Source organism: Gymnoscopelus braueri, assembly GCF_963280865.1.
Source record: "Gymnoscopelus braueri genome assembly, chromosome: 21".
NCBI classification, from domain to species: Eukaryota; Metazoa; Chordata; class Actinopteri; order Myctophiformes; family Myctophidae; genus Gymnoscopelus; species Gymnoscopelus braueri.
This window is the reverse complement of record NC_137623.1, coordinates 29,932,328-30,042,996: the sequence shown is the minus strand read 5'-3', so window position 1 is coordinate 30,042,996 and position 110,669 is coordinate 29,932,328. Positions and strand designations below refer to the sequence as shown.

The following is a 110,669-nucleotide window of genomic DNA, read 5'->3' as shown; positions in this document are numbered from 1 at the left end:
CCACTTTGAGAACCACAGCTGTAGGGGGAGACTGAGGGTGTATGCAGAACCCAAAAAAAGAAACTGCAGGACGGACGGATGTTGGAGGAGGAGAGGGGAGAAGGCTGAGAGGAATCAATAAGAAGAGGGGGGTAGAATTAATAAGGATGAGAGAGACGGGGAGGGGAGGGGAGAAACGGAAGATGATGGCAAGAGAGAGGGGGGGTAAGAGAGAGAGAGAGAGAGAGAGAGAGAGAGAGAGAGAGAGAGAGAGAGAGAGAGAGAGACAGACAGACAGAGAGAGAGAGAGAGAAGGGATAGACTGAAACAGCACAAGCAGAGTCACTTAAGGTGAGGAAGACCTACATCAGCAGCGCGGCACAGAACCCCAACAACTAGCCAGGAGCAAGAACAGAACCAGGTCTGCATCCAGTACGGACGAAAAAGCAACACGTCATGTGACACAGGGGCCCTTCAACAGGGGGTCTGGGACCCCTAGGGCGTCCTCAGAGTTACAGACAAATCTTTGTGTGATAGGACTTTTTTTTCAGTTGATGCTCAGTTGATGCTTCATATCCATATGAGTAAAATAGCCAGGGTGATTTGTTAATCTTTGGAACACAGTTCTTATATGATGCGATCTAAGATTTGCCTACGGGATTCCAATACAAAAAAATACTCTAGTGGCAGTGATGTCAGACTTCGGTGCTCTACATAAGATACAATATAAGAAGATACTTCAATAATAGAATGTATTATCAAAATACACTGATGTTGCTACATTGTTGTCAGCGACAGAGATGAAATCTACAGATATAATCCTACAACGTTAGCCTTGATACGTTGATGATCTCTGTTTGTAAGTATGTCTATAAATCATCAAAATAATTTTAACCACCCGGGGCTTATCTACGTAGCTGACTCCCTTAAGCCTGATTTATACTTCATCATACAATGGTGTATAAATTAAGCATTAGCGTGACATGCTCTCTTTACATTCTCTACATGTGTTACTGTAATAATAACTTAAGCAAAAATGCATAATGAGATCATCTTTAAAACAAATTGTCACATGGTATTCCAGTGACTCAGTGGTCACTTCATGACCAATGTGCTTGGAAAGAAATTGGGCCTCTTCCTTACGTCCTTCACAGGTGTTACCAATGGTACTAAATACTAATGAAGGCTCTGTTACATTTTGGGTAGCACAGTGGTTCTCAAACTTTAAAATTTCAAGGAACCCCATAACTCTGAGAGTGTACTTTGGTCTATTTGTACATTCTCAGAGTTATACACCCGTAAGGGGCCATTTGTAAACCATGAGGGTCCCTGGACTGTCCACTGGTGTAGCAGAGTGTTTCCAGTGAGCCAATATCAGCACCCTGACTCTGTTTGACCAGAATGGAACAGACCCTTCATTAGTATCATCGGTATCACCTGTGAAGGAAGTAAGAAAGAGGCCCAATTTCTTTCCAACATGGCTGCTGTGCATACAGTAGAACTGAGCTTGTAATATGTGAACAAGAGATATTTATGGAGCTGCTCCACTGAACCATTGGGCAAACTTCATGGAGCTCGTAAAATCTTGATTTGAGCTTTTACATTCAATTCTCTTTTTATGGATATATTTATGAACCGGAATGAGGAATACATATCCCCAGCAAAAAAAACAGCTTGATTACAGTGGCTGTCCAGAGAGTCAGTCGTCTATTGATCGTCAATGGATCAGAACAAAGAAGGATGATCAGAGTATTGGCTTGCTTTTTCTTTTGTTGGGAGAGACATATTCGTGGGCACACAACACAACACAACACAACACAACACAAATGTCCTCACCAAAATAATGGTGCACAACACAACACAAGGCACAGATGAAACCAACTCAGGACATAAAAGCTTTTTTCAGAATTCAGAAAAACAATTCTGAATTCTGTCCCAATAAAAACTGTTCAGCAGAAATACAAGCAAGTCTGACGAGGTCATGACACATTTTAGGCCTACACAGTGATTCAATTTATTTAACAGTAAACTAGCTCTGGATATCTACGCTAAACCAACACTGTGCACATAGAGCATCTAGAGATTCTAGATGCTAAACCAACACTGTACATAGAGCATCCAGATGTGTGCTAAACCAACACTGTACAGAGCATCCAGATGTATTCTAAACCAACACTGTACATAGAGCATCTAGACGTACAGTATGCTAAACCAACACTGTACATAGAGCATCCAGATGTATTCTAAACCAACACTGTACATAGAGCATCTAGACGTACAGTATGCTAAACCAACACATAGAGCATCCAGATGTATTCTGAACCCACGCTGTACACATAGAGCATCTAGATGTATTCTAAACCAACACTGTACATAGAGCATCCAGATGTATTCTAAACCAACAACAATGTACATAGAGCATCTAGACGTATTCTAAACCAGGGGTCTTCAACAGGGGGTCCGGGACCCCTAGGGGGTCCTCAGAGTTACTACAGGGGGGCCGCCAAATCTTTGTGTGATATGATATAATATTATTTTACATTAACCACCACTTGAACCCTAGCATCCCCTTTCTGAGGAGAACTTTAGACAAACATAGCCGATCTACAAGCTCACTACGCCTCCTTTGGCAAAGAGGTTTGGTGTAGAGGGAAAAAAGGGCAGACCAAGTAAAAAAAAAAGAGTTTAATCTGCAACACAATTTTATACAATATAGAGGGGGTCCCTGCTTCATCTCTCTCTCAGCTAGGGGGTCCTTGGCCTGAAAAATGTTGAAGATCCCTGTTCTAAACCAACACTGTGCACATAGAGCATCCAAATGTATTCTTTCTAAACCAACACAGCGCTCATGGAGCTTCCATTCCAGTAAATGGCACATGATTCACTTGCAGTGATGTCATGGTACAGCGGCCCCCTTGAGACAAACCAATCATTATGTCATCAAGATATGCATATGTGTGTGTGTGTGTGTGTGTGTGTGTGTGTGTGTGTGTGTGTGTGGGGGGGGGGGGCATCAATAAACACACATGGGCGTGTGAAGAATGAGGATCGGTCTCAGTGGACCGGCCTGTCACTGACAAATAGGGCTTGTTAACCCTTGATCTACTGCGTAACATTACAAACAGGGGTTGAATATGGCACAGTAAGTCACAGTTAAAAGGGACATGATGTGGGGAGCAACAATTAAAGGCAAGTCTGGAATATTACTGTGTCTCTCCTGTTTTGTTTTATCATTTGAACGAGCTACTGCACTGCAGCATAGCAATAGCCATCTTATTTCAAGATATTATTTTGTTCCATCAGAGAAAACAAAATAGTAAGCCTTGTGGGATGTACTTGGGATGTACTAATCTTCTGAGAGAGAGAGAAAAAGAGAGAGAGAGAGAGAGAGAGAGAGAGAGAGAGAGAGAGAGAGAGAGAGAGAGAGAGAGAGAGAGAGAGAGAGAGAGATTGATGGAGGGGAGAGTAGTCGGAAAAACAGCACAAGCAGAGTCACCTAAGGTGAGGAAGCCTTACATCAGCAGCGCGGTACAGAAACCAACCAGAGCCGGGAACAAAACTCAACCAGGTCTGCATCCAATACAGACACGACACAACCCATCATGTAAATTGCAAGCATTAGGGAATTAATAAAATGCCTATGGTACGCCCCAGTGTACATTATAAGGTATCAATGAGTAATTAGTAAAAGTGGATTACTTTTTTGATGAAACACAATCTCTTCATCTGTCAATACACATTCTCTCTTTTCTTTTGAAAATAACGCTTCCCAACTCAACGTTACAATCTTCCCTTTGATTTTCACTCCCTCTTCGTGGTGACACGTCCATAAACACCGGTAATCACTCCCAAAACACGGTGTGACAGGTGTCAATACAATGACTAACACCAGTTCAACCAGTTCGTTCCACTTGGAATAGTAATAGATTAGCTGAAGGGCTGAATCAGCGAGACCTTGCATGTTCTACTTAATGACATGCGGCGATGAATACATGAATGCATATTCATGGGGGAGCTACCAGCGAAACATTGAGTCACCTATTGTCCCTGAGAACTCATTTCAGCATTCACCAGATCATCACCAGATCATCTCATGAAGTAATGGTGCTGATGATGATGATGATGATACTAGACTGTGATATGATACAGAGACTGTGATGATGAGGATGATGATAATGATTATGATGATGATGATCAGTGGGGGAAGAAGTACTCACATTTTTTTACTTAAGTAAAAGTATCAATTCTGCAATGTAGAAATACTCTGTTAGTAAGTAAAAGTACGGAATTCAAAAGTTACTTGAGAAAAAGTACAAAAGTATTGGTATCAAAATGTGAAAGTACCAAAAGTAGAAAGTACTCATCATGCAGAATGACCCATTTCACAAGTTTTTCAATGTATAAAATGTATAAAAATCTTTTGTATATCAACATACAAATAGCCGATCTACAAATAGCCGATCTACAAGCTCACAATGCGTCGCGATGCGACGCATTGTGAGCTTGTAGGATCTGCTATTTTCAAATGGCCAAAATGGGCTGAAATGGTTAATGTATGTTTTGTAATAATAATCAAAATCTACAAAGTAACTAGTAACTACAGTTTTCATATAATTGTAGTGGAGTAAAAGTACAATATTTGCCTCTGAGATGTAGTTGAGTAGAAGTAAAAGTATTGAAAATTGTAAATACCGAAGAAAGTAAAAAATACCTCAAAATTGCACTTAGGTACAGTACTTGAGTACATGTACTTAGTTACTTTCTACCACTGATGAGGATTATGTTGTCATTGTCATTGTTGTAGATTGATAATGATCCAGAGACTTTGACTTCTATACTCACACAAGGTGCAATACTTTTTTCGCGGATTTGCGCAGAGTGCTGTGACTTGGGGGTGGCTCCCTGTGGACACTCACCTTGTCTGTAACTGCTATATGCTTGCGGTACTTGTGGTGCAGAGTATGTTTTTATATTTGCTACATGATTTTATACTTGCTGCAGAACAAATTGCCCCTCTCGGGACAAATAAACTGGAACTGGAGAGCGAGAGAGAGAGAGAGAGAGAGAGAGAGAGAGAGAGAGAGAGAGAGAGAGAGAGAGAGAGGCAGATGTACAGGGAGACACAAAAAGGGAAGTGAGGGAGATAAAGAGAGAGAGAGAGAGAGAGGTGCTGGGACGGTGAAATGATAACACTGATTTTAACAGGAAGTGAAAGAAACAGCGATGAGATGGATGGGAGTGGAGGAGCTGCATTGACCTCTGACCTTCTCCTCCTCCTGCCAGTGCCTCCTCTTCTCCTCGGCTCTCTGACGGCGGAGCTGCTCCTTCTTCCTATGCTCCTCCATCTTCCTCCCACGCTCCTCGGAGCGGCGCTCCAGCTGCTGCTGCGCTCGACGCTCCTTGTCACGCAGCAGCTCTGACATCTCTGCATGTGCGCACGCACGCACACACACACACACACACACACACACACACACACACACACACACACACACACACACACACACACACACACACACACACACACACACACAGTATTATCACGAGGCGGCAAGCATTCGGTTCTCGATATGAATGCGGACCTTAGATCGCGCCATATAAGATTATTATTCATGTAGTTTGCAATGTTGATATTTTATTTTTATTTTTTTAGATCGCGCCATATAAGAACTGTGTTCCAAAGATAAACAAACCACACCAGCGATTTTGTCAGGTATATGACTCTGTCGTCTGTCGTTTATGATATTGAGTTACATTTGATAACGTCTGTGTTTGGAGAAAGAAAAAAAAATCTTACCCCTTGGATAAATTAGTACTGTCGCCTGTGTTGATTTGTTTATTGTATTTTTTTTTTTTGGTTTTGTTTAAAGCCCTTTTGTGTTTTTTGTTTTTTTTGTTTGTTTAAAGTCTTCTTTCAATGACCATGATATGCAATTTTGGAAATTATGGTCCCATTCATTTTAAAATGTATGATAAAAGTAGGGTATGCTTCTAGGGCTTCTACTGGTTCTACTGAGTGAAGACGCACCCTTGCTGCCCTTCCAGCAAATAGCATTCTTTCTGGTTGCTTTTTGGGACCGAAAACAGTCTATGATTATCACATTATGACAAAGTGCACACGCTTTATTACATGCATATAATATTATGCATGTAATGCTCTCTCTCGCACGCACGCACGCACGCACGCACGCACGCACGCACGCACACACGCACGCACGCACGCACGCACGCACGCACTCAAAAACATCATAAAACATAGACAGCATACACTTTCTTCCACTGTATAGGTCTCTCTCCCTATATTTGACAGATCTCCCTCTGTCTTGTACAATAAAAAAGAAATGTTACACACAAGATGCATGCATGTTCTTCCCCCACACATACATGTGAGTGTGTGTGTGTGTGTGTGTGTGTGTGTGTGTGTGTGTGTGTGTGTGTGTGTGTGTGTGTGTGTGTGTGTGTGTGTGTGTGTGTGTGTGTGTGTGTGTGTGTGTGTGTGTGTGTGTGTGTGTGTGTGTGTGTGTGTGTAAACAGCTGAGAGACGGACGGCATGCAGCGCCTCCAGCTGGTCAGTTAGTCATGCCCTGTGTGTCTTCTCTCTGGCTAGCTGGAGTCTGTCCATGTGTGGTGAACCTCCATAGTAGGAAAAAGAAAAGTACATATTATGTAAGAATCACTAACCGACTGAACAGGAGGTCAACTAAAGGTAGGATAAGTGATATTTGTTATGATAGTACTCATTGCTATAGACTGTTTTTTCAGTAAAAGGAGTCTCCCTGTCTCTCCATCTCTTTAGTAAACAGAAAATACATTTTCAGGTCAGGATACCAATGTCATCCAATCAGGAAAATGAACTCACAGAGATTGCAGGGGGAAAAAAAGTGAATTTGGAAGTGGTGACACAAAGAAATGAGCAGACCAAATTGGAACCGGAACACTACACAATTGAAGCTGATAAATGGGTACTTTCTCCTGATTGGCTGAAATTGGCAACCCACTTGAAAATGGATTTCCTGTTTATTAAAGAGCTGAATAAAGACTATATAGCAATGATTACTAGTGCTTTAACCTTTTAACAAATACGTTTTTGTTTTCACCAAAAAATATAACTTACCCTACCATTAAACCAGAGATTCTCAAACCTTTTAATTTCAAGGACCACCACAACTCTTAGTGTATACATGGAACCGAATGGACCCATAAGGGTCCATTTGGTTCCATTTGTACACTCTCCGAGTTACAGACCTGTAAGGGTCCATTTGGAACCCCCTCAAGGAACCCTGAAGGTCCCTGGACCCTACTTTTAACCACTGAATTAAACTAATAGTGATACAGACATTGCATAGCCCTGCTTCACTAGAATGGGACCACCCTCTCTTGTTTTGTTTGTAATTTGTATGCGTTATTCCAAAAGATTAGCATAGATAGAGAGTCAGGAAACCAAGGACAGAGAGAGAGGGAGAAGAGAAGAGCAAGGCAAGACAGGGGTCAGATTCGAACCCGAGTCCTCGCGCTCGCAAGAAGTATCTGTGCATTACTAACTGGCGGAGCTTGTTTTAAACGTAATTTCAGCCCAAGGACCTCTTAGCTGAGAGAGAGATGAAGCATATTGTATAAAACTGTGTTGCAGCTTAAACTTTTTCATAGATTAATTCAGACTTGTCTGACAGTGCTGTGTAAATGTTGGATTCATGTTAATGTGTATTTTCAGACATTTAACCACTTTGGCTCTGAGACCTTTGGCTCTGTACTTGGTGTGCTCTTTTTCCCCTCTACACCAAATCCTTTTGCTGAAAATAGCCGATCTACAAGCTCACGTGTCGCAGCGTGACGCATTGTGAGCTTGTAGATCAGATATTTTCAGCGAATAGGGATGACTAGTGATGCTAGGGTTCAAGTGGTTAATGTAAAAAAAATAAGTTTCTATCACAAAAAAAGATTTGGCGGCCCCTCTGTAGTAACTCTGATGGCCCCCTAGGGGTCCCGGACCCCTTGAAGACCCATGAACTAAATACAATGTTTTCAGTGAAAGGAAAACGGTGTCAGTCTATGACGGCCAAGGAAAACCTACAAGGCAGCTGATAAGAGGCCATGCTAGGAACTGGCTGGGAAACACTGGAGCTGTCCCTTCAGCACCACTCTCACCGTTAAACTGGCTTCACCTCACTCACTGGCTATAAGCAGGTGTGACTCCATGTGCCTCCATTACACCTCACTGCTATTAAACACACATTTTAACAATGTATTCATGTCCACATAAAGGAGAGCATACAAGGACACAAATATTAAAGGTACAGTTAAGGTTACATTCACAAAATCATGGCCTATGTCTTCATGATACAATAAGCATGTCACTCAGTACTCTATGGGTATAAGTAACAGCATCTCCACCATATTTGGCGGCGACAACACAGTACTTTGTCAGCCTTTTTGCCTCCTTTTTGGGCATCCAAAGTTGTTGAAACCCTCTAACAACCAGTCTGTGGATATGTCTTAGGCTGCCAAATATAAAAACAAATAGTCTGCAGTCTCTGCACCTATAGCCCAGCTCTGAGACGGTATGTAGGAGTGGTTGGTATTTAATGACCTTGGTCATAAAGGCTTCCTCTAGGCTAGGGTCAAAAGTGCAGGCTCTCTATCTCTAATAGACACTTCTCTGGACTCTTCATCAACCACAACAACATCTGGTGGATTAGCTGTCAAAGATGTAAAAATGTCTGGGTTATCACAGAGATGAAACATGTGCGCACACGCGAGCACGCACATACACACGCACACACACAAACACACACACACACACACACACACACACACACACACACACACACACACACACACACACACAGAAAATCTACATTTCTTGATGTATGAAATGTTATCAGTAGAAAAACATTTTGAAAGCAGCATTACGTGCCGTCAGCATTGCTGAACGTAGCATATAATGTATTTATAGCTCTGTACTGAAATATACACAATGCGCACACAACAAACATTCAGTCACACATCATACACACACAGTCACAAAGTCAATTTGCCAATGCAGGGTTCTATTATTAGACTGTGTCTGCTATCTTGTCATACTCTGGTACGCTGCAATGGGTTTACCTGCAGGACTGTGAGTGGTCGGTGAACGAGAAGGAGACCTGTGTCCAGAAGGCGACCTGTGCCCACTGGTCAGAGCCCTTACTGGCGGAGTGGTCAGGGCTGGACAGGACATTCACAAATTATTCATGTTAACATTAGCTAGAAATGCAAACACAGCCATAAGCAAGCAAGCAAGCACGCACGCACTCATCCCACCCAACCCCACCCCAAAGTCTGGTTTTCCAGCATCCTTACTGTGGGGAAAGCTTTCACAGAAAATAACAGATCGACAAGCTCACAACGCACTGCCACGCTGAGCTTGTCGATCGGCTATTTTCAGCGAAAGCTTTCCCCACAATAACAGAAAACAGAAAATACACTAGTATTGAGCCCTGAGGGACTCCGCTTACCCATATGGGGTTTAAGTGGTTGAACGTTCTGCCAGTCAACTGCAGGGGTCAAAAGTCAATGTTCTGGGTGGATGATGACCACAGGGTGTGTATAGCAGCCTATTCTGTAGTCTTGTTCTTTGGTCATCTCTAAACATTTGATGCATATCTGAGACAACTACAGTTGAATGTTCTTTATGTAGCCTGTGACAATATGCAACTCCAAGTTATGTCAGACACATACATACTATGATTTCACACAGCAATGTATTTTCTCCTTCATAACTTAAGTCTACACACAAACACTTTAACCACTTAAACCCCAGCATCGGTATTGTGGGGAAAGCTTTCGCTGAAAATAGCAGATCGACACAAGCATTGCGACAGATTGGCTATTGTCAACGAAAGCTTGCCCCACAATAACATATATAACACAATAACAGAAGCTTTTGTGGGGAAAGCATTGCCTGAAAATAGCAGATCGACAAGCCCACAATGCGATGCGTTGCGTCGCATTGTGAGCTTGCCGGTCGACTATTTTCAGCCAAAGCTTTCCCCACAATAACAGAAAACAGAAAACAGAAAATACACTAATATAGAGCCCTGAGGGATTCCGATCCAGAGACAGTCACCCATATGGGGTTTAGGTGGTTAAGAAAATAAATTGCTGATTTGCAGCAATAGCTTGCGCACAATCAATTCATCTATTATCAATCTACTCGACTGATTTGTGTGTACAGGTAATAGCCTGAATCCTGATATCCTCTTGATGTTGCCTATTATTTTATATATTACAGGAAATACAAGAGATGGATGCACCTCACCTGCTGTCATCTCGGTTGTCGATTGCCGTTCGTCGATATGTCTCAGGCTGGACCCCGATGCCCTGCTGTGTTGACGATAGGATTAAAACACTGCAGACCCTCTCTGACAGTTCAATACAACCACTGCGGCAAGGAGCGATCACTACATGCCAAGTGTGGAGAGAGCTTATGCCAGAGAGAGAGGGGGGGAGAGAAAGAGCGAGAGAGAGAGATAGAGAGAGAGAGAGAGAGAGAGAGAGAGAGAGAGGGAGAGAGTGAGGAGAGAGAGACAAAGAGAGGCAGAGGGAGGGAGAGAGATAGAGAGAGAGAGAGAGAGAGAGAGAGAGAGAGACAGAGAGACAGAGAGACAGAGAGACCGACAGAGATATAGAGAGGGAGGGGGGGGCTATGTACGTATAGTTATAGGTGTTTGCCCGCCCCACAAAATCTTTTCAAGTGTCCTAAAAACGGATTATTAGGGAGCCAGCAGCAGCATCACCTATAGGCTTATCTCTTCTATACTATAGGCTTATATATACGTGGGCTACCTTTACCTAGGCTTATACAGTAGCCTATATTTCTATCACCAGGCTACCTCTACAACACGAACATGGAAATAGCCTCGTTTCATCTGCCTCACTGCCTGCATGTGCTGTGTGTGCTGGAGAAAGCATAGTCATGGAAGAGCACACGTGCTAGAGGCACGATTACGTCATTGTTTAGCATATATCCCCCCCTCCCACCACCACAAGGGGACGGGATTACTCATAGCAGAGCCTGATAGCGGTTCTAAAAATAATCTTTGCATTGAAATGCTAAAGAAAAGCAATATACGGTGGGAATCCGTTATGTTGAGAAAGTATTTTAATATGCATGTCAAGTATAAGAATCAAAGGCCAGTCTTAATTAATTCACCCTATCTAGGTTCATTTGCTTCGTTTGCATACTGCTCAAACACTAATGTCCACAAAAAAGGTCACTTTTAATTTTCAATGTGTCTTTACTCCCCAGTCCCAAAAGCATCTACAGTACATGAGCAGGATCGTACAGTGCATTCGCCAAGTTAAGTGGGGTAATATGAATTAACTATATGTATGGATGTTACAGCAGCATGATTGCCATAGTCAGTATGCTATTGTTTATGTACATCTGACTTGTCATTTGCTGAATTCTAGTGTTTGACACACCAGATTACTTTAGGCTTCAGTAGTCTCAGAATGTACAGCATATGGTCAACTGTGACCATGCGACTGAATTGGAGATCAATAGCACCATCTTAAGACCATCTTAAGATGGTGCCATTGATCTGAAATACCAGCACAATGAAATGGCATGTTCAAGAACATAATTCCAAATGGATGGAGTTAAGATCTTTATTCAACACCCCCTACACTCAACCTTCAGACATCATAGAACATTTTTCATTGGCTCTGATAAACACAACAGGCTCTCTGTGAGGTCTAGAGAGCAGAAGCAGCCAATCCGAGGGCACTTCAATGTGTCTCAAACAATAGAGGCCATTTAAAAAAGCAAAAACAAAAACAAGGAAACAAAGCAGAGCAGACAAACACACAAATTAGGGAAAATTAGTCTTCCCTGTTTTAGGGAAGGGTTGTCTTAATTTGGCCATGACTCAAACCAAACAAGCAAATAACAGATGTTGACATTCCAAAACAGTCTGAGTGAAACAAGAAATGCAAAACATACATAGGCATCTTCAAAATGTATTTTCTCAACCCCCCCCCCCCCCATCTTCAATAAACATATTTTAACCTATCTATACTACTGAATATAAATTGTTAGACCATTAGCTATAATGATAAAGACTGCCAGACAAAAACACAAAATGGTTTATCTTTTTATTTGCGAATCCAGAGATTCTGTACTTGTTACTAAATTCCACACAGTGTGAAATCAATATAAATACATTTAAAAAGATAACACATTGGGTACTGTTTCTCATGAGTTGCTTGCAGTCGTATCAGTATGAGGAAGGAGAAGAGGAAGGCTCGAACCTCGATGAAATGAGTGTTTTTTTTCAGACAAGCAAGAGAGAGATGCCGGAGATGGGGCCGGTAATTTCTCATTCCGGTGACACTAGAAGCAAATAAAGGGTCAAAGTCTAGTGATGCTCCAATTGAGCAGGCCCCCCCCGACAGCATCAACAGGGTAACGATTATCAGCCTGTTTCTTTGTCTCCAATCCAAATTGTGTGATGGGCGACGTGCACACGTTGATCTGTCAGTCGCCCATACAGCTTTCTCAACTACTGTAACTTCCGTTGGACAGCAAGCAATAAATGTGACGTTCTATCCACCATCATTCCAAGTGCTCAATTAAACATTCACAACTGTGAATTCAATGTATGTATCAATGTTGTTCTACTGAACTGCACTTTAAAGGTTTGCACACAAAAAAATTATTGATGGTGGTAAACAAACTAATGGTGGAACATACTGTATCTTAAACTGATATTGGACTGGCATAGGGCATAGGCTGATAAAAAACAATATAATGATAGGATTATCGGCTCAAAAAATCCAAAATGGGAACATCGCTAGTAAAATCCCACCTTTCCCCTCCTGTAGCAGGTCCTTAGATCTGGGAAAAGACAAGAAAAACACAATATAATGATTCAGATATAAATACATAGCAATGTTTTACACATTTACTTTATTCCCATAACATGGGATTTGGTTTAAGAGTGTTCCTTCAAGTACATTTTTCCATTTCAACTTTTAAAGGTTGCAGATCTTTTTGATGGCCAAGAAAACGGCAATGTAATAGTTAAATTCTTCACTACTTAGATACTGTCACGACATTTCTTTCTATCGATCGTTTTTTTTTTTGTCAGAATCACTTTTCAGACCTGCATATGAAATGTGCTTTTATGCGTACATCCAGGACGCAATAAGACATTCGTTTGGGTGTTCACAGGTATTGGGGGATTTCAAAGATGAAATTCAAGCATAATTAAGGTGCATAGACATTTGTAGCAGACTAGTTCAAAAGCAGCATCTCCAGATATTACTTAACTAATAAAGCATTAGGCTATGTTTCGTTACAGCGGGTGTCAATTAGAATTGGGCAATTGGATGAATAAATTGCAATCAGCGATTGATGAGTCCATCGTCAGTAATTCTTGCCATTTTATTTAGCAAATGTAATGGTCTCCCTCCTCGAGAATTCAACTCGGCAAATATAACCTAATGTAGAGCACAATACAAGTGTGTGCGAAATTCTAATCAATTTGGTTCAATTCCTGGTTGACAATTCCTTGTGTCAATTATGCTTATATCAGAGGTTAATCAGAGGGTACAATTTGAAATACAAGTGTTGGGTTTTACACGGTTTGCGGGTCCCTTTCGGGGGGATGGAGGGAGAGAGAGAGAAGAGCACTGTGGAAGACAACAGAAACTTGGATGCTGTGTGTTTTGCAACATCGTTGGTTTGCTGTCATCGTTGGTTTGCTGTCAATGGTGCAAATTGCACCAATATAAATGGTTCATAGGGGTAGCCTACTCTAGGATCTATATATTCTCTGCACCATTGACAGCAAGCCAACAATGGCTTTTACAATTCTTCGTTGTATAAACACGTTTGTGTTAACAAGAGGGTGATAAGAGAGTGCGAGAGGAGAAAGACAGTCGTGTCATTTCAAATCTGGTGCCTGGGAAGCTGTTCTCAAGTGAATTGCTTTTCTCGTGCGAATATTGCCGATATTTGGGCTGACGATGGCCGGTTGGAATATTTTGACATGCCCTGGTGTCAATGGTCACAAATTCCCTAATACAAATTACATTTATTTAAACCCCCCATCATTGCATTTTTCACCTTTAAAGTAATATTAATGCTTAAGTATATTCAAGGATTTGCAGCACCTGTGGGAATCCATTTAAATCAGGGCACATGAAAGAAAAACTACAAACTAGGTGGCCGTTGACACAAAACTTACTGCGGAAACAATGACAGGTCAATGGTAGTACTTACGTCATCAATGTCCTCATCATCATCGCCAATGTCATCAAACTGGATCTCGTCATCGTCCCCAGGACCGAAGGTGTCTGTTTCGTTGATTTTGGCTGTGTGGGGCAGGAGTGGTGGAAAGAAGTTATGCGAAAGAAAACCAAACATAGCCATTATTAACTGGCACATTTTATCACATGAACAAGCCGTGATAGTCATTGGTCCTTTCTATTGCTATGAAACAGTAAAGCACGTATCCTTACAACCCACAATTATGAACTGTTTGGTACACAATTGTATTAACTGACAACAAATCCTGCAGTGTTTTGTTGCAGTACTGTTTGTTGCCTGAACTGTGGCACTGTTGCCAATGAATATGTTCCCTGTAACTCACCATGCTCTGGCAGCTCTCCGTAAGCTTTCAAACTGCGAGCCTCATCTGCATTGTATTTCAGGATGACGTCAGCTTTGTTGTCCTGCGGAAGAGTCCAATCGGTTAGTGGTTTGAAAGGAGAACACGTCTTAAAACAATGTTAAAGGATCCTTATGAGTCTGTAACTCAAAGAGTGTACAAATGTAACCAAATGGACACTTATGGGTCAATTTGGTTCCATTTGTACACGCTCACTGTTAAATAAGCACTGAGTATTTTACTGTGTAAATTTGGGTCCAAGAGATACATTTTCAAAAATGGTATCAAATTGGGATCTGTGGCCTAATCCAGTGGTTCTCAAGGTGGGGTCTTTGGGGGACTTCCAGATGGTCCCCAGCAAAATGTGTTAATACAACATCACACAAATTTTAACCACTTACAATCCATTGGCCATTAAAAAAATAGCAGATGTACAAGCTCACAGCGCGTCACTTTGTGCCGAGCTGTGAGCTAGTACATCTGCTATTTTTGAAAATGTAATAAGAAATCTTGAAAGCATAGGAAAATGTTGAATAAATTTGATATGTTTTCTTCTCTTCAGGGCGTCCCTGGCACAAAACATTTTCGGATGGGGGTCTGCGGCCAAATACATTGGGGGGTCCTTGACATGAAAACGTTTGAGAACCACTGGCCTAATCCATATTGAAATCAGAAAAAGGTTGAGAATCGCTGATTCAACACAGTGTTGGCACGGACACGCAGCATCAGTGCAGAGAAACAAGAAATGTTGTCTGGCTCACAATGCGTGCGATCAGGGAATTAAAGCTTGTTAGTTACATACATTTTCAGTATGAAAACATAAGACCTGTGATCTATGTGAATGACCAACACACCTGGTAATCTCTCAACCCGACCAGAATGATATCCGACGTGTTAATCCACACCTAGGAGAAGCAAACAAAAACAAACAGTATAGTCAGTTAAATCACAAAGAGCCCTGTGTGTGTCATACTGTACCTCAAGCTGAAAAAAAGAATGACACTAAAATGCACTTTATGACCCCTCTCTCACAGAGCCATTGAGCCCACGGTGCCACAGTGATGGCTGCTGACTGACCGCTGAGAAAGCGGCACGTCAGCAATATGTCAGGGGGTTTGGGGGGGGAGCTTCTCTGTGCGTTAGTGGAGAAAGATAGGATGGGCTGGGGGAAATTCCTACCTTTTTCCGGAGTTTTCCTCTGATGTGGCAAAGCCTCTTGACTCCGTCAAAGCACATGGCCTCCAGCCGCCCGTTCCCCAACATTTTGATCACCTGTGCATATTCTGGGAGCCGGGAAAAATGTATTAGACCACATATATACTTTTATAATTTACACATTCATGCAACGCTTTTAATCGCAACGGCTGCAGCGAAAGCTGAATTGGTTAAATAATCAACATCATAACTAATAGTATTTGAGTTCAAGGGTCAGAGCCAAAGTGCCCTGACACTTTGTGTCAAATATATTCCCATTTCCCTAGAATACTCAATTGAGAGCAATGTACTTGATTAGGAAAGAAAACAATTCAGGAAGCATGACATTAATTATGGAACTCTTATTTCGGTCTATTATTCAGCAAGAAATACAAAGCTGGCCAATGCAATAAGTGGAATTAAGAGTGTGTGGATTCCAAATGTAGGTCTGCTGCATGCAGTAAGAATCTGCCCCTGCTCTTCAACATAGCAACCCAAGTAATTGTCACATCTAAGATGTAAGGTTCCACATAGTTTGAAATGGATAGGGTTAATACTCCTGGTCATATTATAATGTATTTTATTCATATACATTTTATCAACACATACAGACACTGCTTAGCCAAATGTTTTTGTAAAAGAAAAAAAGTTAAAGCTCTATATTCCAATATGGAATGTTCAGTAAAAGGGACTAACCATAGCTCTTTAGTAAACAAAAGATACATTTTTAGATCAGGATACTATTCAGGAGAGAGTACTGAAGATCATTTATCAGGCACAATTTTTATAACGTACCAGTTCCAATTTTGTCTAATTTGTTTTTATTTCATCACTTCTAATTTCACTTATTTACCTGGTATCCTGTAAGAGTTCTCTCTCCTGATTGGATACAATTGGTATCCTGACCCATTAAAATTGATTTTCTTTTGACTAAAGAGCAGGTTAATATGCATTTACACACATCCCGTCATATTGTGTGGAATCCACTGACAGCGTATACAAGACTTGTATCCCATCCAACGCAGACATTTTTCCAACATTTATGACTGGTGGTGGGGAATTTCTTCACTTCGTCATGGTTGACAAATAACACAACAAACCTTGTTCTGTTAGTGAATTGTGCACAACATGGCAGGCTGATGTCTCGGATAAAAGGCCAGGGGACTACAGGAGATAGTTTTAACCACTCACAAAATGTACATTGATGCTCACATTCAGTTTCCTATGACCGAACTGAATCAGGAATCAGCTTGGCCACCTTCCCAGCCACTAGCGCACCATTCTGACCAAGGCCAAAATGCCAGCAATCCATGGGCTTTGAAAAAGAAACCTCTGATAACCAATACGTACCCTGTCCATCCTCTTTGAACACCAGCTCTCTCTTCTCAGATTCATTCTCGTTCTTACCACGTCGCCGATTCTTTCCTCCTTTTCCTATATGGACACAGATAAAGAAAGGTTTGAGATTAGGTTACATCTCTATTGGAGTGGTTACTACTGTCAATGTGTAAACAATAGACCGCCATTAACGTTAATATATCAGTTAAAAGTTGTGCTGCTTTCATAGTGGCAAGGTCACGTTAGTTTAGCGCCACTGGGTTCACTTCAACGATAACCAGTGGTGGAAAGTAACTAAGTACATTTACTGAAGTACTGTACTTTTAATTTTACTCCACTACATCTCAGAGTCAAATATTGTACTTTTACTCCACTACAATTATTAGAAAACTTTAGTTACTAGTTACTTTCCAGATATAAATGATTATATTATAAAACATACATTAACCACTTTAGCCCTATTTGAAAATAGCTGATCTACAGGCTCGTTGTGAGCTTGTAGATCTGCTATTTTCAAACATTTAAGTACTTTAAGTACATTTCGATGCCAATACTTTAGTACTTTGACTCAAGTAACATTTTGAAAACAGGCCTTTCACTTGTAACAAAGTATGTGTACATTGTGGTATTGATACTTTTACTTAAAAAAATATCTGAGTAGGTTACTTCTTCCACCACTGCTGTTAACCCAGCAGGTGGCAACGGCCTGGCCAAATAAACTTATCTGGACTAAAACGAGGTGTCGTCGTAGACGGGCCAGTTAGAAGCTAGTTAGTTACTAATTTAACATTAACTTGTTGTAAGTGATGTTACAAAAGGATGACAGTCAGCCACAGGCCGGCCTGGGTGGGGTTGGTTGAGTTAGCTAGCAGGCTAACAAGCGACCAGTGTTGCCATGTCCGCTTATTAAAAGGCTTATTTTTCTGTAAAGTTGCTTGTTAATATTGGTGGTTAGCACAGTGTACAGCTGTAGTACAACCCTTGTAGACGTATTTATGATTCTGACGTTTAACCCTCGTAGACGTATTTATGATTCTGACGTTTCAGAATCATAAATACGTCTACGAGGGTTGTATACTACAGCTAGATGTGTGTTAAAATGTAAAAGAAAAGTGTTAAAAAAAAAAATTCCTCCTCCAAAATTATATTATTTTATTTTTTAAATATATATACATATTTTTAATATATTTCAAATAACCGTAGACTAGTCAGTCGCTTCTCTTGGGCTTCTTTTCATAGACCTGGTTGGTTGCTTGTTTCTATCCCAGAACATGGCAACGCTGCTAGCTAACAGAATTACAATGGCTTGAATGCTAGTCCAGTTAGCACCCATTTAAAACAATATTCAAGACTTCAACCATGACACAATAAACTTCGCCAACGGTCATTTTAAACAGGTCTTAATACAACAATTGTCGTAAAACGACAGCTATAGGCTGTTACTGTAACATTACAGTAACATTATCATCCTTATGTTGAGCTAAACATGTTAGCTAGGTTTGTGTCACGTTTTCAATGCGTGTGTGTGAGAGAGACCTAGAGAGAGAGACACCGCCAACGGAAAGATAACGAAATGGCGAATAGGGACCTATAATATCTTACCTTTATTCTTGGGCATATTCTTGAGGCCTCTAGCTCGTTGTTTGCCGTGGTGTTAGAAGGAGTGTGTAGTCTAAATGTAGTATAGTTAGTATTTACAGTGATCTACAGACGGAGGGAAATGACGGTGTTACGCGTGACGACGTTGAAGTGGCCGATATACGATAGACCGCCTGTGTTGGCATGTGCGCATGCGCCCGCCACAGCGCCAGTGTTGCCAGATTCTGCGAGAGAAATAAGTAAGTAAGTACATCTTATTTATAAAGCACCTTTCGAAACAATTACAAGGTGCTGCCTGCCTGGCACATAAGGGCAACAAGAAGTAAAGCAAAACATTGACCTGCACAAGTGGGTCAGGTAAAAACTTAATTAGACAAAATGCCTACGAAACAAATTAAATGTGTTTTTTTAAACAAGTTCTTAAAACCGTCAACTGACTGAGCATTTTATTTTATCGCAAAGGGAGCGTTCCACAGTGTAGGAGCAAATGCAACCAGGTCTATGAAAACAAGCCCAGAAGAAGCGACTATGCTACAGCTTATTTGAAAATAGCCGACCTACAAGCTCACAACGCGTCGCGAAATTCGAAATGCGACGCGTTGTGAGCTTGTAGGTCTGCTATTTAAAAAAAAAATTAAGAAATAATCTTGGTGGAAAAATAGTTAATTTTTGAACATTTTTTAAAACATTTTAACAACACAAATCTTGTATGGGGGTCCCTCAGGGACCCCCATACAAGCAATGGCACCATTAACCGTGAGACCTGCAGTGGGGATAGCAGCATCACATAGTGTGCTTATTTGTCTTGTTGACACATTCATGAATGAATGTGCCAGTGCACTGGTCTGCTGAATGTTTGGCCTGGTGGAGATCAATAATCATTATGATACAAATAGTAGTTTATAGTATAGTAGAGCCTATCATACTGTTATGATAATGTCAAAGTAGTAAAAGATGCCATAAATATAAGGTGGTAGAGTGAAAAGTAATATAATTTAGGGGTGCTGTGAAAAAATATGTATAGGGGTGCCCCAAGCCATTCACTACACTCACTGTCTAGCCTACAGTATGTGTACAACATTTTTTTTCCTTCTCAGTAGCAGCAGAAGAAGAAAATAAATAAAGTAGGCATATGATCTATCAATTACCAGGAACTAAATTAGTCCCCAAAATATCTAAATATTTGACACTCGGAGCCAATAGGATTGATTTACCGCCCCCAATGGGAGCGACATATGGTGAGAGAGCCTGCCTGGGGAACCGCAGTCCTCAGTTGTCCCTATGATTCCAGGCCTGGCCAGCAATATGACTGGTCTTAGTGTCCTTGAGCAAGACCCCTACAGTAACCCCTAATTGCTCCATGCCCCTTGTGGGCAGTGATCAGCTAACCTGACACCGTCAAATGGAAGAAGCTTGCGACACACATTTGTTTCACAGCCTACTTCCCATCTGAGACTCCGGTCGCAGAATCGATGACAGACAGTTTTTCTTTTTTTCAAGCTACTAGGCAGGTGATTGGATGATCCCGCCCCTAGCAGCCGCTGATTGGTTCGGACACGCAGTGTTCGGCCATCTCTACTCCCTGCGCAATCCCAGACCTCCCTGAAATCAAATGCAAATGAGATTTCCGGAGGGAGGGGGTTTACCAGGCTAGTGATCAGCTGGGTTGAGCTGAAACCGAATTTCCCCTGCAGGAGCAGGTCAATAATAGGCGATATTATGATTATTATGATTATTATTATTATGAAGCCAATAATCCCCCTCCAACATTCTAAGCATTTGAACCAATGGGGGAGAAGGGGGGGAGAATGTTTAACATTCCGCGACCAATCCTGTTTGACTCTATTCCACAGATAAAGATTGTGAAAACAGCAGATCTATACAAGCTCACAATGCCTTGCATTGCGAGACGTATACAAGCTCACAATGCCTTGCATTGCGAGACGTTGAGAGCTTGTAGATCTGCTATTTTCACTATTTTCTAGGCTATTATTTGACAATTTTCCCAATGTTTCACCAGTTTTTTTTTTGTATAGTTTGTTGATTACTTTTGATGCATTAATGACCTTTTCTTTTTAGGTCTTAGTCCACTTCACTGTCACCGCCCCCCCCCCAATCATGACCCTTCTGGGATAGGATAAGGATAATTCCTTTAAACAGGTCGTTCATGAAAGTCCTTGCGGTCTTGTTTCCAATGAGAACCTGTGAGCAATTAGTGGTTAAGAGTCTTGCTCAGGGACAAATTTCATTTCATCGACACATATGTTGGCCCGGCCTGGAATCGAACCTGGGGCAACAAGGGACTCCGGCTCCCTAGGCGGGCTCACTAACCACTCAGCAATTGGAGTCCTCTTGTACTCTATTCATAGTGAAAAGTTAGTGCTTGAAGTGGGATTCGAACCCACGCCTCCAGGGGAGACTGCGACCTGAACGCAGCGCCTTAGACCGCTCGGCCATCCAAGCTGTACTATTGCAAAGTAACAATACATAGCATAATCTAGAAATACTCTGTTGCAAGTAAAAGTCTGTGACAAAATTGACCCACAGGTTGAGAACCACTGCACTAGACCACCTTGAACGTATGCGCCTGTACTAAGAAATTAGCTCGATAGTGCCGTCCTGTGTCAAATATGAAGTGATGCAGATTGAGATTATTGTGAGTTGCGTTACTTTGTCTCCTTATTTTACTTGTGGTTTTAGCTACATGAGGTTTGATTGATTGAATACTTTATTTAGAAGTTTGCAGTCAAAAAGCACGTACAGTTCAGATACAAGGTCAACTCAATTATAGGATTTTAAAAAGGTATCGGCTTGTTTCAATTGGAGTCCTCTTGTTTTCTATTCATAGTGAAAAATTACTGCTTGAAGTGGGATTCGAACCCACGCCTCCAGGGGAGACTGCGACCTGAACGCAGCGCCTTAGACCGCTCGGCCATCCAAGCTGTACTATTGCATAGTAACAATACATACCGTAATCTAGAAATACTCTGTTGCAAGTAAAAGTCTGTGACAAAATTGACTTGAGTAAAACAGTACAAAAGTATTGGCATCAAAATGTACTTAAAGTACCAAAAGTAGCCTACAGCCTACTCATTATGCAGAATGTCTCATTTCACAAGTTTTCAAACAAATCTTTGGAAAATAGCAGATATAGGTTTTCAAATAATTGTACTGGAGTAAAAGCACAATATTTGCCTCTGAGATGTAGTGGAGTAGAAGTAAAAGTATTGAAATACTACTCCAGTAAAGTAAAAAATACCTCAAAATTGCACTTAAGTACAGAACTTGAGTAAATGTACTTGTACTTTCTACCACTGGTGGGACTGTGGACCCTGGAGTGGACCATAGTGTGTCCCTGGCACAACATATTTTCAGATGGGAGGGGGTCTGTGGACAAATACTTTAATCTGGGGGTCCTTGACATGAAAATGTTTGAGAACCACTAGTTAAAACAACATTAGGAAACAGGACCAAATATTATTTGGTCTTGTTTCCTAATGTTATTTCAATCAGTATTTGGCAAATAAGCAACTTCACTTTAGAAACAAGCCCCCAAAAAACGGAACCCGCAACTACCAATATTTACAAGCAACTTTACAGAAAAACAAGCCCAAAGTCGCTTATAATAAGCGGACATGGCAACGCTGCACAGCGCTTCAAAACGGTGTAGCTTTATTGAAACATTTCAGATCAGAACAGACAGACTACAGACAGTGGTGGAAAAAGTACAGCAATGTAGAAATACTCTGTTACAAGTAAAAGTCCGGAATTCAACATGTACTTGAGTATTGAGTAAAAGTACAAAAGTATTGGTATAGAAATGTACTTGAAGTACCAAAAGTAGAAAGTACTAATTATGCAGAATGTCCCATTTCACAGGTTTTCAAATGTATAAAATATTTGTATACAAATCTTTTGAAAATAGCAGATCTACAAGCTCATATATGTGTTACATCACGAGTCGCGATGCATTGTGAGCTTGTAGATCGGCTATTTTCAAATGGCCGAAAATGTATAATGGAATGAATTGGTTACTGTATGTTTTGTAATAATAATCAAAATCTACAAAGTAGAAGGCCCAGTAACTAAAGTTTTCAAATAAATGTAGTGGAGTAAAAGTATAACATTTGCCTCTGAGATGTAGTGGAGTAGTATATGTACTGAACATTGCAAATACTCCAGTTAAAGGTAGGGTAAGTGATTTACTTTGGTTAAAATAAGTGTTAAATAGCTCTATATTCTGATAGTACTGGTTGCTATAGAGTGTTTGTTCAGTAAAAGGAGTCTTCCATGTCTCTCCAGGTCTTTATTAAACAGAAAATGCATTTTCAGTGCCCTCTCCTATTGGCTTAAATGTTGTCACCATACCTGAAAATGTACTATATTCTGTTTACTAAAGAGCTGGAGAGACCCCTGTTTTTGATTGATTGACTGATGTACTTTATTTAGTAAGACATGAGAACAACAGTGACCGAACAAACGCTATGTAGCAATGATTACTACCAGAATATAGTACTTAAACCTTTTTAACAAAAAAATATATATACCAAAAAATATCACTTACCCTACCTTTAAGTAAAGATACCTCAAAATTGTACAATACTTAAGTTACTGTACACCACTGCAGACAGACAGACAGACAGACAGACAGACAGACAGACAGACAGACAAACAGACAGACAGAGATACTAGATAGATGTCATAAACAAATACAAAGGAAATACAAAAGAGTGAATATATAAGAGTGTATCAGTGATCAGTCTATCAACAATGAAACGTTAACAGTTATCAACAACAGGCAAATGTCATAGTGTACATCCCAGTAGTATATGAATACACTGAAGCTATACTACTACATTCTAGTAGTGGAATACAGCTCTGTGTTCAACATCATATTTCAGTGGTTCCCAAACCTTTCAGCTTGAGACCCAAAATAGAAATTTGATGTCTCCCCGGGACCCAAACTATTGTTCGCAATGTTGTGAGCTTGTAGATCTGCTATTTTCACTTCTTCTTAAGTTCTCTTTGATTTCTGTTTTTCTTTTTGAAAATATTTTGAAATAATATATGTTTTTAAATGTAGTAAACAAAAATAATAATAATAATAATACTCGTGAGTTGTGACCCATAAAAATCATCGGGCCCACTGTTTGGTGGGGCTGACACCCCATTGTTTGGGAAACAGTGCCATAGTGAGTCCCTGCAAAGCTTGACATAAAGATCAGAGACCCCGGGCTGCACCCAAGCATGTGCCACTGGATACTAGACTTCCTGCTGAACAGCCGCCAGATGGTGAGACTGGGCAACATCACATCTGGCCCCCTGACCCTCAGCACAGACGGCCTCAGGGATGTGTGCTGGGCCCTCTCCTTTACTCCCTGTACACTCATGATTGCATAGACACGTACAGCTCCAATGTCATCAAGTAGATAGACAGATATATTTATCAAAGATATCTGCAACACACATATTAAAATACAAAGCACGTACCAGAAAAAAGGTTGTGGACCACTCACAAGGAGTTGTGAGACTACATTATATTATAGTACTATAAAGAGACAGAAACAGAGAGACAGAAACAGAGAGACAGAAATAGAGAGACAGATACAGAAACAGAGAGACAGAAATAGAGAGACAGATACAGAAACAGAGAGACAGATACAGAAACAGAGAGACAGAGACAGAGAGACAGAAAAAGAAACAGAAACAGAAACAGAGAGACAGAAACTGTCTCTCAGATAGACGCAGAGACAGAAACAGAGAGACAGAAACAGTCTCTCAGACAGACAGAGACAGAAACAGAGACAGAAACAGAGACAGAAACAGCGAGACAGAGACAGAGACAGAGACAGAGACAGAGACAGAGACAGAAACAGTCTCTCAGACAGACAGAGACAGAAACAGAAACAGGGAGACAGAAACAGAGAGACAGAGACAAAGACAGAAACAGTCTCTCAGACAGACAGAGACAGAAACAGAGAGACAGAAACAGTCTCTCAGACAACAGAGACAGAAACAGAGAGAGTGAGAGACAGAAACAGTCTCTCAGACAGACAGAGACAGAAACAGAGAGACAGAAACAGAAACAGAAACAGAGAGACAGAGACAGAAACAGAGAGACAGAGACAGAAACAGAGAGACAGAAACAGAAACAGAAACAGAGACAGAGACAGAGACAGAGACAGAGAGATGGCCATTACAGCACCATGGACAGCAACACAGACAGTGGGCTGGACTTGCTTTATAGTACGTCATTAGATGCATTATGCACATAGCCTATCTGTCGGGAACAACGTTTCAAAATTACATTCTTCTCTGCATTTAGCGATAAGATAAATATCTTCATATCAAGCTAAAGTAAAGCATGACCACGTGTCAGGTGTGCTATATCCATATATTTGTTTTTATATTTTATTTATATATATATTTTTTTATTTAAATGTTTTACTATTCCAACTTGCAGGTATAGCTGGGAGGGAATTCGTTAAAATCATCAAGATTGTGCACTTGGTGACACGTTTTTTGCTTACCTTTACTCCCTGTACACTCAAGACTGCATAGACATGTACAGCTCTCCAATGTCAAGTAGATAGACAGATATCTTTATTAAAGATATCTGCAACACACATATTAAAATACAAAGCACGTACTAGAAAGAAAGTTGTGGACCACTCACAAGGAGTTGTGAGACAAATATATGTTATTATAGGTGAGTTTGAAGTGAGATATCTCCAGATTAAACCAGTAAATTCAAACAAAAAGGTAGAGGTACCTCAGAGGTAGAGGTCATTGTGAGGGGGTTTACCAGGCTAATTGTGAAGTGGATTCCATTGAACTGGTGAACAAACATACTATAGTTTTCTTTTGGCGAGAGATCAAAGTTCAGAGAATTGTCTGTGAGTAATGTTATTATAGGTGAGTTTGAAGTGAGATATCTCCAGATTAAACCAGTAAATTCATTTTTTTTATCAGAGGTAAAGTAGGTCATTGTGAAGTGAATTCAATTGAACTGGTGAACATACTATATAATATATATATATATATATATATATATATATATATATATATATATATATATATATATATATATATATATATATATATATATATATATATATATATATATATATATATATATATATATATATATTAAATATATGTTATTATAGGTGAGTTTGAAGGGATATTTCTCAATTTTCCACAGTAAAATCTTACAAAAGAATTATCAGAGGTACAGGTCATTGTGAAGTGGATTCCATTTAATTCCATTATTATTATTGTTATGGTTGTTGTTGTTATACAGCAGATCAAGTATGAGGTAAAAAGTAGAGCTGCATTGTGTTGATAAAACAGAAATATTGAATAAGATACGTTATGTATTTTTTATTGTTGTTTTATAGAGCAAGTCAAGGTAAAAAAGTAGGCAACAGCTGAATAGTGTTGATAACAGAAATATTTAATAAGATACGTTATGTAGCCTACACTTATAATAATGACCCTTTACTAAATTTCACATTGCATATTTATTTAGTATCAGAGACAGTATCATAGCCAGGGAGGAAAAATCTGAAAAATTCAAAAGGCACATATCAAAAACCATAACAAAACAAAAACAATGATCGTTACAGAGCTGAAAAGTAATTAATGGTTCTTCAAGTGTTGATTTGAGGTCGACACATATAGGAAACAGTTCACATGTTCTGCCACTAGAGAGCAGCATGTGACTTCAAACCAAAGTAGCAATGAAACGTCAACAACGGAGTAACTCCTTAAAGTGCTTTCATTACAAAACATGTCCTTTATCAAGTAACTGTAGCTGCAGCTAATAGTTCTGAACATACAAACTGACATTTTGTAGGCCTAAACCTACTTGATGAATGGAACATTCAGATACAGAGATTATTCTGTAGGCCAGGGATCTTCAACATTTATCAGGCCAAGGAGCCCTTCGAGAGAGATGGAGCAGGGACCCCCACTACATATTGTATAAAATTGTGTTGCAGATTAAACTTTTTATAGATTTCATAGATGGCACCATAGACTTGATGTTTTTTGTTTGTTTACACATATTGTTTATTAGTATGTTGGATCCGTGTTAACGTGTATTGTCACATATTTAACCACTTAACCACTCAATACTTGGTCAACTTGACCTTTGGCTCTATAGCCTTGGTCTGCTCTTTTTCCCCTCTACACCAAACCTTTTTGCCAAACATGGCAGATCTACAAGATCACAGCGTGCCACCATGTGACGCATTGTGAGCTTGTATATTTTGGCAAACGTTCCCCCAGAATAGGGATGCTAGGTTCAAGTAACTCTGAGGACCTTCTGTTAAAGACCCCTGCTGTAGGCTATAAAATCACATCAACACATTGCAGACAGATTGTAAAAGCATACTTACAATTAATTGTCTTATTGCACTACAATACCTCCGTCAGTAAAGGAGGGTGAAGAGACTTTAAGAATAAGATAAGATTTTGCATATCAACATATGGCATTGAGTGTTCTATAAAATGATCTTAGTTTTCTGACAAACAGTATGTTATTGAGGAAATCATTATTTTTGTTTTTTAGTCAAGACCATGTCAATACCTATAAAGACCAGAACAGTAAAACAACCATGAAAAATAAACAGCCTTGTTAATCCAAAATAGTTTAGATTGTCACAAAAACTAAAATATGACCACAATTCCAAAATTATTTCATCAAACATTATTATATATGTCATGCCAATTATCATTATCTGCAATTATTCAATTATAAAGCCAAATAATTATTAATCAGAGAATTTCATAATATCCTAATTGTGAAATATACAGTGCAAACCCTGTATATCCATATTTCAATATGTTTTTCCCCCCATAAATTAATGCCCTGGATCCTCGTACGACAATGTCGCACAAAAGTCTGTGGGTTTCATAAATATGGAACCAATGAAATTATTAAAAGTATTAAGAAGAGCTTGTGACTAAATAAAATCTACATTGGAACACAAGATATTTTTTTCCATTTCCTGGAAAAGTTTTCCAGTTTTTGGAATTACAAGGTTTCCACCACTTGACAGCAACTCTATATATATTGTTGCAGATTAAAGATTAGACCGGCAGGTAACAAGCAACGCCAAGAGAGCTAGCTCACTTGGAGGAGCAAGTTTCAGCCGAGTCTTTTGCGGGGTCACTACACTACCCCCTCCTTCCTGAAATGCGCCCTCACGCTTCACTCTCGAGTACATAACGTCCCTCACGCAAGGGCACTCTCCACCGGTCCTCATCCCACTTCTGACACCAATGTAACGTTTGCACGCACCGAGTTGGAAATCGAACCCCAGTCTCCAGCTCGGCAGAGCGGCAGGTAACAAACAACGCCAAGAGAGCTACCTCACATGGAGGAGCAAGTTACGAAAACCAGATTAAAATGAGTTCCCAACAGGTATAGGTATACGTAAGCAGATCAGATGTCAGCTGTGGCCTTGCTGGGGGGGGGGGCGAAGTGAGACCGTCCAGGATGAACCAACCCTGCATGTCAACTCTAAAGATAGAGAGGTGGGCCTTTGTTGTCATGTTCAAAGAGACCGCAAGAGGCCACAGACAAAGAACAATGATGATTAAGAGCTATCGTCTTACAGAGAGAGACTGTAGGCCAAAACTAACCAACCCAATGATGTGACAGTGATTTACAGCTGCCTGCGTGACACACCGACCTCCTAGACCGGTGGTTCTCAAAGTGGGGTCCGGGGAATCCCCAGGGGTCCTTGAGGGGGGTTCCAGGGGGTCCCCAGCAAAGTGAGGAACAGCTGAACCACTTTAAACCATTTTTTATACTTTGGATATTCAAAAATGATGCATTGTGAGCTTGTAAATGAACTATTATCGAAATAATTTGAAAAATATTAGAATATCTTTTAGACATTTTGGATAAATTTGAACACTTATAAGACATATCTTTTATGAGGGTCCCTGGCACAAAATATTTTCAGATGGTCAAATACATTGATATGTATTTGGAGGTCCTTGACATGAAAACGTTTGAGAACCACTGTCCTAGACAACTTACAGACTTTAAGAATAAAACAGACAGTTCATAGATTAAGAACAAAATGGACAATGAAAATCGTAACACTAAATAAATGAATTTACGTGTCACTGTAGTTTCTATTCAATTTCACATAAGCCATATATCACCATGATATATATTGTCGCTGTGAAGCAGAAGATGTAACCATATTTATTTTTTAATTATGTGTCTGCAAAACTAGAGAAAGTAGCCGATCTACAAGATCTTCAGGATCTGCAGGATGTTCACTATAGTTTTGTGTCTATGGGTTTTATAAATATTAAGAGCTTGTGACTAAATAACTACATTGGAACCATTGGAACCATTTCTTGAAAAGTTATTTTGGACATACTAGATAGATACTTTATTTGTCCTTGCGGAAATTCATTTTGTGCCAAGCAGCCATCAGGATACAAAAAAATCACAAACACATAACATAAATACAAAATACATAGACAGATCACACAATACATTGACAGTGCTACACAGCTCCTCTCTTACAGAGAGAAAACTAGAAAAGGCCACCAGTCATGATTCAAGAGGCATCACATTACATTTTATGCACAGAACTGAGATGGGGCCTGTTTGTTCAGGAGTCCTATACTTGTAGGGACAAATGATCTTGAAGCCCTAGCCTGCAACATTGGCACTGTGTACCGTCGTCCTGATGGTAAAAGGTGGTATTGACTGTATAACGGGTGCGTTCTATCCCTAGCAATAGCTCTCACCTTCCTAAGCACTCGGGTCTCATACATTGCTGCCATACTCTCCTGTCGTACCCCAGCTATCTTGCTGGATACATTGATGATTTTATGGAGTTTGTTCTTATTAACCAATGATAATGAGCCATACCAGGAAACAAAACAGAAAGTCAGTGCACTCTCCACGAAGGATCGATGGAAGAGTACCATCACACCTTTTTCCATACTGTACAAGATTTCAGCCCGACAGCCACGATATATAGAAACCTATTTGCTGAAACAGTTTCATAGTCAGGGAATATTATCAGAATAATGTCAAATCTTGGAATAAATTCCTTACCAAGAAATGTCTTCACCAATGTGTTTGTAAAAGTGTCTAATAACACATCTCATAAAGACTGAAATGCAGTTTCCCTAGGGGAACTCTTGACAGCTGCTGAAAGTTGGGGTACCCACCATAACCTTATGCGGGATTTTTTTGTTTGAATTTTGAATTTTGTTTTAAGTAGCATGTGAGGGGTCAAACTAGGGTGTTTTTATGAAGGTTGGCTATGGCCGTTTTTAGCCCAAGGAGTGGTTTTGGTGCAAAACAAATGCTTGCAATGGATTCTGAATCATAAAAACACCCTAGTTTGACCCCTCACATGCTACTTAAAACAGAATTAAATTTAGATTTCTTTTCCCCGCATAAGGTTATGGTGGGTACCCCAACTTTCAGCAGCTGTCAAAAATTCCCCTAGGGAAACTGCATTTCAGTCTTTATGAGATGTGTTACTAGACACTTTTACAAACACATTGGTGAAGAAATTTCTTGGTAAGGAATTTATTCCAAGATATTTTTTATATCCCCTGACTATCAGTACAAGAGGAGCTTGGTGAATCAGTACAGTTAGTGGTGCGTTGACAGATAAGATGGTGTGCAATGCCTCGCTGTTCCCTCCACCCCCACACATTCATCTGAGTGTCCGCTGAAACTGAAGACGTATGATGTATACTCCGTCATACGATGGTTCCACTGGCAAAAAATAGCAGATTCACAACTCATCACACAAGCAAATGGTTGCAAATAGCAGCACATAGATACTGGATGTTGTATTCAATTCAAATATATTTCACAATTAAGTAAAAAAGGAAAAAGGCCAAAAGGACATTTAAAAATAAATATTCTGAACCTTGAAAAATATTTGTACAAATATATTTGATATAATGTTGCCCACTCACGAACATGCGTTGGCCAGTCAAAAGAAATAATATATTTCTTCTTTCCTTTATGGCAGAGGTTCTCAAAGTGGGGTCCGGGGGCCCCCTGGGGTCCTTGAGGGGGTTCCAGGGGGTCCCCTGCTAATTTAGTTAATATAGCAACCAAATCTGTTTGATCACCGCGTTATGAGCATTGTGAAAACGTTTGTGAACCACGTGCTTTATGGAACATGGCGGTGTCAAATTACAGAACTATTTGGAGCACCGCTGTAAAGCCTGTATTCCTCCCTAAGCTCTGTGAGGCCCTGAAATAGAGTGACAAGCCACCTCCATAAATACTGAGCCCTGCAGGGGACGGTAATTGCTTTGTGAGCCAACGTGAGCTTTCGGGAAGCCATTGCAGTGTCCTTCACTTGTGTGTGAGGGAGGAATTCCATTCAACCGCTGAAAGATGTGGGCAAGGCCACGTCATGCAGCACCTTGCTCACCTTGGATCATGGTCGTTCAACATGGCCTGATGATCTCTCCTTCCCAATGGTCCAACCCCAAGGGCCCAGCAACTGCACATGTCTGCTTTGACCCCAGCAACAAAAAAAGGAGTAGACTGAACAGTGTGTGTTCTTGTTTTGTTTGTGTGTGCAGGGTTTCCTGCAGGAAAGAACTTAGTCCAGGTGCTACTGGAAATATCTCAATGGCTATGGGTTTATAGTTTATATTTTAAGTGTAGCAACAAACCGCCTAGACTGAATTGGTCACCTGTGCGTGCGTGCTTGTGTGTGTGCGTGCAGGGCTCATATATTTGTAGGACAGGTCATGGCCTGCCTTTGTTTATAGACGGAAGGGGGCTGGTGGTGGGGTAAGACAGGTGCTGGCTGCTTTGTTTTAGACTTTCTCAAGGTTGGTGATTTGGTCATCAAGGACAGTTTGGTTAAGTTTCGTGTTGCCTGCCATTCCCCACTTGTTTTGTTTGGCTTCTGTTATTATGATAGCGTGCCGCCCTGTCATACACTCTTGACATGCAACGCTATACATCACAGTATGCTTAAAGCCTCATGACCACGACAATGAGTATAGTGATCCCACTGCTGTTTTCAGCTCTACTTAAGTGACAGTGCTGTGTGCGTTTAGCGGAATGAGCTGGACAACGCAACACAACTCTCCACCATATGAGCTTCGGGGTATCTTTCTCTCCTCCCAAATCCACCATGAAATCCATCCTCTCAGTCAAACCCACTCAGACCTCTTGTCCGGTCCGTCATCGCCGGCCTGTAGTTCTACTCCGCTGGTCAGCTCCACCAGCGTGTACTGTCCCACCTTCCTCGTGCACACGGCCGTCGCCATCGAGACGTCAACACCGCGCCCCAGCGAGGTGGCGGCGGGCGGCGGCGGCGCCATGTCCCCCCGCCTGGGAGGGGGCGGCGGCTTGTGACCCCGCTTGCTGACGCGGATGGCTCTGGGGGTCCCCAGGGGGTCCATGGAAAAGAGAGCCACCTCGCTGCCGTGGTGTGCGTCCGGAGCCTCGGCGTAGACGTTGTTCCCATTGGTGTTAGAACCCGGAGCTCCGGGCGGAGGAGAGCCTGGGGTGCCAGGGAGAGAGGACTGCTCCTCCAGGCCTCCTGTTGACTCCTTACCGACCCCCTTTTTCCTGAAGCTCCCCGCGTGACTCGCCTCCCCCTCCCCCTCCGGCTCCTGAGAGTGGTGTTGTCACACAAATAATTGCAATTAACCATTAAATTGTGTTTTTGGCACTGGTTATTGGAACATATAAATACAATTTACATGCACTGTTTGCCTTTCAGGCTTCGTGAACAAAAGTTGCACAGGGCAGATATGACAAAATAGCTTACATAAAGAAATTACTAACAATGACCAGTGGTCCAGTACTAATAATCAAAACAAATAGTATACTATGGCCAAAATAAGCCATATTAAAAAAAATTATCCGTACAATTTTTTTTAATTGTATTATTGGCTATTTCCACTATTTTTGTAAATGTTTCAACATGTTTCAACATGGAAACCACTATGACGATTATGCTAAATAATTGCGATAATCTCAAATAATTGCGATCAGGCGATTATTATGTCCAAAATAGTTACTTTTCAGGATTCAAATCCAAAAATAGCAAAAGTAGCAGATCCACAAGCTCAAAACTCGTCGCTTCACGCCGCCTTTCGAGCTTGTAGATCTGCTACTTTTGATGCTTTTGTGTGATGCTGTAGGATTGATCAGGTAGAGCGTGAATTCACGAAAAAACACAGAAAGTTACGAGACCGACAGCAACGATGTAATAATTGTGACGGAGCCTATAGGTTTCTGCCTGACAGCGACGATGTAATCATTGTGACGGAGCCTATACCTGAGAGGCCAGTGGGGCGCTGGCATCTATCCTCTGGCTGGTGTAGTAGCGCTCCTCCTCAAACACCTTCTGCACCAGCAGCCTCCTCTTGCTCCTCTGCCGGACGGAGCGCCTGATGGCACAGATGAGGTCCAGCGCGTTGAGCAGCAGGCACGTCGCTCCGGCGCCCAGCATGAAGTTGAGCATCACCGTCTTCTCGGTGGGCCGGGAGATGTAGCAGTCCACCTGGGTGGTGCAGGGCGGCTGCTGGCACAGGAACCTGGAGGGGACGTAGAAGCCAAACAGGTAGTAGTGGGCGGCCCCGAAGCCGGCCTCCAGCACGATCCTGAGGAGGAGGTGGAGGATGTACGCACCCGTGAAGTGCTGCGTCGTCCACCGCCGCTTCTGCAAAGACACCAGGGTTGTTAGAGTCAACTAAAACTAAGTAACAAAAAAACAAGACTTACACGGTGGCTACCAATATTAAAAAAATGAGTGCATCTGTGTCGTGTGTGTGTGTGTGTGTGTGTGTGTGTGTGTTTGTAGTGAAATCTGACACCGCTGTGCTATGCCGTGTGTCCAGATCCCATAGTCTGAGAGGATCGAAACGTCACCAAACCAATAAAAACCACACCCAGTGTGAAGTGGGCGGTGTGGTCCACAGTGGTCATCACAGTGATGGAAGTTCACTTAAAGAAAAGTAATATTGTGGACCAACCATTGTACACCCCTAACTTAAAAAAAAACATGAATGTGTTTTTTTTAAGTGCATAGTCCTATTTATAGGGCTATGCACATGTGTCATGTTTCACTAGCCAATCACAGTCCTGAATAGACTGTGATTGGCCAATCACGGTGCAGGGTTAGGGGGGTACACTGGTGGCCAATCACAGCGCAGGGTTGGGGGGGGTGCAATGGGTGTCGATGTCCAAACCTCACATATAGGGGCGGTTTCACTGCCCAAAAATACTCACGAGGGGAGCAGTATTCTGGTGTGCCGATTTTATTGTTGTTTCAAGTACACCCACTGGACATGTTGCTAGTATGTCACATGATGTACAAATACACCCCCTGGGCATAATGCTAGTATGTCGTGTCGACCCTTGATGCTGAATGCCAAGCAGGGAGGCATTGGGTCCCATTTATATGACTGGAGATCGAAAAATAATGAAAATCGCTAAACGATAATAACCTTCAAAGACACGTCCTTCGTTTCCGGGTCGGCGTCCGGCTCGGCGCTGAGGCTCGACGACACCTTGTGCACCACGTAGATGATGAAGACGAAGTAAGGGAGACATAGGACCAGCAGCTGCACCAGCCAGAAGCGGAACAGGGAGACGGGGCTGAACAGGTCGTAGCAGACGTTGGCACAGCCGGGCTGGATGGTGTTGCAGACGAAGCGCTCCTGCTCGTCCTGGTACAGAGGGTAGCCGGCCAGCAGGAGCACCAGGATGCGCAGGAGAACCATCACCATCAGCCACACTTTGCCTGAAACACCAGTCAAATACGGAGTGTTCATTTGGTGATGGATATCATCGCTGGCGAATGGAAACCTTGTATGTCCAAAACTGTTACTTTTCAGGACATTTAAAAAAGTTCCAATGTAGTTATTATTTAGTCGCAAGCTCTTGTTAATTCTTTTCATGGGTTAACTCTTTATAAAACCCACACTTAACCACTTTCAAAATCGCTTAAAAACACGATCAAATATGGAGTGTTAATTTGCTGATGGATATTGTTGCTGTCTGGAGGAAACCTTGTACAGTTTGTCCTTTTAACAATATATTTATTGGCATTTTCAATTATATGACATACATAACAATATGACTTTTGTATTAAATGTCTATAAATAATCAAATAAAAACAGAGCAAAAGACATCACATATAAATCATACACTAAAAACTTGGACTTTTAGTTACTTTTCAGGATATGGAAAAAGGAACCTGTAAACACAGGATCCAATGTTGTTATTATTTTGTCACAAGCTCTTGTTAATACTTTTCTTTGGTTAAATATTTATACAACCCAATTAACCACTTTCACTTGGAATGCAATGTAGGAAAAACAACCACTGTCTACCTCTCTCTCTTTTATCTCTCCAGTGCTCTATAATAAAGCAGACAGCTTTAAACATAATAATTATATGCACTAACGTCAATGGTTTAGTTAAGTCCCTCATTACTTGGGACATTCAATCAATTGAGCCACACACTCAATTCAATGTTAGCATTTTTTCTGACAGGACAATGACTGAATGATTGAAACGATTGTGCAGAATCCTTGACAATTTACAATTCAGGCACTTTATCCAGAGTGACTTAATAATACTAATAATAATAATACATTTTATTTATAATGCACTTTACATTTGCGAAAATCTCAGTGCTACAATAGGCAATTTCATAAAAAAAACTATCATCACACCATTAAAAAACATAAGAAACTGAAACAAAACATTTAAAACATGAGGGCATAAAGCCTAGAGGTAAAACCAGTGTAGATAAAAAAAAATGCTTTGTTAAAAAGCACGGTAAACACATACATCAAATGCATTGAGACAGTGTAGTGCCTCAGGATCACAGGTAAACCAAGAACCTAGCATCAGTCTAAACAGTATAATATCAAAAAATTAATTATCTGTACATTGAAACTATACAAACTATCGGATGCCAGGTCAACAAATGACCCTGGCATCTGTCTAGATAACATGGTATCTAAATTACATTTAAACCATTGCATGAGACTGCATGGTCGTCAAGGCTAGGTCAAGTGCTACGGGCTCGAGACTACAGCAATCAGGAATCACTTGTCTGTCATTATTATCTGGTTATTTAGTCAAGATCCGCTCTCAGACAAAGACATTTTACTGCCGTCAGGTGCAAATTGTCGCTGACGCTGTCCGGCAAAAACCTTGTATCTCCATAAATACAAATTTGTATGTTATTTTGTAAATGAATGCAGAGCCACACACAAGTAGCTAACATAGCCGATCTACAAGCTCACAATGCGTCTCATTGTGAGCTTGTAGATCTGCTATTTTAGATTTGTGTGTGTGTGTGTGTGTGTGTGTGTGTGTGTGTGTGTGTGTGTGTGTGTGTAAAAATGTAAGTGTGTCAGTGGGTTTTATAAATAAGCAACATTGGAACACAGGCTCTTTTTTCCATTTCCTGAAAAGTAACAGTTTTGGACATACAAGGTTTCCACCCAACAGCAAATGTAATGTATAAATGTCTAATGTCTAAATGTAATAAAACCCACTTCATCATTGTTCTTATGACTTTGCACTGAAACCTATTTAATCCAAACAATATTAAATTTTAAGTAGACTAGGCTACTTTCTCATTCCACATTCTCATTACTGGACTACTTTTCTCAATTCAGGTTCTCATAATCACGCGATCTGGAATCTGTTTCATCTGAAGAGGTCAACTTACCCACTAAAGTGATGCTGTGATTGACGGAGAGGCAGATGATCTCAGAGGCACTTCTCCTACCCATGTTTCCTGTAGAGGGGCTTCTCAACCCTGATGTCTACCACCTCCTTCAGACAGTAGGCTACCTGCCCCCTCTCCCCCTCTTGCTGGGGGGGGGGGGGGGGGGGGTGGACGACACACGCGCACACACACAAACAAACAGTTTCTGTCCACACACTGACCACCATACGTTTCTGATACAACTCCAGTACAGTACGCTGCCAGGAGGGCCGTCAGCCAGGGGCCATTCAACTCAATCCATCCTGCTCCATTTCAGAGCTGCAGGGTTTTAAAAACAAGTCCAAAGTCAATCTTTGTGAGTCCTCAGTCTTAGCTCTGCCTCTGCCCTCCGTCGTGGCGACAACTGTTCTGCACTCAGACAACAGAAGATGGGACTGAGGCCCATTGTGAGAAGCTATTCTATTCTTAACACGCTTCCAAAAGCACGTCGGCATCCTGGCATTGCGGAGATATTTTGGTTGCCTGGTTGTCCTTACAGGAGAAGAACAAGCCTCCTGGATTACTCAGTCCAAATTGCCCGTATTAAGTTCTCAACCACAATGGCAAGCATGTATACGACCTCCTGTCCATACCCTATATCGTTGATGTATATTCTTAATATTGCGGAGTGCTTTGATCTGCATCAAACCCTTGAAGGATGCTCTAAAAATAAGCTAGCCAAGCCCTGGAAATCACTGGCGGTCACTGTGGACTTCTCTCCTGATAAATTATTATGTGACGACTGATTGTAAATTTTGTACAGTGGATTTTTAAGAATAGCCATTTTTCCTATCATACACCCTGACTTATCTAAATTGATCATTGATGGGGACTTATAGTAATGGCAGTTGGATGTAGAATAAAATGTAATAACAAATCGAACAATATACTGGTTCTAATGTAAATACATTATATCCTCAAACAACAGCCTTGTGCTAGTCTTCTCTAGTCTAATTTATTTGTCAAACAAAAGATAAACTCAAAATATTGCCCAGGATCAGTTTCTTATTTACTCTCATAAACCAACCATCTAATACAAAATATTGTTGCTGTAACCTCTTATCTCCATATTCCAACATGTTTTTTCGTTAATGAATGCCCTACGTTGTCATACTACAGTGTCACACAAAAGTAGCAGAAAGCCGATCTACAAGTTCAGAACGCAATGTGACGTGCTGTGTACTTGTAGATCTTTTATTATATACTGTATTTTCTTTTTTTTTAAGTTAAAGTGGTTAAGTCTGTCTGTGGGTTTTATAGATATTGTACCAATGAAAAGTATTAACAACAGCTTGTGACTAAATAACTGCATTCTGTGTCCCATTTCATTGGGACACAGGTTAAGTTTCTTTTCCATTACCTAAAAAGTAAAGGCTTTGGACATACAAGGTTTTCTACTCGACAGCAACGATTTGTATGTTGTTGACATTTAATCTAATTGTGTAGCAAGCCTCCTGCTGTGTATCATATGCACCACAGAGGACATTTAGTCTAAGGTCATCTCTGTTCACGGACACACAGCAGACATGAGCGCCTGGCTCTTAATGACAGCAGATCATTGGTGCTTATGCTTAACCACTGAGTCCGACACATGCCTTACAGTTAACAGTTCAACATGTCTGTGTGTAAGCATGTTTGTGCTCAAGCGTGAATGTATTGAATCGGATCAGAATCAGATTGTAGATCGGCTATTTTCACTATTTAAGAGACTTTTTTAACCTTTTTCGTCTGATGATAGACGAATAGCTTCTTGGTTTACATTTGATCCTAGATTACTATCTCTATGTAATTGATGTATTACCGGACAGGAGGAAACAAATCTTGCCAATATTCCATCATCATCCCAATAACAAAACATGCAACTACACACAAATCAGAAACCACGCTTCATTTGACTGCAGTTAATGAAAACAAGTCTAGGATGAAATTAAGAAAATGTGCTGCACCTCAGACGACCCTGTGCCCCAAAAACTATACCATCCTGTTGAGAAACACTAAATTATATGAAGATATGGTTGAAAATGGGTGCTCCTTTAAGTACAAAAAAATCAGAGTACTTCTTCCACCACTATCTATTGAAGACATACTGTACATAACTTCTCATAAAGAGTGCACAGAAGATAAACACTCTGGCTGTATTGCAAGGTTTAAAAGTTTAATTTTGTGCAGGTTTCTCTAGTCTAGACATTGCTTCAGAATTGGAAGCTGTATATAAAAAAAACAGAACAGACAGAAGAATACAAAGATTTGAATTTGGCAAACTGACAACAGTTACAAATGACTGAAAAAAAAAAAAAAAAAGACCAAACAGAGGTCAAGGTTACAGCAGTTGTTGGGACATTAGCATTGGAAACTCAAGAACAAAGCAAACCTGCCATCAAATAAAAGAGCAATTGAGAGAAAAGCGAAAAAGTAAAAACTCTATGCAGAGGTAGAGCTCAGTGCACAAGGCTATAACACACCCGCCAACAAGTTATCATGGGCCCATATGTCACACCCTACGTTTGACCTGGAATGGGCATTAACATTGACTTTCCATCTCACGTTTTGCCATTACAGGTCTAGTACTTCACCTTATCATACACTCTCACCAAAAAAGATTCTACACATTGCCTTGTGTATGGAAACTTGGAAAAGTTCTATATGGAACCATTGTATTTATAATTAAGAACCCATAAGACTATTTCTTACATAATCAAGTCACTAAATAACTGAAAAGGTCATAGGCATTTTTTTTTTTTACCTGGGTTCAAATCCCACCTACTCTTTACTCTGAAGCATGTTTTGAACTTTTGACTAACATCCAGAAGAACTTAAAAGCGCTAAAAAAGCATGTGTAGGTACGGCTAAGGTACTGATGGAGGAGCACTAGAGGTTGCTTGCAGTTTACCAAGGATTTTATCATGGCTGAGGGGCGTAGTGAGGCACGATGCGCCAGCGGAGTGCCTCCGACCATCTCAGCCATTAGAAAATAGAGGTAAACTGAGAAAAGTTCTTAATACACTACAAGAACAACTTCTACAAGAAAGTAGTTCCCGGCTACCAGGAAGAGCAGCCCAGCCAGGCTGTGTGTTATCCGTCAACTTTTCCCAAACAAACACATAGAGGAACAAAACTCATTGTACCGGTAGATATTCGATAGAAATGTATAATTTCTTAAAGACAGATTTAGCTATAGGTCTGTGAACTTCCAGTGTAAATTGCTTGCCTAGACACTTCCAGCACAGATGGTTTGCGAAGGATGGGGAGCGCTTGTTTTCTTTACAAGCGCCGCCAGAAGAGGCAGTGCATAGAAGCCCCTCACGGCCGGGGCTTGTAAGGAACACAAGCGCTCCCCTTCATCGTTCAGCTACAGATATGTTGGATCGCTGTATAAACACATGTGATTGACATTAGCTGATCTAAGGAGTAGATTGCGGTCTGTTTTATCACATCTACTAAACGGAAACCAGCCAATCAGAATCAAGGAATGGGACTAGCCGTTTTAGAATCGAAACTTGACTTAAGCGACTTTGACTTCACTTTCTTTTCACCTAAAGGTTCCAACATAGAAACTTTTTCCAGTTCAGAAACCGTTCTAGCTCCGTACAGAAGCCCATTTTGGTAGGAGTGTTGAAGAGGAAGGCTTACCTGTGGCTTTCAGGAACCCCAGACTTAACTGTATGCACGCACTGACACATAATAAATATAGGAAATACAATCTTTGAACACGTCTAATGGTCTGAACTCACCACAACAACTCCTCAATCTTTCTAAAGACACATTTTTCATCCGTTTTCTTTCTTACTCAAAGCACCATACAATATGACCGATCTCTATCCTCACAGAGCATCTTCAGTGCCTGTGTGTGTGTGTGTATGGGGTCATTGTGAAATCAGGGAAATAAAAGCAGGATGGTCCTTCATTACTTTGGTACAGTTCGGTCCCTTTTTTATACATCAACATTGTATGCAAATCTTAAATATTGTCAAGATGGATCAGTGGTTCTCAAACCTTTTAATTTCAAGGACCTGAGAATTGTGAAAGACTCGCACAACATAAAAACAAAACATAAGGATTAATCCTTAAACAGAGACTAGAAAAATACACTTTTCTTTATTATGACACATGATACGACACAGACTGAAATGTTTGTCTTCCCATCACTCATGCACTGTAGCATGTGGTTGAGCATGTAAAAGGAGAAAAGTATTTTTTTCTAGTCTTTGTAAGGAGTCATCCTTATTTATTTTGTGTGTGTGTGTGCGCGCTCGCATGTATTTCACCCTTTTAGGTCCTCTTAACTTTTGAGACCACCGCACCTGCAACCAACCTTATAATAAAGACAAAGAAAGGCGCAAAATTTCAAGGACTGTCAGAGTTACAGACCTGTAAGGGTTCATTTGGAACCCCCTCAAGGGTTCCTGGGCCCCACTTTGAGAACCACTGTCATAGATTCTCTTGTACTGTAACTTGACCCAAAAATATAACATGTGACATAAATCATTTTTAACATTGGTGATTGGTTGAATGCACAATACAAGTAGTTTGAATGTAAAAATAATAATAAAATACATTGTGGTAATGGAAAATACACTAAGGTCCTATTTGAGCACTTTTTTTTGCACCTTTCGCTGACCATTGTATTATACAAAAATGTACATGGCAAAAAAAAGTGTCAATTTTGGCAAGTGTATTCGGTTGTATTCAGATATTTAAAACTTGGTTCAAGTTATTTAAAATCTTAATGAGGAACATTCACAAAGGGACCATTTTCTTAAAACGTCTTGCTTGATAAACACACTTGCAAAAGTCGACATTTTCATTTGCTTTTTCTCGTTGCAACAACCAACCAATGCACAGTAGTTTTTTTAGCGGTTTCTCCAGTCTCCAGATCAATAATATGTCGTCTCTCTTTTTGATGTAATTTCTCATAGGAACACAAATTTAAACATACCTATCTCCAGGAAGTACACTAAATACGGATTCTTTATAAATATTCTATGATAACCTCCCTTTTCTTTTTTACAGTGCGACCTGCGATTTCACAGGTGGTATATTTACACTGTACAAATTAAGAGACAATTCGCTAAATCTATGATGCAATCAATCTGTTTTTGTACGTAGCGTTTAAACCTGTGATTCTCAACCTGTAGGTCGGGGACAACTGGTGGGCCTCCAAGGTATTGCAACAAGGCTCCCAAATAATTGGCAAAACACAAAGATTTTAATGATAATGAAACAGTAATATAAAAGAAAAATGTAAAAGAAATGTCGCCACTATAAAACCTTGAAAAAAAAATCGTTTTCTTTGTGATACCAATAAATAGGAACTTAAAGTAGGCCTATACTACGTTAGTCCCATTGATCCAAGCCGGAACACCATTGACCATTAAAATAAACATGCACCCCCCCATCTCACCATTTAACTTGTTGTGATCAGATGGGTGGGCCGCAAACACTTTCAAGATTTTCTAGTGGGTCCCTGATCCAGAAAAGGTTGCGAACCACTGGTTGAAACGATCGCATAACATTTAGGTCTTCTCTGAAAAAACAAAAAAAATAAAAATAAGAATCATGCTTTAGTGGCTTTGTTTTTGAAATGTTATTTGTGCTGTTTTCTTCTGGGAGATGGAAGAATGATTAAAAAAATATCTAAGAGAGGAAAGAAAATACTTCATAATTTGTTTTTGTTCTATTGTCCTCTAGTAAAAAGCAAAAAATGGACAGAAGTTAATGGTGTTAATGCTAGCTTATTATTACAGGCACCGCAGGTCAGGGCAATGGCAGTGGATATAGTACAACAGCTTAATGTTCTTAGGGGTCGTGTTCACCAAGATGTATTTTTTTCTCTTTTTCCTGAGCCGCAGCTTATGTTTAACATTTTTAATGGGAGCGCCGCATTTTTTGGAAACTCCAGTAGTGGCGAGGCGTTGAGCATTTATCTTGCGTGGTCACATGAGCAGTTTTTATCTGCTTGCTGAGAGCTAAAATATTTGCAAATTAAAGAAAAAAAAATCTCTTGGTGGACACGGCCCCTTTATGTCTGAATGCACTTGCTGTAGCAGCCTCTATAGACCAATTATTTGTTTACCAACATTGAGACTGGATGCACAGGTGATTGTTTCATGCAATCAATTCCCAACATATTGTGTCGGTGTGCGCTGGATTCAGTACATTCAACCTCCTCTTGTGTGTTGGCTAGTGAGGCGCGTCCTAGCGAGACCTGACAGAATGGGTTTCATTTGGTGCCGGCCTGCGCGCGCATACTGGTTCTTATCAGTGTGACGTCGTCTGTTAAGGGGTCTATTCACTGACCCATGTCTGCTTACATACACCTCATCACTGAACCGTATAGCCTCCTACATACAACATCTCTATAACACGATTGGGGGGTGGGGTGCATTTAGTAGACAACAACAACTAAAGACTAAAAGCAAACATGTCAACGTAGAGAGGAATGCTGCCTGGTATTTTAGGACTTGAACTTCAAACAACAGCAAAATCTTCAATCAATAACAACAAAAAGCGAGTGTCTCATGCGACAGAAATGATTGCGTCAGAGGAATGTAACTGTATAATAAAAAACTAAGGAATGTGTGTGAAACCTAGTCCAGTGGTTCTCAAACTTTATCATGTCAAGGTAAATTAATATGTAATCAATTTATAAATTAAATGTATTTGGCTGTGGACCCCCCATCTGAAAATAGCAGGTGTAGATAGGGTTAAAGTGGTCAAACTGATTTTGACACTATATTAAGTCATTTTGCCGTGGACCCCCTGGAAACCCCCTTAACACATTGAATGCCAGTCGCGTAGATCTACGCGAACCTATTTAAAGCCGCAGCGTGCCAGTCGCGTAGATCTACGCGAACCGCCGATTCCCATTGAAATTGCCCCAGGTGCACTTTCCAATTTTTTTTGATCCATTTCCGTTTCCGGTTTCCGGTCGGAAACGGAATTATTCGGGTTCCGGTTTTTTCGATCGTATCCGCTTCCTGTCTGGGATCCTGTTTAAAACTCGATTTTCTCGGTTGTTGTTTTTCTCCTCGCTGATCACTGTTTAGCGTTGATCGGCTGTATCTTCAAGATGGCGGCTCGCATTTGGAAACTGTTTTCGCTGGCCGTTTCTCACAGATCCGCTGTGTGTTTAGAACCAAATGAACGCGCACTTTTAACTTATTTAGCGAGGTCTGTGGCGACATGAAAAAAACAAAAAAACAACAATAAAACGCTGGCACTGGTGAGTACATTATGAGATTAAACTCTGGCATGGAATGTGTTAAGGACCCCTGGGGGTCCCCGGATCCCACTATGAGAACCACTGACCTAGCCAGCCCTTAGATAAGAGGGACATCGCTGAGTCAAACCACACAAGATGCTCAAACCTCACAGGCCCTTTTCTAGTGCAGATATTGGTATCAAGGTCACATTTAGTTAAAAACGGTCTCTTCTTCGCTCAGTACTACTTTACACAATGGCGTCTTCTCTCGTTTGGTCCTCCTGTAATCAAGGTCTTGTTTTTTTTTTACCATCCGTAGACGTTCCCACGTTAGCAGAGGTTCAGAGCCACTGTCTGAACACCAAAAAGCCTAATATCTCCCCCAGCCAAGGGGGTTTTCCCCCTTTAGGCTAGTGGCTAAGATGTTTGGCTGTAGTGTCCCCAAGGTTCGACTCCCAGGTGTTAGCAGAGTGTAGCAGAGTGGCCTTTGCCTGAAGACCAAAACCCTAATATCTCCCCCTGCCAAGGGGCATTAAGAAGTTTGGCTCCCCCTGTCAAGGGGAAATTCCCCTAGTGTCCCTCCCTGCACGGGAGACCAGGGTTCGAATCCCGGGCCGGCACACTCAGTTGGGCTCCGCCACAGCGCTCTGTAGCAAAGTTTCATGTATTGTGGAAAGAGTCGTGTGTCTGTGTGCATTTCTGTGTGTTTGTTTGTGTGTGTGTGTGTGCATGTGTTTGTGCGCGCACATGTCTGTGCCTTCCAGGCCGACAGACGCACCAATCCACAGGACTGTGCAGCCACCACGGCCGCACCCCTCAGTCTGTGATGGGTCAAATGTGTGTTAGGACACTGGTTCTCAACGTCGGGTCTGGGGAACACCAGTGGGGGTCCAAATGGACCCTGACGGGTCTGTGACTCTGAGAGCGTACAAATGGAACCAAATGGACCCGTAAGGGTCCATAGTTAAATCATAGTTAAATTAACAGAGGATTTGACAGTGTAGATTGTGGTCCCAAATATAAATATTAAAAAAAAAGGTTCTATCTGTACACTCTCAGAGTTACAGAGCTGTAAGGGTCCACCTGGACCCCCTGGTGGGCCCCGGGCCAGACGTTGAGACACAGCGTGTTAGGAAATGATGGCGGGAGACCAGACCACGGTCAGGTTGTCTGCACTCACACACCGCTTCTTCATCGATTTCTTCAAGTCCTTGTATTGGTCATCACACAGCCTGGAAATGGCCTGAAAAACAAGAAATGGAAAGAACCCAGGTTATTATCCGAGATGGGCGAAAATACATCAAAAGGTATTTTGATACAAATTACAAATACTGGGTACATTTTTTTTATCACAATACAAACACAAAATACAGGTCTTAGAAATGTATTTGAGATACAAATACATATTTTGTAAATACTGTACTTGAAAATACATTTGATAAAAATGTAATTCATAGATTGTTTGCCAAATATTCATTCATTGCCTATGTCAGAATTTCTAAGAATAAGAATACGTTTTTCATGGTGTTTGGAAAACACAATGTTTAACTGTGTGTGAGAGCGCAGGCCAGTGACCTTGTTAAGCTAGACAAGAACTATGGCATGAGACTGAATGCTCAATCCTACACAGAGCCGCCTCTATGCCTGTACTTCACAGACACCAGGATACTGACCATGATACTGACACAGGATACTGACACAAGGATACTGACACCATGATACTGACACCAGGATACTGACACAAGGATACTGACACCATGATACTGACACCAGGATACTGACCATGATACTGACACCAGGATACTGACCATGATACTGACACCAGGATACTGACCATGATACTGACACCAGGATACTGACCATGATACTGACACCAGGATACTGACCATGATACTGACACCAGGATACTGACCATGATACTGACACCAGGATACTGACCATGATACTGACACCAGGATACTGACCATGATACTGACACCAGGATACTGACCATGATACTGACACCAGGATACTGACCATGATACTGACACCAGGATACTGACCATGATAGTGACACAAGGATACTGACACCATGATACTGACACCAGGATACTGACACCAGGATACTGACCATGATACTGCCATCAGGATACTGACTATGATACTGACACCAGGATACTGACCATGATACAGACACCAGGATACTGACCATGATACTGCCATCAGGATACTGACTATGATACTGACACCAGGATACTGACCATGATACAGACACCAGGATACTGACCATGATACTGCCATCAGGATACTGACTATGATACTGACACCAGGATACTGACCATGATACTGACACCAGGATACTGACCATGATACTGACACCGGGATACTGACACCAGGATACTGACACCAGGATACTGACACCGGGATACTGACACCGGGATACTGACACCGGGATACTGACACCGGGATACTGACACCGGGATAGTAACACCGGGATACTGACACCGGGATACTGACACCGGGATACTGACACCGGGATACTGACACCGGGATACTGACACCAGGATACTGACCATGATACTGACCGGGATACTGACACCGGGATACTGACACCGGGATAGTAACACCAGGATACTGACCATGATACTGACCATGATACTGACACCGGGATACTGACACCGGGATAGTAACACCAGGATACTGACACCAGGATACTGACTATGATACTGACACCAGGATACTGACCAGGCTACTGACACAGGGATAGTAACACCAGGATACTGACACAGGGATAGTAACACCAGGATACTGACACCAGGATACCATTTATGGATTATGCAGTAATGTAATTGAAATAAGGACATTTCACCTCTAGTTTGTAGGCCTTATCTTTGCTGAGCGGCTCCAGAGGGAGGCTGAGGTTGTTGGCCTCGGCCAGGGAGCGCAGGTCAAAGTAGTACTTGGCGTAGACGCTGGAGGGAACGTTGATGTTGAACTGCAGCAGCTCCAGGAACTGACGCTCCAACTCGTTCCTTCAGCAGCAGCAGCAGAGAGAGAGAGAAAGAAACAGAACACACCCAGGGATGGCAGGCAGGGGGGCAGGGGAAAAGGTTTGGAAGAGAGGAGGGTTACAGAAAAACAGAGTTACAAGATGAGATATCAGGTAAAATCTTGGTAAATCACAAAGTACTTTACAACCTATTAACCACTTTATTTAGCCATTTTCTGATGCACCCTAGCATCCCTATTCTGGGCATGTCATACTAGGTGAACATTCGGTGAAAATAGCCGATCTACAAGCTCAGCGCATCAAGTTTATTTGGTTTAGAGGGGAAAAAGTTTGACGTATGCGCTGTGTGACTAGTGCCGAATGACACGTTGCACTATACTGTAACTCGTGATGTTTTGAGTTGTGAGCATTCATTCTGTCTGCGGCAATAGATTGCCCGCAACACATTTTTGACATGTTGATGTCACTTTGGTCGTGCAAAGCATAAAATTGACCTTTAGTCTTGTTTTGATATTTGTATTGGCTGATGCATGGCTGATTAAATATCCCTATAATCTCTGATATATAGATATAACTGCTAATTGTATCACCTTTAGTCATTTGGACAGAAGTCTGGATTGTATGTGATCTCCGTGATGCATGGTTTCCTATCCTCTAAAGCCCCCCCCCCACACACACACCAACCATACTCTTAACAACACAGCAACAGACGAGCTAAATTTAGATCGGTGCTAGAGCCAAACTCTGCCTAATAATTCTGGTTCCTTCCCGTCACCTCCGTCCCTCCCCTCCTCTCCTACTAATATCTAACACAATCAGGAATATTATTACAATATCAGTCTCAAAGTTTCATTGCATTATCTGCCATTTGTCTTACATGAAAAGGTTTTGGTATGTCTTGCGAACCCATTTAGAGATTCCATTATATTGCGTTCCAGTTCGTATGTCAGACGGCAGTTAGCGCGGTAGCATTTTGTAGCAGGGATTAACCCATTAAGACCGGGTACGCATATGTGTGTCATTTTTAGATTTCTTTGGCTATTCAAAAATAGTAGATATACAAGTTCATGGCACGGCACCGAGCTTGTAGATATCCGCTATTTTTCCTGATTTTAGTTTTGAAAATGTGTGCCGGACAGCAGAGATATACATTTTTACTCAAATCTTTGCTTCTGGGGGTCCCTGGAACAAAATATGTTGAGATGGGGGGGTCTGCGGACAAATACATATCATTTGGGGTGGTCCTTGACATGAAACAGTTTGAGAACCAGTGATATAGCAACATACGTTTTTTGGGGGGGGGGGGGGGGGGTTAGAAGACACTTGCAGAATCCCCAGAAGCAAAGATTTGAGTAAAACATATTCGCTTTTAATATATATATTCAAAGATTTGCACACATTTTCACGATTTAAAAGAAAATGCAGATCTGCCGCGCTATGAGCTTGTATATCTGCGTTTTTTTTCAATAGCCAAAGTATAAAATAATGGTTTAAGTGGTTACACAGATGCGTTCCCGGTTTGAATGGATTAAGAAGACTGATGATGCTCTTGCGAGGTAAATCCCTGCTCATATAATGAGCCTCTGTGCTGTCAAGCATCCATGCGGGAGCAAAGATTAACGGCCTGCTGTGACACCGTCATCGGAGAGAATCTCAGCCACGCGTTTGACTGTCATGACGATGTGAGCGAGACCTGGCGCAGGGCCAGTGGTGGAAAGTACATGAATTCAAGTACTGTACTCGAGTACAATTACTTGTGTATGTCCACCTTGTAATTCTACTCCGTACATCTCAGATGCAAATACTTTTTTTTTACTCCACTACAATTATTTGACAGACAGCTTTAGTTACTGATTACTTTGCATATTTGCATGTATTATTACAAAACATGCATTATACCGGTACTTATGCTCTATTTGATCTGAAAATAGCAGACCTACAAGCTTGTAGATCAGCTATTTTCAAAAACATTTGACAAGTTTTGAAACATTTGAGTACTTTTACAGTGGTACAGTAAGTACCACAGTAAAAGTACTCATAACATAGTATCTTACTCGTAACACAGTATTTTTTTATATCGTGGTATTGCTACTTTTACTTAAGTAAAGAAAGAGTATTTCTTTAACCACTGGGGAAGGGGGACAGACAGACAGACAGGCCTGCACACTATGTGCCGTGTGCAGGGGTCAGAGGTCACCGCCGTGGCGACACATCTGAGGTGTCACATTGCGTCTCAGAATACCACGGCTCCATTTCCTGTGGTGTTAGGACGGATGTGGTGGGGGGAGGGCTTTTTTAAAGGGGGGCACTGAGGGTGGGGGGGGGCAGTTTAATATATTCAAGTGCACATGTTGTTCATTTCATCCTAGACTTTTTGCATTGCGTGCCCTTCATTCACGCTAGTGAATTCTGCGTGACGGAAGTGACTAAAGTGTCCATTCTAATACGCAAATTGCCATTGGTTGGAATCGATGTTGCTAGGCAACTCTCTCAGGAGTGGACACATGTAAATACATACATAAATAAGGCGCTGGAACAACTCGGTGATTAGAGCCTTTTTATTTTAAAATTAAAAAGAATAAAAGTTTCATTGAACTGACCAAGATGTAATCTGACATCAAAACGGTCGTTTTTTTTTCTTTTCTTTTTTTCCTGTGCTTTGCACCCTACTATTGAAATAAAAAAGCTCCAATCATCCGAGTTGCTCCAGCGCCTTCTTTATTCACTAAAACAACTGTTGACAACATCTGTGTAAAGAGGCTGATGGCACCCGTGTTCAGATCACCTCACCTGAAACCCACTTCTTATATTTTTTTTGTACACACGTTTACAACTGTACTACAACTTCACTGGACAAGCTGATGGTACTATATATTTGCTGTATTATACTGTAATGCAACTTCATTGACAACTATTTACAATTTGAATATGGAGATGCTGAATATACTATTTATTTGTTGCATTATGTTATCTGAATGCAGTTTGAATAATAATACAACAATCAGACGGCTCTGTGATTACACCTTTAGCACACGGTTGCTTTACTCTGCAACCACACTGTGGTTAAATGTTTAACACATTGTGCACTAAATGATTTTTTTTGCACGCTGGCCGTTTGGCCAGAAAAGCACAATTCTACGACAGTAGCCAAAACAGCTAATTACATGGCTGACCAATGCACCATGAGAAGTGTTTTTAGATTGTTTTCATTAACAAGGCGTCACATGTCTTTAAGCATCATACTTCTGGTTCTAAAGGTTCTATGGAACTGCAATAAGGTCGTAGAGACTGTGGCATATGTCCCCAAACCAGGTCATAAGCCCAAGCTGTCATGATTGCATACACTGACTCCTCTCAACTTGCCCCGTCTCAACACCTCTTCAATGAGGGCTGGCCCCCAGCTGTCCTCAGCATGCAATGACCCTGATTCCCATGAACTCCGGGTGAGTGTAACTAGCAGTGGCGCCTGAGATTCAAGAATAGAGCCCGGCAGATATATCGGTTTGGCCGATATACGTCTGATCTTCTAAATTGACTGTTTTCGCTACTTTTTCGTGACACTCTAGTACTACGAAGTAGTGCATTCATTTGCTAAATTGTCTGTGTCTTACATGTCCTCCACAGTGATGTCTTTGAGGATTTGACAGTAGTCCACGTTCCACACAGCCTGGTCATCCCAGACCTTGGAGGCCAGAAGGATTGCACCCAGGACGATACGCTTCCAGTTGGCAGGACAGATATCTATCTCTGCATATGTCAGCAACCTCTCCACGTACACCTGGGGCAAGACAGACAGACAGACAGACAGACAGATAGATCTGGTTTAAATCAGCGGTTCTCAACATTTTCTGGACAAGGGGGCTTACTCTCTCTTTCTCCATCCCTCCCTCCCTCTTAGTTAAGTTAATTAATTAGATTTGTTTTAAACAAGCAGTCACTGTGTACAGTAGCAGGCATGGTTGTGCTGCCTTCCCTTCTTAAAATACAACTAACTAATCCATACCCGGGGATGTGTGCAGGCAAACTATATGCAGACTTTTGGGTTAATATGACCACCGGAGAGACGGTTGACAGCCGGAATGTAGACAGCACCCGGGAGCCGTATGGGTTGGCGCCCCAGCCTGTGTCTTCCGTGAGGAAGAAGCCCAACAAACCCACAGTGAGACCTTTAAGGAGGGCCTTTCAGGCAAGCCCCAAGTGGAGCCTGCAGTACCACCACGGCCCAAGACACCATCACACGACGGAGTGAAATGTTTGGAGCGGGGGAGTCTGGTGCAACGCTCAGGTCCTGGACGTGGTGAGACGAAGGAGGGGCCCGGACAGGAGGCCATGCACAGAGCCTAGTCCCTCCACGTGCCAGAGACTGCCCCGGTCCCGGCAGAGTAGTTCCGTAGAAGCGGACTGAGGGGCCCTGTCTTTCCCTAAGAGGACTGACCGTGGGTACTGTAGCTACTGGGACGTAAGTCAGGGCTTGATCAACCGCGGCTGGGTCACGTGGGCGAGGGTGTATGTTGCGAGACCCGAAACACCCGTCGACCCCAAGCTACAACACTGATGATACGTCCCAGGTGCATCCACGTGATGTTTTTTATTTAACTCATTGAGTGCCATTAACGTGTTTCATGTGTTTTTACCGCTATGGCGCAACGTGCCAATGACGTGTTTGACGTGTTTTTGAAAAAATAGTAAAAAAATAAAATGTTTTAATGATTTTTTTTTTTTTTTTTTTATAAACATGTTCAGAACCCAAGATATCATCATCTGAAGATTTGCAGGTCCATCCACTCCTTGTTTAACTTAGAACTGAAAAAGGCTGTATCTCGCTTCCTAAGCACTTTTCTTTTACTTGGCAAAAAACTCTAGCACTGGGACAACATCATTCTGAAATAATTCTGGCAATTCTGGCACTCAATGAGTTAATATGTGCTCGGTATGCATAGTTGAAGTTTTGGAGAAGAGCACTACTGATTTCATTCTATGGTGTTTGGTGTGGTGCATTACCACAAAAAAAACATGATAAATCCATGTTTACGTTGTTTCGGCTGAGCTATTTTGTGCTAATAACACAAAGTTCATTCGAACATTGGACGTGTCAATCTGTGCGCGAGTGCTGTGGAGATGATTTTCAAAGCGCTCCTCTGTGCATTAAAACACCCAACTTTGTGGCTGTGACCCAGGTCTGCCTGCACTGTCGTTCTCTGTATGTGTGTGTGAAGATAAGTCTTCACAGGGATCAGCGGCTACTGATCCCATAGCCTGCCCGTAACCGTAACCATGACAACACAGTCCATAGCCTGTCGCAGGAACGCTGAAAATCCACTGCATAGTTACAAACAAACACTAATAAACAGCTTAAATTTGGGGAAAAGTAAAAAAAACGGGCTTCCTCAATGTCTTCATGTGCTAATGGTCAATGGCCGTGTGCAAGTTCAGATCAATTGCTCAACCCATTGAGGGAGAAAAAGTTGGATTAGACTGACTGACTGACTATAGTAGAACCATAACAAGACCCTGCTTACAATGGACTAAATTAGGAACAAAGAAATATAAGAGGCTGTGAGAAACTAGCCTGTGACTATGATTAATAACAATACTGTATTGTATGCAGAAGGTCAAATAAATGTCAAATGTATTAGTGTGATGAATGTACAGTATGAACACACCCATCTCATTTCTCACTTCACTAAAATGCCATGCATGGCTTTTACTTCAACCTTGGCTGTGCAGACCTTAACATGTTTAATACATTTCCAAATAAAAGTTGTGTTCAGTTGATGAATTTCTTATTAATAATACATACTCCAGAGAAGATGTGTGGCTTGCAGACAGTATCAGTGAATCAGTGAGTTGTATTAGTTAATATATTGGAAATAACAAGGTTTCTGCCAGACAGCAACTCTACAAGTCTTACTGTAGGTATTTGCATTTCACAAGGTAATAACATCATAACTTCACTCTGGAGTAGGGCTGGGTGATAAGACTTCAGATCAATATTATTTCAGCCTCGATTATGATTAATGAACAGTGCAGATCTACAAGTTCAGATCGGGTACTTTAACTATTTTTGTTCACCAGCATTGTACAATGAAGTAAAATACAGTGGTTAACCAGACTAATTGATTTAGTCTATTATTTAAAAAATAGACTTATGTGCAGTTCTGAGAGCCAAATGATCAACACTGCAATTATTACAGTGTTATTTTTTTAATTGCAAGTACAATAATATGTGATTAAACAGTATGAAACAGTAGGTAAAAACATTTGTTTGCAAATCCCCAAACTTTTGCCCCTAAATCTAATGGTTTTGTTTCCTAATCAAAAGGTTTTGCTTGTGGTTGAGCTGAATCTCGTGGGTGCTGAAAGATGTCAGAAAGACATGTGGCCATTAGCCAGTCAGTTTCAACAGTTTGCTCCCAATCTATTATGTTAGAGCAGAGTGGAAAGTTTTCTATCTCCCATACATATTCTGTTTGATTGCATAACAGACACAAAGAGTAACTCTCTCTCTCTCTGATTTATCTATTTTTTCATAGATTTCATCGGCGGCTTCATATACTTGTTTGACAACACTATCATCAGTGTTGTGTAAATTAATCAGAATCAAATTACTATTTGTTTACACATCTTTTCTATTAATATATTAATGTTAATGTGTATTTTCAGACATTTAATCACTGGTAAATGTCCTTCAATACTTCAATATACTCTGTACTTGGTCTTGGTTGAAGACCCATGCTTTACACTTTACACACACAAAACAAAACCCCCTCCTATTTCTCTCAGGACTTAAAAAATGCTTCTCTCTGCCTGGATGTTTTCAGCACACCTCACCTTCGGCAACGGAATGCAGAGTAGCTTCTCTATGGAGTAAATGCACATGCATCATACGTAACGTAGGCTGATTCTGCTGTGATGTATTGGTGCCCGAGGCCATGGAATCCAGAAAACAACGATACGTTGTGTTAAGTCTCACAGTAAGACTCACTGTACTACCTATACCAGCAGCAGTGACAGACAAAGTATATACTCAAGTATTCAAAAGTACACATTACGAAGTTAATTAATTTTCTTTATAATATCAAAGCAGGAAAGCATGCAGGCTAACGACTGGAAGTCACTGCTCTATGTGAGCATGTCAACAGGCTGGACATGGACTTTATAATGTAGATCTTAGATTTTTGCCTATCCTCGACATGTTTCTCTTTGCAGTTTGATTTATTTTTCCCTTTCTTTTCTCTTCATGAAAACAACAAAAACGATGGAGCTTGCACAAAAACTAACGTCACCCACTTCTTTATACCTGTAAACCTGTGATGTGACAATAAATACAAAAAAACAGCAGGTGATGTGGATAAACAGAGAGCCGGGGAGACCGATGAGAGATTGAGAGGGAGAGAAAAGACAGAGGAGGGGGGGGCGTAATGTGTAAAAACTGGAGTGACACAAAAGGTGAGAACAGTCATCCGTGCTCTTTTGAGCACTGGCTCCACTGGCGCAGCGCTGAGTTGGCTAATTGGGCAAAGTCATGCCTAGACGGGCTGTGTGCCAGCGGGGTGTTGCCTGCCAGCCTCGCTCTGTTCTGCTTGCCAACCCCCCAACCCCCCCCTCCCCACCCCCCCCCACACACACACACACACACACACACACACACACCACATAACAATGCTACGAATGGCAGATCAAGAATAGACAGAATATACGCTGGGCTGGATGGGAATACAAAAAACTGTACAAGCTACTGTAGTACGACAGAACACACCAGAGACAGACCCTGTGATAATGATCTACTTTATATTATAGTCCACTGTATCGATAATGACATAATACTGACCATGATACTGACCATGATGATACTGACAATGATACTGATAATGATACCGACCATGATACTGACAACTAGAAAAAGTGCTCCTCAGAGCACAGGTCTCCGCCAGGTCAGGTAGGTTATTGTGGCTTCCTGGTGGCGCTCAAATAAGCCATTGTGAAAAGGGTGCCATTTCTTCTTAGGCCTCTGATGGCAATCGGACACTGCATTCATGATTTGTTTTGCTAAATTAGACCTGCTGGTGGCACTATAAAAGGCCAATGTGGAAAGGGTGGCATTTCTTCCTCAACGTAGTGCAAATGTTACATCGCAATCGGACACTGCGTTCATGATTTGCAGCATTTTGTTCAAAACAGCCACGTGAAAAATGTGGGGCAGAGGTTCTGAATTGGGTAATTTCCATTTGACTGAGTCTAGCCTGAGTGCTTCATTCATTCCCAGTGTAACAATTGCCTTCCCCAGTAGCTGGGCATGCAGGCGGTAGAGGAGCAGTTTTCCTCTTTATATTGTCCTGTCTAAAGTTAGCCCATAACCACCAACCCACCGCGCCACTATTCAATTACCCACGGTATGTCAACCCCGTCTCAGGAGGAGAGCCTGGACATGTGCCGGACGTGTGCTCTGTGTGTGTGTGTGTGTGTGTGTGTGTGTACTTGTATTACTTTACTTGTGAGGGCCAAATGTCGCCGATGGTACAATCAAATTTGAGATATAGACATTATAAAAGGAACATTTCCCTGGTCCTCAGATGACAAATGTTTTTTTTTTTTAGAAATAGGCTTAAAATTAGGAAAAGATCCAGGTAGGGTTAGGGTGGTTAAGTTTAGGGGTTGTGGTTGGAGTTATGGGTGATTTAAACTTAGTTGCGTGCCAATGTTCTGCACAGAAAAATGTCAGATCTACAACCCCGCAGTGCTACAGTATGCACTGTGAGGCAGCGATTACAGTCAGATGTTGATGTCCTCACAACTATAGTAATACAAACGTGTGTGTGTGTGTGTGTGTGTGTGTGTGTGAAGCCTGACATATTGTCAGACATAATGTACAGTGTACACGTGCCAACATGCTTGCACTTGTGCATCTGTCAGAAACCCAGAGTAACTCAATACTGGTTCAGCAGGTCATCCACTCCAGAGTCCATTAGCCCCCTGCTTTCAGCACTGCTCTGCTGAGGCACTCGCCACACACACACACACACACACACACACACACACACACACACACACACACACAGAGGTGTCAGCCTGCTGGACACACTGTGGAACTGCACCCACGCTACTGGGCACATGAGGGCAGACATGAGGGATATATGATCTCTGTAGATGAGTGAGGAGACAATATACAGTGAGAGCAAGCGAGGATGACACATTGACTTAATCCATTAAGACCGGGAACGCATCTGTGTCATTTTAAGATTTATTTACCTTTTTTTTTTTAATCTTGGAAATTTGTGCAAATCTTTGAATATATATATATACGTTTTAAAGCGAACACTTTTAACTCCGATCTGTACTTCTGGGGGGTACCTGGAACAACATATTTTGAGATGGGGGTCCGTGGCCAAATACTTTAAAAAAAAAAAAGTTGGAGCGCCACTGATATAGCAACATATTTAGAAAACATTTTTAGATATTTGGCAGCGGACCCCCAGAAGCAAAGATTTTAGTTACAAATGTTAGCAAAAATATATATATTCGAAGATTTGCACAAATGTTCAAGATTTTTCAAAAATAGCAGATCTACAAGTTCATAGCATGGCACTCAGTGCCACACTATGAGCTTGAAGATTTGCTATTTTTGAATAGCCATTGTTAGCCAAAGTGGTTACACAGATGCCTTCCCAGTGTGAATGGGTTAATATGTATCTCTCTCTCTCTCTACGTCTTGGTCACTCTCCCGCATCCTTACTCACACAATATATCATATAGCTACTAATGTTCCAAGAAGTGTTGCAGTGAATGAGTGAGAGAGAGAGCAGCAGAGATATTGACTGTTTTGACTGACTTTGGAACATGAAGGCATTTTGGAGATGAAGCTGTAGCACCACATCATGTATTAATTATGATTTATTTATTCATATTTCCTGAGAAAAGAAAGCTTGACGAGGGAGGAAAGGAGAGCAGACAATCAGGAAACAACACTCCCTCCCAGTGGTGGAAAAGTAACTAACTAAGGTACATTTACTCAAGTACACACACACACTCGTCCACACTATGCGTGTTTGGGCGTCCACTCACCAGCGTGACGATGGCACATTCGGCGGTGAGCTGCGCGGCGCTGAACAGCGTTCTGACGAAGCGATAGATCTGCTTCTGCTCCGGATCGTGTTTCTCGTAATCCGGAGGAATCTCCGACTTCTGAGATTTAAAAAATAAAGAAAAATGCAGGTAAAAAAAAACACAAAGATGAAAACGCGTCGATATTGAATCCAATATCACCAACGGGTGTAGGCAGAGGAACATATCGTCGCTGTTGGGTGGAAACTTCATATTTCCAATTGTTTTCAGGATTCAAATAAAAAAATAGATAGATACAAATATACTTTATTAATCCCCAAGGAAATGTGTTTTGTTCAACAGCTCCAGTAGCAATACATTCATACAGATTGTCAATAAAAAGAAGCATGATGAACATATAAAATACATTACATCAATGGGAATAGAATGCAGTAAAAAACTATAAGTTATAAGAAGTAAAAAATCCTAGGTAAAAAAAACAACAGTTATAGAAAAACACAGCTATAACTACAGTATAAATAATTTTAGTTGGCCAAACCCCTCCCGCCTCCTCTCCCCCCCAGTGCTTCATTGTACAGCCACCCTTGGGGTGAAGGAGTTCCCAAATCTGTCCGTAGCAGTTCAGTGATAGAAGCCTATCACTGAATGTGCTCTTCTGTGTGTAAAGTGCTGTGTGCCGTGGGTGGCTGACATCATCCAGAATGGATAATGCCTTAGCCAAAGTCCTCTTCCCTGCCATTGACACCACAGAGTCAAGCTCAGTCCCAGTCCCTATCACCTAGCCTAATCAATCTGTCAAAAGTAGCAGATCTACAAGGTCAAAACGCGTCGCTTCGAGACACATTTCGACACGCGTTTCGAGCTTGTGGATCTGCTACTTTTAATGCTTTTGTGTGACGCTGTAGTATGGTCAAGTAGTGCGTTGATTTACGAAAAAACATAAAAAGTTAGAATATGCGTTAAAGCGGTAACCGCTGTCTACTGTCTAAGTTCATCATCGTCGCGTTCTGAGCTTGTAGATCAGCTATTTTTGAGACTTTTGTGTGAGACTAGTGTAGTATGAAGTAGGGCATGAATAAAAAAATAAAAAAACATATAACGACATATGGCGATACGAGGTGTTTGCCCGACAGAAACAATATTTCTTTGTATACATGAATGATGTTTTTGCAGTATGGGGGTAGAATGTACAGGGTTTCAGGGTAAATTATCTTCACACAGACTGTCCTTACCGTGAGCGGGTGGAGTTTCTCGTCAAATATGTCTAATACCATTCTGCTCTCCACTTCTCTGGAAGGAGAGAAAATATAAACATTATAGATCATTGGTTCTCAAAGTGGGGTCCCAGGGGTCCTGGGGGGCAGCAGGTGTAATATGGGATCGGCATCGGATGCAAAAATGTGTCATGGGTGGACTCTATTGAAAACAAACAGCAGTGATGTCAATCGCTCTGTAAAACAGAACTCACAGAGGCACTGACCGCTCAATAAGCAATTTAGTGGCATTTCTCTGTGTGTCAACCAGCTGCCAAGCACAGAATCTATATAGATTACAGCAGTGGTTCTCAAATTGAAAAATGTACAGTATTTGGCTGCGGATCGCCAACTGAAAATATTTTGTGCCGGGGATCCCGATAAGAGAAGATTTGTGAAGATTTTTAGCCAATTATGTTTACCCCTTTTTCTCCCAATTTAGTCGTTATGCCAATGAATTCGTCCCACTGTATGCCACAACCCTACTGGCTTACATGCCAGTGAGGAGCCCCCACCGAGAGGACGTAGTGCCTCCACCCTACTCCCCGCTGACAAGACACCACCCCAGCGTGTAGGAGTACATGCAGTGACAAATATCACCCTCCCCGCCTGGCTATTGCCTCCCCCGAACATGGGCCAATTGTGTTGCTATGTAGACACTCGACAAGCTGGCTGCCCTCGGAACGCGGTCAGGAACTTCACCCCTGCGCCAATTGAACGCCCTGTTTAAACTGTCACTCATTTTGCTGGGGGACCACCACCCTGGAACCCCAGAGCCAATTTTGGGAACCAGTGGATAGAGACACACAGCTGATATAAAGCTTTAAATAAAGTACAGTACTTGTGTCAGCTTTTGTTCTGTCGATATCTTGAAGATGGATGTTTTTCCTTTGCCAAACTGACACCACAAATTAGTATCTTTGTTTTGCAGAGTGTATCTTCCTTTGCGGTGTCTGCTCCGTACAATTTATCTGTTCCGAATACAGTCAGTGACCCATTATGCTTCCAAAACTATCTGCAGATGTTTTGACGCAATCTTTGTAGAACAGGGAGTTTTATTCTTTCAAGTGGAAAGGCTAATTTGTCTATTTTCTGCTGATCCAATGTCCTTATCAAACTTGCAAAAACATTCTGCATCAGTCCAGGCTCTAATCTCTCACATTGTCCAAACAGTCCGCAGCAGCCTGGAAAAAATGACTCTTTAGTTCGAGATGTCACGGGTCAGAATCTCACAGTATCCAAAGAGCGTGGCATTTGAGCGGAGCGGGGGTGGACGGGGCAACCGGCTGCCATTTTCAGCCAGCTTGGCCGACACTTTTGTCTTCAAAAGGTTGTTCTTTAATGCGAAACGGACTGGCACGATGGAGGTGCTCGTGCGAGGTGAGACCTCTGAATGGAACGTGATAATGTTCTTTGAGTTAGCACAGCGGTTCAGTTTTACCACTTTAAACCAATTTTATACTCGGTTATTTGAAAATAGCCAATCTACAAGCTCACAACACGTCGCGATGTGACGTGTTGTGAGCCTGTAGATCGGCTATTTTCAAATAAATCTTGAAACATTTTAACCACACAAATCTTGTATGGGGGTCCCTGGCACACAAGGCACACAATATTTTCAGATGGGGCTAAATACATTAATTTGGGGGTCCTAGACATGAAAAAATATCACTAAAAAAAATCATGTCAAGTTTGTTTCATGTTTCAAATGTTTTATTTATTGTGATCTGACATGTTTTTGTTAATTCTAAAAGGACCACATTGGAAATAAGTCCTGGACTTGGTTGCGTCTCATCCTCTCATAACTGTATGTTATTACTTTTCAAACTAAACTAAAAGATTTAGAACTACTAAGTTAGACTGACGGAAGGTTACTGTATGAGAAAAAACACCATTCTCACCTGTTCTTTATGTGGTAGTATATAGCCAGAGATACGCTGTGAAGGCAAACAACAGAGGGCGTAAAAATGCATGCGGGAAAAAAAAACATTTTAAGTTGTGGAGACTAGGTTTCTACCTGACAGCGATGATATAATATTTATAAGCACACTGAAAAACAACTGTGCTTGTGGTTTACCATTTGATGGTGTACTTGAGGTTGGGCTGACTGACTGTGCTCTCATCCAGGAAGATGGTCGAACACGAGCTGTATTTCCTCCTCACTGGGTTGGGATGGTGCTAGAAAACACACAGTTATGTCATCCTCTCTTTCTGTCGTACAGTAAAGCCTGCAGTTAATTTGCAACAGCCTCATCTTGTTCAAATTGACTATAGATCTGCACTGCCTTCCATTATCTTGATAAATACTCTTCCCTGTCGACCTCTGCATAATGTGTTGATCACATGTTTCTAAATGATTACAGAGAATACACACACTCCATCCCTAATCACTCCCTCCAGGAACTGATGAGTTCAGCCACAAGCTTACATTACCGTTTACATTTTATATATCCCCACTTAATCTGCACAAAAACCTATAAATAATTACAGGCGGTTGTAAAAGAACGGGCAACCTATGCAAAACATTGACAAAGGGCAGATCAAAGCATTTTTTTAAGGTATTTTCACTTGTGCACAAAGAGTCCATAAACTGTTCAAAATCACTTGCAATTTTTCACCATAAAACAAAAAGCTTCATGTTGTGACTGTTTCACCCATTCTGTGAGAAATGTGTGGCGGCACTATAGTGATGACTGACGTGCAGATGATGAGCCACTGTGAGAGGTGATGGCTCTGTTGCTCTAGTCCAGGGGTGGGCAGAATTTTCAGGCAAAAGAAAACTTGGCGTGATCACCCAGGGCCAGACTGGTAAGGCTGGTAATTAGAATAATATAATCATAGATTAAGTAAATAAGGGAACAAATGTTTTATGTACATCAACCAATAATGGTTAATAATGGTCGTTTTTTTTGGTCAGCCGGGGCGCCTGATGGAGGGGAAGGGAACTGGTTGGAATAACGTGTTCCTTCCACGCGCTACGTCCTACCAGGGAAACTCCCCCCTGTCAGGTGACAAGAAGGTCAGTTGGCTCTCATGCATTGAAGGAGGCATGAGCCTGGCCTCCCTAGGCTTGTGGGGGGGAGTGTACCAGGATCACTTAGCAAATTGGCACCGGGTGAAAAAAAAGGGTTACAAAATCGAGGGATAAAAATTATTAAAAAAATAAAAAAATAATAACGGTCGTTTTTGATCACCTCAATAGAATGTATCATGACATCACCACAACCAAAACTATATTTCCGGGTAGATAATGCCAGCAGCGTTGCATAACTCGCATTTGTGCAGTATTATTCATTAACCTTATATCCGGAAGAACAGGACACTTATGATATTGTTATTGACCATCAGAAATATATTATTTTGTTCTAAATAGCCACAGGTTGACAAACTAGACATAGCTAATGTTCTGGACACTTTTATTTTATATTGTGTAAAGATATTCATAGACATTCCACCCGGAAATACCCGTTTGTTTACGGGTGGCTGGTCTGAGGGGTGGTTGCCAACTTGCCCACCCCTGTTCCAGAGGTTCCAGCTGTGGTCCTCAAGAGACCAGTATTCTGTCCTAGCAGAGAGCATGTTGTCACAGCATGTCATTATTTGTAATAAGATAAGAAAGTAATCAATAGTTGCAGCCCTAAATGTGATGTATAATAAACTCTTTCTTTGTTTTAATTGAAAGATCTGTCATGAATCTAATTAAACCCGTTGTGCACTGATCAGCAGGGGTCATCACCATGTCAGGGGTCATGGCTTGTGATGGACATTTTTGTCAAGTACGTACAAAACAAGTGGTCAATAATATTACCAAATACTCATAGACATATAGCCCTAAGTGTATACTAATGGACTCCTAATGTCCCGTAGTGTTTATGCCAATGTGCTGCACATTTTAACCACTTAAACCCTCTAGTCGTAGAGAACTGGACTTTGACCGATTACATTTTTTTTTTTTTATTGTTTTATTTCCGTAAAATCTTCTTCACATTAATAGCTAATCTACAATGTTGTTCCCCCCAGAATAGGGATGCTGGGGTTGTTCAAGTGGTTAAAACAAGTATTTCTGCATTAATGAAATCCGCTATTCTGAAGACCTGGAGACTGGCATTTCCATAATGGGGTCGTTGCACATAACATGAACCATACAAGAATAATAATATATATATATACATTTTTCTAAATTAAAGATTTGCCACAGACACGTTGATGACCCCTGTAGTCAGACAGTGTGAACAGAAGGAAAACATACAAGGACAGACAGGGTGATCAATTACCTTGTTCTCCGATATGTGCGTGAACTTGCAAAAACAATACAAGAGACTTCAATTACCAACTTTGCCAACATCAATAACAGTAATAATCTGTAGACGAAGTGTATTTCAGTGATCTAATATTAACTACTTTATAACATAAGTAAGTCTACATCTTAAGTCAATAAAAGTCTAATAAATGCAAAAGAGATCATGCATCTGTGTGAGTTATTATCAAGGGTTGGGTTTGGAAATGGTGCACAGAAAATACTGAATGATGAAGAAAAAGCACTTTAGGTGCTTTTCATGTGCGTGTGTGTTGAGAACAGCTAATGTAGCAAAACATAACATATACAGTCAAGTCAAAATGCTGAAATAGTTTCAGGAAATAGTATCTCCATTTCCATAACAGAACTGACAAAAATGTTTTGTTTAGCCTACACGCAATTGAAATATAATAATAATAATAATAATAATAATAATAATCGTCAAACCCAATCAAACTTATCAAGTCTCAAATAGAAATGACAACAATGCCCTCTAGTCGGGGACCTCCCAGGGGTCCTTGAGGGGGTTCCCCAGTAAAAATGAGTTAATACAGCATCATAATCTGTTTAACCACTTTAACCCTATATACATCTATAAGCTAAAAAAAAAAGTTTAATTATTTAAAAAATCTTGCATGGGGGTCCCTGGCACAAAATATTTTCAGATGGGGTTCTGTGGCCAAATACATATTAATTTGGTGTCCTTCACATGAAAATATTTCAGAACCACTGTGCTAGTGACATTCTCTTAACAGCCCCTGTAAGGTAGCCTGGCGCTGGCCAGACTGATAACGTGGATTCACTCACAAGTTCCTCCTCCAAGGAACGTGAGAGTGAATCCACGTTATCAGTCTGGCCAATACCAGGCTACCCTGTAAGGCCCACCTCCAGGAAATAATCAATAGACACTTGAGTAAAAGTGCTGGTCATACTCACATGGTTGATGTATAAGCTCTTCCGTTTTTCTCGCACTGAAAACGAAAAAGAGAGGAGAGAGATGGGAGTCAGTGCTGTACTACACAATGCAATGCTCAACCCACACAGACAGGGGGCAGTGTTTACCCAGGGTAACCTGCAGTCAAAGAAGCAATGTCCAAAAAGCTCACATTTATAGGGTGAAACAGTTAATTGAACTAATCGATTATTAAAAAAAATAGATGCTTTAATAAAACAATAGATTAATAATCGATCAATATTTTGGACATGTCATAGACGAAACGTTTTGGAAAAAAAAGAAAAGAATATAGTGAAAACAGCTACAAGCTCACTATATTTAGCTCACAATGCAATACATTGTGAGCTTGTGAATTAGCTATTTTCCATTGTTGGATTATTGAAAAAGTAATCAATAGAATAATCGCTGAGAAAACAATCTAAAGTTGCAGCCCTACCCACATCATTTGGAGTGTATTAAAATGTGAGATAGTATTGTGTGGAGCTGTAGTTTTATTTTACATCCGATTAGTTATAATGTCTCTCAGGTCTTCCAGTTAACTACTTTAACCACTTAAACCCTTTACACTTAGTAAAACGGACCTGAGTTACACTGTACTTGGTGCGTTCTTTTTCGATATACACCAAATCTCTTCACCAAAAATAGCTGATCTACAAACTCACAACGCGTCGCAACGTGAAACATTGTGAGCTTGTAGATCGGTTATTTTTGGCGACTGTTCCCCCCCAGAATAGGAATGTTGGAGGTCTAGTCGTTAACCTGTCCCAAGTCAAATGGTGGTAGACCTTCAGTTTTTTATCTCTCTCCAAATGTTACACTGGCAACATCACAGTTGACATGGCTAATCATGTGTTAATTATATTACATTTTGTCCTTTAGAAGTGTAAATGGTTTAATTATTATTACTATTATATATGAGATAGCACACACATTGCATTCAGATGATGCCAAATGACCCCCTAGGTCATGAATGAATAAATTGCTGTAATTGCTGTGATTTGTTGCTTTTGTATTGTGTGACAGACCCATTTCATTAATTATGCATGGTTGCATGTGCAGTGTGTGTACAATTTATAATGACAAATATAATTTTGTAATTTAACAGACAATATTATCCAGAGTGACATACAAGTGCTAGAGCAGGGTTAATGGTATCCCTCATCAACTAACAGCAGGGTAAATGGTCACATACTGTAAATAGAGACCAAAAATGCTTCAAAGAAACTAGGATACAACCAGAGTGTGGCTATAGATATGTGTGCCAGCATATATTTGTATGAGAAATTGTGTGCGTGCGTGCGTGCATGTTTAACAGAGAGAACACAAATGGACATTGGCTGGCAAAGCAATGAGCACAGATGCAGGGCACAACACACACACACACAAAATATTGTATCCAGTGCAATCAGAGTCAGACCTACAGTATGTTGCAAAACCAGACGTTTTTTTTAAATAGCAGATCTATAAGCTCACAATGCGTCACGTTGTGAGCTATTTTAGCTATTTTTGAAAACCACCATCGTACAAGAAAGTATAATACAGGGTTAAGTGGTTAATCAGAATAATCGATTTAGTCGATTATAAAAAACTCTATTCAAATGTACTTGTGTCGATTCGTTGATATATAAGAAATCACAATCTATCAATAAAAACCTTGCTTCTCGATTATTCGGTTATAAGTTAGTTATTGGTTCTAAATATCGGTTTTGATATAATTTTTCAATTGCCCAGCCCTAACTTTTACCTTAAATCCCCCCCCCCCCCCCACACACACACAGAGTGATGTCAGAAATTCAACTACAGGCTAGGCACACGGCCTTGATGACAAATGACACACAGAAGCTAGACTAAACCAGGAGACCAGGCTCTAAACAGAGATAAGCCTGCACGCTCATGCACACGCACACGCACACACAGTAAGCAAGTAAGTCTACCAGCCTGCCAACCCACTACAAACCCATACTTACCTCTCTTATTGGGCACAGCAACTGAAAAACACAAAGGCCAGTTTGTCTATTTGTTTATGGCATACTGTGTTTCACTGATAACAAACCAATGAATTTGGAACATAGCCATTTTTCATAGCAAAAGGACTGTACCAACTCGAGGCTCCTACTATATCATATCTTTGACTACTACAGATACAGGACTTTGCGAAGATTTGACCAGTCTTGGACACGCAACCTTCTGCCCTCACAAATTCCCTCCATCCAAGTCTTAATCAGCTCAATATACCACAATCAGGTGATCATGTTCCTTCCCTGTTATTGACGTTGATACTTAGTAAATATAGTGTCATTTGGGCTTAGTGTATATAGATGAGTACGTAGCCTCCCAGAGCCATGTGGCCCATAGGGCAGGAGCATATATCTCCTATTTCTGTAGCGTGAGCCGGCTTGATGTACAAGTGCATCCTCCAGCCATGATGCACAAGTACACCCCCTGGACGTGACACTAGTATGTCACATGATGCACAAGTACACCATCTGGACATGACACTAGTATGTCACATGATGTACAAGAATACCCCCTGGACATGACGCTAGTATGTCATAAGGAGTTGCTCCCAATCCAACCTTTGATGCCGAATGCCAAGCAGGGACGCATTGAGTGCCATTGGTATGGTCTTCATGACCCGTACAGTGTATTGAACCCGGAGCGGTGTATTGAATCCCGACCTCCCAGTCTCAGGACGGACACTTGTGGTTAACAAGGCCACTGAGCTGGTCGTGTATAGATACATATATGCTAATATTGTTAAACTAAGCCCACAGACAAGCAGCGGCACTATTTGACGTTTCGGGGGTACCCGCGACGTTGCATGCTGACGGGGGACACGATGATTTACAAATCTGTAGGTACGTAACTCAAACAGCGCTGAGTGGGCTGAAGCGCACTATGTTGAAATATGACGTGATATATATTATTGTCATTGTGAAAGGCAGGGACACTCACACTGCAGGATCAATTTCACTCAGTATCACCTTCAACTACAACCATATTGAGAGCTGACACTCTTTTACAGTATTGGATGCCCTGCTTTCTACTGACCATGATACTGACCATGATACTGATACTGACCATGATACTGACCATGATACTGACCATGATACGGACCATGATACGGACATGAAACTGGCCATGAAACTGGCCATGAAACTGGCCATGAAACTGACCATGATACTGGCCATGATACTGACATGATACTGACATGATACTGACCATGATACTGACCATGATATTGACCATGATACTGGCCATGATATTGACCATGATATTGACCATGAAACTGAGATATGGAGAGAGACACAATGACCAGTTGCCCAGTAAAGCCACAGCTTTCAGTCGAGCAGCTGCATTGGGCACCCTAACCCTAACCCTAATGGATGACTCAAGGGTCAGGGTGTGTGGACAGTAAGACACTGAGGGAGAGGACATGGTTTCTCATTCGCTTCCACCACACAACATATCCCACCCAGGGGCCATGAGGTCAAACTCATTGTGAGTGCAGCTCTGGGGGGGCCTGTGTTTAAGGTTTAAATGTAAGACCTTATTGCAACAGGTGGAATGCTGTCTGCATGCATTCAATCACCAATGATAATGTCTTTCTACGGCTTAGACCAGTGGTTCTCAAAGTGGGGTCCATGGGGGGGGGGGGGGGGTTCTAGGGATGTGGTGATGAGGTTGAGTGTGTTGGTGTATGGATGTGGTGATGAGGTTGAGTGTGTGTAAGCGCGTGCGTGCGTGAATGTGATCAGGTTGTGTTGTGAGTGTGTTGGTGTAGGGATGTGATGAGGTTGAGTGTGTGTGTGTGTGTGTGTGTGTGTGTGGGGGGATGTGATGAGGTTGAGTGTGTGTGTGTGTGTGTGTGTGTGTGTGTGTGTGTGTGTGTGTGTGTGTGTGTGTGTGTGTGTGTGTGTGTGTGTGTGTGTGTGTGTGATGAGGTTGAGTGTGTGGGTGGTTGATTGGCGGGTGCTCACCGTCAGTCTGTGACTTGCTGAGGAAGATGGTGCTGGCTCTGGGGTGGTCAGAGGGGTTGTACTCCATGGGCAGGTCTGCAGAGGAGAAGACAAGAGGACAGCATTTCTTACAGCAGAAACATCCACATGTCGGCTCTTATTTCAAGTTACTGTATCATACAGCAGTGGTTCTCAAACTTTTTCATGTCAAGGGCCTCCAAAAGTTCAAAACCGCCATGTATTTGGCTGCGGACCCCTCGATTTGCGTTTAAAAAAATAATAATCTGAAACAAACAAAAATGTTTAAGATTTTTCAAACTTAAAAAGAAAATAGCAGATCTACTGTGTAAGCTCACAACAGTATAAAATATGGTTAAGTAGTTACAATGATTGTGATGCTATTTTAACTAATTTAGCTAGGGACCCCCCTGTGACCCCTCCAAGGACCCCCTGGGGGTCCCCAGAGCCCACTTTGAGAACCACTGTCATGCGATGTGAATAATTGAACATGCTTTTATAATAAATAAATTAAAATCATTACATTAATGAATGCATTCATGTTGTTTTCTACAGTACATGGTGCTGTGGATTTTTACATGCCACGGTTACAGCAGTCTGCCATCGCAATGCCACCTGTCAGAGGAAAACACATGGCTGGTGTTGCAGAGAAAGAAGCCAAGTTTTATGGTAGCCGTTGGATGTTATTAGGCTGGCACAGGCGCCAGGCTTTATGGGTGTTGGCTGAGAGTTTAATATCCAGCACTATAAACTATAAACAGAAGACGAGCGGAGGAGATAGGGGGCCATCATTGTTTTCTACTCTACCTCAAAACACTGGTGAGATTAGAGGCACAATTACAGAGCCTCCCCTTCAGGGAGCACTGGAGTGTCATTAGGTAGAGCAGCCATTCCCCACAGGTGGGACATGTGGATATTGAAAGTGGGCCCCCAGATAATTGGCAAAACACTACAATTTAATTGATAATATAATATTAACGTTTAGAAATTATGCAAAAAAAACTATTTCAAGGTATTTATTTTCTTTAACCCATTAAGACCGGGAACACATCTGTGTCATTTTAGATTGCTATTTTGTAAATCTGCTATTTTTTTTAAAATAGATTAGGAAAAAAAAGATTTGTGCTAATCTTTGAATATATATATTTTAAAGCGAACATTTGTTACTCAAATCTTTGATTCTGGGGGTCCCTGGAACAAAATATTTTGAGATTGCGGTCTGGGACCAAATACATATAATTTTGGGGGTCCTTGACATGAAAAAGTCTGAGAACCACCGATATTATTATAGCAACATACGGTTTTCAGAAAACTGTTAGGAGACATTGTAAGACATTTGTAGATACGTTCCCGGATTGAATGGGTTAAAACCTTGAAAAAACATTGTTTTCACAGGAACTTAAAGGGCAAGACCACTTTGGTAGAGGTTTGGGTTGTGTATTTACCTTGCCATGATGTAACTCCAAAGGTGGACAAGAAATCAAAAATAATTGCTCCATTGATTAGAAATTGATAATTCAAAATATGCTCCTCATTGACTTACATTGTACGGTAAAACAGCTCTCAAAGTCACTCTTTTAGCACATAAACAAACACAAAAAAAGTTGATTCTGACAATATAGAACATCACCAAACCCAGTACTGTTTGTTTTTTTAATAAAAATGTTAACTTCCTGTTGATTTTGCTATTTTTATTAAGAAGAAAACCCGGACTGGATCCGTGGATCCGTATCTTCAAATAGTAAAATCAGCAGAAAGTTGACATTTTTATTAAAAAAATAAACAGTACTGGGTTTGGTGATGTTCTATATGGTCTGAATTAGCTTTGATTGTGTTCGTTTACGTGCTAAAATAGTTACTTTGAGAGCTGTTTCAGCGTACAATGTAAGTCAATGAGGAGCATATTTTGAATGATTGCCACTGAATTATTTTTGATTTCTTGTCCACCTTTGGAGTTACATCATGGCAAGGTAAATACACAACCCAAACCTCTACCAAAGTGGTCTAGCCCTTTAAGTATACTGCATTACTGTAGTTCCATTGATCCAAGCCAGAACACAATCGGTTGATTGATTATTAAAATAAACCTGCTCTGAAAATGCATGCGTCCCACCCATCTGACCACTTAACAAGTTAAGTGGACAGATGAGTGGGCCACGACCGCTTTCGAGTTTTTCAAGTGGGCACTGATCCAGAAAAGGTTGGGAACCACTGAGGAAGAGTCAAGTCAGGTCCATGTTTATTTAACCACTTACAATTAGTTTGACTCCTCTACACCAAGTCTCTTGGCCGAGAATTGCCGATCTACAAGCTCACGATGCGTTGTAAATGTGTCACATTGTGAGCTTTTAGGAAAATTAAAATATTGAATATTTTATAAAATAATCAACCCCTATTTTGGGCATATTGTTATAGGCGAAAGGTCAAAAAGAAATGTAATTGTTTCTTTTCAAAATAGTGAAAATAGCTGATTTACAAGCTCACAATGATCCGCATTGCGCTGTGAGCTTGTAAATCACCTATTTTTGCTTGTGAGCTTGTATATCGCCTATTTTCCCATTTTTTCTTTGAAGAAGTATAATGCTTAAGTTGTTAACCAAGTTGTTGATAAATAAAAATGAATACAAATCACTAAGAAAACAAAGGATAGCTACAGCCCTACTCTCAGCACCTAGAAGCGTACAAACACACACATAGTGTAACAGACAGACACACACAGTCACACACACACACACACACACACACACACACACACAGTAGGGCGATGATGATGTCATTACAACAGGAAACAGCAGGAAGGACCAACACCCACCATACAGTGGAGGAATGATGGACAAATAGAGAGGGAGAGAGAGAGGGCGAGAGAGAGACAGAGAGAGAAAGAAAGGAAGAAGGAGAGAGAGGAAGGAAAAGGCAGTAGGAAGAGAGAGGGTGGGGTGGGATGGGTGGGGTTTAGGAAGGGAGCTAGAGCTGGAGAGCAGAGAGAGAGAATATGTTGCCAGCAGTACTTGAGACTATAGGGCTGGCCAATTAACGAAAATATATCGAAACCGTCAAACCGACATTTAGAACCAATCTTGCATGTAGGTAAATTAATAAAGATTAATCGAGAAGCAAGACTGTTGAATAAACGAGTCGACACGATTTTTAAAAAATATATATATTTTTTGTTTTTAAATAGCAGATCTAAAAGCTTGTGATGGAACACGTTGTAAGCTTGTATATTGGTTATTTTTGAATAACCTAAGTATAACAGAGCTTTAGGTTAATGTGTGTGTTCTGTATTTAGTTTTTTTTTAAATCTAAAGCTACAAACATAACTAGTAACTTAAATGACTAAACCTCAAACTTGTACCCAAGTACAGTACTTGAGTAAATGTACCCAGTTGCTTTCCACCTGTGAGTGTATGTGTGTTATATGGGCGGGCTGGATGTGCTCAGCATTGAGGGCAGCAGTGCAAGCTGCTGCTATTGTGCAGCACATCTTTGAACTGCTTTGATTTTGTCTGAGAACAGGCACTTGAGGAACCTCAAAGGAAACACAATCACATCCCACGCATGCACACAGTCAGGTGCAAACACACACACACACACACACACACACACACACAGATGCAGTAGGAGATATATTGCTAAATAAAGTGAAAGGAGGTGAGAGACAGTAAGATGATAATATCTCAAGACAGACTCTGCTAACAGCAGAATCTGTCAGCACCGCTGCCCTAACCATGTAGTGTTGTTGTTAGTAGGAATAAAAACAGAAGCACCCGGGAGGAAGTGGACTAAGAAAGGACCAAACAGAGTTCCTGTTTCTACACAAAAAAGGAGATGGTGCCCCCAGAGGCAAAAACAAAAGGTAAAGAAACTTTACCGAAATTCCCAGATTGGTAAGAAGATGCTATTATTGTACACACACACAAATGCACGCACATGCGTTCCTGCACACACATACATCCACATATATTTTGTGTCCCTCCGCGCTCCACCAATTAAGTTTGGTTTCCTTGCACTGAACCTGATCCCACTTTGCCCTGGCTCCAATCTCATCTCTCTCTCTCCATCCCTCTCTCTGACCTGAGGAAGATGCATGAAGGCGCACCACTTCCTGCCTTTCAGGAAGTGGAAAGGAAATTAGGTATCGTGGGCTGGTGACATGAAGGAAAAAAAACGGAGCACACGCCATTGTTAGAGAGGCAGTTTGGACAAAATGAAAGGGGGGGGGGCATGCTTACAGTGTGTGTGTGTGTGTGTGTGTGTGTGTGTGTGTGTGTGTGTGTGTGTGTGTGTGTGTGTGTGTGTGTGTGTGTGTGTGTGTGTGTGTGTGTGTGTGTGTGTGTGTGTTTCTTAGAAAAAAAATGATTCATTATGCATCCTTCTACTGTATGCAGTCTAGCAGCCTGCTAGCCTGCTGTGGAAAAGACAAACTACAGAGAATCTGTAGCTGCCACACTAGGGTTTAACACCGGGAATCCCGGGATGCGGGAATCCCGGGAATCCCGAGGTTATTTACCGTCCCGGGAACTGACTTCGGTTCCCGGGATCCCGTTTTTTTTTTTTCTTGTTAGAAATGAATACTAATTAGTAGAAAGGCCTATCTACAGCGCGGAGGAATTACTATTATAATTAGCCAAGTTACTTGCCGCGTTGCCGACCAGGACGCACTGAATCATATAACAGTAATGAACAAAATAAAACACAAGTGGCCGTGATGCCCCCTGCCTGCCCTGCGCATGCTGATTTCACCGTTTCCTCTGCTGTCAAACGGTAGACACCAGTTGACTAGTTGAGATTCAACATCAAGTGAAACGCTGCATAAACAGTGGGTAGGTTTGATTTCGAGCCTATATTCCAGCTTAAAATGCGCGCAAGCCAAGCAATGCTTTTGATAGAGAGAGAGGAGAGCTGTAGAGAGAGAGAGAGAGAGCAAGAGAGAGCGTGTGCGAGAGAGAGAGAGAGAGAGAGAGAGAGAGAGAATTAGACCGATGTGGTCCGATTTTTTTATCTGTAGCCTACCCTACCTACACTTGCATTTTAGAACGTTCAAACTACCATTTTACTAGAACTACCCAGTAGAACAAGTGAACTGCACAACAGCTGTCTGTCTCATTGATTGTCAGTGGCAGCGCATGCATGTGCACATCAAAATCACACTACAAAACCCGACATTCAAAATATAGATTAATACATTTGACAACATACAGCCAACATCCCAAAATTCTTAATATCCAGCAAGTAGCCTAATATAAATTAATAACTGCAAACAAATTACAAGTTTAGGCTATCAAATCAATATCCTACAAAAGTAGAGATAAGCTGTGACCTCACCGGCGCTCTGATGGACAATAAATAAATAATCCTTTTGCAAATTCTCTTGTCAATAATGATACAAATGGAACGTTTATTTCAGCAGCTAGAGTTTGACATTGTTTGAGTGCGTGTTGGGTGCACAGCGCAGCTCCTCGTTTAAGTTAATTGTCTTCACCCGCTGCTGCGCAACAGGGCAGATCTCCGCCAGGGCACTATATTATATTATATTTATATATTATATTTATATGATTTAAAAAATCAACTTAAGTCATTATTAGTGCAAGTTCATAGGTGGACACAATAGGGACATTTGGGCACCTCAATATAAAATTGGCTATTTAAGTATAAATGCATTTTAGTGGGTACTTTTTTTTTTTTTACCCTTTAAAGGAGAATTCCGGACAAATTAAGTGTTATCTTTGATGTCTCGTTACTCACCTACCGATGTGAAAAGTAGCGTTATTTTTTTTCATATATTCCCCTGTCGTCATTTTTTAAACACCCTCCGTTGTTATAATGGGAGCGTGAGGGTTAGTGAAGTTCGTCTATTATAACCGACGCAATGTTATTTTTTTCTCTACTACGATTCATTGTAGAGTCTCATGATAGTCAAACATGCGCTGAAAATTCCTGCGAGCCTGCCGTTAATGGCGAACGATTTAACACTGGTTGCTTGTTTCCAGAATCTGGCAACACGAGTTGCCAGGTTCTGGAAGAAACAAGCAACCAGTGTTAAATCGTTCGCCATTGACGGCAGCCTCGCAGATAGTTTCAACGCATGTTTGACTATCATGAGACTCTACTATGAATACTAGTAGTGAAAAAAACAACTTTGCGTCGGTTATAATAGACGAATTTCACTAACCCTCACGCTCCCATTATAACAACGGAGGGTGTTTAAAAAATGACGACAGGGGAATATATGAAAAAAAAGAACGCTACTTTTCACATCGGTAGGTGAGTAACGAGACATCAAAGATAACACTTAATTTGTCCGGAATTCTCCTTTAACGGGAATTCCCGGGAAAAGGTCTGAAAATTCCCGGGAATTAAAATTAGCTATTTCCCGGAAAATGTTAAACCCTATGCCACACTGTAGTCGACATGACATGCAGTGTGTGTGTGTGTGTGTGTGTGTGTGTGTGTGTGTGTGTGTGTGTGTGTGTGTGTTCAACAGTGAGCATCAGCATCATAATATTGTTCACTGGTAATCCATGTAACTTTATATAAGAATCCCTCTCTCTCAAAACAATCAAAACAAAATAATGTATGTACAATTAAAAGGTAATAAAGTACCTTACAAAATTATTGTGCATTTGCTGTCAGAAATAGTAATAAACGTTAGCTTGGGATAAAACTATTGAAACAAATAGCAGCAATATTTCAATATTTTGCCGTCACTTGGTATAAAACCTTTGGAACAAATGGCAGAAATCTTTCAAATGCATTTAAAATTTTACACAATAAACACGTAAGTGTTTCAAATGTGTTTAAAGGTAGTTGATCTGTTTGTATGTATAGTTCTATGTACTGAGAATCAACTCTCTCTCTCTCTCTCCCCCAACACACACACACACACACACACACAACACCCCCCCCCCCCCCCACTGTGTTTGGTGCTGGGTTGGGTGCTGTGCCTGGCAGGAGGATCCAGCCATGGTAACCTTGGCACAGGGCCTGGTGGCACTGGCTCCAAACACCAGCCCAGTGACAGTGACAGAGAGGCCTCATTTCTCTGCTGTCCCACTGTGACGTACCCTGAGGGGGGGCCAGATGGCAGAGAGTGGCAATCACCCCACTCCATGCCCTGTGGCTGCCAGCCTGGGTGCTGGTGTAAGTGATACCATAAAGACAGGAGGTGCTTCTTGTAATTAGACCTGTCAAAATATTGTAGATCATCTAATTTAGGACTATAAATTAAACATTAGGCAGAATACATTGCATGTGAGTTCCCTTTGTTTTTGATCCAATGTCCTCACAAATGTAGGGTTGTGGGTTTAGGGCTTAGTTTTAGGGGTTGAAGGTGTGAGTTGGAGAAGGAATGAAGCATGAGCGATTCTTTTGCCAATCCTTACTTCCTATTCCTACTATCCCAGTTTTCTTTTCGGCATAACCTGTTCTTAGCACTCTTAAATCCTTGATCACTTCACTGAACTCACCCTATTGTTGTCTGACAAATGTTCATGGCAGCTACTCCCTCCCTGCACCATTCACTCCATACTCAGTGACTGACGTTGAGTGAGCTTGCATGAGTGGGTGCGTGCGTGCGTGTGTGTGCGTACTTGTATCACTATACTTGTGAGCAGTGGTGGAAAAAGTACTATTTTTTTACTTAAAGTAATACAATGCAGGTCCACAAATAGCCTCTGCTGGTTATTACCGTCACTGCAGGCCGTTAGTTTATTCCTGCGTTACCCAGAATTCCATTTGTTTTCACCGGAAGACGGAAGCGTTTCAAAAAGGGTTCTTTTAATTGTTTTATACTATCTGTGGATCGTTTCTCTTAGCCAGTGGAGCTTTAGTCACCGTGAGCTGCGTTTTCTTTTTCTGTTATTTTTCGATCTTCAAATCCTACAATCTCTTAAAAACAGTGTGAGATTCCTTTTTGTTATTAGCGCGGTAGTTCCTGGCCAAACAGGAAACCGGTGCATTTCCGTTTCCGTTTTCCGGCCGGATGACGTCATTTTCGCGGGAATGGCTAACCTAACCACCGTTTCAATAGAAAATAGTTTATAAAAGGCTTTCGGGGGTGAAATTCATGGAGTGGGTGTTGTGAAACATTTGCCACTCACAAAAGATATACAATTTAACTTTAGTTTTGTTTGAAAAAGTTACCTAGTATTACTTTAAGTAAAACTATCAATACTGCAATGTAAAAATACTGTTACAAGTAAAAGTCCAGAATTCTAAATTTACTTGAGTAAAAGTATTGGTATCAAAATGTAGAAAGTAGTCATTGTGCAGAATGTCCCATTTCACAAGTTTTCAATGAAGTGAGTAATGTGTTTTGTAATAATAATCAAAATCTACAAAGTAACTACTAACTAAAGTCTTGCTCAAGGACACTTCGACACCAACTCTGGGGGAGCCCGGGATCGGACTGGGAACCTCACGGTTGCCATCCGGCCACTCTACCCTTGAGCCACTGCCGCTGCCGAGATGTAGTGGAGTAGAAGTAAAAGTACTGAAAATTGGAAATACTCCAGTAAAGTAAAAATACCTCAAAATTGTACTCAAGTACAGTACTTGAGTAAAAGTACTTAGTTACTTTACACCACTGTGAGGGCCAAATGTCTCCACAAGTGTAATAGAATTTGAGGAATAGACATTGTTGACATCTGATCAATGCCTTATCAATCGATCGTCCGGAGTTTCCTCTATCTACATCTTTGCTGCATGCTGATCAGCAGGTTGCTGCCTTGCATGGTTTCCTCTGCCATCTGTGTGTGAATGGTTGAAGGTAACGCAAATTATAAAGCGCCTTGGGATAAAGGCACTATAGAAATGCAGAACATTTTACAATACACACAGCTGCAGGGATCAAAGCTTCCTTCCTCCTTTCTGTTCTTAAAGAGTTTAAAGTCCCTCTGAGCTCCCATCGATGGACGGCTGGCAGCTGACATGCACACAGCATCACCACGCATGCACTCTCATCAAAGCAGGGAAGATCGACCTTTATCTGCCTGGGAGGTGCGCGTGTGTGCGTGCGTGAAAACCTAATCCCTTTCCTGTGACTGGAGCCTGATATACACTTAATCCCGTGCTAAAAATAGCCGATCTACAATCACACAACATGTTGCGAGAGCTTGTAGATCGGCCATGTTCGGACTATAAATTAAACATTAGGCAGAATACATTGCATGAGTGTTCCCTTGTTTTTCTACCTTCGTGGGGATCCGATGTCCTCAGATAGGGTTGTGGGTTTAGAGTTAGATAAAATGATGGATAGGTGCTAAGGTGAGAGTAGTTATAGATTAAGGAATTAATTATGTAGGACATCCTAGTAATACATATGTGAATGATTGTGTGTACTGTATACGCCTGGGAGGTTCCTTATTGAAGTGTGTACCTAAATAGGTGACAGCTGGTCTGAGTGGTTCTGGAAATGGAGTGGGCCCTTCGTCAATGTGTAGTTCTTTACAAAAGACGTGGCCAGATCAGTCGGTCATTCCAAAAGGCTCAACACTGTAAGCACTGAGCTGCTGCTAACAATGAAACATTAACTAATTAAGACCGGGAAGTGACGGGAACGCAGCTGTCATATTAAGATTTCTTTGGCTATTCAAAAATAGCAGATATACAAGCTCATAGCTTGTAGATCTGCTATTTTTGAATTGTGCAAATCTTTGAAATATGTATTTTTAAAGTGAACATGTGTAACTCAAATCACTGCTTCTGAAACAAAATATTTTTAGAAATGTTCGCTTTAAAAAATATACTCAAAGATTTGCACAAACTTTCATGTTTTTTCAAGAAATAGCAGATCTACAAGCTCAGGGCTGCGCTATGAGCTTGTATAGCTGCCATTTTTGAATAGCCAAAGACATCTAAAATGACAGATGCGTTCCTGGATGGAATGGGTTAGGCCCCCTACACACTGCAAGATATTTTATCAGATTTGGCTGTCGGGGACCTTTTTTGTTGCTCGCCGACGAACCCCCCGATCTGACGCAAGATCGAACATTGCTCTGTGATATGTTGCTCGCTGCACTGCGAGAAGATCCACCCGCGATAAAAAATATCGCTGATACCTTCCCAACCGTTTCTAGATTTCTAGCATGTTTGATATTTGTGTCTCTCGCAGAGTGGAGATCTTACGGTATGAATGGAGTTGCGAATACTCTGCGAGGAGATCCATGCTACAGCCAATGAGAGCACATTACAGCCACGCACCGTGGCTAGGGGAGGGACGCTGGACCTGACCGCAACACAAAATGTTGTCCTCCCGCATAGATAGTACCGCAATATTACCGTCCAGACAGTCCTGTATTAAGTTAAACATTATAAACAGATTGAGTGAGCGAGCTTGCCCGAGGATGGGGCTGTTTATTTGAGAGGAATTGCACAGATAGAGAGAGCGAGCTCTGTGTGTGTGTGTGTGTGTGTGTGTGTGTGTGTGTGTGTGTGTGTGTGTGTGTGTGTGGCGCGCATCCCGGGGGGGACGGGGGGTATTTATCTCCCCTAGCTTCAGATTGGACCCCCCCCCCCCCCCCAAAGTCCATTTTAGAATAATAAAAATAAATGTTGATTAAAAATACTTATACTCTGACTTATGCATCGTAAGTAATTGTGTCAAATTAGCTAGATTAGAGGAAAAAATTGCGCTCTTCGCACACGTGCACGATTTCGGCTTTTTGAAACGTTTGTTTCAGAGAGAGAGAGAGAGCGAGAGCGAGAGCGAGAGCGAGAGAGAGAGAGAATAATTTAATGTCAATCATTAGCGTCCTGTCTCGGTCTAGCGCATATATGACGGGAGCCTTGCACATTTTTGTGAGATGTTTGGAATAAAAACAAATGTATGTATTGGGTCGGGATCGTGGTGAAACATCTTGCAATGTGTGATCCCTTGTCGGCGATCAATCGTATAGTGTGAAAACCACAACGATATACGACAGCCGATTTCAAGAAAAAGACTTGTGTAGTGTGAAGTGCTAAACGATCTGATGACTCCCCGACCATTTCAAATATCTGGCAGTGTGTAGAGGCCCTTAACAGGCTGGGAAATACCGCAGGGCACAGACCCCTGCCTCCAGCCACAGAGAGAGAGAGAAATCAAACAAATAAACAAACATACAGAGGGGGCTTCACTCCTCTGTTAAGCCCTCTGTCCTACCTCATTATAGCCCTCAGACTCAGACCCTCTTCCCTCCCTCTTCTAGCCTCCCACACACACACACACACACACACACACACGCACACACTGACACACACACACACGTGGTGGGAAAAAAACATTCATTTCAGTGAACGAACGATTTTGTTCATGTTCACGGCAATGATCCGTTCAAATGATTCGTTCACAGTTCAGTAGCGCTATTGTCTAGTGAAAACACTATCGCGGGAGCGTTATTATTACGTTGCGCGTACAGCCCGCTCTCCCGTCCTGTGTATGGGGGGAGAGGCATGAACGAAAGTGTGAACGTAACAGTTTCAGGAAGTGAACAATTTGTTCCTGTTCACGGCAATGAACTAGTTCTTTTGAATGAATTGATTATGAACGACCCATCACACACACACACACACACAAGAGAGAGATCGCACATAATAACAGTATTTCTGCAAAAAGTGACAAGCTTAACAAGGCTTAACACAGGACGGGAGAGCGAAGGTTTCCCCACAATAACAGAAAAGCGTAAAATAATGGCCGATATATTGGTCAAACTGATGTCTTCTTTTCTTTTCAAAATCTTTTTATTAGGTTTTTAGGCAAAGCCCACGGGCGAGTATACTGTACATAGCATCTTCTTTATATATGGTATCACAAAAAGGACAGAGACTAAATGTATATATAGCACATTCCCCTATCCCACCCTCCCCCAGTCTGATGTCTTCTAAAGATGATCCTGATGTCCTGACCTCCTATCAGGCTGTATCACTGCAGCATTCTGTCTTTATTATTGAGGGACATGAGTGTTTAGCTAGAGTAATAGCCTGAGTAATGGAATGTAACACACACACACACACACACACGATAATATCAACATTTTATGATGGCAATTTTATAAATGCAATGTTTACCTACCCTTTGTAACACCAACCCTAAAGCCCGAGTTATACTTACTGATGCCCAAAATCTGGCATCAGTCAGGCTCTAGTCAAGGGAACCCATTGCTAACTCATTTCTGAATTTCAGGACTACAAAGTGTACTGTAGCACATACACCATTGAGCTTAGCTTTAGTACAAACACAAGATTAGACACACACTCACACAGCCTTACACACAGCCAGTCACAGAACCAGATAAAGACACACGTACACACAGCACAACTGTGAAGGTCAGCCTCAAGCTTAGAAAACTGGAGCCAACAAAGCCTGTACAATCAATAGCAATCACTCTAATCAGTGCAGGAACCAAGAAGTTGGCCAGTCGGTTACCCCCATCAACTAACTGTTAAATGAGTCCTGTGGACTGTGTTTACAGAGCTTTCTGGGTAATTATATCCTGGTCAACACACCTGCCTTCCAGAGACTGGCGTCATACTGTAGCAGGAAACAGTGTTTCTTTTTTTCTTTGTGTTCCACACAAATGGATTCTCCTACACAAGTTGTTGACTCTTTTATGTGTTGTGGAATTAAGTTTGTGAACCTGTATATAAACACACATAGTCTACAGTATTGTCTTCACTGTGATGACATTAGCATTACCGTTTCTCTAAGGTGGTGTGATTCTGTTAAAGGAGAAGAACCATAAATCCAGCTACATCCACGATGATTCTTCTAGCATGTAATTACGATTCATTTAAAGCATAGATTTTGAATAAATCATTCTTACCAAAGTCATTATGGTAAACACAAACAGTTTATTCTGTAAACATGTGCTCCTTAGAGCACAGGTCTCCACCAGGGCAGGTAGGTTATTGTGGGCCAGTAATGTTGATGGAATATGAATGGGACAGATCCGTCTTGATCACATGACTATAGAGATGATGTGCATTGATTTGCGTTATGTTTGGAAAAAATCTGTAGGAGTAATATCATGATTTGAGACGTCAATCATAGCCAATCAGGATGGAATATGAAAAATCTAACAGATTCGTCTTGATCACATGACTATAGAGATCATGTCTACCGATTTTCTTGAAATTTTAGGCTGATTTGAAAATTCAAGTGGCATTTCTTTGTCTGCCTAGTGGGAATGTGCGTGCAAAGTTTCACGGAAATTGCACGCTGGGTTCATTATTTGAGGCATTTTGTTCAAAACGGAGCACTCCTGCAAACTTTGGAAGCCAATCTTAGCCAATCAGTTTCGCTGCCATCAGCCCAACGGTGCCGGAGATTAGCTGGTAACAGACAGACACACGGACGGACACACTCACGGACGGACGGACAGGGTACAAAACATAGTCTCTGCCACGCCTTTGGCCTGGCGGAGACAAAGTGGAATGGTGGATGCATTTGTGTAACTCTTTTAACATGGCAACCTGCTAAAGAGTTGCAGCAGACATTGAGCTGTCCATGTGGGAGGTCTTCTATTCACATATACCTCGCAGCTCGCATTGCACTTCCTGTCTGCCTGGACAGATGGACAACCACTTCCTGTTCTGACAGGAAGGTCACATCCTTAACTCACACTGGAAACAAGAGTCCACTGATAAGATACCACCAACATTCTAGGGCTGAGCGACATGACTTGAAATCAATACCACGATTATTTCAAACTTTTGCCTCGATTAAGATTAATGAACGATTCAAAAAAAAAAAAGTGAAAAGTGAAAATAGCAGATCTACAAGCTCACAACGTGTCGCAATGCGCCGCATTGTGTGCTTGTAGATCACCAATTTTGCACGGCACCATTGTACCAGTGTCCAAGTATAATACAGTGAGTGAGTGGTTAATCAGACTAATCGACTTAGTCGATTATAATAAAATCTATTAGAATGTTTTTCATGTCTATTCGTTGACATAATATGAGATGCAATGCACATGAGAGTGCTGTTGCCAAACCTGTTTACAAGTTAACCTACTTTATAACTCTCCACGAGCAAGTCACCCTATATTTATTTATTTATGTATTTATTTTTTGCTTTCCTTGGCCCCCCTCACGGCCCCTGGCAGCCCCCACTTTGAAAACGTCTTGTGTACACTATGGGTCGATATTGGCTCAGGGTCCACATAGAGTGGCCGTCTGGGACCTTGAGGGTTACCCGTTCAATCCCCAGCTCCTCCTGGTGTCACTGAGCAAGACACTAAAACCCTAACTGCTTTATCGGGCCCCTCCCAATAAGCAGGTTGGGGCCTTGCATGGTTTCCTCCGCCATCGGCATGTCTATGGGATTGTGAATGGGTGATGAATGCATCTGACACTGTGTAGCACTTTTGTTAAAGGCGCTATAGTGTCATTGCCTTGGCAGCACACCTAGTCATGTATACTGATGTCTTACAGTGTGCGTAGCAGCCTGTCTTGAAGCATAGGGGGGTGATTACTTTCAGAGCGGACCAATGACTGTAATTAGGTGAGGTTGGAACAGAACACAACAGAACAGCGGAGTCAGCGAGGTCTCACTCTCGCCAAGTACTGTAGCAGCCCACTAGCGCTCCTTAGCAACTGCAGAGGGATTTGCGAGGCCAGGCAGCAATGGCAGGCTACCAGGGGGACAGACAGGAGGGACAAGGCAGCTAGTATATCTGTACTGGGAGAGATAGAAAGGAGGTAAAAAGGAATACAGGGAGGGAACAACAGTGTGAAATGTGTGTGGGGCTGTAGAATTTCGTAATTAGCTTACTTTAACTAAACACTGACATTACATGTTGGACAGTTGCTTAAGTGGTTATTTAAAAAGGTAGGGCAAGTGATATTTTTTTTGGTTAAAACAAAAAGGGTTTTGTTAAAAGGTTAAAGCACTATATTCTGCTAGTAATCATTGCTATAGAGTGTTTGTTTGAGTCTCCCGGTCTCTCCAGCTCTTTGATAAACAGAAGGTATAGGTGACCACATTTTATTTTCAATTTTGTCTGCTCATTCTTTGTGTCATCACTTTCAATTTCACTTGTTTAATCTGTATTTTCTGTTTAATAGAGAGTTGGAGAGACATACAATCTAGTCTATCTATATAGCAAGGAGTACTATCAGAATGTCTCTCAGGGGCTTTATTGGCAAGAGAAAACTTTTTCACACACACACACACACACACACACACACACACACGTTAGCATAGGCTACGTTAGCAGTCATCAACTAGTTTAGTGTAGGTTAACATTAGCTAACAACGGAAGGAGTCAGGAAAAGAGGCCCACACGATAATTTCTCCAAGCACCATTTTTTTCACCAAAAACAAGAGAGCTTCACAAGAACAATGTTTAAGTAAGAGACTCACTGAGAAAAAGTATTTACCGTACATGAATAGTAGATTTTCAACTATGACCCAACTTCCACACCCTTACTTACTTTTACTTCACCAGGCACACACAAACGCTCAATTGCGCTCTCACACACACACACACACACACACACACACACAGTGTCTGTGACACCTTCTCAGTGAATTTATATAATCACATTATTTGTATTTAAATTCATGGCAGAGCAATGATGACACATACGAGTACCCTACGCAAAATGGTTAAAGGAGAGTTTTCCGCGAGATGAGTGTGTAGGGGCCGTATTAGAATGCTGGTGTGTGTGTGTTTGGTGTACTGAAGCAATACGATCAGTACAATCCTCCTGTCACTGGCCATCTGTGCAGACAGAACATGATCCACACAGCGTTACTGGGCCTCCGCAGCAAGTCTCCAACGCCACCATCTTACTGTAGCACAGCCATTCCCCAACCTGTGGGCCGTGAGGATATTGCATGTGGGCCCCCAAATAAATGGAAAACACTAAGATTTTAATGACAATATAACATTAATTAAAAAAACATAATTTCTTTAAAACCTTGAAAATGTTGTTTTCATTGTGATATCAAAGCTTAAAGGCGTAACGTAACGTTCCCCTGTGTTTACATAACAAAGCAATACATTTGCCACAATACTCAAGTGGCTGATAACTGCTGGTATATAGAGGAAATTGATGGGTAAAATAAATAAATAAATAAATATATATATATATATATATATATATATATATATATATATATATATAGTTTTGTTATGTAAACACAGGGCAAAGTTACATATGCCTTTAAACTAGGAACTAAAAGTATACTACGTTAATTCCACTGATCCAAGCCGGAACACAAATCGATTGATTGAACATTAAATTAAACATGCTCTAAAAATGCACGTGGCCCACCCATCTGACCACTTAGTGGGGCCAGCTGTGAACGCTTTCGAGATTTCAAGTGAGCCCAGAAAAAGGTTGGGAGCCATATTGCTGTAGCTGACCACAGAAGCTGATGTTGAGACTAGTTCAAACTCCAGACCTGAATGCCATACTCTCCTTTTTCACTGACAAAAATCAGTTTAATTACACTTAACTTGCTCAGGTTCTGTACATATTGCATTTTCTGTAACTTCTACCTCAATGCCGCTAAACATATTTTATTTCATTCAACACGTTTCTTCAATTTCTTCATGTTGTCTTATTTTGAGCAACCTGGCATACAGTTCCTTGTCTGTACTGTAAATATCGTCGCCGTCCGGTGGCAACCATTTCCAAAACCGTTCCTTTTTTTTTATTACCATTTCAAAAGTAATGAAGTGAAAATAGCTGATCTACAAACGTTGTGGCAAGGTTTCTGCCCGACAGCAACGATATCCATTAATGTGTTTCTAATGCTTGTTCTGATGACTTAATTAACCATTAGCAGTAGTGGGCGGCAGTGGCTCAGGAGGTAGATCGGCCACTTGGGAAACGAAGGTTCCTACGGTTTGATCCGCGGCTCCCCCTGGGTTAGTGTCGAAGTGCCCTTGAGCAAGACACTCAACCCCCAACTGCGCCAGATGAGCAGGTCGTTGCCTTGCATGGTTTCCTCTGTTGTCTGTGTATAAATGTACGTATGCGTGAATGTAATACACATTGTACAGCACTTTGGATATATAAATTTACCATTTAGCAAAATGACCACTTCAGAGGTGAAGTTCATCTGGGCCTTGTTAGATCGGTCAGTATGCATAACTGTAGTACTGGGTTGCCAGAAGCTGGCATGTTTCTAGTTAATTTTGCCATATCTTTGTTTGAGAAGATCTTCACATTATGGGTTTCTGGTTCAAAACTGCTGCACAGGCTGTGCCAATCAAAAGAAGCTATGGGAAAACGTACCGGAGCAGGAAACGAGTATGCCAGTTTCTGGACGCCCAGAGCCTATTCTACTAGTCTAGTGGATTTGGGCATCTGTACTTTAACCTAAATCCTAAAAGTTTGCTGAAAATCGTATGTTGCTATAATATCAGTGGTGCTCAAACTTTCCATGTCAAGGACGCTCCTAAATTATATTTGGTCGTGGACCCCCATCTCAAAATATTTAGTTCCAGGGACCCCCCCGGAAGCAAAGATTTGAGTTACAAATGTTCACTTACAAAAAAACATATTCAAAGATTTGCATACATAAAAAAAAAAAGAAAAAAAAAAGCAGATCTATAAGCTCATAGCGGCACTCTGTGCCGCTCAATGAGCTTGCATATCTGCTATTTTATAGACAAAAGTATAACATAATGTATAAAGGTCATAGCTAAAATCTAAAATGACACTGATGCGTTCCCGGATTGAAATGTGTTAAGTTACTTTAAGCTATGTTGGCTTGGTTTCTAATAATTGATCTAAGATGTGACGTTCTGAATGGACTTACATTAGAGCCAGTGGAACAAGAAGAAACTTTCCTACCAGTCAAGCAAACACTGAAGGAATTTTGAGACTTGGATGTCCAGTGAAAGATGTTCCACCACTCTCTCCCTGGTTCCTTCCAATCCACTGTTATGCAATGACTCTCTCACTTTTCACCCGTTTTTCTCTCTCCCCTACGTTCATCTTTTTTTTACATGATGCCCTCGTTTGCTCATGTTTCTGTTGTCTCTCTTCCTGTTCTCAAAGTCTCTCTCTCTCTCTTCCCGTCTGTCTGCCTCTCCCTCTGTCTCGGTGCGTTGTGTTCCTGTGTCAAGCTGTGTTAGGATCCGAGGACGGCAGGACAACCATCTGTGTGCCAAGCTCTGTCACACTCATGCCTTTGTTGACATTTACACACAGGCACACACACAGGCCCGTCACGATCATGACATTTCACTTGACGATTACTTAATAATTGCGATTAACGATATAATTGTGTCTTTGGCATTTAACATTGGAACATAAATAAACAAAAAAATTGCACAGGGCAAATAATAAATATACAAAGAAATGACGCGTCACAATCGTTTATTTTCCAACATGGAAAAAATTATGACGACAATGCAAAATAATTACGTCTATCTCAAATAATATCGATTAGGCGATTATGTAATAATTGTGACAGGCCTACACCCACACACACACACACACACACGTAAGCACACATTGCTACATTGATCCACACACACACACACACACACCTGTCACCATACAGCCAGTGACCTGGGAAAGACCCTGCAGAGCGGAGAATGAACAAGCTAATGAAATAATGTGTCAGGGCTGTCATCCAAATTGCAGGAGGGAGACAACCTCCCTGTCCAAGTCAGGCCATGCTGGATGTGACACACACACTAATGACACAACAGTAACAGCAGCACACTCCTCATAAATATATTTTAAGCTTGTGGCTCCTGAACTACTGCTGCTGGTAACCAATTTACAAGCTTCGAATTTGGGAGTTTGAGGTTACAAAATCTCATAGAATAACCGCCCTCCCAGATCCTCACCCCTGACCTTAAAGCCACGTTGAGTTTTGGTAGAACCTTGGGTTATATACGGTAGCTACCTGGGTGCGATGTTAGTCAAAATATTATCGATATCTTTATCTATCGCTCCGTTCACCGTCAATGTGTGGTGAAACGGGTGTAAAAAAAAAGAAGCACTCAGCACATAAACGTAAAGGATTCTGCCAACATAGAATAATCGAGTCCTCATACATAATATAGTCTGGTTTCTCTCTACACAGGTTTCTCTCGCACAGAAGCAAAAGTGAATGTGAGGATAATGAAGATGAAGATATTTGGAAATTGATGTCACGCTATCCCCAGCACAGCCCTGAGGCCATGCTGCAGCAGATAATTAGCTCTACAGTCCACACCTGCTACCTAAAGGTTCATTTGTACTTAGTTGCGCGCCGGTGTTGCACACAAAAAAGTGCCTACCCTCTTAGCCAAAAGAAGAAAAAATTAAGAAAAATTGTCACATTGTTAAATTAGATCAGCTATTTTCGCTATTTTTGCACACCACCATGAAGTATAATGCAGGGCTTCAGTGGTTAATGAGACTAATAGATGACAGTAGTAGAATGCGATGCGTTGATAAGAAAAACCTAATCTTGCTTCTTGATTATTATTCGATTGACCTACATGAGCAAGATTAAGTCAGGTATTGGTTCTAAATGTCGGTTAATTTCCCAGCCCTACTCCAAATCTAATGGGTATCTAGTGTGTGTTGCATGTGCTATCCAGATACAAGATGTAATTTCTAAGCCCTCTCTCCCAGCCCTACATCACATCATCTGCCCAGTGTCCTGCCCGTTTTATTGCCTTTCAAGGATGGTTTCACCACACATGCCCCAGACTGCAGCCCTGAGGCCAATCAGCAGCACATAATTAGCTCCACACCTGCTAACGAACACTGGCAGGCAGCTCTGCTGGTCCCATCTGATTGGCGCATGCATGTAATGCTCAATTAACTGCTGAGAATAGCCGCAGCTTTTACTACAAAACGGCACAACAATGCTACTCTCCCTGCTACTGGTCTATTCAATTCTGTTCTATTCTTTTCAATGTTGTACAAGGCAGTGGTTCTCAAACGTTTTCATGTCAAGGACCCCCAAATTAAATTGTATTTGGCTTCTGAACATATTTTGTGCCAGGGACCCCCATACCACATTTGTGCCGTCTAAATGCTTCACTTTTTTCCAAAATTCTGCAGATTTACAAGCTCACTTGTGAGCTTGTAGAGTGTGGCTATTTTCAAATAGCTAATGTATATAGGGTTAAAGTTGTTAAACTGATTTTGGATGCCATATTAACTACTTTTGCTGGAAAGCCCCTCAAGGACCCCTGGGGGTCCTCGGACCCCATTTTGAGAACCACTGGTATAAAGGCACATGTTGTGCTTTATTGATTTAAATGTATTAATTATATAAAATATGCAGCACTCATTTCCTCATTTACCTATTAGGGGCAGTTGCAGGGTTGCAGGGTATTCCCCGACCTTCACTCCACACAGTGACCATTCACTGGAGTGATTAGAGATGTCTTTATCTAACCTATAACTTCACAAGAATAGCCGCCATTCACAGATAACGGTCACATGGCTGGAAGCCAGCCATGTGCGCTGCGTGCACCGCGTGGAGAGGGGGAGGGAGAAGAAAAGTTGTTTCACTTCCAAGTTCAGGGATTCCTCCAGTCCATTCTAAAATCAGTCTAGGCCAGTGGTTCCCAAACAGTGGGTCGGAACCCATTTTTTGTCCGTGGAACACTTTTTATGGGTCACGAGTAAATAACCTTATTATTTCTTCGTTTCGCACAGGTGATTGTTTCATGCAATCAATTCCCAACATATTGTTTCGGGGTGCGCTGGTGTCTGTTCATTCAACCTCCTCTTGTGTGTTGGCTAGTGAGGCGCGTCCTAGCGAGACGACAGAATGGGTTGCCGGCCTGCGCTCGCATACTGGTTCTTATCAGTGTTAAGAGGTCTATATGCACTGCAAAATAAAATGACTGCTCTATTAGGTCTCCTAGTTAATCAATTAAATATGACTACATATGGATTCATGAAAATAAAAACAGGGAACTATAGCAAATAGCTAGAATTATTTGGAGGTAGAAATCACTTAATGGCTGGTCATTTCTGCTCTATTACTGTATGTCTCTAATAATCACTTATTGTGATTTTAATTGAACTTATTGTCTCCGCCAGGCTGAAGGCGTAGCAAGACTGTTTTGCACCCTGTCCGTCCGGCCGTCTGAGTGTCAGCGTGTTCGTCTGTGGACAGCCAATCTCCGGCACCGTTGGCCCAATCGACGTGAAACTGTGCACACACACTTCTGGATGCCAGAGCAGAACCTCTGACCCAAAGTTTTCACAAATGGAGGCCGATTTTTGCAACAAAAAAAAAGGATATTACTCCTACAGATTTCGTCCAAACATTACGCAAAACGGTGCACATTATCCCTATAGTCATGTGATCAAGATTGATCGGTCCAATTTTTTATATTCCATCCTGATTGGCAAATTCCGAACATCGCTGGCCCACAATAACCTACGTGACCTGGCGAGGAAGACCTGTGCTCGGAGGAGCACTTTTTCTAGTTTCCTATCTGTTCATTGCTGTATGCAACTCATTATATTAACTTATTAAGTGCCATTGATGTGCAACACGTCCATTTCTTCCAAAGCCCAGAGTGCCAAAGACGTGTAACACGTCCAAACCGTGTTTTCAGTGTTTACGCTAGATGGTACTGTTCACCAACCTTTGAGTCATCCTATGATCACAACAAACCCCGCCCCGTCCAATCTAATGTTAAAGGATTTAGAAGAAGAAAAAAATTCTCTGCCAATAACTAAAGAACCGAAGGTCGCGGTGACACGCTTTTTTCTCAGATGGAAGCAGAGACACTGTGTGCCGATCATCCTGGAGAGAAATATTCTGTGGCTCTTGAAAGGTTAGTAAAAATGCTCAAACGCTGGCACTGCTGACTTAATTAATTCAGGCACTCAATGAGGGCAAGCTGATTATATACCATATACCTTGGTTTAATGTCAGGAAGGTATGAAGTATGAAAAATTAGATAACGCCTGCCCAAGCCTACTGCTGAGCACACAGCTATAAACCAAGCACATACTGTACATGCATACTGAGACTGCCCACTCAACGTGCCCGCTATGAGGCATGAATAATGATTACTTAAAAAACAAAATGTGCCCGAGAAGCACACAAGCTCCTGATATGATACTGTACAGCATGGTTCCCCAATTAGTTTTCCCCAAGGGCCAAATTATGTCTCGGGTACCAAGCCGAGGGCCACACAACCTGCGAACAGATTGGGGGGGGGGGGGGGGGGGTGTTCCCGCTACTCCAGTGACAGTGCAGATACTAGTGTTGTTGCTGCTCTTACCACCATTATTATTACAATTATTATTGGTTGTGGTACTCATAATTTAGCCCTGGGATTCGTTTGTTCTCGTTGACTCAGTTACACCCAAAAAAACTGAACTTTGAACATTTAGTGGATTTTCTGTGGTTTGGGGTTTTCGGAATAATTAGGCTCAGAAAAGTGCCGTGATTGGCCCGTGGACTTTGATGTCAAAGTCCATTAATCCCGCCCCCTCCCGCGGAGTAGAGGCGATGATTGACAGGCAAAATCCCTCAACAGCGACAACCGCAGGCAAATAGGTTTTATTTTCATTGCAGCTGAAAAGGCTTCAGAACACTGAGAGAAAAAACCTGCCATGGCTCACTGGAGGGGATTTTTCAGTTAAAACCTTTTAATACACCATGATAAAGACTTAATGTTTCGTAAAACCAGCATGTCATGAAACCTTTAAATCCTGTGTTGAGGGTCACAAGGAAATAATGCACTCTTGAAAGTTGAAACTAAATAAGTTGAGAACCAACCATTTATTTGGTTGTTACAGTGTACTTGAAAAGTATGCATCTTCAGCAGCTAGTGATGGCCAACCGTTAACCGGTAATCGTTAAGAAATTGGTAACCGGTTAATACTAACGGTTAATGGTTAACCGTAAAAATTATGGAGCAATGATGAACTTCCAACACCCAAGTCCACTGTGTGGACACACTTGTGTATTTTCAGGTGATCTAACCGACTGAAACTCTTGTTACACTGTTTACAGTAGAAAGGTTTTTCTCCAGTGTGAATACGCTGGTGTCTCTTCAGGTGACTTAACAAACTGAAACTCTTGTCACACTGTTTACAGTAGAAAGGTTTTTCTCCAGTGTGAATACGCTGGTGTCTCTTCAGGGTACCTAACACACTGAAACTCTTGTCACACTGTTTACAGTAGAAAGGTTTTTCTCCAGTGTGAATACGCTGGTGTCTCTTCAGGTCATCTAACAAACTGAAACTCTTGTCACACTGTTTACAGTAGAAAGGTTTTTCTTCAGTGTGAATACGCTGGTGGTGTCTCTTCAGGTTACGTAACACACTGAAACCCCTGTCACACTGTTTACAGTAGAAAGGTTTCTCTCCAGTGTGAATACGCTGGTGTCTCTTCAGGTCATCTAACAAACTGAAACTCTTGTCACACTGTTTACAATAGAAAGGTTTTTCTCCAGTGTGAATACGCTGGTGTCTCTTCTCATCATCTAACAAACGGAAACTCTTGTCACACTGTTTACAATAGAAAGGTTTTTCTCCCGTGTGGACACTCTGGTGTGTCTTCAAGTGAGAATTGCGACTGAAACTCTTGTTACACTGTTTACAGTGGAAAGGTTTTTCTCCAGTGTGGATATGCTGGTGTGTCCTCAGGTTACTTAACTGACTGAAACTCTTGTCACATTGTTTACAGATGTGAGTTTTCTTCCTGTGTCAGTCAGACAATGTCTCTTTACTTCCAATTGCGTTAAAGTCTTGGTAGATTGTTGACTACTGTAAGGTCTTTCTTCTTCTGAGTTTCCTTGCTGCTGGCTCGTTGTCGGGAACAGTGGGTTCATCGTCAAAGCTGCTGCTATGCATGGACTGTAATGGTCCAAGAATGTAATTAATGATGTGTGACCTTACGATCCAGGATTGATTACAGGGCAATTACCAGCTCAATGTCAAGTGTATGGATCTATGCTAATAGTTCCTCTTGTAGGTATCTCTCTCAATGTGCGTCCTTCACACTGTGCAGTCTGGTTTTAAGCTGAGCTGATTCAAAGCTCATGTTGTCACTATGATGTCAGCCATGCCCAAATATGGAGTTCCATGTCATTTACTGAGATAAAGTTTCAGCCCAGTCAAACCTCAATTGTCTTCCAGTATGAAATTAACGAGCATCAGCCAGCCCCACACACCCACACACCCACCCCCACACCCACACACACACACACACACGTGACTGGAGTCTGTGTCATTTCTCTCCAAAAGAATATGATGGAATATGATTAAAGATGACTGTGATTATGGACAGGGGTTGGTGCGGGCCGGACAGTTGCCCCTCGCGGGCCGCCTATTGGGGAACCCTGCTGTACAGTATGTAGGCCATTGTGTGGCCGGCTGAGTTATTCACAAAGTAACAGAAGAAGGAAAAGGAAATCAGCATCCCATAATACTGTATGCACACAACAATGAGATTTAACTTTTCACCTGTAAGCTGCTTGTGTATGTGCAAAGGTCTGATGGGGTGACAGCTAAGGACATGGTAAAGGGCAGCTGTTATTTAAAGGGAAAATGTCTTCTAAACGGCTAAAGTATGGTGGAGCAGTGCAGAATTTTCAGACCTACAAAACAAGTTGTGGCCAATCTTTCTTTTGCGTGTGCATGCAAGTAAGCAAGCCGTGCATGTGCGAAAATGTCCGCACGATCACATCGACATTTCAGCAGCTTGCAGAGGTAAGCTCAGAATAAACCGAATACACAAAATATTTCTTGCCCAAGCCATATAAATGATCGACCTCATGAGATTTCGTCTCAAAATCAGCAGACTGTGAATTTAAGCATCCCCCTTCCGTTTGCACAGTATAATGGATTTTAATTTTGAAAAGGCCACCGCCAACACATCCTGCATACAGTATAATAAAATAATAATATTAAGGACTGCGTAGAACAGATGCAATCAATGTTTTTATTACAATGGCATCTTGCGAATGCAATAATGAATCTTTAACACGGCCTCACAGAGGAGGAGGCGGCACTTCACGCAGTGACGGCTCCAGAGAATTCTGGGCAGGGGGGGCTATGTGGGGGCTGACTTTCTTTTTTTTACGCATGCACGCGCGCGCAGCGCGCGTGCATGCGTCCCGGCGATTTTTTTGGCGGTTTCGGCCCGGTTTCGGGTCCAAAAATGTGCGGGTTCGGGCGCACATTTCACTTTTTTTTTTCTCACATTTTTGCCTGATTTTACCGATTTATGTTATGTTATGTTTATTTATTTGATATGGACATCACAAATTACATTGGACGGAACCAGATGCATTGCTTACAGTGTATATAGCACAAGTGCTAATTTTCAACACCTGTCCACAGGAAGCTTTTCTAAAATACAGTAACACCATTCTAAAACCCAATCAGGTACAAAAAAATAATAATTGTATAAATATATATATACGTATAGATATATATACACACATACATACCCATAGATATGTACTGTATGCATACACATATATACACACTCACATGTACTAATAATTAACAGAATCAAAATCAATATCAGACCCAATACATTAACTAAACAAAAGAAGACATAATCATTCAAGTAACCAATCAGTAACTATACATGTGAGCACAGTTGATTTGATTTCAACCATAATTTGAGCCCTCTGTTAAACACATTACCATCCGTCTCTAGTTTTAGAACCGTAGGCAAAGAGTTCCAAAGGTTTACCCCCTTTACTGAGAAGGCAGACTGCCCGAATGTGTTTTTGCTTATAGGCACAGTACAGTCACCATGTGTTGATGCTCGTGTATTTGCTCTACCAGAGCTCTGACGCCTATCAACCAGTCCAGAAAACAGAGGTGAAACATGATTATGTAAGCATTTAAAAACCAATTTGATAGTACAAAAAACCACAAAATTTTCAAAAGTAAAAAGGTTGTGTTTTCTTAAAATACCACAGTGGTGCCATCTCATCGGTTTCTGATCCATGACTTTTATAGCCTGTTTGTATATTGATGTTATTGGTTTTAAAGGTTCTATGACATTCATTTTCACTTTTTTTTATTTTTTATGTTTTTTTGGGGGTTTTATGACCTCAATTACACCCAAAAAATCTGAACTTTGAACATTCAGTGGATTTTCTGTGGTCTGGGGTTTTCTGAATAATTAGGCTGAAATGTAATCTGAGCTTGGCCCTTCGACAGTGAGGTCACAGTCGATTAATCCCGCCCACTCTCCTCCTCGCCCCTCCTCTCCCCTATCCTTTCCTTTGGGGGGGGCGGAGCAGAGGCGATGATTGACAGACAAAATCCCTCACCAGCGACACCCGCAGGCAAAGATTTATTTTTTCATTGCAGTTGAAAAGGCTTTAGAAATGTGAGAGAAAAACACCTGCCATGGATCAATGGAGTGGATTTTTTTGTTAAAACTTTCTATACACGTTTGAAGGACCATGACAAAGACTTTTAATGTGTGGTAAAACTGAACGTCATGAAACCTTTAAGACAGTTTGAGAAGATTGTGACCATGATGTAATGCAGTATGACAAGTGTGAGAAAATCATAGCATGCATGTACAGCTGTGCAGTTTTACATGATAAGTCCCTTCTAATATGACGAAAACAGTTTAAGTTCGGTTTAACCTTCTTGCATATATGCTTTACCTGTCTGTCGAATTTTAAGTGTTTATCCAAAATAATTCCCAAATATTTTATTTCACTCGTTTCAGCAATAATTTCATTTTGGATTTGTACCTCAAAGGCATCTGTAACAGGCCTGTTACGTATTGAGATGCACATTGAGACTGTTTTCTTGACATTAGACTGTTTTCTTGACATTTTTTTTAATTTTTTTAATTTTTATTTATTAACACATCCACTGCCAAGGGCTAATCTCATAATGTACTCACCAGTGCCAAGGTGTTTTTGTTGTTTTTTTGTTTTTTTCATGTCGCCATAGATCTTGTTAAAATCCTTAAGATTGAGCGCTACACAGTCTGTTTACATCCGCGAGATCTCCCTGTATCTCCCAGTGAAAACCACGTGTCAAACGGGGCATCCATGTTTGAGTTAGAGCGGATTACGTTAAACAGTGAAATGCGAGGAGAAAAAACTACAGGAAGAGAATTGAGTTTCAGTTTCGTCTGTAGAATGGGAGCGGGCGTGATCGTGAAAACCGGATCCCAAATAATTCTATTTCCTGTCATCAAACCGGAAACGGAAGTGGATCAAAAAAAATCCGAAAGTGCACCCGGACCGCGCATGCGCGAAAAGACCGCAGCCCGTAGGGCTACGGTCTCGGCGCTTAACAGTTGGATTTAACGGCCCGTAGGGCTACGGTCTTGGCAGTTAATGTGTTAATATAAAAATTGGGTTTGTGGCAGGGGGTGCTTAGGGGGGGCTAGGCTTTCTCCAGGGGGTGCTTGTGCCCCCCCAAGACCCCCCCTGGCGCCGTCCCTGACTTCACGCCTGGATGTGGTGAGTCACGACTCAAAACCCGGTGGGCAGCTAGGTCCCCCTGACCGCACAGAGATCTTTAAGGTCCTTACACAACGGGGGGGGGGGGGGAGGGGTTCATTTTGTGCTATTAATTCACCTGAAAAATGTTTTAGTTTTTTTTTCAAACTGGTGTTTGTGTCATGTGTCAAATTTGTATTTAGTTTTAGTCATAGTCTTCTGAATACAATTCCATTTGGCTTAAGTTTAGTCATATTCTAGTCATCTGATTTTTTTTTGTTTTAGTCTAGTTTTAGTTAATCTCTCAAGATAGATTCAGAGCTGCGCTACTGCATCTGTCGGGAGGGCCGTTCAGAACGTGTGAACATTGGCCTACAAGTGGGCATGCCTTCAGATCAGGAAGCAGGCCACGCTTTACCCAATCAAATGTAGTGGGCAGGATTTACATCTGTGCGTTCGCTTCCCACTGGAAACAAACCCAAACTCATTTAACAATAGCGTCCTCGGAGCCGACAAAACCACGGAAAGTTAGTAACATTTTAACTTGTTTTTCCATCATAGAAACAAGTGGGCTTATAACCTAAACGAGCCATGTTCCGTGGGAGAAATGGTGTTAGTGTTCCGTGGAGAAATATTGTTAGTGGGAATGAACACATAGGCGCACCACCGGAGGAGGAGGGCTGAGGGCAGACCAAGCAGGACTGTTTCCTGTGGCCACGTTCTATTTATGCGCTACCCCCAGAGTCAAATGCAAAGGTAAAAAACTGCAGAGGGCGCTGTTTTTCCCTTATCTTTGACGATGGGTTCCCTGATTGAGTTTTAGTTGACTATTTTAGTCAACTATCTACAGTTGATTTAGTAAACTAAGTGTATTTTGGCAGGTCGTGACGGCGTCATGATGGCTGATTACCACTTAGCTGCATGCCGGAAATAGCTGATCTACAAGCTTACAACACATTTCGCTGCAACGCGTTGTGAGCTTGTAAATCAGCTATTTTCGGAGCGCGACACCCGCGAGTAACCGAGCATAAAACGACTGGTCTTAGTTCTACTGGATCTTTTATCCACTAGTTCCTCCCTAACATTTTAATCTAGTTTATATTTGTGCCGAAATTGTCAGTATATTTATTTTTAGTTAACATTGGCCATAAGTATGTGGCAATAACTATACAGTCACGCACCCTCAGGTTGAGAATCACTGATCTAGAGCAGTGGTTCTCAAACTTTTTCAAGTACCGGACCCAAATTGAGAACCAATAATAGATTGTGTGATGGCAGTTCTGAGTGAGTGAGTGAGAGACAGACAGAGTTGTGGGTGGTAGATGTGTACTTTGCATGCTCGAGTCCTAATCACCCACGCACGAGTCCCAGTCAAGCCAAATGAGAGGCCGCTATGAGGCTGTCATAGCCAATTGCCTCTGAAATGATTTGTTATTCCTTTGAGGGACATCTGTGAGGGCGGGGGGGGGGGGGGGGGGTTAATAGCAAAAAAACTAAAATTGTCTGCTGGTGGATGAAATGCTATCTGCCACGATGAAGTTTGTGATTCATAACCACTTGTACTGTATCTGTCAAACCCCTGCCCTGCTCAAGTGCTTAACATGTGGGCAGCCAATGGCACACCGCTCTTCACGCTCCACTGCAGGTTATTGTGGCTGAAACCGTGTCTGATTTTGGCAGCTGGCAGATGCCAAAATCAATTCCTCCATCCTGACCGCCAGAATCAATAGCATTGTTGATGGTCAATTTGTTTCCAAATTGACCATTTTAAAGGATACAGCTGCCATGTTCCCTTTGGCATGCTTCTTTAATGTTTGATTTGTTCTCCCTGCTCTCCCTCCCCTCCTTTTTCTTCTTCTCCCTCAGCTTCCGTAACAGAAATGTTGGAGCTTACGGGAAAAAATAATTTTCCCGTTCTTTACACTAGTAAACCAGTGATGTGACAATAAAGGTTCTGATGTATGTGTATTGTAGCAATTGGTTCCATTGACATAACACATAATTATAAAAACATGGCAAAATGTTTTAATAAAAAATACTGTAACAGCTAAAAGAACAAACATTGCGCTGCATCCAAGCAGACTTACTTCTGTGTTATTATAGCCGTCAATAGCAGCACTGACACACAGGCGGCAAGGACAGACAGACCCACCCATATGCAAACACATTAACAAAACAGAGCCTAATGACAGGATAATTGCAGTCAGTGATCGTATTAGTATGCAGAGAAAGGCATCGCACCAGGGAATAAGAGATGAAACCCAAACGTAATTGTCTGTAGGTGTAGAACAAGATGCAGCTATGTAGGGTCAGACCCTGCCATATGTTTTGTCTCAGTGGTTCTCAAACTTTTTTTGTAATTCCCCAAAACTCTCAGAGTTAGACGTGTAAGGGTCCATTTGGAACCACCTCATGGAACCCTGAGTTTCCCTGGACTCCACATTGCGAACCACTGTTCCATCTACCTGAGGTTTACTACCCACAATGCATGTTACAGGCCTGTTTAAAAAAATAATAAAAATCTTTTAAGTGGTCTGCAGGACAGAGAGGTGAAGCTCAAGTCCGGGTTGGAGGACATAAAATAGAAAGATGAGCGAGAGACAAAATGAAGTAAAAACCCAGTTGTCCAACATGACCACGCATGCCGCATGAAGCATTCAGCAGGGATGTTGCGGGACATGCATGCGTGTGTGCGTGGTTGTGTACGCGTGTCTTGGGTTGGGTAGGTGAGTTGGCAGCTAAGAGGTAACTCACAATGTTTACCAATACGATGTGTAGTGCACATGACTAAAGTGCCACAAGTTAAAGCCATTTACATTTTCCAAATATGGGCTTTGAGAGTGGCAGGGGGTAGTAAGCTTTAGTTTCACTCTCACCAGCATGCCCTCTCCACTCTCCTCTCGCTTCTTCCTCCATGTACATTGCAGACAGATTTGTCAGTATGTATGGTAGGCCACAAAATTGCAGATATTGTAATAAAAAAGATATAATAATAATATTGCAATACGTACTATTACAGCGGTTCCCAACCTTTTCGGGATCAGGGCCTTCTTGCAGACTGTGTACATATTCAGAGCATGTTTATTTGAATGATCAATCAATCGATTGTGTTTCGGTATCCCAATGAAAACAAAATGTAAGGTTTTAAAGAAACCAGCACCAGCAGCAGCAGCAGCAGCAGACACCAGCCCAGCAGCTTCTTCTGACTCACCTTACTATTTCATGTCTGTAACAACCACGTCTCAGCCTGTCGTTGAACCAATGAATACAAGTCTTCCTGTCAACCCTTACACCTGTAGTGTTCCACTTCCTGTGGCGTGTATTCATCACACTGGGGCCTGCAGTGGCTCTGGAACAGCCACCGCTTATGAGGGTATCGGACGGTTCCTAGCCTGATTTATACAATATACATCTTTTTTTGCAAGATGTATATTGCTTTATATTGCTTAATGGTTCGCCAATTATTAGTGGGCCCACTTGATGCAATAACCTCGCGGACACCTGTGGCCCACAGGTTGGGAACCACTTGTCTGTCATATCAATATGATGCATATATGCATCATATCCCAGATATGCATGAGACGTTGCTCCTTGATCAGGGCTCAGGAGACACAATCAAGAGGCTTTATCGCCTCCGCAGCAAACCCAACATAATCACATCATTGCAGATAAGATCGTGCAGTCTGTCTCATCAACCATCCAAAAATCCTACCAATATGTATGCTCCGTTGCACGACGGCATCGAGCCATGAACATAGCAGACATACTGTACAAACGATGCATTGTGAGCTTGTAGGTGTGCTTTGTTCGGCACTTAATCCAGCTCCACCCATCAGTGCGTGTGCATGAGCGTGCAATGTGCATACATACGCATATTGTAGCCTATATTTTATGTGCATGTTGGTTCATTCACGTGTGTGTGTGTGTGTGTGTGTGTGTGTGTGTGTGTGTGTGTGTGTGTGTGTGTGTGTGTGTTACTGTGTGTGTGTACCCATACGGTCATGCATCCACACATCAGCCTGTGACCACGCACACACATGTCTGTTAACATTCGCAATTGTGTGTTTTTCTTGGCCTGTATATACTGTAAGTGTCACAGTAGTGTGTGTGCGAACGTGCGTGCGTGCGTGCGTGCATGTCTTGCTCATTCATGAGCCTGAGGGCAGAGCTTGTTCATTTACAGATGTATGTGTTAAATAGACGCCACGCTGCCTGAGGGATCAAGCCATCTCATGTCTCCTCCCATTGCCTTTCAGCTCGTGCTCAAACCCTTCACATCAACCATGGCCGTGGCCTTACGGGGGTGCTGCTGCTGCAGAACAATACAAAGACGAAATGCTACCGCATCATCTAACCCTGGCTATAAATAGCCTGGATAGATGAGGTCGATTCGGTGAAAATATGCCTTTGATTTTCAAGGATCTGAGGATTGGAGAGAAATTGAGAACCCCTCCCACCTCTCCCCTCTCCACCCCCACACACACATTGTATTCATCTCTTTTCTGAGATACCAGCTCAGTGGCCATGTGGTTAGAGTGTCCGCCCTGAGTTTGGGTGGTCGGGGTTCGATTCCCCAGGCCGGGTCATACCAAAGGCTATAGAAATGGGACCCAATGCCTCCCTGGAACGCGTGGAACTCGGCATCATCAAGGGTTGGGTTGAGGGTGAGTCCCTGCATCATACTACCATCATGTCCAGGGGTGTACTTGTACATCAAGCCATCATATGCTACAGAGACAGGAGATAGGCTCCTGCCACATGGCTCGTCAGAGATGAGTTAGCATGTTATTCATATGTTATGTGCACACCTGCATATGATTATGATGCCAACGTTTCTAAAATAACATGTACACACCTGCATATGATGCCGCTTCTAAAAGCACATGTACACACCTGCAATGCAATGCATATGATGCTAATGTTTCTAAAAGAACATGTACACACCTGCATATGATGCTAAATGTTTCTAAAAGAACATGTACACACATGTCCCCAGAACCCAGTGGTTGCATTGAAGCGAATTGGACATGCTGGCCATTTGTAGGTACTGCAGCTTAAACGGACGGCCACTGCACAATGTACGAGCGAAAACGGTTTCGACCAATGGGCTCGACTCACGAGCTTGCGCACAAGCTTGCGCACGGGGCCGCGCACCACTGTGACGTAAAACGCGTCACTTCTGTGACGCAGAACGTATCACAGTGGCCCCAAATAGGCTACGCCCATCACACTTTCCAAACCGGAAGAAGGGGTGAATTCGCTTCATGCGCTGGGTGAGCAACTCAATGCAAGTGGATGGGAGGGGATTTCGGGTGCCCTCTCTATTATTTTTAACTCTATGGTACACACCTGCATATGATGCTCATGTTCTAAACAGCATGTACACACCCGCTACTACAGTACATACACTATCTGTATGCACTGTATGTACAATCTTGATGATTTAATCCGTTTCTACTTTCTATCCTCATCCTGTGTTCTTTTTTTAATCATATCTCTCCTGCTCTAACTCTGCGGCTATCCGCTCTTCTCACGGAAACTACAAAATGATGGAGTGAGTTACACCTGTAAAACCTGTGATGTGAGAATAAAGCTGATTCGGATCCTGATGAGAGATGAAGGCGATCTATAAGCTTTTTGACAATTTGGATGACACTCTCTAATCTACGCCCTTCCTTTCTCCCTTCTCTCATCCTCCCGCCCCACCCAGCCACCTCTTTCCCCTAATTACACCAACATCACAGCCACTGCCATCTCAGTATCACCTGTTTCTCCCAAAACTGGTGTGTATCGACTTCACACAGTCTAATTGTCTGCTGCGTTTGGCTTGCACTGTATTCCTACAACTTGCACTGAATGCGTGGCTCTGTTGGCCTTATTCAGGGTGTCTGCAGGTTTAAGCATGTTAGATTTAAGACTTTCTAAGATTTTAATGCAGCTCAGAATAAAATGTAACCACTTGAATCCTAGCATCCCTATTCTGGAGGGGGACATTCGCCGAAAATAGCTGATCTATAAGCTCACAACGAGATTTAGTGTGGAAATTATGGATTCACAAAAATAGCATAGCTGTTGTTCATGGATTTTAACTAAGTATATAAGGTTTAAGTGGTTAAGATTACAACTTCTGCACAGGCTATTATGTTTTAGTAATTAAACAACAGGACAGTTCTATAGTTACACAGGCATCGTCGTTCCAGGAAACCGGCACCGTAAGAGCACACATTTTACACTGTTTTTAATTTATGAAATGATGCAACACGTAAATGCAGTGCTTTTGTTATAGGGTACATATATTGTCTTTGCTGCCTGTGCCTGAGCTTGCATGTGAACCAAACTGCTAGTTCCTGGTGCATGTACATGACTAATAAACCTGTATCCATATTAAAGCCATTCAAATGAAAGAGAAAAAACAACGGAAAATCGGCTGAATTGCAGCTGCAAGGTTTTCCACGGCTGCAGCTATGCAAGCAACGGCTGTTTGTATTTCTCACACCAGTGATTTCTCCTTCCCTTGGGAATTGATTTATCTAACCTTTGTGCTGATAGCGACAGTAAAACCTAAAAACGACTGTGTAAAGCTCTGCGTCCCTGGCAGGCTGCAGCTCTTTTATCTGTGTTAAAGACAATAGGCTGGGTTATGGCCCAGTGTTAGTCTAGTCGTGTAGATTCCAACCGTTGCATTGGATTTCATGGGTCAGAGGCATCTCTATCACGGTTTTCTGGGAGGGAGGTATTTGTATTGACAGTGCATTTCGTCGCTGTCGGGCTGAAACCTTATCTCCATATTTCATCTTTCTTTTTTCGTTTGTTTTGTAAATCAACGCCCTACTTCGTCGTACAACAAGAGGGTCACGCAAAGGCAGCGAAAATAGCCAATCTACAAGCTCAAAATGGGTCGCATCGCGACAAAGCCTATATTATGGATCATGATAGACTGAACATAAACCATTAAGTTTAGATAAATACAGGCTGTGAGGTTAGCACATGGATCTCCAGCCTACTCCGTATCTCTGGCTTAACTGGTAATAAACGCAGGATATTGAGGTGAGATTGTGCAGGGAAATATGTGGAAACGGACCTCGACTCCAGAGGCTGTGATTTGCAGCTTCAAAGACCGGTTCATACATGCAAAGGGAGGTTAGCAGAGCTCTGTGCGTGCGTGCGTGCGTGTGTGTCTGCGTGCATGTCATCACCGTCAGCAGTTCTCATGGCTGATTTGTTTGTAGTCACAAGCTCAGAGCAAAAAGGGTCACACATTCACAATATGGTCACAATGCAAGCAGTCATAAACAAACACACACACAGTCAGATCATTCCCGGCTTAAGTTCAGCATGAACCGATCAAATCAACCCAAGTACAATATCCAGATTATCAACAAACTATCCGACTCTAAGAGAACAAACCAGATTGTCTTAATCACTTTCTCCTGCATGTACACTGCGTTCCTAGAGATAGGCCTATCCAATCTTTTGGCATCACGTGGTTCTCCCTCCTTAACATGTGCTGTTGTTCACTTAAAGTCCTCTTGATAACAATTATTTCTTAAAGCAGTGGTTCCCAACCTTCTCTGGATCAGATGTTAAGTGTTCAGATTTCATGCATTTCCAGGCATGTTTTAATGATCAATCAATCGATTGTGTTCCAGATTGGATCGATATACTTGACTTTAAGTTCCTATTTATTACAATGAAAACTAATGTTTCAAGGTTTTAATTAAAGAAAACATACCATGAAGCTTTCTTTTCTTTTTTTTATTAATGTTATATTATGATTAAAGATGTTTCGCAAATCATTTGGGGGGCCCACTTGCAATATCCTCACGCCCCACTATTGAGCCCCGGCCCACAGGTTGAGAATCGTCTGTCTTAAAAGCAAGTCTGAGAACAATGACCTATGAGAGATTTTCACATCAATCTGTCCACGTTTCCTTCACAGGGTCCAGGCAAGGTGCCCAGGGTCTCTTGACACTGGAATGCCAATTAGAGAAGCCCAATGAAGGGGTTAAAGGGTCGCCCCTAATCACTTGAGTAAATAACCTAAATGCAAACACTCAAAGTTAGTGCAAATCTCTCTCTCTTCACCAGCTTGGCACATGTGTCTAAAGCTAATGGGGCCCTTCTTATATATATAGCATTGGATGGAGTGGTGGAGTACCTGGAGTCACCTGGGCTTTGGAAGAACCTGCTGACCAATGATCAGTGGTGGACAATAATTTAAGTACATTTACTTGAGTACTGTACTTAAAAGGCATAATGCAGTATGTAACTTTGCCCTGTGTTTACATAACAAATCAATGATTTACATTTTTACCCATCATTTACCTCTATACACCAGCATTTATTAGCCACTGGAGTAGTGTGGTGGTGCATACCTGCAGAAACACCTTGCTCTCTCGCTGTATTTTGGTGTTTTTGTCACCGTTTGTTTTGCTTTCACCAAAACATCCCAGTCTACCAAAACAAACAGTGAAAACACCAAAATACAGTGAGAGAGGCCTAGGGTCATCTGTGGCACTTCCGTGAGCGTGGAGAGCAAAGGTCCGTTTCTCAATGGATTTGTCATCTAGGAGGGTTATTAAACGAATTTAGCCGGGGTGTATTTTTAAAAGGGGCGGGGAAAATTTGTGAGAGACCAAAATCCAAAATGGCTGCCGTGAAAATGAACTTTTTAATGGTTTGACCTACAATGATGCACAATACATGGTTTCAGAGCATATTTTGGTCAAGGAATACATATTTGGTGTCTATATAATGATTTGACCTATTGTTGACCTTCTAATGCAAGATGGCTGCCAATTATGAGCTCCAAAAGTTTTTTTTTTCAAAATAGTCACAGAGCCTTCTTATTAGGCTCTAATGAAAGCTCTGCTCATGATGAGTTAAATACAGAAGTAATCTCTGAGGTCACTAAAGTCAATGTTTGTGTGATGTGCGGTTTCCCACGGAAGTGCCACAGATGACCCTACTAAGGGCAGTGTGTTCCTGCAGGTAAACACCACCACGTGACTTCCACTCCGCTACATTTCAAATAACAATTATTGTACCTTTGACTTCATTTCTAGGAAGGGACTCTATGGACCCAAACTTACAAAAATACATTATGAACTAACCACTTGTGCCCCATTTCAAATATAGTGAAAATAGCCGATCTACAAGCTCACAACGTGTTGCGGTGGGACGCATTGTGAGCTTGTAGATCTATTTTCTTTCTTTCAATCATGTTATTGTCATTGTTCACAGATTACCAGAAGTGCTCATTTCTGTTTTATTTATTTTTTCATTTTTGGGAAATGGTCAAAATTTCAATACAGCAATGCATTGATCATAATCGTAATCAAGTATTTTGAATACTTGAGTAAATACTTTGTCCACCATTGGCAAAGAACACATTTTCTCGATGATTGTTCTGTCTGTCCTCATGAAGAAAATAATGGACTAGCCTATTCACTGTTCTTTTAGAAACAGACTCACGCACTCATGTCATGGGGTGGTGATGATTACGCATTCAAAGAACTCAGACCTACTTTAACACAATGCAAAAGAGAAGAGCTGTTTAGATACAATAATTGCCCAACCATGTGGACGGAGGATGTAGCCAGACTGAACGGCACAAAGGCAAAACCAGCTGCTGTGTGTGACTCCAACATGCCCAACCTCGTCCTAAATTGTGGCTTTGATTAGGCTTTGTAAAACAAAAGTTGCACAGGGCAGATATGACAAATAACATACATATTATAATTTTTCAAAAATGGTGGAAATAGCCGATCTACAAGCTCAAAAAGTGTCGCATCGTGGCGCGTTTTGAGCTTGTAGATCTGCCATTTCCTCTATTTTTTTAAATGTATAAACATCTTTCAACATGGAAACGATTATGCAAAAAATGATTGCGATTAACTCAAATAATTGCGATTAGGCGAGTATGTAATAATTGTGACAGCCCTACTGAAACAGTCGTCTTGACTGTTCCATCAATAATTGAGTTGATGCTGATGTTGTTGAAGGCCTGGTGGACGGACACCACACTCCAGAGAGCCAGGAGGTGTCCTAACTGCTCACACCAAGGGAAGTCTACTCTCCCTGGATGGGAGGAGGCCGGGAAGGCCTCCACTCCTTGGAGCTATTCCAGTTGTTAGCCACATGAACCGTGGCATCCCTATTCTGGGCATGCCATTAATATGTGAACTTTCTCAGCAAAAATCACTAGCTCACGATGCATCACAAGCTTGTAGATCAGCCATTTGATGTACAACGAAGTATAAAGGATTCCACTTCACCCATTTTCAACCTATCTTCATATAATTGGTCCTCAATGCTCATTATAATATGGTACCATTTATGTCTAGTCACCCTGTGTCTCAAAGGAGGGCTGTGGACAGTTCAGAAACCTGCCTACTAGTGACATCATCGGTAGGCAAGGTTTGAAACGTCTTCTTATTAATGCAAGAACAATGGCTTCTATTTCAGCATGCCAACTTTCCAGGGAGAGAAAGGATGTAGTCTCTCCATTAGCTTGGAATCCCCATCGATGATGTCATTGGTAGGCAGGTTTCTAAACTGTCCAGACAGCCGACCCAGAGTGAGCACATAGATATTGTGCCATCTAATAGTGAACATTAGTTGAGAAGACCAATCATATGTTATGGTTGAAAATGTGTGACATATTTTATTTAACCCATTAAGACCGGGAAAACACCAGTGTCATTTTTAGATGGGGGGGGGGGGGGGGGGGGTCCACAAATCAAAACATTTTGAGATGGGGTCCATATATATATATATATATATATATATATATATATATATATATATATATATATATATACACACACATTTTCCACAATTTTTCAAAAAATAGCAGATCTGATAGTATATCAAATAGTATATCTGCTATTTTTGGAATAGCCAAAGAAATCTATAAATGACACCGATGCGTTCCCGGATTGAATGGGTTAAGCCGATATCTCAGTCATCACTCCTAGTTGTGTTCATAACTTCATAATACACTCCCAAGAACAAAAGACTGTGTATGACTGCTGTTTAACTTACTGCTTCCAGGGTGTAGGAGGATGGAGCAGCAACAGTTCACATTCAGTGACCGACACACTTTAAGGTTTTTCAATTAGCCAACTACCAATCACAGTCTCCTATATTTGAATACTGGGTCCTGATTGGTCACCCCAGACTTCGGGAGCAGGAAATGGATTCACAACGGAGCGGTGCCAGACCCACATTTTTTTTGTTTTGCACTGGCAGATTCGCCTGGTCCCAGGGAAGTCTACTCTCCCTGGATGGGAGGAGGCCGGGAAGGCCTCCACTCCTTGGAGCTATTCCAGTTGTTAGCCACATGAACCGTGGCATCCCTATTCTGGGCATGCCATTAATATGTGAACTTTCTCAGCAAAAATCACTAGCTCACGATGCATCACAAGCTTGTAGATCAGCCATTTGATGTACAACGAAGTATAAAGGATTCCACTTCACCCATTTTCAACCTATCTTCATATAATTGGTCCTCAATGCTCATTATAATATGGTACCATTTATGTCTAGTCACCCTGTGTCTCAAAGGAGGGCTGTGGACAGTTCAGAAACCTGCCTACTAGTGACATCATCGGTAGGCAAGGTTTGAAACGTCTTCTTATTAATGCAAGAACAATGGCTTCTATTTCAGCATGCCAACTTTCCAGGGAGAGAAAGGATGTAGTCTCTCCATTAGCTTGGAATCCCCATCGATGATGTCATTGGTAGGCAGGTTTCTAAACTGTCCAGACAGCCGACCCAGAGTGAGCACATAGATATTGTGCCATCTAATAGTGAACATTAGTTGAGAAGACCAATCATATGTTATGGTTGAAAATGTGTGACATATTTTATTTAACCCATTAAGACCGGGAAAACACCAGTGTCATTTTTAGATGGGGGGGGGGGGGGGTCCACAAATCAAAACATTTTGAGATGGGGTCCATATATATATATATATATATATATATATATATATATATATATATATATATATATATATATATATATATATATATATATATATATACACACATTTTCCACAATTTTTCAAAACATAGCAGATCTGATAGTATATCAAATAGTATATCTGCTATTTTTGGAATAGCCAAAGAAATCTATAAATGACACCGATGCGTTCCCGGATTGAATGGGTTAAGCCGATATCTCAGTCATCACTCCTAGTTGTGTTCATAACTTCATAATACACTCCCAAGAACAAAAGACTGTGTATGACTGCTGTTTAACTTACTGCTTCCAGGGTGTAGGAGGATGGAGCAGCAACAGTTCACATTCAGTGACCGACACACTTTAAGGTTTTTCAATTAGCCAACTACCAATCACAGTCTCCTATATTTGAATACTGGGTCCTGATTGGTCACCCCAGACTTCGGGAGCAGGAAATGGATTCACAACGGAGCGGTGCCAGACCCACATTTTTTTTGTTTTGCACTGGCAGATTCGCCTGGTCCCAGGCTAGACCTTGGGGGGGGTTCCAAAAAAATCAATGAAACGTTTGAGAACCACTGCTTTAGACTGTAGCATTTACAGGGCCACCCTGAAGATGTTAATTATAAGTGTTGAGTCACATTGAGTCATGCTGTTGGTCATTTCCTATTCAGGCCCCGGGGGACTGTTGAGGAATGGACACCCCACCACCCAGCGACATCCATCACATTCCTACTCTAACACACACACACACACACACAGACCTTTGTTGATCCAAGGAGGGAACTTTAACACACACACACACACACACACGCACACAGCCACCCACACACACACACACGGGCATGATGACGACAGCTCAGAATCCTGCATCTTGTCATGCCTTCCTCAGCAGACTCATTGAGAAAGCCTTCTGGACTTGGCAGGAGAATGGAAACAGCTATGTACACAATGCACGCGCACACACACACACACACACACACACACACACACACACACACACACGCGCACGCGCACACACACACGTTCAAGCACACTGACATCAACACCAGCTCACCAGAAAATGTGAGAGAAAATATATAATGATCTAATGCTCATTATAATATAGTACCATTTTGTGTATTCGGTCTGTGTGTCAGAGCTGGGCTGTGGACAATTCAGAAACCTGCCTACCCAGTGACATCATCGGTAGGCAGGTTTGGTCATTTCAGACTAGATTTCAAACTTTTTTAAATATTTTTTTATTACGGAAGTCGAAGACCAACATTGGCTTCTATATTTCAACATGCTAAACTTCCAGGACGAGAAAGGTTGTAGCCTACTTTCTATTAGCTCGACTTTCTATTAGCTTGGAATCCCCATCAATGATGTCATTGGTAAGGCAGGTTTCTAAACCGTCTACAGCCCACCAATGAGACACAGTTCGAGAAGACAGAAACGTTGGCATAATTATAATGAGCAGCTTGATATCGAGGTGGAAACGTCATATGCCCAAAACGGTTTCAAAAGTAGCAGATCTACAAGCTCAAAACACGTCGCATCAGCATCACGCCACGTTTTAGGGCATTAATTTAGAAAAGAAACACAATAAAATATGGAGATGAGTGGTTTCTGCCCGACAGCAACAATATGAAGATTAGGTTGACAATGGGTGAAGTGATCCTTTGAGAAAATGACCCTCTGAAAGGGTGACTGACTCCTACTCCAACACCTTTTAGTGTTTACTGTCATAGCCTGGGGCTGCTGCAACGTATAGACCGTTTACACAAGGAACAAATCAAAGTCTGCAATATCAACACAGTTTGTCAGTCAGTCGTCATCATTGCTGTAAAGAAACACAACCCAAGAGAAGGAAGAGAGAGAGGGTGTTCCACACACCAACAGTGGTTCTCAAAAGAGGGGTCCAGCCAGGGACCCCCCCCCCCCCCCGCCCCCCCGCAGGGGCCCTTGAGGTGCTTCCAGTCGAGTCCCCAGTTAAATGAGTTTGGATCAGATGTGATATGAATGTAGCATGCGTTGTGAGCTTATAAATCTGCTATTTTCTAAAATATATTGAAAAAACTAAATCAATATTTTGGAAACATTTTAATGACACAAATCTTGTTGGGCCTGCCACACAATCTTTTCCAATGATGATGATTAAAATTCTTTATTAGGAATAACCCCTGGAGATGTAGCATCTCGTTTTCAGGGGGGGGGGGTTCCAACAGACAATGCACATTTAGACGAAACATTTAACAACAAAACTACTACTACACAACCAAACAATTAGGCCTACCGTACGTGACAAAACAATTAAACAAACATTACAAGATGGGGGGGGGGTCGGGTCCTCCTTGGCCAAATGGTTATCAAATCGGGGGTCCTTGCCATTCAAATGTTTGAGCGAACCACCCCTAGGTTTCCTTGGGGGGGGCGTTCCAGGGGGTCCCCAACAAAATGTTTTACTACAGCATCACAATTATTTGAACCCCTTTATCCATATTTTATACGTATAGCAGATCTACAAGCTCGCGATGCATTACTTCGTGCCGCGCTGCAAGCTTACTGCTATATATTTTGTTTCTGTTGAAAAATCTCTAAAATGTTTGAAAGATTTTTTAATCATTTTGAATTTGATAACACAACTCTCACAAAACATCTTCAGATGGGGGGGTCCGCGGCCAAATGCATATCAATTCGGGGGGGCCCTTGACATTAAAATGTTTGAGAGAACCACCACCCCAGGCTACTATCCTATACGCCCGGTGTGTTCGCCGTTCCTCCTACCGTCTATGTTCTCCCTGTCGCTGATGTGCTGGAGGTTGCAGCCAGTGTCCTCCCTGCCTAGGTCCGCCTCTGGCCGGTAGGGCTCCAGCCTGGAGTGGTTGTTCCTCCGGTGTTTGGGACTGGACGACACACAGCAGGAGGTCGTGTTCCCCATGGTTCACTGTTCAGTGGGTATGTAGTAGTAGTAGTCTACTTACTATTGTAACCCTGTGTGTGTGTGTGTGTGTGTGTGTGTGTGTGTGTGTGTGTGTGTGTGTGTGTGTGTGTGTGTGTGTGTATCTGTCTGTCTGGCTGGGTGGGTGGCTGAGCTACGACCCGTCCACAGCTGAAAAACAGGGGCGGTAACGCCGATAGGCAGAGCGAGGAGGGTCGGACCTCAAATATCAGCCCCGGGTGTCCGTTCTCTACGTTGATTACACGCCCGTCTCCTCCGTAACAAACCGCTGCAGAAGAGCCATTAAAACAGTAGAATAAATACGCTGTAGGTAGGGCTGGTAGATCTGTTAGAGCAGCCTACTACTACTACTACTACCTCCTCCGCCCCTATGACAGTTGTACTGGCGGACGCAGATAGAGCGTCCCTTATAATTAAACTACTCTCGCTCACTGACTGTCTCCAGAAAAACGTCTCATTCGGATTCTTCTCACTTTGAAGTGAACGCGACGGTTACTTTTCGTGCAAATCGCTACATTATTGCAGAATCAGACAAGACGGCCGACAGCGCTGTGTGCGTGTGTGAGAGAGATGTTGAGAAAGGTTCCGGTTCAAGTGGGTGGTAACAAACAAAAATGATGGAAGAAGTACTCATGTAGTAAAAGTATCAATACCACCATGTAGAAATACTCTGTTACAAGTATAGTCCGGTACTTGAGTAAAAGTATTGGAAACAGGAAATACTCAAGTAAAGTACATATACCTCAAAATTGTACTTAAGTACAGTACTTGAGTACATGTACTTACTTTACACCACTGCAAACATGTAATCAAAGCACACACACTGATGTTAAACTGATAGACAGGGGAAATTAGAGTCAGTGTTTCTCAAATAGGGGTGCAACAGTTTAATTGAACTGAACGATTTGATCAGTAACACCATTTTTTATAATTTAATAAAATAATCGATTAATAATCGATCAATATGTTGGCATGTGCAACGTAAAACGTTTTTAAAAATGTAAAAAGAAAATACAGTGAAAATTGTCAATCTATCAGCTCACGACCAGGTGAATGTGAGCTTGTAGATCTGCTATTTTCAATAGTCGATGCTGTGATTAATCAATCAAAAAAGTAACCGATAGAAATCGATCACT

General features: G+C 41.7%; 4 protein-coding genes across 5 annotated transcripts in view; all 4 read right to left on the bottom strand.

Moving 5' to 3' along the window:
* The window catches only part of map7d2b (MAP7 domain containing 2b), a 35,872-nt gene extending 25,580 nt beyond the window's left edge, over positions 1-10,292 (bottom strand). The window contains exons 1-3 of the mRNA XM_080417140.1: positions 10,277-10,292; positions 9,085-9,183; positions 5,244-5,404 (exon numbers count right to left, since the gene is read on the bottom strand). Coding sequence (XP_080273266.1) covers positions 5,244-5,404; positions 9,085-9,183; positions 10,277-10,286 — 270 coding nt within the window. The 5' untranslated portion in view covers positions 10,287-10,292. The remainder of the gene's footprint in view (positions 1-5,243; positions 5,405-9,084; positions 9,184-10,276) is intronic.
* A 1,809-nt stretch (positions 10,293-12,101) lies between these two features.
* Positions 12,102-18,931, bottom strand: eif1axb (eukaryotic translation initiation factor 1A X-linked b). Of its 2 annotated transcripts, XM_080417608.1 has the most exons (8): positions 18,768-18,931; positions 17,178-17,261; positions 15,813-15,916; positions 15,488-15,538; positions 14,616-14,697; positions 14,246-14,337; positions 12,828-12,856; positions 12,102-12,352 (listed from the first exon to the last, which is right to left on the bottom strand). In XM_080417608.1, the coding sequence occupies exons 1-7, from the start codon at positions 18,781-18,783 to the stop codon at positions 12,851-12,853; spliced, it is 435 nt and encodes a 144-aa protein (XP_080273734.1). In that variant the 5' UTR covers positions 18,784-18,931; the 3' UTR covers positions 12,102-12,352; positions 12,828-12,850. The 2 variants fall into 2 exon arrangements, with proteins under 2 accessions (XP_080273734.1, XP_080273733.1); XM_080417607.1 differs by having other exon boundaries at positions 12,102-12,856; positions 18,768-18,929.
* A 13,012-nt stretch (positions 18,932-31,943) lies between these two features.
* gjd4 (gap junction protein delta 4) lies at positions 31,944-36,557 on the bottom strand (the record flags this gene model as incomplete). The annotated part of the gene is made up of 4 exons (XM_080417484.1): positions 31,944-32,408; positions 33,080-33,493; positions 34,251-34,546; positions 36,494-36,557. The coding sequence occupies 4 exons, from the start codon at positions 36,555-36,557 to the stop codon at positions 31,944-31,946; spliced, it is 1,239 nt and encodes a 412-aa protein (XP_080273610.1).
* Positions 36,558-38,666: 2,109 nt separating this feature from the next.
* ccny (cyclin Y) lies at positions 38,667-110,060 on the bottom strand. The gene is made up of 11 exons (XM_080418171.1): positions 109,359-110,060; positions 67,270-67,344; positions 63,271-63,305; positions 62,312-62,335; positions 60,115-60,215; positions 59,939-59,974; positions 58,017-58,074; positions 56,785-56,904; positions 50,334-50,500; positions 46,582-46,744; positions 38,667-44,976 (listed from the first exon to the last, which is right to left on the bottom strand). The coding sequence occupies exons 1-11, from the start codon at positions 109,510-109,512 to the stop codon at positions 44,863-44,865; spliced, it is 1,047 nt and encodes a 348-aa protein (XP_080274297.1). The 5' UTR covers positions 109,513-110,060; the 3' UTR covers positions 38,667-44,862.
* Between the last annotated feature and the right edge of the window lie 609 nt (positions 110,061-110,669).

Coding starts and splice junctions, on each gene's coding strand:
- ccny (XM_080418171.1), bottom strand. CDS start 109,512: ATGGGGAACACGACCTCCTGCTGTGTGTCGTCCAGTCCCAAACACCGG. Junction 63,306..67,269: donor CAGCAAGTCACAGACTGACG/GTGAGCACCCGC, acceptor TTTCGTTTTCAG/TGCGAGAAAAACGGAAGAGC. Junction 62,336..63,270: donor AGAGCTTATACATCAACCAT/GTGAGTATGACC, acceptor TGTTTTTGCAAG/TTCACGCACATATCGGAGAA.
- eif1axb (XM_080417608.1), bottom strand. Junction 15,539..15,812: donor GAGGAAAACTCCGGAAAAAG/GTAGGAATTTCC, acceptor TGCTTCTCCTAG/GTGTGGATTAACACGTCGGA. Junction 14,698..15,487: donor TCGGGTTGAGAGATTACCAG/GTGTGTTGGTCA, acceptor ACTCTTCCGCAG/GACAACAAAGCTGACGTCAT.